Source organism: Dama dama, chromosome 7, assembly GCF_033118175.1.
Source record: "Dama dama isolate Ldn47 chromosome 7, ASM3311817v1, whole genome shotgun sequence".
Taxonomy (NCBI): Eukaryota; Metazoa; Chordata; class Mammalia; order Artiodactyla; family Cervidae; genus Dama; species Dama dama.
In genome coordinates this window covers 38,341,804-38,485,982 of record NC_083687.1, presented here as the reverse complement: position 1 = coordinate 38,485,982, position 144,179 = coordinate 38,341,804, and positions in this window count along the sequence as shown.

Sequence of the window (144,179 nt, the reverse complement as noted above, 5' to 3'; positions counted from 1 at the left end):
TGTTTTGAGTTGCTTAAAACAACTCAGAATTAGCCTAATTTATAGGCATCTGTTGACTGAAAACCTCCTGTGGTAAAATTGGATGCTTTAGGAAGGGGCTGAATGCCTGGGTCCAGTGGAAGAAGGGAGAATTTTCATGGTATATTCTTGTGTATCATTTGAATTTTGAACTATGTGACTGTATTTTACCTAGTTGAAACCAGAGGATAAAAGGGAAAAAAGGAAGGAAAGAAACTAATTACATCAATTAAGTAATATTTCTAAGTCATGTGCTTATATGAAGCACTTTGCAGCGCTCTTGGATGATAAAAGTATATAGTAAAAGGGACTCTTCAGAGATTCCTAGATCCTTAGTCTTTAGGGAAATGATCTCTAAAGCTGTCAACCACCCCATGAATTAGACATTGTTAGCCACATTTTGCTGGAGAAGGCAATGGCAACCCATTCCAGTACTCTTGCCTGGAAAATCCCATGGGCAGAGGAGCCTGGTAGGCTGCAGTCCATGGGGTCTCGAAGAGTCGGACACGACTGAGTGACTTCACTTTCCCTTTTCACTTTCATGCATTGGAGAAGGAAATGGCAACCAACTCCAGTGTTCTTGCCTGGAGAATCCCAGGGATGGGGGAGCCTGGTGGCCTGATGTCTGTGGGGTCGCAGCAGCAGCAGCCACGTTTTGCAAGGGAGGGAATGGACGGTGTTAAGGGCAGAGCTGGGTATTGGACCCAGGTATCTCTGATTGCAGACACTGTGCCACGTGCCTATCTTTTAGCCTGGGCTACTACAACGAAATACTGCAGACTCTGTGGCTTTAAGACGGATGTTTATTTCTCCTAGTTCTGGAGGCTGGCAAGTCTTAAGATCAAGGTGTGAGCAGGTCCGGTGTCTGGTGAGGGCCCTCTTCCTGTTTTGCTGATGGCTGCCTTCTTGCTGTATCCTCACTCGATGGAGAGGGATCTCTGGTCTCTTCATCCCCTTTTAACAGCAGCAATCTCATCCTCAGCTTCCATCCTCATGACCTCATTCGAACCCAATTACCTCCCAAAGGCTTCCCCTCTAAATACCATCACCCTGGAGATTAGGGTTTCAGTGTATGAATTTAGGGAGAGACACAAACATTCAGTCCACAGCACTGCCTCTCCAACCAAGATGTGGCATAAAGGATCTGTGAATGTTCTTTAATGTCAACTTCATGATCGAAACCCGCTTCAAGCAAAATTGTCATGCAGTGGAGATTTGACTGCTACCGTCTGCAGTTCCCATTCTTTCAATCACCTTTCCTTTTTTTGTATTTACTTATTTTTGGCTGCTCTGGGTCTTAATTGCTTTCTCGAGGGATTTTTTAGTTGTGGTAGGCAGAAGCTACTCTTTGTCACTGTACTCAGTCTTCACATTGCGGTGGCTTCTCTTGTTGGGGAGCACAGGCTGTAGGTGCTTCGGCTTCAGTAGTTTCAGCACGCGGGCTCAGAGGTTCCAGATCACAGGCTCTAGAGTGTCGTCTCAGTAGTTGCAGTGCACGGGCTTAATTGCTCCGCAGCATGTGGAGCCTTCCTGGACCATCGAACCTGTGTCCCCTATTTTCAGGTGGACTGTTATCCACTGCACCACCAGGGAAGTCTTCAATCCCCTTTTCTTCCTTTGTCATTTTCTCTCCTTCCTTCTCTTTGTCCTCTTTTCTTTTCTTGATCATCCAGAACCATTGAGTCTCTCAAGATGTTAGTCCATCCATTTACCCACCCATCCATCCGTCTGTCATCTACCATGCAGCCACGTGTAAGGACTGGACTAGAGGCTGGAAACACAAAGTTGAGCAAACATGGACATGGTTCCTAACCTCATGTAGCTTAAAAGGAGAAAGGGCATCAGTGTCTGAGTATGTTGGGGAACTCAACACATCGTGCAGCCCTTTTGGAGTCTCAGCCAGTCCACTAGATGCTCTGAGATGTCCAGTGGTTAGAGTCTTACTTTTTTGAATATGGAATCATGGTCTCTCTGGCTTTTAGATTTTGTTTGTTTGCCTGTATATATGTTTTTAAACTCCCAGAGTCTTCATTAACAAAACTCCACAAAGCTAATGTTTTGATAAATGTATAATTTCAGAAGTAATGTACCTGAAGGTTTCTTTCTTGAAGATTCAGTAACTTCATGGTTTAATGTGTAATCACTCCAAAATAATATTTAAATTTAAATGGTGGGCTTTAGTTCAGAGAAGAGAAGTGAGGAATTTCAGGCAATGTGGTGTGTCCTGGAGTGTAATAATTTGGGGCAGAAACTTTTCTGTGTCTCTTGGGTCATATGAGGACGTTGCTTACTACAGCTGGGAAAAGATGAGGCCCGAGACCAATGCAACAATAAAAACAAAAACAGTGTACCGGATTATAGTGGGGTGAGATGAAAAAGCGTGAAGAAATTCAGTAAAATAAAGATGATATAGTAAACAAGAGACCAGAAGAGCAACCAGAATGATAAACACTATTGGGCTAAAAGGAACCCTTCAGTCATTCACAAAATCATTTGAGAACTCCTGAGAGAAGATAAGAACAGAGCCTCATCTAGTCCCAGGTGAACCATCCCAGTTTAGGCTACCTGGACTGCATTCCCTAACTCAGGCAGAAAATTTGTTGTTACCACTCAGTTGTAGCACCTTTGCTTTGCTTCATTTTTAGACATTTCAATTTGATGGCTGATAACCCTGCTTCCCAAGAAGATCAGGTCCTGACCTTTTATAAACATTACCATCTAAAGAAAATGGTCTTTGCCAATGTGTTTAAGGATCTTGATAGGGGGTGACTGTCCTGGGTTATCTGGGTGACCCTAAATCTAATCATCAGTGTCCTTCTAATGAAGAGGCAGAAGGTCATCCCCACAGAGCAGAGCAGAAAGTGATGTGAAGATTGGTGGCAGAATGAATCTGATTATTCTAGGTACTTTATGTAAATGAAATACTTCAGCATTTATCTTTTTCTGACTGCTTTATTTACCATTATGTCCTCCAGGTTCTACAATGTTGTAGCATATGTCAAAATTTCTTCCTTTTTTGAGGGTGAATAATATTCCATTGCATTGCCACAGGTTTTTTATCCATTTGTCAGCTGCCTGGACACTGGGTTGCTTCTAATTTTTGGTTATTGTGAATAATATTGCTAAAACATAGGTATACAAATATCTCTTAAAGACTCTGCTTTTGCTTCTATGGATATAACTGACTTTTACTTGATAAGAAAATCAGTACATTCAGTAGTTTAAAAAAAGTTTGATGACAGGTTAGAGTGATATGGCCACATTCCACAAGATGCCAGTGGCCCCCGCGAGCTAGAAGAGATGAGGAATAGACTCCCCACCCCCCACAAGCCTCCAAAGGGCACATGGCCTTGTCAACAACTTGATTTTGGACATTTGGCCTCCAGAATTGTGAGAGAATAAAAATTCTGTGGTTTTAAGCCATGGGGTTTGTAATAATTGATTACAGTAGCCCTAGGACATTAATAAAGGTTGTAAACTCTCTGAGAGCCAGGCAGTGTCTTCTCTTCCTCTCAGCATTCAGAGTTCTGCACGTAATAAGCCTTCAAATACTCAAGCACTTGAACTAACTGACTTCACTGGTTCAGCCATTCAGAGCCTCAAGACTAGTATTTAAAATTTTATTGGAAGAGAAGTGAGACCAGCTAGATCGGTTATTCATTTGCAAAAGAAGAAATTAATACCCCCAAGGCTTAGTCTCTTGTGAGTTTATTGCATCTTAAAGTTTGGAGTTACACTGCCTTTTAATGTAGCACTTCCTTTGCTATGCTGGAATATTAATAATACCACTGAGAAGACTTCATCTAGCAGAACAAGAAAAGCGAGTCATTCCAGGCAAAGATTTGACATCTTAATTAGATACCACCTTCGTGCTGGATTTCTCTTCTTTTGCACTGACAGTATCTAAATGACAATGTTCTGGGATTTCTGGTTCTAACGCAAAATGTCTTCTGCTCAAATCTTCCATGAAATGTCATTTTGAAACTGTGAGCTTAGTTCTTATTCAAGCAGAACGCTTAGTGTATTTACCAGGACTTTAGCTGAATGGGCACTGCAGGATCATGTTCTTTGGGAAATAGAAACAGTTTGTTTTTACATATAGGGAAGCTGTAGAAAAGAATTTGGAATCTTGACTCAGTAGTCAGCCTGGTGGTCCACATTATTCTATATTATGTTCTCCCTGTATTATGTCATTTCTTTGTTTTTCTTCTGTAGGGAAAGAAGGTCTCCTCTAAGACCATTCCTCTAGGATCTCAGTTACATTGTAAAGCCATGTAATAGTTAAAATAAATTGTTAGAACATTTAACTGATATTATTAAACTGATTGCAAAGGAAAGGCAAATCACCTAACATGTAGCATTGTGGAGTATGTTAATTTTGCTTTTGTTGATCCATAGAGTGTAGGGAGTGGTTTCTTTACATATTTACTGTGAGATTCGTTTTTTAAAAACACTTGTATCATTGCCTGATGCCATGGAGAAATGTTAATACACCCCTAGACTACAAGATTTGTTCACTTTCATTGATTTTAGTAAGAAAGTCTAGCAGATAATTACAGTAATATGGCTAAAGTGGAATGTGGTTAATCTCCACCACGGTTATGCATGGTAACTTTCCTGGTGGCTCAGCTGGTAAAGAATCCGCCTGCAGTTGGGGAGACCTGGGTTCGATTCCAGGAATCAAGAAGGGAAGGCTACCCATTGCCGTATTCTGGCCTGAAGAATTTCATGGACTGTGTAGTCCACGGGGTTGCCAAGAGTTGGACACGACTGAGCGACTTTCACTTTCATGGCTATGCACGTGGTTGAAGCAAGGATTCTGTTTGAAAGAGAACTTGTCCCCCCCTTGAAGTGAATGTGAATTTGCATGATTACTTTATCTTCTGATTAAGCTTCAAGTTGGTGTCAGACAGTTTTAGCTTTAAATCAGCCCACTCCACATGTCTAATTAATGAGATCCTTGCATTGTTGTTGGCACCATTTTCTTCCCAATCTGCCATATTTTAATATGCTCTGAATATGCCAGTTAGTTTTTACTGCTGGTAGCTACAGCCTTATCACGGAAGTCTTAAGTGGTATGACTGGGACCTTGCCTAAAATGTTCCTTACAAAATTCCCTAGACTTTTTCTTGTTTTGCCTGTGACAGAGCAGTCACTCAGTAAATAATTACTGAACTGAATGAACTAATGATTGAAAGATGATTACAATCCACATGTTTTGGTGTAGCAAACTTTAACTAGCAAATTCGCTATCCAGGACTCACATTTCAACTTTGTGATTTATCTTGTGCTGAAGATGAGAATAGAAGAGTATTCTTAGTTTATCCAGTATTGTCCAAGAGAGATATAATGTGAGCCACAAAAGTGAGCCCTGTGTGTAATTTTAAATTTTCTAATAGCTCCGTTAAAAAAGGAAAAAGAAACAAATTATTTTTGGTAATATATTTTTAACTCAGATATAATTCAACATGTAATCAAAATAAAAGTTACTAATGAAATATTTTACCTTTTCTAGTTTTTGAAGTCCTGTATGTTTGTACTTATAGTATGTCTCAAATTGGCTTCGCCTTGTTTCAAGTGCTTAAAAGCTACATATGGCTAGTGGCTACCATATTGGATAGCGCATGTTTATACCATCTGGAGGCTCCTATTTTAAGTAATTATTCTTGCTAACTAGATGTAAAATTTGGATTTTATAAGCTATTGAGTGGGACACATGTAGAGTCCTGTCAATGAACTGATAGAAAAATTGTATAAGTTATACAACTGAAACAATATTTACAAAATTAAAAAGTCATCATTTAGAGATTGTGTAAAATATGGTAACACCCTCTAAATTTTGGGGTCCATCCATGGCCAAGCTTCCGTTGATCTGAGATTCAGATTTTCTCCTGTGTTACAGTGGAGCAAATTACTTATCTTCTGTTAAGCCTCAACTTCCTCTTTTGTAAAATGGTAGTAATTCTTATCTTAAGGTATAGTGTTGGGGCTTCCCTGGTGGCTCAGATGGTAAGGAATCACCTCCAATGTGGGAGACCAGGATTTGATCCCTGGGTCAGGAAGATCCCTTGGAGAAGAAAATGGCAACCCACTCCAGTATTCTTGCGCAGGAAATCCTGTGAACAGGAACCTGGCGGGCTACAGTCCATGGGATCACAAAGAGACACGTCTGAGCCTCTAACACTAATGATGAAGCCCTGAATGCTCATTGTTATCTGGAATTAGTTCTTATTTAGTATTTTCTTTTGCACACAAAACTCCAGGAGAAAAATGGATGATTTCTCCTTTGTATTTTCTGATCTTTTCGTAGTATTTTTGTTTTCCAAAGTCAGCTCCCCATTTTGGCAAGAAACTTCCTGTGATTATTTGATGAATATAAGATAATTGGCATTTTGTTTAAATTGGTTTAACATGGGCTGCTCCAGGTAGCTCCTGTACAGAGCTCCAAGATGCCAAGAAAATACAAGACTGGCATTTATACATAAGAAAACTTGGGAGACCCTTATTTGACTTTCTTTAGCTATTGAACTGAATTTGGAGAGTCCATGAATGCATTTCCATGAAATATATACAATATCAAGCCAAAATCTAGTGGGAAAAGGTGGTCATGGTACAGAATTAATTTCGATACATCTATTCTATTCATTCTTCATAAGGCCTACTTTGCCCTCTCTATTTTACTGATTTCATACATTTTGGAAATATGGAATTTATGATAGAAAAATGTACTAAGCCATTTTTTGTTTACCCTGCTTTGAGGAAGGGTGAAACATATAAAAAGAGATCACCGGAGATAATAGCTAAAATTTCTTTTAATATCCTACCAAAGATTGTCTAAGCTTGGTCACTTTTTTTTTCCAGCTTTAAATGATATAAATATGTAAAATTTCCTCTGGTACTCCTAGGAATTTTTCCATTACCCAAATACCTTTATTTCCATGTAATCACTGATTCTGAGTAAGACAATCTTCATGATAAAGGGTGGGTGACAAGTAGGGTTCTCTTTTGGAGTTCTGACTCTGTAGTCAGATTTCTGTTGCTTGCACTAATGATTGAGCTGGATTCTGATCCCCTTTGAATTCTGGAAAAACACTTAGCAAGGGAAGAATTTATAATTGTAACAATAGTTTACAAACCTCTGAGAGACTGAGGGAGAATATTATTATTGAAGCTGGTGTTGATTAAGAGTGTTCTACTTTCATTTTTTTTTTTAAACCTTTGTCTTGTTGATGTTCAGTTGCCAAGTTGTGTCTGACTGTAATGCCATGGACTACAGGACACCAGCCTTCCCTGTTCTTCACTATCTCCTGGAGTTTGCAGAAACTCACATCCATTGAGTCCGTGATGCCACCCAACCATCTCATCCTCTGTCGCCCCCTTTTCCTCCTGCCCTCAATCTTTTCCAGCATCAGGGTCTTTTCCAATGATTCAGTTCTTTGCATCAAGTGGCCAAACTATTGGAGCTTCAACTTCAGCTACAGTCCTTCCAATGAATATTCAGGGTTGATTTCCTTTAGGACTGACTGGTTTGATCTGCTTGCTATTCAAGGGACTCTCAAGAGTCTTCTCCAGCACCACAATTCGAAAGTATCCATTCTTTGGCACTCAGCCTTCTTTATGGGCTTCCCTGATAGCTCAGTTGGTAAAGAATCCGCCTGCAATGTGGGAGACCTGGGTTCGAGAGTTGGACAAGACTGAGTGATTTTCACTTTTACTCACATCCTTTGTCTGGTTAGTGTCACGTTGTAGCTCCCACACAGTTGGACTTTGGAAAAGAATTGTTAAGTTTTGTTGAAAACAGAGTTCTAAACTGTCTTAGTGAAAGTAGCATACCTTTGTAAAACATATTTTCCAATAAATAAATATAATGATTTTTTTTGCTTTTTTCATGTAAATTGAAAAAAATATACACAGAAATATGCAAAACTTGCCCTTGCACAACATGGATGACTATCTAGTTGAAATAGACATTCATTTAAATGGAGAAAAAGAAGAAACTCAGCATTTCTTTTCAAATGTTGCTGTAAAATATTTAGGGACCAATAATGGTGAGTCTAGATCATTGAAGGCAATGGTTTTCCCTTTTTTCCTGAATCCATGATTATAAAACAGTGTATTTGTTGCATTTCTGAATAGCTGATAGGTGGCAAACTTAATCTACTTTTTTTTTTTTTAAGGAAACAGTCTGAGGGGTCCTTTTGCTGTGAGGTCAAGAGCATTTGACCTTTTTTCTGAGCTTTTCTTTGACATAGCCCACCTTAATGGAAATACGGGAAAGTCTTCCTGAGAGAGAAGAAATTCTGCCTAATTTAGCGCTGTGCTTTATCTCTTGTGGAATGCTTACAGAAGAGAACCCATCTCTGCACAACTTTGGGGGCCAATTATTTGTGTCTGCTCAGTCCTGTCCGATTTTTTACAATGCGTGTGGCATTGAAGGGGTGTTGAGATAGGTACGCATTTTCCCTCCTGTGGAAATAAGATAATCACTCTGCAGTGTTTCTGAAGCAGGAAGCAGTTACAAAGCTATAGATACCCTATCTAGCTGAAGAAAAATGAGGTAGTTTATTTGGGGGGAAAAAGAAGAAGGAGGGGAAAAAAAGAGCCAGTGAATTGAAAACAGAAATATTTGTTTTTCTTGTATCTGCTTGCAAGTCGGGTTTCTCCTTTATTTTGTTAGTAAAGAAACATAATAGGTGCGTGAGTCACTTCATCTTGTGATTCCGCTTTTAAGACCTTTGTTTCGGCTTTGTTAGGACAGTGGTTGGGAAGAGAGTAATTTTCCTCCTTAGACCTGTGGTCTCTGAATCCTTTGGTGAGAAACCTCTCATTGGCAGAGGAGCCAAAAGGCAGGCGGGAGGAGGAGAATTCAGAGGAGGAGGAAGAAGCCTCGAATGGAGGGGGACATGGACGTGAAGCGGGGCAGCTTCTCCATCCAGCTGGCAGTCCTCGCAGGTGGACACACGACTTCCCAGCAGCTGCCGGGCACCTCATCCCGGCAAGCGTGTCTGGGACGGGACCCCCGAGGGGACCGAGCCCCTGCTCTGCGCCACCTCCACAAAGTCGGGGTGAGTGTCCTCATTGTACAGGCGGGAAACAGGAGCCACAGTGAGGTCAAACGGATCGTCCAAGATCACTCAGCGAGTCGGCGAACCCAGGATTCGAACCTAGGTCTGATTCCAAAGTCCAAGCAAACACGTGAGAATAACAGGTGTCACAATTTTGTTTGCTAAATAAAATGCTGCTTTGTATTAAAAAAAAATGTTTTTGAACCTAGGAAGTAGTTATTAAATGAAATATTGTTCAGCTGATGGGTTAGCAGGAAATCCTGGGATAAGATAATTTTCTTCATGATAAGCAGAAACTAGCTCAGTTACTTTACTAGAGGACTGTTTTGTTTTCCTTTTCTGATCACCGATCCTGGATTTAAGACTTATTTACTTACTTTATTTATTCATATTGGCCTCTCTGCGTGGGATCTTAGTTCCCCAGCCGGGGATCGAACCCACTCCCCCTGCAATGGAAGCGAAGAGTCCCAACCACTAGACAGCTAGGAAAGCCCTTACATCTTACATTTTAAATGAACGGATGATGCTGTTGAATATCAATGTCTTTTTTTTTTTTTTAAGTTTGGGAATACTTGGTTTTTATTTCGTAAGTTAATGGAGTTCTTCTGTTTTTAATAATAATGATGACTACAGAATCCTGGCCATCAGTCTTTATTGAGCCAATAAATTTTTGTTTACTTGCTCTTGAAGGCTTGCTTCGAAAGCCCTGTCAGTTAGATGGGTAAATATATTTAACACAGATTTCAAATAGCTTTCTTTGAGGGGAGGCAGGAGCCCATTGACTTACAGGTTGTGATCTGTGAGAGCATTCAGTTGATGTTTTTAACATTGCTTGATGGTCTCAGGGATAGGATAGTTCATTCTGGAACAGGTCTTTGGACTGTGAGAAAGGTGACGGTGGTTCTTCCCACCAAAGCTGAGCGATTTGCCCATGGGATAATTTACACAGCTTGAGCTCAAGCCTTACTCTGCTGTGCAGACGGTACTATCCCTTCCCTGCCTTAGGATTCACCCAAGGGAAATATGAAATCAGTCTTAAGGAATATTTTTCCAGTTAGTAAAATTGAAATTGTTCCCTAAAAGCCTTGGTTCTTCTACATTTTATTGTGGAAGAATTGGCCAGGTACCCACGTTTTTGAGCATGAGAGGCTTGCAGAAAGATAGCTTACAAGTGTTGAATACTCTATAAATATTATGTCTCCTCCAGTATGCTAAAGTTTTTGTAGTTACCCCTGCCTGCAGTGAACGCAAGACTCTCAAGCTCCATTCCTGATTAGGGTTTCTTGCAGGCATAGAAGAGCCCCGTGAGGCACAATACTGCCTTTAGGAAGATCCTGACTTCTCGAAGACAACTCCTAGCACCATCACACTGTCGTCTTCTGGTTTAGACAGTCTGTGGCCCCGAAATAGAAGTTCTATTGCAGGAGCACTGGATTCATTTTGCTTAATATTTGGTTATGCACCATTTAATTATGTATTTAATTAAAGAAAAAACACATTGGTAAAGTTAAAGGCTGTACAAGTGTCCAGAATAACATGGTGAATTTACCCTTCCCCTCCCTTCCAAGAAAGGACAGTATGGGTGTGGGCTGTTGGCCAGTGTTTGAAAGTAATTGAGTGTACAATAGCTGCTTCCAACACTGAAAAGCTTTTCTCCCTAGGCAATTTGGATTCTTCTGTTTTCCTGGATAGTCTCTAGGAATGTCTGATATCCTCGCATTCTGCAGATGGTGGCTATTGAATATTAAAAACATATGTCTGCAAGCATTTTAAAATGCGGCAATGCAGGCCCCTCCTTTGTCATTACAGACTGAGTGTGTGGACCTGCAAGTGTCCCTCGTTAATTACCAAGCTTGACATTTCTAGGACTAACTGAGGAAGATGCAGTTGGTTGTGAATCACTTCTTCCCATGCTGAAATGCCAGGCTTCTGTTTTATAGCCCTAAAGATGAAGTCCAGCGGAGTCATCGCTATTCTCAGTACCAGTATTTTTTGCCTCCCTTCGCTTGCTGATGCAGCATTAGTGTAATAAAAATGGACCTCTTCACCTCTTTAAAGTGCTTTACGTTTTGACAAATTTATGTTTTATCAAAAGGTTAATCCTGACAAATCGTTGTAAATTATTTCTGGAAGATCTGCTACAGGTGCGGCTGAATTAATTCTGTGCTGTGCCTCGCCAGATGTATATTTTAGGGGAAGATCTACTCCCTTTGCTCTGGTAAAAGTAGAACTGGAAGACTAGGGATATTCACAATGGGACCAGGATCTTTGCCCTACTGTGCAGATAAGTGATGTTCCCGAAAGGTTAAATTAGAACTTTAATATTCCTCAGTGAAGCTCTCTGCTTTCCATCCCACCGCCCCCCCTCCGTCTTTGTGACTTTTCCCCCTTTTCATTGTTTCTTCTTAGTGGGAAGGTAAAAACCTCTATTCATTTATCTTCTGGAAAGAAGTATTCTTTGTGTTTTCATGACAAGCCCTTCTCATATCCATTGTTTGGAGAAGCAGGGGGACCTGTCTCATTTCTTTGCTTCCTGGGTCACAGAGATACAAAGAGAGGATGAAACAAAAGAGAGGAATGTAAGTAGGAGTTCCAAAGAAACCAAAAAAAAAAAAAAAAAATGTTGAGCACATACCTGCAAGAGAAGGCTTGGTAAATGGAACAGATGAATTAAGTAGATGCAGCCAGTACTGTAAAGGGGCCTACAATCCAAGACCTAGTAAGCTTGACATTTCTAGGACTAACCAAGGAAGATGCAGGTTTTTTTTTTTAATTATAGATAGACTTTAATGGGGCTTTCCAGGTGGCGCTAGTGGTAAAGAACCCGCCTGGCAATGCAGGCGACTTAAGAGATGCAGGTTCAATCCCTGGGTTGGGAAGATCCCCTGGAGGAAGGCATGACAACTCACGCAGTATTCTTGCTTGGAGAATCCCATGGACAGAGGAGCCTGGCACGCTACAGTCTACAGGGTCCAGAAGAGGCAGACACGACTGAAGCGACTTAGCACGCACGCAGACTGTAATAGCAACTCATGAATTGATGTTGATTTGAACTTAGAATTGATGCAATGATGTTTCTGCATTATGCAGCATGAATGGTGTATTAGTTTGCTCTGGCCATTGTAACAAAGTACCACAGACTGGGTGGATTAAACAGCAGAAATTTATTTTCTCACAGTTTTGGAGGCTAGAAGTCCGAGGTCAAGGTGCTGGCAGGGTTGACATCTTCTGAGTGCTGTTAGAGAAGGACCCATTTGAAGCTTCTCTTGTTGGCATGCAGATAGACATCTTCTCTCTGTGTCTTTCTTTTTGTGGAGTATCTATATCCAAATTTCCTCTTCTTACAAGGATACGAGTCCTATTGGATTAGGACACATCCTAATGACTCTTAATTACTTCCTTAAAGAGCCTGTCATGAAATAGTCACATTCTAAGATACTGGGAGTTAGAACTTCCACATATGAATTTTTGGGAAACAGAATTCAGCCCATAACAAATGGTTGCACTTAATCCCTGGTTACTAACAGTCATACATCATTTCTCATTTCTTTTGTTCTTTCAGGTAGTTAAGAAGTCAGAATTTTAAACATTTCAAAGTTTCTTATAGACTCTTCTGTACTAATGGTCTGGAAATCACTTTTAGAATAAAGTTCTATTATAGTCCTCATCATTGGGTCACATTCAGTGAATTATCATTTCTTACTTTCTTGGTGATCCTAGATAGACATTTTATACTCCTTTCTATGAGTTAAGTGGAATCATATACTATGTACTCTTTCGTGTTTGACTTCTTTGGCTCAACATTTTATTTGTGACATTCAACCATGTCGCTGTGTGTTGCAATAGTTTATTTTCTTTGCTGCGCAGTTTTCAACTGTTTGGATATTTCATAACATGTTTATCCATTCTACTGTTGATGAGCATTTGGGTTATTCCCAGTTTTCCTCTCATGAACAGTGCTGCTGTGAACATTCTTGTAAATGTCACTTGTTGAACATGTGAATGCATTTCTTTTGTGGGCTGGAGCTGCTGGATCACAGGGCATATATTAAAACTTTAATAGATACTCCTTAACCATTTTCAAAAAGTCCTTGTACTGATTTATACTTCCACCCGTAATGTATGAGAGTTTTGGTGTTGCCACAACTTTGCTAATGCTTTATACTATTATCAGTTTTTAGATTTTGGCTTTTTCTTGGATGAGCACTGGAATCTCATTGTGATTTTAAATTTACCTAATGATCCTTCAAATATCTTCCTTTATGAAGCATTTTAAGGTAATCATGGCCGCCAAACCGTCTCTCTTATTTCCCAAAACTCTTCTAAGTCTTAAGCAGACAAATAATGGATTGATCCCCGCCCCCCACATTTTGTTTCTTTATTGCTTGGGTGAAGCAGTTGGTTTGCTTGGGGAGTCTAGTTTTATACTTATTAAAATAATCCTCATTTACTGACAGACATGTCCCAATTTGGACAATAAATTTGTGGCCATTCTACTTACATCTGTCATCTCTTCTGCATTATTTTTAAAGCTTTTCTATCTGGTTTCACTTGTTCATTTATTCTATCATTGCTAAGCTCTTACTTTATGCCAGATATAGAGATATATAAGACATGGCTCAGTGGTAAAGAATCCTCCTGCCAATGCAGGAGATACGGGTTCGATCCCTGGGTAAGGAAGATCCCCTGGAGAAGAAAATGGCAACCTACTCCAGTATTCTTGCCTGAGAAATCCCATGGACAGGGGAGCCTAGCAGGCTACGGTCCACAGGGTCGCAAAAGAGTTGGATATGACTTAGTGACTACACAACAACAACAACAATGAAAGGCATCCCTAGCCTTAAGGTCCTAAGCATTGTGGGAGAAAACACATTATAGAAGAACTGTTTTAACTGATTCAATCACAGCTCTGTAACCACAACAGTAAATTTCAGTAGAGCTGGATTTCTGCAAGAAGAATATCTATGCTAATGAGATGATTTGTTATACCCAGTAGCTTGTGTTGATGATTTAGGGTAAATTTTATGCCACTTGGCAATTATATTTGGTCTGAATCATTGAGAGAGCTCATTGTATGGTTTCCTCTAACTTTGTGAAGGCAGTAGTTTAAAAAAATATCCTTTTTGGCGTGCTGTTTGTCTCAAGATCTTAATCTGTGTTGTGTGTTTATGGCCAGAGGATTCTGTCATCAGCAGCTCCATGGGACTCATGTTCCAGACACAAGCTTTAAACTCTTGAGTTATATAGAGAAACTGGTCTTAATGAGTTGAACTAAATGTCTTAAAAAAAATCTTTCTGGTCCTTGTGTCCTCATTCACTTGAATCCAGCTGTGTTAAAAAGGCAATATAATACTGCCTCTTACCCAGAAGAGGATACTACTTTAATTTAAATGTCTTGTCGCATCTGCCTAGGTCCCTCGCTGTCACTCTCTGCTCACTCCCCTGTGTGACTGAGCTATGCACATTGTCTTGGAATTGTCTGTTTACTTGTCTACTTCCTAGATTAGATTGTGATCCACTCAGAATTCCTGGCATCTGGCATGATGCCAGTCAGTAAATGTCTTTCAAATGAACTGTTGTTGTTATTGTTTTTTAGTCGATAGATCATATCCAACTTTTTACCTCGCCATGGACTGCAGCCCACCAGATTTCCCTGTCCTTCACCATCTCCCGGAGTTTGCTCAAACCCATGTCCATTGAGTCGGTGGTGCCATCCAACCATCTCATCCTCTGTTGCCCCCTTCTCCTCCTGCCCAGCATCAGGGTCTTTTCTGATGAGTTGGCTCTTCACATCAAGTTGCTAAAGTATTGGAGCTTCAGCTTCAGCATCAATCCTTCCAGTGAATATTCAGACTTGATTTCCTTTAGGATTGACTTGTTTGATCTCCTTGCTGTCCAAGGGGCTCTCAAGAGTCTTCTCCAGCACCACAGTTTGAAAACATCAGTTCTTCGGTGCTCAGTCTTCTTTATGATCCAACTCTCACATCCATACATGACTACTGGAAAAACCATAACTGTGACTTTATTTTGTCAGCAAAATGATGTCTGCTTTTTAATACACTGTCTAGGTTTGTCATAGCTTTTCTGCTAAGGAGCAAGCAAATGAACTGAGGATAAGCAAATAATATTATAACCCAAACTGATTCACTCACTCATTCATTCTTTCTTTCCACATATAATTAAGGAGAAAGTGTGCCTGGCACAGAACGAGGCACTGGGGCTGGATAAGTGCGGCCCAAAACAGATATGCCAACCGCTCCAATAGGCTTAGAGCTGTGAGGTGAAGAGCAGACAATAATTAAGTATTCACACAGAGTGGTGTTTAGTTGCAAGTTGAGATGAGGGCTTTGTTGCAAAGGAGGCTGTGACAAAGAAGCCGGATCCAGATTTGGAGGGTGTGAAGGCTTCGCAAAGCAGGTGGTCCTTGGGGTCTGAAGGATGAACAGGAATTAAGTAGAAGCCTGAGGTGGGACAGATGGAAAAGCATCTCATGCTAAGGGAATGGCTTGTGCAAAGGCCCTGTGGTGGGAGGGAACAGTTGTGTGCTGGACCACAGAGATATCCAGAAAAGAGGAGTGTGGGGAGACGGGTCGTAGTTAGACTATTCCTGGCCAAGCAAGCTTCTTTGAAGATGCTATTCTTCAAGAATAATTGTTTGCTTTTTAAAATTTCTGCAGAAAGTTATAATAGTGCTATGATCAAATTTGTATTGTTCAAGGACCTAGCTCATTATTTTGCAAACGTAAATAAAGAGGAGTCAAGCATTTAACTCACTTTGTTGTGAAATACGTATCTCAAAGCACTAGCATAGAACGAGAAATTTCTCCATAGAAGTGTATTATGAATTATTCTTGTATAATAATGTTAATTTGATTATGCTTAAAGAATGGCAACAGAATCCCTATCTTTTAGAGATACTGAAATATTTATGAAAAGAATGATGTGATGTCTGGGATTTGCTTTCAAGGGGGAGTAAAACTGGATGAATGTTCAAGCTGATGGGTCAATGGAAGTCTATTTTACTTTCTTTCTACTTTTATGCTTGGCATTTTCCATGATGAAAAGTTTTCAGAAGTTATAAGGGAGAAGAAAGAGATCACCTTGGGTTGACTTTTCTCCTTACCACCCCCCTGCTCCCTGCCAAATTCTCAATAAGTTTAAGAAGAAATTTTATCAGATATTCGTATTTTAATACCTTGATATATTAGTATATTTTACTTTGTGTTAGAATAATTGAGCTTTTGGATGATTAATACTGTTAATTATAGAAAATTTAGATTTAGGAAAAACCCAATGAAGACAATAAATAGTGCTGATAACTCCATTGCCCTGGACAGAGTGATAGTTAATATTTTTGGGTATCCAGTCTCATTAAGGATTTGTTATTTAGTTGCTGAGTTATGTCTGACTCTTTTGTGACCTCCATGGACAAAGCCTGCCAGGCTCCTCTGTCCACGGGATTTCCCAGGCAAGAATACTGGAATGGGTTGCCATTTCCTTCTCCAGGATATCTTTTAGACCCAGGGATCGAACCCATGTCTCCTGGATTGTTAGGCAGATTCTTTACCACTGAACCACCTGGGAAGCTTCCTCATTAATAATATATACATATTAAATATAATCTTAATCATACAGTTATTTTATTATATAATACATTCCTTGGTTGTTTTTTTAATAGTCTCTCGTGAACATTTTACCAAGGCATTAGGGATTCTTTTGTAAACTAATTTTAGTGGCCATTTAGTAGTGTATCATATAGGTATTAATGGCAAAATTTATTTAATTAGTTCCTTTTTTTTAAATATTAGGGATTTTGGTTTTTTTGTTCTATAGTAGAAATGATGCTGTAACAAAGAGCCTTATGCATCAATCTCGGTGCACACTCTACTCATTTCCTTAGAGTAAATTCTTACACTTGAATACACTTTCAGTGTATTTTTAAGCAATTGATATATAATCTTTCAAAAATTTGACACTGATTTGTATGCCCATAAGCTGTGTCTTGTTTTTTTATGTGCCCTCATCAGCTCTGAATATTTTCTATAATTTTTTTGGCCAATTTGTTGATGAAAATGGTATTAAAATGGTTTAATTTACATTTCTCAGATTACCTTTGCACTTGAACAGTTTTTACTCTTTATTACTGCATTAGTCTTTCAATTGCCAGACATGTCCTTTGTATATTTTTCTATCTGTGCATTCTTTTTTATTATTGATTATATATACTCTTTTTTGTGTGTGATTATATATACTTTTTATATATGTAAAGGGTAGCATCCTTTACCAGTCATTTTGTAACAGTTTTCCCTATGTGTTTTTAAATTCAGCACATGAAATTTTCTGGAACAGACTTTTCATGTCTTTATATACTCAGATCAATTAATCTCTGTTTATGGGTTCCCTCTTTGGTGTTAGAACTTTTCCATTTCAAAACTGTTATAATTGCCTTTTATATTTCTTATTTTTTCACTTCTTTTACATTTGACTCTAATTCACAGTGACCTTATTTTTGCTATTGTTTAGAACAGGGATCTAACATTTTTCTAGTCATGACCAATTATCTCAGAAGTTGAGCAATTCTCTCTTTGGTTTGAATTACTATCTCTTTCATGTATTCAGATTTTTTATATGTGCGCTTTGTATACTCTTTCAATGCCATGCTAGCTAAACTTATGCCAGAGTAACAATATTTTAAGCTGTGTGACTACATTAATTGTTTTAATATATAGTATCAATACTCTCTCTTTTAAAAGTTTTATTGTGTTTTACTAAAAAGAAATATCCTGGCTCCCTTCCTACCCCTATCCCTTCTAATCTTCCAGATGTCTTTCTCACTCTTACCAAGGTTCAATAAGAATTTCCTCGTAATGAATGGGATGACATCAGATTTATTTAAAAGAGATTTGATATTTTCACATTACTCATTCTTCTCATCCAGTAATGGATAAAGTGTCACACTTCAACCATGGTGTTTTATGTTTTTCAGATAAAGTTTTGTATAGGCCTTGCATCTTTCTTGTTAATTCCTAGATATATTACAAGGAATTAAACTCTGATCTCTGCTTTGTCCTCAACTGGCTGTGTGATTTTAAACAAATCACTTAATGTTTCTGGGCTTTTTCTCTAAGGTTCTTTCTAGCTCTGTTTTTCTAAATATATAATCAGCCCTTGAAATATTTCAGCCTTGTGTGGGGGGGCTTCCCTGGTGGCTCAGATGGTAAAGAGTCCTCCTGCAATGCAGGAGACTTGGGTTCAATCCCTGGGTCAGGAAGATCCCTGGAGAAGGGAATGGCTCCCCACCCCAATATTCTTGCCTGCAGGATTCCATGGACAGAGGAGCCTGGCAGGCTACAGCTCATGGGGACACAAAGTGAAGTCACACAAAGTGACACAACTGAATATGTAATTGTTGTTGTTTAGTCACCAAGTCGGGTCCGACTCTTGCGACCCCATAGACTGTGGCCCACCAGGCTCCTCTGTCCATAGGATTTTCCAGGCAAGAATACTGGAGTGGATTGCCATTTATAATAGACCCTCAAAATATTTCCGTCTTATAATTTATATACTGAGAAGGAGGGAAATCAGAGTTTAAATGGTAGCGTAGTGGGTAAGATGTTACAGAAATAAAATTTTGAAATATATTCTGTGTTTCCTTCTCTTTAACTTTACCTGGTATAAGCTCAATTTGGCATTTTTATTGCTCAAAATATTAACTTCTGGTCCTGAGTCTATCAAGTGTGATTAAGAATAAGGCATGACCTCACTCTGAAGGGTATGTCACCCCTCTATTTTAGATGCTCGTTTTAACACTTCTGGTGGGGAGAACACATTTTTATTTTCAGGTTTATTTTGATCACAGATGACCTAACTTTAATATATTGAACCTGGTTGCATTTTCACATAGGCTGTTAATTTTCCTATTGATAAAATAATTCACTTACATTGAAATCTGAAATGCTTATTGATTATGGAAAAGAATGGAAAATTAGTGGCTGGGAATCCATGCCATAGTCCAGTTGGGCGGAGATTATGTTCCTGGTGGGGTGCTCAGAGTCACGAACTTCTGTTAGTTGCTCTTCATTTCTGCCATATAACATAAACAACACTGGATTCTCAGAAGTAACTGAACTTGCAGAAATAGCTCATGAAGTTATTTTCTACTGAAATGGCCTGCATTCTTTAGACTAAATGCTCTTTCACTAGGACGATATTAATATATGTCTTTGACAGCAACTGCATTGAGAAGACAGCCTGTGCAAAACACTTTTGTCATCCCTCCAAGTATGGGTCTTTTATGACAGATTGTTGTGTATCTGAAGGAGCTATTGTGTCAACAAAGAGCATCATAATGAGTCTAAAAATCTGACTCAATGGAACAAATGTGTTTTAATGGCGTGCGTTTTACTTTAAAAGGATGTACCAAAATAGAGCAAGAGTCTGAAAGCAGGGCATTATTTTATAATGAAAGACTAATACAGGGGTGGTTCTAAGTAAGAATGTAGCTGGGAATGAAACTTGACTTAGGGTGGATAAAATCATTTCCATCAGCAAGCCACAAATGCTCTAGGAGAGTTATCTGCAATGGTATGCGTGTGTGCTAAGTCGCCTCAGTCATGTCCTACTCTCTGCGAACCCGTGGACTGCAGCCTGCCAGGCTCCTCTGTCCATGGGGATTCTCCAGGCAAGAATACTGGAGTGCACTGCCATGCCCTCCTCTGGGGAATCTTCCCGACCCAGGGATTGAACCCATCTCTTATGTCTCCTGCATTGGCAGGTGGGTGCTTGACCACTAGCGCCACCTGGGAAGCCCCTGCAGTGGTATAGGAGACAAAATTAAAAGGGGTACAGACTCCCAGGAATGTTTTACTGCAGTTCACCCCAGTGAGATGTAGGATTATGTGGGACATAAGGCTGCCTTCCCATGGCACTCAAAACACCTAACAGCTTGTTCTGGGCTTGCAAAAATCACATTTGCTGAAGTGCCACACAAGCAATCCTAGAATAGCCTGTTTCTGTCAATGTCTAAATTCTACTTATGAGGTATGCTGTAATCTTGAGGGAGAGAGTTAAGTTTGGAGACTGTGATAAATTTTCTAACGTGTTTAGTGCTAAGGGGTATATTTGTAGAGCTCAGGACACCAAACTCATATGTAATAGGTAGATGTTATATAATGACAGTGTTCATTGAAACTAACATCACTGAACTTCTGAAACTGATTTTTCATGACTGTTTATTATTTATAATTTTGGTAAGAAATTTGCATTTTATGGGACTATGGTATAGATATCTTCTGCATTTGGCTTTTCTAATTTATTAGAATCCCAAGTTTGAGAGGTTGGAAATCCTATATGCGTTTACTTATACACCAAAAAATTAGGCATGTGCTGTCAACCTGAGGATTTTTTTTTACTGTCTGTTATGATCCATGTTTATTATTATTTATTTTTATTGGGGTATAATTGTTTTAAAATGTTGTGTTCGTTTCTGCTGTACAACGAAATGAATCAGCTGTTTGTGTACATATATCTCCTTCCTCCTGCAGCCGCCCTTTATAACCATCCATCTAGGTCATCTCAGAGTACTGAGCTAAGCTCCCTCAGCTATACATACAGTAGGTTCCTACTAGCTGTCAGACTAAAAGAAAGCCCACTTTTTTTTTTTGTTACATCTACTGGCTGAAAACAATAGCATCTCTATTCCAACAAAGGCCCTTTGGGAGACAGAACTCTTTTTTTTTGGCAAGACAGAATATAGGAAACTGCAAGAAGAGTAGGACTCCTGAATTGTCACTTAAGACATTTTCTTTTCTGGGCAGGGTTTCCTGTTGACCCCAAGTCACCATTTATGTCTCTTACCATCTCCTCTTTCCTGCTTAGATTGCTACAGTGTTGTTTCTGGTTTCTTTTGCAAATTGCCCTCTTTTTAAATGCATGGTGTGGTTCTGTACTCCTTCCTTTAGAGGCCTCCTTTTAGCTACCAGTAACCTTGCATAAGGCAGTGATGGCTTTTTAGAAGTACTTATGATTTGCAACTTCTTGGGGAGGGAGTTTGGGAAGAGAGAAATAACTGTAAGCGTTAGGATGAGTACTGGTAGTTGAGCAGCGCAGTAGTGGATACGTGGACTTTTATGCAGAATGATCTCCTGGGGAAGGTATGTTACCCTGAAGTGCAATCCTGGGTGCCCTTTGGCAGAAATCATCTGCATGGTTTACAGATGTGATACAGAACAGGAGTTCCGTGATCTGAAGCTGAAGAACGGTGAAGTCAAACGCATATTTTCCAGTCTTAGATGTTGTTGGGAATATGATCCACCTTTAAGAAAGTAATCCGGACCAGCTATTAATACTTTTGTGTAGGAGGTTTCTGTTCTTACAGCACTGCTGTAGGCTATCACTCCAACCAGATTATTAACCAATTAAGAGGGGGAACTGTGACCCACCTGCCTCTACGTTGTCTCTGAAACAATGCCTCCCATTAAAGCACAGATGGCTGTGGCCCAGTGAATTGAGTTGATATTCAAATGCTGGTTGAAATGAGAGGGAAAAAAAATTAGAGAACCATCTCCTCTCCATTCCAAGTTCCTGAACCCTTTGTTTATCTGTGCGGTTATTCTCCCCCATGGAAAATAACCCAGGAATTCTTCGGAGGATACAAGACAGACATTCTTGTCAATTGGCCCCAGAAAAAGAAGGGCAGAGGTTAATGAGGGAACAGGGAGAGTCAAAATTTGGGGCTGAAGAGGCATCCCCAGGCTGGTGAGGTGGATGGGGAACCGACTGAATAGGGGGGGTGTCTCCATCAGTGTGGGGGCTGCTGCGGGAGGTCGTGTCTAGTTCCATGCAAAGTCCTAGGCCTGAGCCTCTCTCCACTGACTTCCAGATTGTTTGAGTGAACAGAAAGGAGTCTTTTGTTCTTTGCCAAACTGAACATTCCAGTGCCTGCTGTGGCGAGGTCAGATCTGTGAGTGATGGAGAGGTTCATTTAGGGAAAAGGCATCTTTGTTGGAAATGGAATAGGTCAAGGGTGAAAAGGTGAGGCGAGGCAGATGGTGTTTTGTGTATTGTTACTTCCCATTATCTAAAACGTCACTGGTGAATAGCAAATGCTTAATACTAAGTTGTTGAGAGAAGGCCTGGTGAATCTTTAGGGCATTATTTGCTGTGCGCGTGTGTGCGTGCTCAGGCCCTCAGTTGTGTTCGACCCTTTGCGACCTCATGGACTGTAACCCGCCAGACTCCTCTGTCCAAGGGATTTCTCAGGCAAGGATACTGGAGTGGGTTGCCATTTCCTTCTCCAGGGGATCTTCCCAACTCAGGGATAACCTGCATCACCTGAGTCCCTATGTGTCATTAAAAGAGTGTTAAACTTTTTCCATACTGTCTCTAATTCTTCACTAGAGAGGGACCATTTTCTTTCCAGAGTGAAGCTTAGCACCAGAAAAAGGGTCTGTTTTATTGAAAATATACTGGAGGCAGCTTCCATAGTCGGCATTTTCTTTCTGCATTTAAGTTTGTTTCAGAGTGCTTTCTGAAGGTGCTGGTAAAGATGACTCTCACAGGGTAACCGAAAGGCCGGCACTGCTCACGTCCCGGCTAGACAAAGATAGCAACGATGTGCTTCTGGACTGCCTCCTAGGCTAAAATACTTATTGGCACCGTAAACGCTTGTCCGTATTTAAAAATTCCTGTAGCCTGTAATTTCGCACGCTAAATTTGGCTGTGTTGGTATTGGCATCAGTTTAACTCAGTCTCTTTTTCCCAATGCATTGCTCACTCACATGTTTGTAACCCAAGATGGTGACACAGGAAATATTTCCAACCTGGGAACGTAATAAAGAGAAGTCCTCCTTCAGAAAGACAGCTGGAGACCTGCTGTAGCAGTTTCTTAGCAATCTTTGGGTTTACCTTTAATTTTTTTTGTTGTTTGTTTTTGGTTGTATTAGGTCTTTGTTGCTACACACGTGCTTTCAATCTAGTTGCGATGAACAGGGGCTCCTCTTCGTGGTGGTGCAGTGGCTTCTTTCGTTGTGGAACATGGGTTCTAGGCGCTCGGGCTTCATTAGTTGTGGCTCGAGGGCTTAGTCGCTCTGCAGTATGTGGAATCTTCCCGTACCAGGGATTGAACCTGTGTCCCCCTATTGTCGAGCAGGTTCATACCTACTGCACCATCAGGGTTTACCCTTTTAGTCGTTCAAATTTAAAGAAAATAAATAAATGTGCTCAACAGTAGAGATCTGAGCACATGATGGAAAAATTGGAGACAGGCCATTGAGAAGCATTTATTTACATGCCCCAGAGGCTCAAGAGGTAAGGAATCCACCTGTAATGCAGGAGGTTCAGGAGACGTGAGTTCAGTCGCTGGGTCAGAAAGATCTCCTGAAGAAGGAAATGGCAACCCACTCCAGTATTCTTGCCTGGAGAATTCCATGGACAAAGGCACCTGGAGGGCTACAGTCCATGGGGTCGTGAAGAGTCGGACACGACTGAGCACACTCATATGAAACAGTGCCCACTCCTTGCCACCCCTCCCCACTCTTCTGTCAGGGGCTGCCTTAGGCTTGGGAGCTGAGAGTATGAATTAGGCAGCCACCCACCCTTGAGAGTGCTCACAAAATTAATTTATTCTTCTCCAAGGGAATTAAGCTTATGAGAAGACCTTACATTTAGGAATATTTTTATTGTTTTTTACCAGTCTCTATGCAAGGCCCTTTATATCCTGTCTAGTCTCTATATAGTGCAAATGGTGGTGGTGGTTTAGTTGCTAAGTCGTGTCTGACTCTTGCGACCCCCGTGGACTGTAGCCCGCCAGGCTCCTCTGTCCTTGAGATTCTGCAGGCAAGGATACTGGAGTGGGTTGCCATTTCCTTCTCCAATATAGTACAAGACACTTACTTATTCTGCTTACTGGTTGGGACAGCCCTGTCAGAAGAATTTTGGAGATGTGGAAAGTCTAGCTTTGAGGGAATGAATACACTGTGCGAAAGCCCACAGGAGTCAAGGGTAGCCCCAGGTCACGTTGACTCCAGCAAATCTTCTTTGGTCTAAACCAAGTTGACTGCTGCTGCTACACACCCTGCACTTTTGTTGACACTGAAGGAATCCATCAAACCATGCTCTAGTGAGGGGAAGAGCTGAAATAGCGGGATTTCAGAGTTATCTAAAACCCAGTCCATCCCTGCTCTGGGTTTCTGCTTCTTCCTTGAGAGGTTGGATAGCTTCTTGTCGGGGCCACAGTGTTCTGTCTTCATGTAGGGCTTGCTTAGAAAAAGACCAGTCTTGGTTTCTTGAGACCCTGCTAAACTACCAATCATTTTTCACTGATGCAAACATATTAGCCTGGTATCCAAAGAAGGTGTTTATGTTATTCTGGGAAGAAAACCTTGACATTTATATTTAATTTTTCTTTAAATCTTTAAAAAGGAAGGAGATAATTTTCAGTAATTATATCTCTTAGAGCTATTGCATTCTTTTCAAGAATTCCAAGTTTGATATTATCTCAATTTACTGTATTTCTCTAATGCATATGGGTAGCCATAAGCTTGATAAATTGAGGGTTTTGAAAGACTAATAAAATGGTCAGAATCACTATCAGAAGATACTCACCAAGAGAGTACAGTGATCCTTGAACCACAGGTACTTGAACTGCATGGGTTCATATATATGAGGATTTTTTTCCCATAAATATAAATAAATATGAATTGCTTTTTCACATTAGTCATTTTGTTTTTAATGTCCAGTGTTAGCAATAGGTATAATGTCCACAGTGTTTTGTATCATATAAAACAGTAATGATGTAGGTACTGGGACTTCCCTGGTGGCCCAAGTGGTTAAGACTCTGTCCTTCCAGTGCCGGAGGTGCAAGTTCAGTCTTTGGTTGGAGAATTAATCCCACATGCCTCGTGGTACAGTCAAAAACCAAATAAATGAAAATAATGATGTAGGTACTGATAGATGAGTCATCTTATAAACAGACAACAGACACTTATGGTATTGATAATAAAGTAATGTAAATGTATTTTCCTTATAGTTTTCTTAACAGCATGTTCTTTTCTCTAGCTTATTACTTTATTGTAAGTATATAGTCTATAGTATAGTACATACAAAATATGTGTTAATCGACGATTTATGTGATTGATAAGGCTTCTAGTCACCAGTAGGCTATTAGTAGTTATGTTTCAGAGGAGTCAAAACGTATACTTGGATTTTCAACTGTGCGAGGAGTCAGCACTCCAACCTCTGCGTTGTTCAAGAATCAGCTGTTTTTTCCCTGTATCTGTTACTCTGTAGGTATCCCTAAAGCCTTCATCTCTATTCTTTGGGTGCAAAGTCAAGAGATAGGTGCTTCATTTATAACTCAGTAATACTTGAGTGCCTTCCCCTTGAGGACGTGGCATGCCACATTTACTATTAGATCCTCCTTAACACTACACTGTTTTATTTAAACATTTTGAAAAGTGTGGCTCCACAGTTCACTTTGTTTCATTGAAAGTTAAAGGGAAACCCTCTCCCTCACACACAATTGTAAGATATGGTTGGGTGTGTGTATTATCACTGAGCAGAGTTGCTTCAGTACATGAGTTTCTAGCTGCGATATGCTCTAGGATGTGGAATTCCCCGATGACTGGAAGGATGTGGAGTATTCTTCGGAGCACCGCCTCACATATTTAATGTATAGCTTGTTTTGTCTGGGGACTGCGCCTCAGAACTCTGCCATCTGCAGTGGGTGGCAACCAAAACCCAGTCTGGAAGAATTCATCTGTTAATTTTCTTTCTTTCTTTGACTTGATGACACCATTGTGGTTACTTCTCCTCCCTCTCCAATCAATAACATCTCATTTTCCATTATTACATCTTAAGTATATTGCCGTGGTTGCAAGCTGTTACATTTTCATTTTGGAAATATGATAGCTGGAAAAAAAATCTGTCTGGGAAAAAATAGTAGGAATTCAAATTCTCCAGACAGGGTGGTCTTTCCGATGAATTAGTGCTTCAATAGGAGAGCAACTCCACCTGCCTGCATTTCTCAGTTTAGCTCATCTGGCTGTGTCACCGTTTTGTAGATGGAGAGGCTGTAACATGTGCCTGAGGTCTCCTGCCCTCATAGGATCGATGTAATTCTCAGAGTCCTGGCTCCTGACTCTGTTCTTCCCTATTGCTTCTTTTAAGCGTGTGTTTGAAAGATTATTAGGGGATTTTAAAAGCGGTCTTATTTCTATTTGGCTCTCAGGAGCGATGTGTTTGCCCATCAGGAAAACCCATCGAGAATTTTCTGTGTTGTTCTCTACCTAACGTTGGAGTGGCAGGGCTTATACAATGACTGGACTTTAAGTCATGACTTATTCTTTTGGCAAATGGATGAAATCTGGAGGGTAATTTCCTATGTTTCTCTGTGTTGGTGTTTTTAATGCCTTGGTTGATCTCGAAGGGACACCATTTTGGGTGGGGAGGGAGAGAGTGTTTTTGCCTTTTAGCCATGCATTTTATTTTTATTTTTTTAGGTATATATATTGATGCATTTTAGTAAGTTTACAAAGTTATACGCCATCACTGCAATGCAATGAGAGCTCCCTGTGTTGTATAGCATGGTAGTGTGTATAGGGGGCTTCCTTCTTGGCTCAGTAGTGAGGAATCCACCTGCCATGCAGGGACCTGGATTCGATCCCTGGGTCAGGAAGATCCCATGGGAGGAAATGGCAACCCACTCTTAACGTTCTTGCCTGGGAAATCCCACGGACAGAGGAGCCAGATGGGTTCCAGTCCATGGGGACGAAAGAGTATGATACGACTCAGTGCCTAAACAACAAGTGTATATATGTCAATGCTACTACTCTCTCTAGCCATCCCACCCTCTCCTTAGAAAAAAAAAGAAAAGCTCCTGTTTGAAAAATTGTATGGGAGCCTTTTTTGAGGAGCAATGGAAATGTTTAGGGAACGTGTTCTAAATTGGAGGGAAAGTGTGGTTTTCTTGGCTTGGTGGGATTGTGCAGATTTGAGACTGGATGATGGATGAAGCTTGCCTGACAATACCCATGGACCACGGGAAACACTTTCTCCATAATATTTTGGGTTCTGGGTGTTGCTGGGAGACTTGAGGGATGGGTACCAGCTTCCCTGCACTGTAGCATTCCCGCTGGCCTTCATCTTGGGGCCAGGGTTAAGTGAACACTGGGAAGGAAGGGGAAAAATTCAGCCCTTGACCACTTAATGCTTCCTTTCAGGGAGCTCTGTCTCTGTGAAGTTTGAGTTAAAATGCAAATCAGGGCTTATTTCCTTTTATAAAGTTAGTCACTATTATTCTTTCACAACAAAGAAAAACCCTTGGGTGGAGGGGGTGTCCCAAAGGAATGAATGGATTTCTGTGGTAAGAACAGGGCCGATCTTTTTGACATTCATTCTTCCCTTCTCTCTCTCTTTCTCTCTTACTCCCTTCGAGTCTATTGATTTTGCCCTCATAATGTTTTCATGTGGGTTTCCACCTCAGGACACTCCCAAAGCTTTCTTGTAGAACCAAAAACCATTCTCCTCACCCTTCCGGCTCGTCTGCATTGCTCCCGTTGAAACCTCTTAAAATCCACAGACCTGTGTGGCCTTAGGCATTTACCTGTCTCTCAGGGCCTCTGGTGTCTCTAAAATGAGCGTAATCATTGTAAGACATCTTGGGTTCTTCTGGGTTTTAGATGAGTTAATATATGTAATGCACTTCAAAACAGACCAGGCATACAGCAAGTGCTTTACTAGTGCCAGCTGGGTGGTTTTTTTTTTTTTGCTGTTATGGTTGCTGTTCATTTCTTTTGTTGTTATTGTTTAGTTGCTAAGTTGTGTTCAACTCTTTGCAACCCCACGGACTATGCTGGAGTGGGTTACCATTTCCTTCTCCATGGGATCTTCCCGACCCAGGGATTGAACCTGGGTCTCTCGCATCATGGGCAGATTCTTTACCACTGAGCCACCAGGGAAGCCCGTTCATTTCCTTGCCCAGGACCAAAACGTTCAGATGCCTGTTGTTAGTGATGGAGTAGCGTCCTGGGTGGCCCGAACTTGCCCTCCCATCCCCTTGTCCTGTCCTTCACTGTCTCGTCTCTGGGTACCAACCTACCCCAGCAACCTGCCTCACAGGGGCGGCTCCTTCCTCCTCATCAGGGCTTCTTTCCACTCATCCTCCTCTGTTGTTGCAATTAACCCCCCAACCCACCTCTTCATCTTCTGAATTTAAACAGTTCACCCTTTTCTATTTTTTTCTCCTTCTGTTGCCTCCTACTCCTTTCCCCCATTCCCCTTTCTCTTTCTTCTGCTTTTTTTCTTTCTCTTCTACCTCCCTGCACATCCACCCTATGTTTTATTATTAAAACAGCTTAGACAGTAGCAGAAAGGTTACACTTTTATCATAGTCTTAGTGGTCTAGTACACAGGAAGGGTGTGTGACCAGAATGGCTGAAAATTTCTATTAGGAAGAAAAGCGGGCTGGGAGGACCCTTAAGGTACCTCATACTGACGGGTGTGAAAAATAGAGGGTGATAAAGTTCAGGAAAACTCTGTTGCTTAACATAATTCAGTGGTGGAAGGGCAATAGCTACAGCAAAAGGCTAAACAGAGATGCTTCAAATAGAAACCAGTTTACTATGAACTTGCTAAATTAAATGGTGTATATAGTTAATGCGACAGAGATATTTTAACACCACGTATTTAAATCTTCTTGTGAAATCCAACATATCATTTTGAAATATACTCTTTCCCTTTTGTGGCGTTTTACTTATTTTACTCCAAATTCCCTGGCAGTCTTAGTAATAATGAAGGTGAATTAAGCAAGGCCTCAGCATTCTGATAGATTGGCTCAAGATCTGGTTCACAGCTTTTGTTGTCAACTGGTTTTGTGTGATAAAAGCCCTGCATGTTTAAAAAAAATTTTTTTAACTTCATTTAAAATAATTTATGGGGCTTCTCTGGTGGCTCAGACCATAAAGAGTGCCTGCAATGTGGGAGACTTGGGTTCAATCCCTGGGTTGGGAAGATCCCCTGTAGAAGGAAATGGCAACCCATCCCAGTATTCTTCTCTGGAGAATCCCATGGACAGAGGAGCCTGGTGGGCTACAGTCCATGGGGTCGCAGTGAGTTGGACATGATTGAGCAACTAACACTTTTACCTTATTTTCAGTAATTGATGAGTCATTGAGGTTTGTATTTGCGTAATATCCAGAGTTGAAAATATATTAACAAAAACCAGTTACAGAAGCATTTTCCTTTAACATGTTGGGTAATAATTGGAGGTCTTATAACTTGCCTTCAAGCAGGTGGAGGCCTCCCTGGGAAGCGTAAGTATTTCTCTGTGAAGCCAGGAAGTGGTCTCTTGGGTCCAAGAATAGATGCTTAGAAATCAGCTTGCTGGCTTCACCAGGTATTAGAGAATTCAGAATAAACACGTGCCTTCCCCCTTCTCCAACTGTCCCCTTCCTTTATGCCTACAATGCCCATTGATGTTGAGTTGGTGAGAGTGGATAAATAATTTATATCATAGTATCAGTGTCGTCAGAAATCCATAAAGATTTCTTGAAGGGTGTGGATCTAAAATCTTTCTGAATTAAGCCCTAAATTATTAACCATGCGAAACTAGGGTGCATTTCTTGCCTGTGGTGTGTGTGCTGCTCTATTTTGAAACTGAATGATTTGTGACTCTCTTTACTAGTCGTTCCTCTTTTTTGGGCTAATGCAGACAGCATGGAGGAAATGGAAAGTTCTAAGCATTTTTACAACCACTCCTAGATGTCATTTATGGCCCTGATAAATTCAGTAGACAAAATAGAAGTCATTAGTCTCTTGCACCTTCGATTTCTAATCTGTAAAATCAAGAGATGCATTGAAGATTCTTTCTGGCGTTAGACTGTGTAATTCTTTCTTTTAGAATTTGTGTGGAATTTATAACATTGATGGGAACTAAAGTTTAAGCCACTAAAACAAGACAGAAATCAGGTTATCAGACACAGGGTTGTTTTTTCAGCCTGTGCTCTGCCAAGCCAAGCCTTGTTACAACCACAATGTGGCAAGATCTGATGTCCCATTATTGTTTTTTCACTTGAGAATGCTTCAGCTGTACAGATCTATCATAGCAGTTGTTACACCGTGAGTTTCCCCATATCCTTCAGAAGAAGAAAATCCATCACGCTTTTGACTACTTTTCCTCTCCAAGAAAGTGATCTTTAAGAGAATGACTTGTAATATAGACTTGACTCTTCTTAAGGCGTTGGAGAAACTGCATGTGAAATAAAATCAATACATGATGCAGTAGTTTATTTACATTTAAAATATTGAATAGCGAAGCATTTTATCAAAGACTTTGGAACCAAATACACATTCCAGACTTACATAAAGTGAAAGAGTAGAAGGAAATAGAAATATGGATATAGTTGCTATGTGTAATACCTAGTTGTGTTTCAGTGACTCTATGTAGCTCAACTACACTAACAGAAAAAAGGGAGATTTTTGAGCAGTTAAGAAATGTAGATGTTAGGGTTGGTGCATTTAGAGATTTTTTTTTTAGTTCCATCCCATAATATCAATTTAAGTTATAATGATTACCAGGCAACTGAGAGGAACAAAAGCAGTCTTACCCTTCATATTTATAGTTTTATTTTACAGTCTGTTTTGTAGATAAAGGTATGAATTATGTTTTGCCGTTGCATCTTCTTAGAGGATTCCTTTTTAAAATGTTCTGTAGCAGTTTATATAGCATAGAAATTACTGGTCCTTGAAATTGAAAATAATTGGCCAATAAAACCAAATGGGCACTGAGTCTTTTTATTGGTGTAAATTACTTGATGCATTTCTTAATTCCTTCTATTTATTGGTTTACTTTCAAGAATTGAAATCTATACAGGAAACCATCAGTTACCTTAAGATTTGAAAAATCTGCATGAATCGTTTTGCAATATGTATGCATATTGAATCATCAGATTATATTATGTTTACAGTGTCACATGTCAATTATATCTCAGTAAACCTGGAAAAAAACAAATAAAATTTTGCCATGAAATTATACATTAGGTAATTGGAATTTACTCAATAAACACACAAATAGTTACTCCTGGTTTTATTGGTGTTTTCTCTTTTTTGGATTAGATCTATATATTCTCCCACCACAAAAATCTAACTCTTGGATTCCTTTATTTATTCTGATGCTTTTGGTTTTTTATTTGCTTTTTTATGTAATCTTTAATCTCTTCCTCCTGCTTTTTTGTTGTACGAATTTCAATGGCTCCCAGTCTGATATAAGGTGGCATCAGATTCATAGGTCACCCCAAAACCTACTGTTCCCTGCAGTGGGAACAGAAGACACTTTGTCGCCTCTGTGGTTTTCTGTCTCTTTCATTTTCCCACAGGAGGATGTAAGAACTCATGGACTTCCCTCTCTGCCTGGCTCTTTCCTACACATCTCCCTTCACTTGCCTTTGACTCTCAGTCCCACTGCTGGTTGTAGGCTCATGATTTATAGTCATTGTCTCTGAGTTAGGGTTCAAAAAGGTCATGCCCTCCCCTTTCTCACTCTAGACCAAGCTTGGACATAGACCCCGCCCGTAGTTCCTCAAACATGTCTACATTGAGGCTGTAACATGTAATATGACTTGATCAAAGTTTAGGTTAATAGAGAATTATAGCACAGAAAATAACTTAACACTTAACCGTAAGGTATGATTATTATGGGGATTCATAGATCTACTTTGCATTTTAATGAGCCCAGTTCATGATGTCCGGCAATCCATTTACTCAATGCTATTTCTCTTTTTTTTGTGCCTGGGACTCATTCATTCTTCCAACAATGTGTGGATGTTCACTCCAGTCCAGGTTTAGAATTAGGTGTAGGAGTGAGATAAAGTCATTTGCAGGGGGATTGCAGCTTTGAGAATTGAGGGCCACTACTTTTCTATCTTGTGTGGCTCTCTTTGTAAGAGGTGGATTCTGGGGCTTTGAAGACAATCCGCTGGAGGTTTCTAATACTATTATTAGGTGTGGGAAAAGGAAACCTGAGAGATGTGAATTTGGGTCACTGACCTACCAGGTTGTCCATTTTCTCAGGATAATGCAGTTTCTCGCTCAGGTATTATCAGAGAAGGTTAGTGGAGACCTCTCACTTCCTTCCCTCACATCATAACTCAGGAGGGAGATTGCAAAATGGTGTTTCTGAATCTTGCCACAATCAGTGCAAGGGAGGAAAATGTCTCCAGATTATGATCATGCTTGCTTCCTGTCTTTGTTGCCCATGAAAAGATTTCTCCCTCTGTTGGTGTGTTTTCATTTTATAGAAGGTGGGAGTGAAGAGTCTCTCAGACTTTACCTTTTTATCATCTCACCTGAAATTCTGAAAAAAAAGTTGTTTTTTTTACAAAAAATGATTTTACAAAATTGCACCTTGGGGTCATTGAGGCATTAATGGCATGTTAACCAGTTTAAAATAATGTCTTTCCTACTCACAGAGTTTGAAATTTTACATAAAGGAAATATAAAATTACAAAGGCCCCGATAGAGTTTAAAATGAAAGGATCTTTCAGTTTAACCTGAACTTTTAAGTGTCACAGTGAATTGTTTTATTGTAAAGGATCTGATGGTCCTCTTTAGTATTTATGAAATGTCCCATTTTGAACTGGATTAAAATGATTATTTATCAGCATCTTAGTTTAAAACAGAGTATATAAGGATAAGTTGTTTCAGGATAAATCATTTTGTAATTTCACTAATTTTGTAATCTTCACTGAATGACACTGTTTCTCCTCACCTGATTTCTTCGAATTAGTACCACTGTAATCCATGTTCCAAAAAAGGAGACAGCTTGCAGAGTTTTCAGTCCTAAGTGGCAGTTCTGACCGGGGTTCTTGTGGCTGGTGAGGTTTCCACTGGCTTCCGAGATAGCGGAGGTGGCGAGACCATGGCAGAGCCTCTCACTGAAGCCAGAAGCTGAGTCTGTGTTGCCTTAAAGTTTTGCCAGTTGGGCCTGAGCTGTATATCTTTACTCCTGCTAATGCAAGAGACGTAAGAGACTCGGGTTTGATCCCTGTGTTGGGAAGATCCCCTGGAGGAGGACATGGAAACCCACTCCAGTATTCTTGTCTGGAGAATCCCATGGACAGAGGCTCCTGGCAGGCTACAGCCCACAGGGTCGCACAGAGTTGGACACGACTAAAGCGACTTAGCATGCACACACGCACGCATGTATCCTTACTGTGTGTGCTTTTTTTTTTTTTTTTGACTTTTTGTTCTAGAAGCATTTTCCCACTCTTTTAGGTATCATGAGTATTATTCTGTATTTTCTTCTATTGATTTTAGAGTTTTCCCTTTTGTATTTAAACCTTTGATCTACCTATCTTTAGACTGCCTCTGGTGCTGCGCACTCGGTTGCTCGGGAATGCCTGCCTTCTTGCACCCACATGTACTGTAGCCTGCCAGGCTCCTTTGACCATGGGATTTTCCAGGCCAGAATATTGGAGTGGGTTGCCATTGCCCTCTCCAGGGGATCTTCCCAACCCAGGGATCAAACCTGTGTCTCCCGGGTCTCCTATATTGCAGGTGGATTCTTTCCTGCTGAGCCACCCGGTAGGAATGTGATTTTATTTCTCCAGCAAAATGAGTCAGTTATCTCTACCCCATCTTCTAAATACTCCATCTTTTTTCATTTGACTTGTGGGGCTATTTTTAATCATATGTTGAGTTTTCCTATACGCAATTGACTCTTGAACAACACAGGTTTGAACTGCCAAGGTCCACTTTATATGCAGATTATTTTTAATAAATACGTACTACATTACTTACGATCCTTGGTTGGTTGTATCCACAGAGGTGGAGCTGTGGACACGAAGAGCCAACTGTCAAGTTATACACAGATTGCATTCTATGTATAGTTACCGCCAGTTACTCAGGTAAAGAATCTGCCTGCAATACAGGGGACCCTGGTTCAATGCACGGATCGGGAAGATCTCCTGAAGGAGGAAGTGGCAACTTACTCCAGTATTCTTGCTTGGAAAATCTCATGGACAGAGAAGCCTGGTGGGCTACAGACCATAGGGCTGCAAAGAGTTGGACATGACTGAGCATGCACACATTTAGTCTGTGTATAATCTATTATACACAGAGTTCTGACTGCCTGTGGGTTGGTACCCCTAACCTCCATGTTTTCAAGGGTTGACCGTCTGTGAGTCTGTCTCTAAGCTCTCTAATTTGTTTAATTAGTTCACTTTCCTTTTTTGCCGCAGTACCACACTGAACTCATTTATGGTTGTGGCTTTTTGATTGGTCCCTCCATCAAGATATTGCAGGGCTCTTTTTCCTAGTATCTGAGCTCTTGGTATCCCGCTTTAATCATTGAGATTCTCCTTTGCTATCTCTCTAGCATTCTTGCAGGTTTAGTTGTTTTGTCATGTTATTTATTTTTCTTCACAGATGTATGATGGCATGCAAAGGGGATGGTGTTTCAGCTTGCTATAAAAATATACCATAGATCAGGAGGCTTAAATAACAGAAATTTATTTCTCATAGTTCTAGAGACTGGGAAATCCAAGATCAAGGTGACAGCCAATTAGGTGCCTGCTTCCTGGCTCATAGACTTGCTGCGTCTTCACGTGGTAGAAGGGGATGGGAGTTCTCTGGTTTCTCTTTTATAAGAGCTCCACTTCTGTGGATACAGCCATTCATGAGAGCTCTACCCTCATGACCTAATCACCCCCCAAAGGCCCCACTTCCAAATACCATTTCATTAAGGAGTAGATTTCTTTCTTTTTTGGCCAGCCACATGACATGTGGGGTTTTAGTTCCCCAAACAGGGATTGAACCTGAGCCCCGCGCCTTGGAGGCCCGGATTCCTAACCACTTTACTGCCAGGAAAGTCCCGGATTTAGGTTTCAAGTTATGAATTTTGAGGGGATACAGACATTCAGCCAAAATGGATAGGTTAATATACTGTGTTATTGTACTTCCCCTGACATAGCTTACAGTAGAGCAAAGAGTCTCGGAGAGCCAAAAGGGAACTTTTATATTATCCAGTCCTACCCAGTCGTCCCATAAATTCGAAAACTGAGGCCCAGCAAGTTTTGGTGATTTCCACAAGGTAGCCCAGCTGGTAGTAGCAACCACTGAGGCTCCTGGGGATTCCTTTCACTGGAAGTGATACCTGGCCATGTCTCCCTTCGTCTGCCTGTAGTTATTTCTGTGTCTGGACTTGTTACCATTCGTGGCTTCATATAGCTCCTCATTGAGCACTGAGAACAGTAATGTCTACCCTGTTTATTATGAACCATAATTTGGATTCCTGTTCTCCTTCTTTTGTGTTCATTTTAATACACTTGCCGCAAATGCTGGGAGTCTGCTGAACGTTTTCAAATGTAAACTATTGAAAAATTTCAAGTATTTGTATTCATCTGTACTCACAAGTACAAATGCCATTTTTGTCCCTTGAAGTGTGCAAAACATTGGAGCTTGAGGGTCTGCCAACTAATGCATGGGTACCTTTATTTTGAAATGTGTTTTGTGTGCAATTAACCAAAAAAAGTCCTTTCTGAAAGTTTGGCTGAGGTCCTAGAATTTGTACGTGACTTTGCAGTGTACTCTTACTGTATAGCATATTTAGTGTCTTTAACCCCTGTTCTTGGCTTCTTCAGCTGACCAAGTTAAAGATTTATGAAAGAGGATTTCTCTTCTGCTAGCAGGGATTATATCATGGATATAACATATTATATCATATATATGTGGAAATATAGTTGATTTATAATATTAGTTTCAGGTGTTCAATGTAGTGATTCAATAATTTTATAAATTATACTCCATTTAAAGTTACTATAAAATATTGACTGTATTCCTTGTGCTGCCCAATATATCTTTATAGCTTAATTTGTTTTATACTTAGTAGTTTGTATCTATTAAACTCCTACCCCCTATCTTTCCCTTCTCCCCTTCTTGTCCCCACTGATAGGCACTAGTTTGTTTTCTGTATCTGTGAGCAGACTTCTGTTTTCTTACATTCTTTTTTTTTTTTAAATATTCTACATATAAGTGATGATATACAGTATTTATCATTCTCTGTATGATTTATTTCACTAAACAATAATACCTTTCAGGTCCATCCGTGTTGTTGCAAATGAAAAATTTTTGTTCTTTTTTATGGCTGAATAGGATTCCATTGTGTGTGTGTGTATAATTTTACATCTTCTTTATCCATTAATCTGTTGGCAGACACTTAGGTTTTTTCTATATCTTAAGTATTATAAATAATTCTTCACGTGAACATTGGGGTACATGTATCTTTTTGAATGAATGTTTTTGTTTTCTTTAGATATGTACACAGGAGTAGAATTGCTGGGTCATATGGTAGTTCAGTTTTTAGTATTTTTAGGAATCTCCGTACTGTTTTCTATAGTGGCTGCACAAATTTACATTCCTACTAACAGTATACAAAGGTTCCCGTTTCTCTACATCCTCACCAACATTTGTTATTTGTAGACATTTTTTGATGATGGCCCTTTGGACAAGTGTGAAGTAATATGTCATTATGGTTTTGATTTGTATTTCTCTAATAATTAGTGGTATTGAGCATCTTTACATGTGCCTGTTGGCTGTCTGCTGTATCTTCTTTGGAAAAATGGCTCATCATGTTTTCTGCTCATTTTTTTAATTGGGTTTTTTGGATATTGAGTTGTTTTAGCTGTTTAAGTATTTTGGAAATTAACTCCTTATTGGTCATATCATTTGCAAGCATTTTCTCTGATTCATTTTCTTCTCTTTTTGTTTTGTTGGTGGTTTATAACATGGTAAATATTTTAAGTTAATTTTTCTAATTGTAGTAGAATACACATAACATAAACTTTACCATCATGGCTATTTTTAAGTATACAGTTGTATGTACCAATGTATATTGAATGTATTGTGTATACCAATACATTCATGAAGCTGAAATAGTAAAATTCTAATGGTTGAAGGTACAATATGACTAATTATGACATATGACTAATTAGATTTGTATTCTCCATTTCATCAACATTTCAGCATCTTCAAATAACATTTATATGGTGTTTTCATTATAAATATTCTCACTTAATATTCAAAAACTCATGTGAGGTAAACATTAATAGTCCCACTTTATAAATGAAGAAGTTGAAGTGGTTATAGAGAGGTAATGAAGGAGTGAGAATTTCTGCTTAGCCCATTGCCCTTAAATCCTTTCTCTTTCCACTGTACCAAACTTCAAAAGATTAGCGTTTTCTTTTCTTTTTCCCTTCCATCTTTCCCTCCCTCCCTCCCTCTGCCCCATTCCCTTCCTTCTTTCCCTCCTTCCCTGTCTATCTCTTTATTTGGTAATGATGGCGTAGATGTCCAGGAGGAGGATTTCTGGAGTTTTGTTTTAAATTATGGGTCTTGCCCTAAGAGCAAACATTCTTGTTCATAACCGTGGGCATTCTCATCAGATCAAGGATTATTATGCTTTGCCTAAACAGTTAGTAGATGCAGCAGATGTCTATTCAAATATTACTTTAAAAAATGCCTGGAATTGTATTTAAATGGCTTCCATTATTCACTAATTAAATTGCAGATTGTTTCTCCTGGGGATTGTGCACTAGGCTGAGTTTCTTCAATTTGTTTGTGTTGGAAGATGACAAAATAAATCTATTGCATTGCAGATTAGTGAAAAATCCTGCTGAATGGGCTAAAAAGTCCACATTCATCCTACAACAGACTTACTTTAAAAAAGCAATATATTTTCTTTTTTTCTGGCGATAGGGGCAAAGAGTGGGCTTTTGTTAGTTTTTATTTGCGTATTTTGATTCTGGTGCTTAAAAATACACGGAGGGATCTGAGATACAATGGAGGCCCATGTGTTTTATTGAATGTGTCAGCTTCCTTGATCTGCATGGATTTTACAAAGAGCACTCTGATGGAATTCAGATATTTTAAAACCATGTGTGTGTTTCTTACACAGGTGCCACAATTTAAATCTTTAATCAGTCTTGTCAAGAGGTTAGAAGTAGCAACCAGTTCAACCTTAGATTTCATCTAGGGTCCTTATCAGTTGCTATTGCCTTGATCAGTAGTGATTATAGAACACCCTCCCATGTACTGTTTTCGTTTACACTGAGAGAGGGAGGCAAAACCAGAATTAGGAGAAGGAATCAGTCAGAAGAGTTCCAGTGTTCCTGCAGACCAGAGACCTGTCACAATATGCCCTTGATGTTTTTTGCACAAGAATGCTTGCTTGCTCTTAACATTTAGATTATTTCCATACCCCTAATTAAAAAAAAAAAACTAAACAAAAACATGACAATTTCATACTAATGTTCACTCTTATACACAGATAATTAAGACTTTGCTCTCATAATAAATAAATATCTGACACTTGTGAGCACTGGCTCTGGAGTAGCAGTGACTCTGCTAAGCCTCGTATATATTATCATATTTAATCCTTACCGCCTGGTGAGGAAGGTGGTATTATCCCGACTTTGCAGCTAGGAAAGAGAGGTTCGGAGAAGTTAGGAAGCTAGCTCAAATGTCACATTGGTGATAAATGGCAGATCTGGGGTTGTGTCCATTTGTGATATCAGTGCTCAATTTTTTTTTTTAAACGCAGCATTCATTTTTGTCAGCATTGTTGCTGATATTAATGTTCTTTGGGCTTCCCTGGTGGCTTGGAGGTAAAGAATCTGCCTGCCAATTCAGGAGATGCAGGTTCAGTCCCTGGGTTGGGAAGATACTCTGGAGGAGGGCATGGCAACCCACTCCATGCTGGAAAATCTCATGGACAGAGAGGGGAGCCTGGTGGGCTACAGTCCATGGGGTCATAGAGTTGGACACAACTGAGCGCCTAAACAACAACAATGTTCTTTAGACTTAGGAACTGATGCTGACCCATCATCCATAAGTCTGTGGGCATTCAAGACAATCTCAGACAAAATGTAAGAATTTGGTTCTCTTCCACCATGTGTGCTAACATGGCAGAGCTGGAGTGGGGAGCTGTAGAGCCACCAAAATATTGGATGGGAAACCGAATGCATTTTCAAACCAAGCGCCTCTGAGTAAGTGACCCTGGACAGTTGGTGAGAAAGAGTGTGTCACCAACATAAATAATTTGGGAAGGAGTATTGGATGAGTTTGAAGCAAGCCAGCGATTCCCACATGGAGCTGTTAAGAAGGGACCAGGAAGTGTGAAGAAATGAAGGTTGCTTGATGTCCAGGATAAAATAAGGGACGGATCTTAGCACCACAGATGGAAGTGGCAGCAGTAAGTGACAGAGAACCAGAAGAGGGACATTTCCATCTGGATTCATTCAGAAAAGGATGTCAGACGACTAAAACAATGGCAGCATACAAATCTCCTTTGCTTATGTCAGATCAAAATGCAGGACAGATTCAAAATGGGTCCCTCGCATACGCTTTCCTGTTCTGAGTTACTCTGTGCCTTGTAAATGACATTGTAAGATCAAGAGTTATTTTAGCCTTATATATTAAATTTATTTTTAAGAAAGCAAGTACTTCTTTTCATAGAACCTCTTACCACCTTCTTGTTAATGTTTGGAATAAAATGTGAGTCGTTTGTTTTTACTGTTGTTTCCCCGGTGTTTTAGATGAGCCGGCAGACACAATTCTGTTGTTCTCTAGCTGTGATGTAGTGTTTGAGAAATGCTGAGGAAGTTCAGTAACCTTTTGTAGGGTGGTGATGAAATTCAGGACTGGAGGAAGATTTATGGATCAGTAGGAATAAAATGTGGCTGTTTATTTCTGAATGTCAAGGCACAATGACCTACTTTTCCTTTTGCTTATGGTTTTCGTGATTCAAGTTCTTTAGGCATAAATAATTTGGGGGCTTTTGCTGTTTTTCTTTGCTGTCTCTTCTAGGATCTTTGTGTTCTGGCACTCACTTCCTAATGTGGATATTTTAATCATATTTCATATGAAAAGGCTTGGGAAAAGATGTTGACACTTTTCAGTAGACAAATGGAAGTTATGTTGTATTTGTATACAAAATATATTTTCTTTACTGAAACTAGCAGAATATCATGTTTTTAGGAGTGTGTATGTGTGTCTCAGGCCCCTATGAGAATTTCTTAAAAGCAGTGGAAACTAGCCCCAAGAAAAAAATCCATATATTCACATGCACATAAGGTTTTCTCATACAATTTCAAATGGTGAATTCAGCCCTGAACTCTTGGCTATGGATCCTTTGTTCTGAAATATCAAGAGTCATTTTGAATACACTTGATTTTGGGCACTGGCTATTTCTGTGGTCCCTGGGAAAAGGTGGACCTTTGCAATTGTATAAGACAGTAGGAGATTTCTAGATTTCAAGTGAATGTACTCTAAGCCACACTTACAGAGTGTGGTAGAGAAAGAACGTGACTTTGAGAGTGTGTATCCTAGGGATGCTGGATGGTGAGAAATGAGACTAGAGTAATATTAGAAATTACAAGTAATGACTTAGTTTTCCCTTAAAAAAAAATTGGAACATATACTCAACCTGAGGGTTTCCAGTAATAAATTTTATCAAGACAAAAGTCAGTATTTCTAGTCACATTAGACTCTGAGATGGGATCCTGGAAGGCAGGGACCTTGGCCCTGTGATATATGTTCAGGGAGCTCCTATATGTGACTGAGTAGCTCTGGGAGTAGAAAAGACCAGTCCTCATTGGATGTCTTTTGGGAGGTGATGCGTTTTGGGTCAGAGTTTCATCCGAAAGCCTATTGGATTTAACACTTTTCTCTCAAGGCACTGGGGTGATAAACCACTTAGTATGGGAGAAAAACCTAGAAGGGGTCTCCCTGTCCTCCTTTTTCTCATGCTAGATGCTCCTTTACTCTCCAGCTCCCGAATTGCTCTGGTGAGAACTGTGCTCAGCAAATTGTGCAAATATTCACCCAAAAGCAGTCAAAATCTTAGACCACATTTACTGTCCTGGGCTTCCCTGAGGTAAAGAATTTGCCTGTAATGTAGGAGACCTGGGTTTGATCCCTGGGTATGGAACATCCCCTGGAGAAAGGAATGGCTACTCACTCCAGGATTCTTGCCTGCAGAATTCCATGGACAGAGGAGCCTGGCAGGCTACAGTCCATGGAGATGCAAAGAGTTGGACATGACTTAGTGACAACACACACCATCCTACCAGCGATACACAATAAAAGGCCATAAAACCCAAATCTTGTCTTCATCTTCCCGTAATGATCAGTTGTTGCAATAGTCTCTTATTTATACCACTTACATAACATCTATAAGTAATGCCTTATGATTGCCTTGGTTCATTTACCAGACTGAGAACCTCTCAAATTAAGGTCAGGGATCTTTTCAAATACCACTTGGTAGTCCTTTTCCTAATAAAGCAAGCCAAGCACATTGCTGGTGTTCAGCAAATAGTTGCTGAGCAAATATTAAGAAGGCCAGTTAGTGTCACTTAAAATCTCTAAACATTCCCTTTTGAATTGTCTCCAACTGCTAATCAAGTTGGAACAGCAATTCAAGGTTGTGTTGTCAGAGACGAAGCTGTTTGCTTGCCATTATGACAATTAGTCTTGTAAGTTACCCACGTCTGCATAGCAGGTTCAGCTGTAGTCCTTGCATGCTTGGTTTTCTGTCGCTCTTGATGCTGTAGAACCACAATGGATGGACTTGCTGTCAGATTCTGATAAGTTTGTTGTTTGGCCTCAGCTGTGGGCAGGGACGAAGCAGGTTCATTCATGAAATTACCATTCATTGACTACCATGTGCTAGGTATTATTTAAATCCCAAGGATCTCAATACGAGTAAGATGAGGCATCTGCTTATACTCAGCTCTCAACTTAGTAGGGGAGACAGATACATGAGTCGTAATTGCCATATCGACTGTGTTAAGCGGCTTGAGAGAGTAAAGAAAGGAAGTACCAAGGTGGGGACTAACTGATTCCGCTTGAGGGTGGGAAGACTGTGCCAGGCAGAGGACCAGGCGAGGAATGAGACTGGAATGGCGACATTCCAAAGCAGAGGAAGAGCCAGAGCAAAGCAGGGAGGAAGAGATGGAGATCTTGAGCAATATACCTGGAGCGGAGCATGGGAGAGCCAAGCGTGGCTGGGAGGAGATGGAAAGGTGGTGTATAGGCACTTCAGAAGCGTCTTTAAACCCATTCCGCTTCCCACGCCGATTAGCTTGGATTTTTCTCTTGCAGGTCCCAGTGCTTTTGAGTGGGGGAATGCTGGTTCTGACTACCGGATTTTTAAGAGTGAACCTCTACACTCAGATCTCAGTTCTTTCCTGGGGATAGAGACTGCAATTGGCCAGAGGAACTATTTCATCACAACTCCCAATAAATTACCAGGGGAACTTAAACACAATTCAGCATAGGGCAGTTGCTCTTGAATGTAAAGTTTATTTGTTTGCTTAGAGTAAAGAGAAATAAGGAGGAAGTTTGTTTCTCATTTTAGCATTTTGACTTGGGGATCTGAGTAAGACTAATGGTGTAACCAGCACTGTCCTTTCGAAACTGGCTTTGTATGGAGCTGACATCAGAGAGTAGTGACTGGTGGTATAAATAAAATTGGGGCAGCAGAGAGCAATCAAATACTGAATCTAGGTCATCTTGTATGTGGTGGGGTAAGGAAACTACTTTAGATCCAGCACTTGTATAACCTGTATAACTAGGTTTCTCCCCCTAGTCAGAGTCTAAGTAATTTAATTGAAAAAAAAACTTCACTTTGTCATATGCCTCATAGCATTGTTGCCCTGCTCATTCCTTTACCCAATAGCAAATATTTATTGAACACCTACTAGGTGCTACTCTTAGAGGTTAAATTTTAAGAGGGAAGAGGTGATGGCACAGTGAGGATGTTACAGGCATTGTAGCAGTATGTGCCAAAGCCCAGGCTTCTCTGGTGGCTCCATGGTAAAGAATCTGCCTTCCAACCCAGGAGACTCAGGTTCAATCCCTGGATTGGGAAGATTCCCTGGAGAAGGAAATGGCGACCCACTCCAGTATTCTTGCCTGGAAATCCCATGAATGAGAGGAACCTGGTGGTCTGTAATCCACAGGATCGCAGAGAGTCAAACGCAACTTGGTGACTAAACGTGAGTACGTGCCAAAAGCCCAGGCTGAGTGTGTGTGTGTGTGTGTGTGTGTGTGTGTGTGTTTGGGGGGAATGAAAAATGCTTAGCCAGGCTACACTGTGGAGTGTGATGGAAAGCAGAGAAATTGGGCTAAAACCTTGCTCAGAGCCCAGTCACAATTTGAACTATATGTTCAGGTGTCTGGAATTTATCCTCATGGCAATAGGAGAGCTGCTTCCTAGGAAGATGAGTTTAGCTGAGTTTAGCTGGTGTAAAAGAATGGATGGGGTAAGGCAAAGTTGAAGGCAGACCAGTTGGGAAGTTTCTATAGCAATCTGACTGGGAGATAGCAGTAGCCCTAAGTTGGGAGAGAGACTGAAGGAATGCAGAAACCTGACTGGAGTCCAAAGATATTTAGGAAGGTAGATTTTATTTTATTTTATTTATTTTTATTCGTTGGAGGCTAATTACTTTACAATAATGTAGTGGTTTTTGTCATACATTGACATGAATCAGCCATGGATTTACATGTGTTCCCCATCCCGATACCCCCTCCCGCCTCCCTCTCCACCCGATTCCTCTGGGTCTTCCCAGTGCACCAGCCCTGAGCAGTTGTCTCATGCATCCAGCCTGGGCTGGTGATCTGTTTCACCCTAGATAATATACATGTTTCGATGCTGTTCTCTCGAAACATCCCACCCTCACCTTCTCCCACCGAGTCCAAAAGACTGTTCTGTACATCTGTGTCTCTTTTTCTGTTTTGCATATAGGGTTATCATTACCATCTTTCTAAATTCCATATATATGTGTTAGTATGCTCTAATGGTCTTTATCTTTCTGGCTTACTTCACTCTGTATAATGGGCTCCAGTTTCATCCATCTCATTAGAACTGATTCAAATGAATTCTTTTTAACGGCTGAGTAATATTCCATGGTGTATATGTACCACAGCTTCCTTATCCATTCGTCTGCTGATGGGCATCTAGGTTGCTTCCATGTCCTGGCTATTATAAACAGTGCTGCGATGAACATTGGGGTGCACGAGTCTCTTTCAGATCTGGTTTCCTCAGTGTGTATGCCCAGGAGTGGGATTGCTGGGTCATATGGCAGTTCTGTTTCTAGTTTTTTAAGAAATCTCCACACTGTTCTCCATAGTGGCTGTACTAGTTTGCATTCCCACCAACAGTGTAAGAGGGTTCCCCTTTTTCCACACCCTCTCCAGTATTTATTGCTTGTAGACTTTTGGATAGCAGCAGAAAGGTAGATTTTAAATGAGACTTGGTGACTGACTGGAGGTGGGAGTCTTAGGCAGCTAGAAAGAAGAGGATGCTCTTTCTTGATCTAGGGAACATAATAGTTATCTACTGGGGTGGACGTTCTTTTCAGTGTAATTCAAAGAGTGTTAAACTGATCTAGGACACCTTTACATTATGTGATAACTCAGTCAATGCCCAGATGCAGGGGAGAGGAGAGGAATAAATTCAGAAGCGTGAACACACTCCCATTTTGACTTTTCTCTCTCTGCGTTTGAATTTCAAGGCCAGGAGCATATGCCTCATGAGTTTGCGGGAGATTGTGATCCTGTAATCTTTTTCATTTTTCACAGAACTAGAGTGATGTAAACTTCCTCGGAGAAGGTGATTTTGCAGCTTCTGAATTAAAAGCTCTCCCAAGCCCCTGTTTGGTTGAAAATCAGTGGTGTGTGGTGTTTATCAGAAGCCCCCCCACACTCATGTCCAGGTCACCAGTGCTCGTATTTTATGCCTGTCACTTTGAGCCAAATAATTTCTAGTTGTCCCCAACTGCTAGGATGTCAAGCCCTTATTCTCTTGAACCTTCTTTAAAAAAAAAAAATTTAAAAAAAAAAAAAAAAGAATCTTTTCTAGAAAAGCACATTTGATGCTGAATAAGTAGGATTTTCTCCTGAACATGTCATCCAGGTCATTAAATGGAAAAATGTGGTCTGTGATGCTACAAGAGCTTGTTCTTTTTAATACATTTTAAATATAAAAAATCAAAATTGTCTGGGTTCTGTTAAAAGAATGTATAGCCAGAATGTTAATTTGATTATCTTCCTCGATTTTCCCAGGCTTTCATAGGCCAGCACTTTGTTTGGACAGCTGTACTCCTGTAAATCTCAGTAACAAATGAATCAAGAATAATTTTGTGGGGCAAGTTAGATGAAAGGGCCTTCCTAAGAAAGACAGGTCATTAAGAGAAGGAAGAAGGAAAGACTAGCAAAAATATGAGACATTAAACAATTGTTTTTTTTTTAAAGCAATTTGCTCTCATAATTCTTTTCTAATAATGTTAAAATATACTGTCCTTAATAGAGAAAAATGCTTTATTTTCCTTTCGGTTTTAATATTGGGTGGAAAGAGAATTTAAAACTAAAGTCAGTAGGAAAAGAGAAATGCTGAAAACTGAAAAGCATAAAAAATAGGATAGAGCAGTGTAGTCAATTTTCTATTATCTGTGATTTTCTGTCATCTATACGTGTGTTATCCACAAGCTGGGGTTGAGGGGATGGAAGAGGAGTGGGTGAAACTGTGAAATCTGTCTGCCTCCAATCACAAAAGGATCAAATAAACATATGAAAAGGTATTTGCAAGAACTGGAGGAGAGAAGGGCTTTTGGCTCTTAACATCTTACTTAGCAGATAGATCTGAAAGCAAAAAATAAAGCTAAAGTAAATTCAGGGAAGCATTGATTCACCCAACAGAATAAACAACTTAGTGGATTTGCTAATCTAATTAATCAGCTCCTGCTTTTCCTTTCCAAGGTAGGTTTGCAGGCAGAGAAATAAATTAAATCAGCATTCCCCTCCTCCTCTTACTAAAAATAAGCTTGCTTTCCCTGGGTGACTCGGTCATTTAAATTCCCAAGGCTGTCCTCACCCCCTCCCCTGCCAGTCCACTGGCAGGAAGCTATTGTAAGGAGACAAAACCTATGCTCTGAAGATTACTGAGTTTGGGTTTTCTGAGTATTATACCTTAGCTCTCCTACTTACACTGAGGAATAAAATAAATATTAACAGGTTATTTTTAAAAATAAATGGTCTATGAATGATGTTGATTTGGAGATAAAGGAGCCAGTGACTCACAGATAGATCTTTTGTGAAGCTTAAGATCATATTGATGGTAGAAAAATGGTGTTTTGGAGGGGGAGGAGATCCTGGAAAATCAAAGATATTTAAAGTTTGAAGACAATTTTAAGTGTGCAAATCTAGACACAGAAAGAGAAAAACAAATATCATATATTAAGGCATATATATGGAATCTAGAAAAATGGTACAGATGAACCTATTTTCAGAGCAGGAATAGAGATGAAACCGTAGGGAACCGATACGTGGACACAGGAGTGGAAAGGGAGAGTGGGGCAAATTGAAAGATTAGGATTGACATATACGCATTACCGTTTGTAAAGCAGATAGCTAGTGGGAAGCTGCTGTCTAGTACAGGGAGATCAGCCCAGTGCTCTGTGATGACCTAGATGAGTGGGATGGAGGGAGGTCTAAGAGGGAGGGGATATATGTAAATGTATAGCTGATTCACTTAACTGTACAGAAGAAACTAACGCAGCATTGTAAAGCAATTATACTCCAATAAAAAAACTATTTCAGTTCAGTAGTCTGCAGACTCGGTACTTAATATTGCCCCTTCTTAACCTTAAACCTCTAGAATAAGATTTGGTTTAGAGTGCATGTATCTACGTATAATCATCTGATACACACATACATTCACCTAAACACAATATACAAAGAACCCTGAGTAAACAGGGGAAAAAATTAATCAAAAGATTGCAAAGTGGTGAATGACACCTTTTACGCAAGTCAGAGAAAATATAATACAGGGATATCCTCGGTAACAAGTTAATTATGAGTCAAGACCGTATCACTAGGTTTTTATTGTTCAAAGGCATGATAGCCGGATACGGAAATAGGAGGACAGCAGATTAGAAATGAGAAAGAAAACAATGTTTGCATTAGAGTTCTGCTCACACTTGCAGCATTTCTTTGCCTTCATCATGATTTGGGCATCCTTCCAAGAAAGACTTAAGTACTTCCAGCTGACTTCATTTTTTTTTTTTTAATTTTTTATTGGAGGATAATTGCTTTACAATATTGTGCTGGTTTCTGCCACACATCAACATGAATCAGCCACAGGTATACATGTCCCCTCCCTCTTGACCCTCCCTCCCGCCTCGCACCCCATCCCACCCCTCTGTGTCGTCACAGAGCACTGGGTTGAGCTCCCTGTATCTAGGTCCATCAGTACCATCTTTCTAGAATCCATACATGTCTTAATATATGATATTTGTCTTTCTCTTTCTGACTTACTTCACTCTGTACAATAGGCTCTTAGGTTGCCAGGAACCTTAATCAACTTCTGGTCCCCCCACCTTGAGGATCAAAGACTCCCCAAGGATTGCCTTTCCCCACTTTTCCTTCTTTGATAGACCAATTCTGATTCTTTCCAGTCTTGTTCACGCTAAGATATTATGCTCAAGATTCATTTATATGCTCAACTAATCTTAATTAAAATGTAACAGAAGATCAGGGCACAATCAAATTAGGTTCTGAAAATACTTGAATAGTTGGGTGTCAGTTTAATGAATTAAATAGCTCTTGGATCAGCTTCTCTTCCCAACATGTCTTAGTCTTGCTTTCACTTCTTTTTTCAAATTATTTTTTAATTTTTTAAAATCTTTTTGACTGTGCCACATGGCATGTGAGCCCCAACCAGGGGAACCAGCACGCCTTGCTCTGGCAGCGTGGGGTCTTAGCCACTGGACCACCAGAGAAATCCCTTGCTATTATTTCTTAATACTCTTTTCAACTTCCATTTTGGATGAATGTTCTCTTTTAACTTACAGATGATTTTGCTATCTGGAAACTTATGCCCACATCTTTGACTGCGGGTCAGAATTGCTTTCCTCACAGTCTGATTGGGAGAGTTGTTATACCTTGGAATGTCCTTCTGAGCTGGACTGTGGAATGTCATGTAAGTTACTAGCATTTTTTTTTTCCCGAATATGATGAATTTTCACATGTTGTAGGAATAGTTTGGGCAAGTCTCTGAAATTCCCCTCTTTTTTTATTGAGGTGTAGTTGACATATAATGTTCTGTTTCAAATGTACAGCAAAATGATTTGATATTTGTATATATTGTGAAATGATCACACCAATATATCTAGTTAATACCCATGACCACACATAGTTGAATTTTTTTTCTTGTGGTGAGTGCTTTCAAGATTTACTCTCTTAGCAGCTTTCAAACGTGCAATACAGTATTATTAACTATAGTCACCAAAGCTATTTAATTTTTTAACTGAAATGTACTTTTTGACTGCCTTCACCCATTTTCTTCACTTGTCTGTTCCCAACCACTAATCTGTTCTCTATATCTATGAGTTTTCTTTTTCTTTTTTAAAGATTTCACATATAAGTGAGATCATATGGTATTTGTCTTTGTCTGACTTATTTCGCTTAGCATAAATATCCATTCATGTCATTGTAAATGGCAAGATTTCTTTAATGATTGAATAATCTTCCATTTTATGTATATAAAGCTTCCCTGGTGGCTCAGATGGTAAAAAAATCTGCCTGCAATGCAGGAAACCCAAGTTCAACCCCTAGATCCTGAAGAACCCCGGAAGGAGGGTATGGCAACCCACTCCAGTATTCTTGCCTGGAGAATTCTGTGGGCAGAGGAGCCTGGCGGGCTACAGTCCTTGGGGTCACAAAGAGTCAAACACGACTGAGTGGCTAACACACACACCCCCCACATTTTCTTCATCCATTCATCCACCAATGGACACTTAGGTTATTTCCATATCTTGGCTACTGTAAATAATACTGCAGTGAGTATTGGGTTGCATATATCTTTTGAATTAGTGTTTCCATTTTCTTTAGATAAACATTCAGAAGTAGAATTGCTGGATCATATGGCAGTTCTATTTTTAATTTTTCAAATAAAATCCATATTCTTTTTCCATAGTTGCTGCACCAATTTACATTCCCGGGGCTCCTTTTTCTCCATATCTTTCCCAGCACTTGTTATTTCTTGTCTTTTTGATAATAGCCATCAGACAGATGTAAGGTGGCATTTTGTGGTTTCAAATTTTATTTTCTGATGATTAATAATCATCTTTTCATGTACTTATTGGCCATCTGTATGTCTTTAGGAAAATGTCTATTCAGATCTCTGATACTTTTAAGCCTGTGAGTCCCAAATATACTCAAATATAATCAAATGAAATGTTTTAAACTTGGTTATCATGGATTTGAATGCATACCTGGCCATTTCTCAGAATTTACTTTGTGATTTATCAAGTTATCCTTAACATTCAAATTGGGGAATGATTTGGCTAGATACAGATGAAGAATATAAACGTTACCCTGTTCTAATTGTGATGGCCAAGACAGCCTTAAAAACTCATCACTTTTCCTGTGACATCTTCCCAGACCTCCCTTCCACTGTCAGTCATTGGATACTACTTAAGTTGATCCATGTCAAGCACTAAACATAGTGTCTGAAATGAAGTGAAGTGAAAGTTGCTCAGTCATGTCCGACTCTTTGCGACCCCATGGACTATACAGCCCATGCCATTCTGCAGGCCAGAATACTGGAGTGTGTAGCCTTTCTCTTCTCCAGGGGATCTTCCCAACCCAGGGGTCAAACCCAGGTCTCCTGCATTGCAGGCGGATTTTTTACCAACTGAGCCGCAAGGGAAGCTCAAACATAGTATCTAGGACCGTGTAAAAAAATGCTCATAAACGTTAGCCTTCATTGGGCTTGCCCGGTGGCTCAGAGGTAAAGAATGCCTGCCATCGCAGAAGACTTGGGTTCAATCCCTGGATCAGGAAGATCACCTTGAGAAGGAAGTGCCAACCCACTCCAGTATTCTTACCTGGAAAATCCCGTGGCCAGAGGAGCCTACTAGGCTACAGTCCACAGGGTCGCGAAAGAGTCGGACACGATTTAGCAATTAAACAGCAACAGAATTGTAATTATTTTTAATATTTATAATCATTTTATTTACTGTGTATAAAGGATTTATTTTCACTTTATAGTAAAACATTTTCATATACTCTGTGCTCTTATATAGCAACTTGTACGTCTTGCATTTATTCAGTCAGTCATCAAAAAATTATTGCTTGCCTGAATGTTTTAGGGACTGACACTATATCCCTGTTATACAAGGATGACTAAGACAAGGATGTCCTTTTGAAAAGGATAGTTTGCCTCTTATGATAAAGTGTTATGCTAGTGTATTTATTTGTGTCTTTTATATTGTGAGTTCATTTGAGGTCAAAACCAGAAGATTCATTATTAACTTATCCTGAAATAGTTTAGAATTAAAAAGAGAAATCATCACAAAGTAACCTTGCATTATTCAAGCTACTTTTATTTTTTAATTTTAATTAAAAAAAATGATTAGCCCTTAGCACAGTATCTGGGTTTCCCAGGTGGCACTAGTGGTAAAGAACCTGCCTGCCAAAGCTGGAGACGTAGGAGAAGAGGGTTCGATCCCTGGGATGGGAAGATCTCTTGGAGAAGGTCATGGCAACCCATTTCAGTATTCTTGCCTGGAGAATCCCATGATCAGAGGAGCCTGGCAGGCTTTAGTCCATAGGGTCGCAAAGAGTCTGACAGGACTGAGGTGACTTTTCACGCTCACGCTCACGGTATCTGGCACATAGGAAATCCAGTTATATATTATCAGGTCATTTACGTTCAGTGTTGCTCAATGGGTGACTTCTCATTGAAAACTTGTTAGTAAGGAGGCTCAAAAAAGGACACAGCATCATGCTAGAAAGTTGACTAGGACTGAATTTTTTCCCCCAATTTATTTGAGAAATAACCAACCTGTAACATTGTACAAGTTTAAAGTATTTTTATCTTTTTATTGTTTGGCTGAGCCAAGATATATGGGATCTTAGTTCACTGACCAGGGATTGAACCCGTGTCTCCTGCAGTGGAAGCACAGAGTCTTAACCACTGAACCGCTAAGGAAGTCCCTAAGTTAAAGGTTTACAACATAATAATTTGATACTGACTATATGATAACATGTTGCAAAATGATCACTACAATAAGTTAACATCCATCACATTATATTGTTAATTTTTTTTTTTTTTTTTTTGGCCTTGTGACAAATTGCTTTTGAAGCATTATAGTCTATACAGTTCTGGACACATTAAGACTATTGATTAGTTCAACATATTGGCATTCCTCTTTATCCTTTAGGACAGTGGTCCCCAACCTCCAGGATCGAATGCTTGATAATCTGAGGTGGAGCTGATGTAATAATAATAGAAATAAAGTGCACAATAGATGTAATGCACATGAATCATCCAGAAACCACTCCCCACCCCCCGCCCCCCGTCCGTGGAAAAATTGTCTTTCACGAAACTAGTGTCTGGTACCAAAAAGGTTGAGGACTGCTGCTTTAGCAGATCATACTGTAGAAACAGTGAACACTGGTATGGTCATTACAGTTATTCTCTTCTAACAATACCTAAACCCACTCCAGTATTCTTTCCTGGAGAAGCTCATGGTCGGAGGAGCCTGATGGGCTACAGTCCATAGTGGTGCAAAGAGTCAGACACGACTGAAGTGACTTAGCACACATGCAATGATACCTACTGTTATATGGAGCTCCCACATTTCTTGGTTCATCTGATCCTTAGAATAATTCTGTGAGATCTGAAGGGCAGTAGATTCTTTCATATTTTATAAATGTGGGCAACTTTCCTGATAATGTCAGTGATTTCTTAAGATCATGCGTTTAATAAGTCTAGCATCAAGGCCCAAACCCAAGTTTCCTCAGTCTAGGTCGATTGCTTTTACCTCTAGATTGTCATGGCTGGGATATTACTTAGTTAAAGAAGCTGGGATGGTTTCAGCATGGAAAATAAAAGATATGTGAAAAAGATGATAACTATCTTTACATGTTTCAGAGCCCATTCTGTAGGTGGGGTACTAATTAGCCTTATTCTGAAAATTCTCAGGGTAAAACTTTGAATGTTTGTTGCTTATGCCTGCTTTTATTTTGGCTTAATAAGGAAATTTTTTCTGATATGCAGGGAACCGGTGACCAGTTCTACCATGCCTTATGCTCTGCCTTCTGCTCACTTGCGTGCTTTATTTCATCAAGTTCTTCCCCATCTCATTCGTGATTCCTTGGTCATCTTTTCTACCACAGGACCTTTGCACTGCCAGGCTCTCTGCCTGGATTGCCTTTCCTCTTTCCCCACAGTTTTGCTTGGTTGAATCTCATATATCCTTTTGAACTCTGCTTAAAGGTTGCTTGCCTGGAGAAGACTTTCCAAAGAGAACGAATGTTTGCCAACTTCACTGAAGAGTCAGGGTTCCTTATTGTAAGCAACAGAAAATGCACTTTGAGCAGAAATGAAGCTTATGAAAGGATATTGAGACATTCATAGGAGAGAGCCTCCTTGGGAGGGCTGAAGAACTAGGCACATAGGTCAGATTTCAGGAACAGAGTCCCAACCATGCCAGCAAACTGGCCCAGAGAAGAATCTGTTGCCTGGTGTGCTTCTGAACTGAGCACTCGATGCTGTGGTTGACCGTGTTGCCTGGAAATCTATTTAATTGCAACCACTGCCAACAGGAGTGCTACTTGGGAACTCACTTGCAACCAGTGTTGGCCCCCTGAGCTGGAAGCCTCTGTTACCATCTTAACCAATAAAAGCAAATCCAATCCAATCCACACCAGTATGCGGTGTCCTTCATCCAGTTGGTCATATGTGAGTACCAGTTTTGCAAGGGTGAATCTGATTGATGATGCTGAAGTCAGCCTAGCTGCAAGCTTGCTGGAGAACTGAGCTTCTTAAGTTCTATCTTGGGAAAATGGGTCCTCAAAAAGCCAAAAATGACCCAGCTACATCAGCGGTGTTCCAAAGGTGCTGGCCAATCAGAAAACATGGCTAATAGCTTCTATACCAATTACCAATGTTCTTATCTGTATTATAGGCCAGTCATTCCTACTTCACAGGATTGTTATAAGGATTAAGGAAGGTAATTTAGGTGAAACTGCTTAATAAACCATACAGAGAGATATAAGTATAAAATAGTATTATTCTTTTACTATGATTTATATCTTTAGTCAAAGCTTAAAATTGAGTGCTTAATAAGTTGACTAATCTCCAATTCACTTTAAAGGTTTTTAAGATAGGGAGAATATTCTACTTTCTCAAAATGTAAATGTTCAGGAGAAATTGAAAAAAAACAACTTGTTAAATCAAATAAATGCCCTCATAAATTTATATCATCTCCACATTTTTATTTTGAAATGGAATCATAGAAGATGACATGGAACATGGAGATGGCAGTTTTAAAATGTGGGTGAGTTTTCAGCTACTTTTTGACTTGTCTCTGAATTTTAAGTATTTGTTCTGCTTTAGTTTTTTTTTTTTTTTTTTATACTCTGGATTCATCATGAATACAGACCTCTTGTTCCAAACCAGACAATGGGCTTATTCAACCCTCAAGGGCCTCAACATTTGGTTGTTCTGATGTGGCCTTTCAGTGACTCTACTAGAGGGATTATTATCTTAGAAAAAATGTAGATGTGACAGCTGAGTTTTTAGCACAAGTAATAGCAGTTGTGTAAAAGAGGGTGTTAGTGTAAATGGCTGCTGCAGTCGCCAGATTTGCATTAATGCTGTTGCAGTGGAAATTAGTCACAAAGTCGGTAGATTCTGGCCTCCCAGGTAAGCCTCCTCTGTAGAAGAGGAGGTCAGTATCAGTGCACTTTCAGAGGAGAAGGAGCCAGGCAGGGCTATTTTCTTCTTTAACAGAAACATTTCTCTGTACAATCATCAAGATTTTGGGATTAGGAGATGATTAGCTTTTCTTTTTTGTAAATATTAAAGTAATATATTGCTAGAAAAATTAAAGTACCACCCAGCTTTGCATTGTTGACAGTTGGGTTATAATCCTCAGATCGTTTGATTTCTGCCATCCTAAAGTTCTACTTTATTCAAGAATACGGAGAATTTTAAGATTTGCGTGTTCAGATACCTTCTTACTTACGCAGTGCTTTATACTAGTTTGAACTGCCTCCTGAATTTCCAAATCGCTCATGTTGAATTCAGGGAAATTTCTTCTTAAAATTTTTCTCCACATCTTCACATATGTGTACACATGTTGTCACTCATTTATGCTTAGCCTAAATAGGGCATTTGTTTCAGGACATTGGAAATCTGCTCCTTACACTGTGTCTTGCTAGAGGTTTTAAGCTTGCAAGAGGAGGCTGCCTTGTAAATAGCATGTAGTCAACAGAGCTTACTGGGGTAAACCGTAAATGGTAAATTTCGGTGACTCAACATTTATTTAGATTACCTGATATGTCTAAGTATTCATGTGATCAGTGAATATTTTCCAGCTCTGAACATGTCTGATTGCATCTCTCAAAATATGTACTGTGTATAAGGGAGCTGGCCGTTTGGAGAGGGGATGAGCTAGATTGAGGAGCAGATGGATTATTCAGGGCTGAAGCATTTGGTTTAATTGGTGCCTTGAAAGCAACTTGAAACCCTGTCCCCCCACCTCCTCCCAAGTCTGCAACAGATTTCTCAGTGTGGGTGCATGTGATTACCTTTTATTTTATTGACTCACTAAAGTCTTAGATTACTCTACCATTTGATATTGACAAACCATAAAATTCCTATGGAACCTGCTCAGTAGTGATTTATAAAGAATTATTAATAAACTCAGCATCATTTGGAATTCAAGTTTAATTAAAATGGAAAAGTAAATGATTATGTAAAGATTTTTTCCTCATTTAAACTTGTATGCTTTTATTGTCTCTTTGCCTTTTCTCTGAATTCATGGATTTTATTTCAAACCCGTTTTTTCCTACATGAATTTTTACAGAATCTGCTGTAATACCTGTTTTGTTGTTAGCTTTTGATTTAAAGATTTTTTTTTTTTCTAATTAAAAATGTTGGGAAGGACTTCTGAAGTAGAGTCTGAGGAAGTTAAACTGAAAAACAAATCTATGTTATCCAGGGAGTTTAGTTTTTAAAGATGCTGTTTAAAGATAATGATTGTTTATGGACTCTTTAAAGATGTTTTCTCATAAGAGTTGCCAGATAACAGATTAGTTATCTGAGAGTGGTTTAAAGACTTTGGAATTGTCTGGGTGACAATATTGCCTTATGGTACTTATAAACCTCCTTTGAAGTTGGCTTTTTACGTTGGAAATCCAGAAAATATTTTTCTTTTCTTCTTTTATTAAACAGAAAGCAATACATGGAGTAGAGGCTTAGTTAAATGTTGGAGAAGAAATACACTGGTTATTTTTGTAATTGACTCGATTTTTCATCTTTCAGCCTTTACGGGTTACAGGATCTTTTCTTGGATTCTCGGATTAATTGGGATTCTTATCATTATGTGAATGCTGTTTTTTGCAAATGGCACATCCTTACCAAGTGCACACTGTCATGCCTCTGAATTTGAGGCCCTCTTCCCTTTTGTCACCTCTTTCCTCCAAATATTATTTGGTGCAAAGTCTGTATTGCTGCTCCCAAGCTTTGTTGTTAAGAGAGCTTTGAATTGTAGGGCATGAAACATTTCTGAACAACTTTTGTAATAAGCAGTCACGCTAAAGAAACAGGGTCAATGGAGTGGGCTGTTGGAGTCAAGGCTAGAAACTTGCAGAGGTAGGTGTGGTCATCTGGATTGGTGGGAGTTTATGTGAGTCTTAGGTCCAAGCTTATGTGAGTTCACAAAGGAGATGCATGGTCCATTGCTCTACAAAAGCTCTTTAGGCAGGCACTTTTCTTCCCAACTAGCTTTTAAATGCTCCTGAGGCCCTGAAGCCTATTCATGTGCACCTCTCAGATTATGAATACAAAATCCCTAATGATTTTGGAAGTCCTAAAGAGAGACATCCTAACCACAGCATCATCAACACATGATTCTGCTAATCGAGTGAACGAGTACGTTTTAGGCTATCACAAATACAGTTGCTTCTGTTTGTGAATACACTAGTTAGTCTCTGGAACCCTTCAACATTTATTCTGTTTTAGCATTGATAGGATGGTTGATATTGATTATAAATTTGCATTCAAATAGTGGAGCCAGTCTTTTGTGATAGATGTAACTCCTGAGAGCAGCAGAAATGATCTTAGTTTTTATGGTTTGACAATACAGAAGGCATTTGATGAATACACAAGTTGGCTATTTCAAGCACCTTGGAACGTTAGTTCACAGTCACGGAGATTATGTGTTTTTTCCCCTTTCAGGTTTTGTGTTTCAAAATAAAAAATTGTTTCTGTGATTATTTTAAATACAGTGCCTCTTAATATATTTATATCAAGCCATGTTTGATATAACCTGAATCCAATTCAAAATCCCTTCATGAGAGAATAGAAATCATCATATGAAATTTATTAAAATAGGGTTTCACCTATAGTGTTCTGATTTTCTCTTTCCTTCAATTTTTATCAAGTTTTTTAAATGCCCACTGGATGATTTATTTTAGAATTGGCCTACTTTTTTTTTTTTTTTTTTACTTTAATGCCTGTGGGCGAATGTAAATTTGTAGCTGAATTAGCAAACCAGGGATCTCTGTATAAGTTAATAACTACAATTGGGAATCAAATGACTGATTTCTCTACTTTCCTGGACTGGTTGTATAAGAAAGATGAGTAGAGCTAGGACTGGGAGATAAGGGAATTTATGAGGACATAACTGACTTCACATTGTCTTAGTAACATAACAGGAATACATATTTATTGTAGAAAATCCAGAAAAGTAAAAGGAGAGAAAATTCAATATACCTCCACTCAGGTAGTCATGTGAACATTCTCATACCTTCTACTTCAGACTTAAAAAAATGTTTTACATGTAAAAAGTGTCCATGTAATTTCTATAATAGAAAATAATAAAATACCTACCTGTGCATCTGCCATGCGGCTTAACAAAAGAGCACCCATCTGGTTTTACTCCCAAGTCATGTCTCCTCACATGTGCTCCAGATGCAATTTTTCCTTTTTCAGTTGAAATTCGTGTTTCAGGGAAAAAAAAGTTATCATGATTACTATAAACACATTGTCTTCATCTATGTTAAATAATTCAGTACCCTGGATTTTGTATCATTTACTTGTGTTCCTTTATAGTTTTGCTGCACATGTATGTGTCCCTAAATAATCATTGCTTTCTGTGTGTGTTTTAATCTTTAAATACGTGGAATTGTATTTCTTCTATTGCAACTTACTTTTTTTGGTATTAATATTATATGTTTTGTGAGGTGTGTAGCTGTAGTACATGCTCTTTTTAAGAAGATTTTTTGATGTGACTTGTTTTTAAAAGCTTTATCGAATTTTTAAAATAATATTGCTTCTCTTTTATGTTTTGGTTTTCTGGCTACAAGGCATGTAGGATCTTGGCTCCCCAACCAGGGATCAAACCCGTACCTCTTACATGGGAAGGCCAAGTCTTAACCCCTGGACACTAGGGAAGTCCCGTGTGGTGCATTTATTTTCACTCAGTTTAGTTCAGGTCAGTCTCTCAGTTGTGTCCGACTATTGCGACCCTATGGACTACAGCATGCCAGGCTTCCCTGTCCTTCACCAACTCCCAGAGCTTGCTCAAACCCATGTCCATCTAGTCAGTGATGCCATCCAACCATCTCATCCTCTGTCATCCCCTTCTCCTCCCGCCTTCAATCTTTCCCAGCATCAGGGTCTTTTCCGATGAGTCAGTTCTTCGCATCAAGTGGCCAAAGTATTGGAATTTCACCTTCAGCATCAGTCCTTCCAATGGATATTCAGGGCTGATTTCCTTTACGATGGACTGGTCTAATGTCCTTTCAGTCCAAGGGACTCTCAAGAGTCTTCTCCGACACCACAGTTCAAAAAAATCAGCTCTTCGGCCCTCAACTTTCTTCATAGTCCAACTCTCACATCCATACATGACTACTGGAAAAACCACAGCTTTGACTAGATGGACCTTTGTTGGCAAAGTAATGTCTCTGCTTTTTAATATGCTGTCTAGGTTGGTCATAGCCTTTCTTCCAAAGGGCAAGCGTCTTTTAATTTTATGGCTGCAGTCACCATCTGCAGTGATTTTGGAGCCCCCCCCAAAAATAAAGTCTCTCACTGTTTCCATTGTTTCCCCATCTATTTGCCATGAAGTGTTGGGACCGGATGCCATGATCTTAGTTTTCTGAATGTTGAGCTTTAAGCCAACCTTTTCACTGTCCTCTTTCACTTTCATCAGGTGGCTCTTTAGTTCTTCTTCTCTTTCTGCCATCTGAGATTACTGATATTTCTCCCAGAAATCTTGATTCCAGCTTGTGCTTCATCCAGCCCGGCATTTCACATGAAGGACTCTGCATACAAGTTAAATAAGCAAGGTGACAATATACAGCCTTGATGTACTCCTTTCCCGAATTGGAATCAGTCTGTTGTTCCATGTCCAGTTCTGACTGTTGCTTCTTGACCTGCATACAGATTTCTCAGGAGGCAGGGAAGGTGCCTTATTTTCACTGCTGCATAGTATTACCCTGAGTGTATCATGATTTAGTCATTTCCTGTTGATGGACAATTTGGGTTTTAGTTGTGTAGCAGATTCTGTCAGGCCCTCACGCATGACCTTGGATCTTTCTTGGTGTTCTCACCAATTTTCTGATGCTACTGTCTGCATCTGTGCCTGAGCACTTTTCTCCCTGCTCCCTGTAGAATGCTGTGTGGCCAGTGCACAATGCAGCAGTCTAGAGGGGTCCTTGGGAGTAGCCCTCAACCAATGATTCTTGAGAACAGGGGTATAAATACCCCTTTCTTTACAAAGGTCCATCAAGTCAAGGCAATGGTTTTTCCAGTAGTCATGTATGGATGTGAGAGTTGGACTATGAAGAAAGCTGAGCGCCGAAGAGTTGATGCTTTTGAACTGTGCTGTTGGAGAAGACTTTTGAGAGTCCCTTGGACTGCAAGGAGATCCAACCAGTCCATCCTAAAGGAGATCAGTCCTGAGTGTTCATTGGAAGGACTGATGTTGAAGCTGAAACTCCAATACTTTGGCCACCTGATGCAAAGAACTGACTCATCGGAAAAGACCCTGATGCTGGGAAAGATTGAGGGCGGGAGGAGAAGGGGACAACAGAGGATGAGAGGGCTGGATGGCATCACTGACTCAATGGAGATGAGTTTGGGTAAACTGTGGGAGTTGGTGATGGACAGGGAGGCCTGGAGTGCTGCAGTCCATGGGGTTGCAAAGAGTCGGACACGACTGAACGACTGAACTGAACTGAACTTCTTTCTAGAAAATAACCAGTACTCATGGGTGGTGAATAAATATTCCTATCATTTCACACCCTTGCTAACTTACCTTGGTATTGTGGTGAGCATAAAGTAGTTTCTCATGGTTTTAATTTGCTTTTTTGGATGATAAATGAGATTGCACATCTTTACACATTATGGACCATTTGTGTTTCTCTTCTGAAAGGTGCATATCTATATCTTTTGTCATTTTTTCTACTGGTCTGTAGTTTCTCTTTGTAGTTCTTTATATATTCTAGCTACTAGTGTTTACGTGCTCCAAAGATATCTTCTCCCAGTTCGTGCCTTGTTGGCTTATTTTCTTATGAACACTTTTGATGAACAAATATTAAAGTAGATGAATTCAGAAGAAAGCAGTGTCTTTAAAAATTAAGTATGGTATTACTTGTAGGTTTTTCTTAGATGCCTTTTCATTGGAATGTTTAGACCGTTTGTATTTAATGTAATTATTGATATGATTTAGTTTAAATCTGTCATCTTATTTTACATTTTTCTTATTTTCTTTCTTCTTTCTCTTCCTATTCCCCCTTCTCCTCTTCCTCTTCTTGTCATATTTAGTACTTCATACATAGAAGCCGAAATCCAACACATTAAAATTTTAACAGTGTTTTTTTCATGTGGACAAGTGGAGGATCCCTTTCTATCCTAGATTTCTGGCTGTGGAGTAGATATCTGGAATTAAGTGTTTCTGACAGATGGGTTAGGACATCACTCATGTCATGAAAAGTATGAAGTCGGAGTCTGTGCTACTAAGCCACATTCAGTGGGTTATACTGTTGGCTAATCAGGTGGCTCTTGAGATGTTGCAGACCCAGAAATATTTGCTAGAAAACGCCAAACAATTGAACATGATACTTACCTTTGATGACCTCGTGAGACAAGTGTTGGGCAACATGTACAGAGTGGAACTTAGAGGAACATCTCTATGCAGTTCATCAGGTTCATGATCAAATCAACAATCTCATGCAAGGGACCCAAAGCCATGGCTCAACTCATTTATCAAATACAGGGAGGCTTGTTGCTCAACTTTTTTTTTATATTAATCTGCCAGTAAGTTTAACAGAACTCTTTTATTTTTTAAGTAACTGATATTACATAAAAAAGCTTTATCGGTTAGCCTAAGTCTTGCTGCTCTAAACAGCTTAGTGTAGAGGAGTCTTCATCATGTTTATAAAATGAGGTTGCATGAGGTCATTAGAATGGTGTTTGCTTTTCTCGCGTCTGCACTACTTGATAGGCCTTGTTTGGGAATGTGTGATATCATAACCATACACGTTTCTGGCCTGTACTTCCTGAAGCAGTGTTTTACTCTGTGTGTGTGTAGTGTGGTATACAACAGTTCCTGTGCTTTTAATAACAGAATTATACTTTGTGAGACCTGAAATGGGTTTTAGATGTCATCCAACTATTTCACTTCATAGAAAAATAAATAGGCAGGGAGAAGTTAAAAATCTTGTTTCAGTAATGCTAATTTGGAATTGTAGCTAGATCACGTAAAGTAGAGATCTATTCCCTAAATGATTTAGTGGTTGAGTATTCATCTGGCAGAACCATTCCCAAAAAGTTGTTATTATTATTTTTTTTTACTAGTAGGTGCCTTAATTCAAAAAAATGACTAAAATTTCAAGAATGAGGAAGACAGGCTAAGTTTCAAGGGAATGTCTATTTCTTGAATGATAAATTTAGTCGAAGGTGGTGGGAAGGGGCATAGGAATCTTAAATCTAAACATGGGTCTGTATGCTCAGTTGCTTCAATTGGGTCCAGCTCTTTGAGACCCTATGGACTGTAGCCTGCTGGGCTCCTCTGTCCATGGGATTCTCCAGGGACGAATACTGGAGTGGGTTGCCATGTGTCCTCCAGGGGGTCTTCCCAACCCAGGGATCAAACCCGAGTCTCCTGCATCTCCTGCATTGCAGGCAGATTCTTGACCTACTGAGCCATCAGGGAAGCCCAAAATCTAAGCTTAGGAGCATTACATCCACTCTGAGTATTCTGAAGGCCAAATCTTATGCATGCATGTCTATAGGTAGGTAGCCTCTGCCAGTGCTTGCTTAAGAAAGAGGGCACATTGAAAAATGGTTAAAAAGGAAAATTTTATATTATGTATATTTTACCACAATTAAAACAAGAAATACAAATTTTTAAAAAAGTGTGCTGTGGGAACTTCCCTGGTGGTCCAGTGGCTAAGACCCTGCTCTCCCAATGCACGCAGCCTGAATTTGATTCCCTGTCAGGGAACTAGATCTTACATGCAGCAGCTAAGAGTCAGTGTAGCCAGATAAATAAATAAAAATTAAAAGATAAAATTAGGCTGTGAATTCAAACCATTTTTTCTCGTTCCTTGGGTAAGAGAGAAAGTAGGTTCTAATATATAACTTCTGTGCCTTTCTTGAGGGTTGCTACCGACTCCTGAAGACGGTTATCTCTTTTGAAGGTAGAGCTGAAAGGATAATCAAAAAAGTTATGTGAAAATAAAAATTGCCTTGGCTGCAGGAGGCTACCCAACCTCTTCCTTCTGTCTTGTCAAGTAAGGACTTCATTCCTTTTGTGCTGGCCCTGCTGTTATGAATGACTCATGATTCCATGGAAGCGTGAATGGATGGAATTTATTCAATATCTGTTATGTATGAGGCAGTGTACTAGAAATTGTATATTGTTGCTGCTGTTCAGTTGCTAAATCGTGTCCGACTCTTCGCCACCCCATGGGCTGTAGCACGCCAGGCTTCCCTGTCTTTCAGTATCTCCTGGAGTTTGCTTAAACTCATGTCTGTTAAGATGGTGACGCCATCCAACCATCTCATCCTCTGTCCTCCCCTTCTTCTCCTGCCCTCAGTCTTTCCCAGCATTAGAGTCTTTTCCAATGAGTTGGTTCATCACATCAGGTGGCCAAAGTATTGGAGCTTCAGCTTCAGTAGCAGTCCTTCCAATGAATATTCAGGGTTGATTTCCTTTAGGATGGACTGGTTTGATCTTCTTGCAGTCCCAGGGACTCTCAAGAGTCTTATCCAACACCACAGTTTGAAAGCATCAGTTCTGTGGCACTCAGCCTTCTTATGGTCCAACTCTCACATTAGTACATGACTACTGGAAACACCATAGCTTTGACTATTATATTAATACTGTTGTATTGTCACAATCGTGTGCTGGAGGCAGTGGTATGTCTCTTTTATATACAAGAAGCATGAGGCTCTGAGAAGTAAAATAAACTATCCAACCTCAGGTAGTAATTTAGAGTTAGAATCCAACTCCAGGTCTCTGTTGATGAAGTTCTCAGTATCTTTACTGTCAGGCAATTACTGAAATTTTTTTATCCCATTGAAGTGGGGGCAAGAATTTAGTACTTCAGACGTGGTATATATTTTTGCAGGGGAAATAAGTGTAAGAAGTAAGATTTTGTTTGGCATGAAGTAAGTGTTTTAGTCATTCATTGGAGTTTTAATAAGAGTCCACTTTGTGCTGGGCGTGGTGATCCATAGTTCTAAACAAGATAGACATGGTCCCTGCTTGCAGGGGAGAATAAATTATGCCAGAACTGCATAAATCCACTTTATCTATATGCAGACATTTATTTAAAACCTAATTAAAGACAAAAGTAGATCTCTTAACCATTTCTCTGCTACTTTCGTTACCACCAGCTGTCGTCTGGTTTAGCAGGAGAAAAATAGACTGATTTGCCAAACTTTCTTTGGAGAACTCCAAAAATACCCATATTTAAAATAAATGAATTCAGTTCTTGTTGTTCATGATAGTTACATCTTATAAGGTCACTGAGAACACTGAATTTGCAAATATGTAACTGTTGCTCCTAGGGGCAATAGGAGATTAGGTTCCTGTGGGCCTCTGGTCATGAGACGGTTTTATCAACTGAACAACACATAGCCCTGTTTTATGTGTGTTCCTGCCTAAAGACACTTGATTTAATAATACTTTTGATTGATTAACATGGAACTCACAGCCACCAGCCCTGGAACTCATGCCTGAAAGAAGCTGACCTAACACTAGAATTTTCTCTGTAAGTACATCACAGCCTTCCTATGCTAGACAACACAGCAGCACCACATTTTGTGCAGAAGCAAGCAGAATCACCAATAAAAAGGGCAAAATTGTGAAAAACGGTCACCAAATGTATCTCCGAAAGAATCCTAGTTTGCTCTATGAGACCTGAAACATGAAAGCAGAGCGTGACCTTGTTGGACCCCAGCTGGGAACGTGTGCCTTGGTCAACCCAACATTGTTGCTGCTCTATACTTGTCCAGGGATGAATGTAGAAACACTGAGAGTATTGACTTTAGGGTTACAAGTAAACGTTTTGCCAGTTGAGCATATTCGTAAATTTAAAAAAAGAAAGTGACTAATGAAGATGGACTGTACTGATTTCAATAATAACGAATTAATGCTCAAGAAAAATATCAGGTTACCCTGCAGAGAATTAAGCACGGTGACGCAGAGACACCAGGTAGGTGCTGCTGAGTGGGTGGTCAGGTGAGGTACCTCTGAAGAGGCTTCCTCTGAAGTGGAATCTGAATCTCAGGAAGTAGGTGGTCCTCTGAAAGTCAGATGGAAGGGCATTTGAAGTGGGGGGAGCAGGCAGAGAAAAGGCTCAAGACAGGAAGGAGTTGGGAGTGACGGAACCCTAAGAAACCCAGTGTGACTGCTGAGGAGTAAGAGGAGGGTGGGCCTGGTCGTTAGGACCTTGTAGGTAGGGATGGTGGAGGGAGGCTTCCCAGGTGGTGCAGTGGTATATCTGCCTGCTAATGCAGGAGATGCTAGAGACACTGGTTCAATCCTTGGGTCAAGAAGATCCCCTGAAGTAGGAAATGGGAAGCCACTCCAGTATTCTTGCCTGGAGAATCCCATGGACAGAGGAGCCTGGTGGGCTACAGTCCATGGGGGTCATAAAGAGTCAGACGCAACTGGGCAACTGAGCACGCACACAGGTAGGGATGAAGGGAAAGGATTGGATTCTGGTGAGCTGGGACGTACAAAGATGACTGCAATGGCAGAGCTACTGAGGGTCAGTTTTGGGGGTTGCTTGTACAGTCTGAGGAAGTGTAGCAGTGTCCTGGTCACATGAAGTGTTTCAGGGGTGTCCGGGAAATTCCGTTTTTCCCGATCCCACCCTTGCACAAACCTTCCCTCCCCCTGGGAGTGCTTTTCCTTGCTTTTCCAACCAATCTCTGTCCAGGAAGTCCTTCCTTTGTTGGAGCACTTGATCCTGACTGCTACTTTGTTCTGCATTTCCCGAGCACTCTTACTAATCCCACCGGTGCACCATCACTGACTCTTGGTCTGTTTCTCTGTCAGTGTTGTACTGTTTAAAAAAAAATCCCCAGTCACATTCCCTTAAGTGTAGGGATCATTTTTTGCCTCTTTAGTCTTTCTGTCTCTCTTTCTTCCTTTTTAATGTGGTAGTATGTGTTCTTTTTCTTTTCTTTTTTTTTTTTTTTATTAGTTGGAGGCTAATTACTTCACAACATTTCAGTGGGTTTTGTCATACATTGATATGAATCAGCCATAGATTTACACGTATTCCCCATCCCGATCCCCCCTCCCACCTCCCTCTCTACCCGATTCCTCTGGGTCTTCCCAGTGCACCAGGCCCGAGCATTTGTCTCATGCATCCCACCTGGGCTGGTGATCTGTTTCACCATAGATAGTATACATGCTGTTCTTTTGAAACTTCCCACCCTCACCTTCTCCCACAGAGTTCAAAAGTCTGTTCTGTACATCTGTGTCTCTTTTTCTGTTTTGCATATAGGGTTATCGTTACCATCTTTCTAAATTCCATATATATGTGTTAGTATGCTGTAATGTTCTTTATCTTTCTGGCTTACTTCACTCTGTATAATGGGCTCCAGTTTCATCCATCTCATTAGGACTGATTCAAATGAATTCTTTTTAACGGCTGAGTAATATTTCATGGTGTATATGTACCACAGCTTCCTTATCCATTCATCTGCTGATGGGCACCTAGGTTGCTTCCATGTCCTGGCTATTATAAACAGTGCTGCGGTGAACATTGGGGTGCATGTGCCTCTTTCAGATCTGGTTTCCTCAGTGTGTATGCCCAGAAGTGGGATTGCTGGGTCATATGGCAGTTCTATTTCCAGTTTTTTAAGAAATCTCCACACTGTTTTCCATAGTGGCTGTACTAGTTTGCATTCCCACCAACAGTGTAAAAGGGTTCCCTTTTCTCCACACCCTCTCCAGTATTTATTGCTTGTAGACTTTTGGATAGCAGCCATCCTGACTGGCGTGTAATGGTACCTCATTGTGGTTTTGATTTGCATTTCTGTGATAATGAGTGATGTTGAGCATCTTTTCATGTGTTTGTTAGCCATCTGTATGTCTTCTTTGGAGAAATGTCTGTTTAGTTCTTTGGCCCATTTTTTGATTGGGTCATTTATTTTTCTGGAATTGAGCTGCAGGAGTTGCTTGTATATTTTTGAGATTAATCCTTTGTCTGTTTCTTCATTTGCTATTATTTTCTCCCAATCTGAGGGCTGTCTTTTCACCTTACTTATAGTTTCCTTTGTAGTGCAAAAGCTTTTAAGTTTCATTAGGTCCCATTTGTTTAGTTTTGCTTTTATTTCCAATATTCTGGGAGGTGGGTCATAGAGGATCTTGCTGTGATTTATGTCGGAGAGTGTTTTGCCTATGTTCTCCTCTAGGAGTTTTATAGTTTCTGGTCTTACATTTAGATCTTTAATCCATTTTGAGTTTATTTTTGTGTATGGTGTGAGAAAGTGTTCTAGTTTGATTCTTTTACAAGTGGTTGACCAGTTTTCCCAGCACCACTTGTTAAAGAGGTTGTCTTTTTTCCATTGTATATCCTTGCCTCCTTTGTCAAAGATAAGGTGTCCATAGGTTCGTGGATTTATCTCTGGGCTTTCTATTCTGTTCCATTGATCTATATTTCTGTCTTTGTGCCAGTACCATACTGTCTTGATGACTGTGGCTTTGTAGTAGAGTCTGAAGTCAGGCAGGTTGATTCCTCCAGTTCCATTCTTCTTTCTCAAGATTACTTTGGCTATTTGAGGTTTTTTGTATTTCCATACAAATTGTGAAATTCTTTGGTCTAGTTCTGTGAAAAATACCGTTGGTAGCTTGATAGGGATTGCATTGAATCTATAGATTGCTTTGGGTACAATAGCCATTTTGACAACATTGATTCTTCCAATCCATGAACACGGTATGTTTCTCCATCTGTTTGTGTCCTCTTTGATTTCTTTCATCAGTGTTTTATAGTTTTCTATGTATAGGTCTTTTGTTTCTTTAGGTAGATATACTCCTAAGTATTTTATTCTTTTTGTTGCAATGGTGAATGGTATTGTTTCCTTAATTTCTCTTTCTGTTTTTTCATTGTTAGTATATAGGAATGCAAGGGATTTCTGTGTGTTAATTTTATATCCTGCAACTTTACTATATTCATTGATTAGCTCTAGTAATTTTCTGGAAGAGTCTTTAGGGTTTTCTATGTAGAGGATCATGTCATCTGCAAACAGTGAGAGTTTCACTTCTTCTTTTCCTATCTGGATTCCTTTTACTTCTTTTTCTGCTCTGATTGCTGTGGCCAAAACTTCCAACACTATGTTGAATAGTAGTGGTGAGAGTGGGCACCCTTGTCTTGTTCCTGATTTCAGGGGAAATGCTTTCAATTTTTCACCATTGAGGGTGATGCTTGCTGTGGGTTTGTCATATATAGCTTTTATTATGTTGAGGTATGTTCCTTCTATTCTTGCTTTATGGAGAGTTTTAATCATAAATGAGTGTTGAATTTTGTCAAAGGCTTTCTCTGCATGTATTGAGATAATCATATGGTTTTTATCTTTCAATTTGTTAATGTGGTGTATTACATTGATTGATTTGTGGATATTAAAGAATCCTTGCATTCCTGGGATAAAGCCCACTTGGTCATGGTGTATGATTTTTTTAATATGTTGTTGGATTCTGTTTGCTAGAATTTTGTTAAGGATTTTTGCATCTATGTTCATCAGTGATATTGGCCTGTAGTTTTCTTTTTTTGTGGCATCTTTGTCTGGTTTTGGAATTAGGGTGATGGTGGCCTCATAGAATGAGTTTGGAAGCTTACCTTCATCTGCAATCTTCTGGAAGAGTTTGAGTAAGATAGGTGTTAGCTCTTCTCTAAATTTTTGGTAGAATTCAGCTGTGAAGCCATCTGGTCCTGGGCTTTTTGTGTTCTTTTTCTAAAATTCATTTTTATCGGTGTCCTGTTGCTATACAGTGTTGTGTTGATTTTTGTTTTACAGCAAAGTGAATCAGCTATATGTATCTCTTCTTTTTTTTTTTTTTTTAAGTTTATTTAGATTTAGTCACACCGCAGCACCTGGGATCTTAATTCCTCAACCAGGGATCAAACCCACTTTCCCTGCAGTGGAAATGAGGAGTCTTAACAACTGGATTGCTGGCGAAGAAATCCCTCTCTCTTTTAAAAAAGAGAAAATTTTTTTTATTACAGTGTAGTTGATTTACAATGTTGTGTTAATTTCTGCTGTACAACAAAATGATCCCATTATATGTATGTTTGTGTAGATTCTTTTTCATATTCTTTTCCATTATGGTTTATTGCAGGGTGTTGAATACAGTTCCCTGTGCCGCAGAGTATGACCTTGTTGTCTGTCTATTCTGTACTTAATTCTCTTGGTATCTTGATGTAGTAGCCCCTGGTTGTGTTGAATGATTTTGAACTTTTGTGTTTTGGTGCTGTGACCATTCATCCTGTGGACATTATGGTTGCGAGTGAAATATACATGGATGATGGCATTGGAATTGGCTGGGTTTGTAGGGGCTGAGTGGTAGGCAAGGATAGAGAGAGAGGTACTTAGAGCAGGAGTTATCTGTATGCTCCAGGTATTTCATAGAGTACACTTTGCATGTTGTATTTGTCAGATGTTTTTCTGCATGTTTGGTGAAGGTGGGCAAATTAGATTTGCCTTTTCCAGTGTCTTCTGAAATTTTAATGAGCTGCTATATGTCTTGTCACTTTTTTCTGCCCGAAGCTATTGTTTTCAGCGTAACTGTGTTCTATTCTTTTTTCTACAGAAGTAATTTGTTTCTTTTACTTTTCAAAATGGCTTCTGTTTTCCTGCATGCAAGTACGAGATTTAGTACAGTATAGGGTGTATGAGACATTTTTTTTTAGACTGAAAAGCTATGGAATGTGGTATATCCAGTATATAACTGTGACATATTTATCTAAGAAGAAACATGTTAGCACAAACACAGGGATTTCTTTGCTTTGGAAAAGTTTTCAAGTGCATCGGTGCTTTAAAAATCACCTTTGTGTTATCTAAATATGAGAACGAGTGATTTGTCAGAAAGAAAAATTGTGTTCCAAGTAGATCTCAGGTGATTTCTTTAATCATACATTCATATTATGGGCCTTTTTAAAAAAGCTGAATGTTTTTACTAAACACTATGAAAATGCAATTATAAGCTACTGTGTCAATTAGGAATTAGAGGTTCTTAGACTCATGGATTATTTCATAGCTTTGTGAGCACACCAAGTCTGCATGCTAAAATTGCTTTTAACCATAATTAAGTGCAGAAGGAGAGCTTTTAACCACTTCGCTGCTAGCTTTTGACACTGTCAGTCATGGTTGAGTTTAGCAGGGTCAGATAATAGACTAATTTAATAAAAGATCTTTAAAAAATTTATTTATTTGGCTACATGCGGTCTTAGTTGTGGTATGTGGTTCCCTGACCAGGAATCAAACCCAGGCCCACTACATTGGGAGTTCGGAGTCTTAGCCACTTTCATTTACCACCAGGGAAGTCCCAATAAAAGTTCTTTTTTCATTGTCCTTGTTGAGACCTCATACTGCTGCTGCTACTGCTAAGTCACTTCAGTTGTGTCCGACTCTGTGCGACTCCATCCCTGGGATTCTCCAGGCAAGAACACTGGAGTGGGTTGCCATTTCCTTCTCCAATGCATAAAAGTGAAAAGTGAAAAGTGAAAAGTGAAAGTGAAGTTGCTCAGTCATGTCTGACTCTTCGTGACCCCATGGCCTGCAGCCTACCAGGCTCCTCCGTCCATGGGATTTTCCAGGCAAGAGACCTTATACAGGTACTTAAAAAGAATACTGGTACTTAAAATATTTTATTCTAGTCAAATTTTTCTTTATTTACACAAAACTATAATTTGGTTTTGGAAAGCACCCCAGTTGGTTTTTACCTTGGTTTTAAACCCAGAAGGAAAAGTCCAGTCTCTCCTAAAAGCAAGATGAACCAGTTGATGAGCTGGCTATGCTTGTAAACAACCTCACACTTTCAAGAAGATTAAGGACTCATCCATCTCGGTTGCCTGATGGGCTTAGCTTGGGATCACAGACTAGATAGGAAACTGGCTCTGTGTTAGCTCAGTTGTCTACTGAAGTCCACCCACGGAACACAATGGTTTACACTGAGAAAACGTGAAAATTCAGTCCCAGGTGCATCTATGATGATTGGAAACACAGCTCAGAATGTACAGGTCATAATTAGGTGAGAAGATGAAGTCATTACACTAACCCCATGTGTGTGAAGGCAGAGCCATTTAGAGTTTCCATTACTAATAAGCTGGTAACTTTATGAATATTGCATCTTTGTTGAACAAAAATGGATACAGTCATCCCTTGGTGTATGTGGGGGATTGGTTCTAGGACTGGCTGCAAATTCCCAAATTCATGGATCTAGTCCCATAGTCAGTGGCTCTCTGGTATTGGTTCTGCATCCGTTGATTCAACCAACAGTTTGTGTAGTATTCTATGTATGTATTGAAAAAAAAATTGCATGTAAGTGAAACTGTGCAGTTCAGATCCATGTTGTTCAAGGGTCAACTGTATACATTTGTTCACTATGTTGGTGGATATGCAAAATCAATAGTACGGGTTTTTTATGGAAGTCTGAGGAGTCAGTGTCTGGGTGTTTGGTGACCTTATGGGTAACACGTACAAAGAACGTCATGTCTGGCCTTTAGGATTTTTTTTTTTAATTGAAGAATAATTGATATACCATGTTTCTGGTGTACAGCAAATTTATTGAGTTATGTGTGTGTGTGTATATATATACATATCAGTTCAGTTCAGTTCAGTCGCTCAGTCGTGTCCGACTCTTTGCGACCCCATGAATCGCAGCACGCCAGGCCTCCCTGTCCATCACCAACTCCTGGAGTTTACCCAAACTCATGTCCATCGAGTCGGTGATGCCATCCAGCCATCTCATCCTCTGTCATCCCCTTCTCCTCTTACCCCCAATCCCTCCCAGCATCAGGGTCTTTTCCAGTGAGTCAACTCTTCGCATGAGGTGGCCAAAGGATTGGAGTTTCAGCTTCAACATCAGTCCTTCCAGTGAACACCCAGGACTGATCTCCTTTAGGGTGGACTAGGTGGATCTCCTTGCAGTCCAAGGGACTCTCAAGAGTCATATATATATACATATATATATATATATTGTTTTTCTCTATTCTTTTCCATTATGGTTTGTTACAGGACATTGAGTGTAATTCCCTGTGCTATCCAATAGGATCTTGTTTATCTGGCCTTTAAGATTTTTTAAACTTGAGGGATTAAGGGAGTCTATTTAAAAGGAGGTTGAAGCCTCATTTTTCTGATGTGTGCTTTTACATTCCCCATAGGAACAGTATGTATTGCCAACCTCATCTCTTACTCTGTATTCATTTACATTACATCTTTATCACTCTGTATTTCCTGGAATGTAGCCATTGACTAGCTTCTTAATATTTAGTTAAGATTCCCTCATATCCTCATCCCATAGATTTGGGAATGTTTGAACGCTCTTCCTTCACCATCCCCGGTGAAGAGTTCCTTGAATTTCCAGGAGTCTTTCTTGTTGTTAGCTCCTTTTCCAACTGAATCCTTAATCTCACTCACAAGGCCCTCTTCATAACTGTCTATCTTTTCTCTGCCCAAACTCAAACAGGAGCCTCAGACTCTTTTCCATGATTAGAAAAAAAAAAAAATCATACAATGCATTATGAACATAGAGATTTTAATGAAAGGCATTTTAGAATCACAGCAATACCAGTACTTTAAAACTTATAGCAAACATCTCTGTTCTTAGTACTGTCTTACTGGACATTTCATGGACTTTGGGATTTTCATCCTTTTTTCTCGCTCTCTCAAATTTCCATACTGTTTTTACGTCAAAAGATTTAACTACACTGTCTCCTTTCTCTCCTGTCTCCTTTTCCCTCAAGTGGCTCATAGTTTCCTAAATAAAGGCAGTTTGCTCCCCAAGACTTTGGGATCAGCTGTTATGATAATACCTTTTTTTTCCCCTCAGGACAAATACACTTGTCATGCAAAATATTGCTAAATTCTCAGCCCATTCGCTGTCTTTCTCTCTGTGTTTCTCTATCTTGGGGCATATCTATAGAGTTTTTGCTTCACAGGACTGCAAGCTTTGATTATTTTGGCCATCTGTGCCAAGGTGGAAAGGTGTTAGAACTTACTAACCCAGTGCAAAGCAGAAAAGTCATCTTGGTTGCTTCTCATGCTTTTCCACATTACGGCACATAAAATATTTGTTAAGTCACACATGCAGGAGCCAATGGACAGGGTTGCATGTGGCCAAAGATGGCTGGTCCATAGGCTTCAGCTGTTTCGAGGGTCCTGGCCCTCCAGACACCATCCAGTCAACCCAGGACCAAGGAGATTACTATGGAAACACACCTGTAAACATTGTGTAGCCACCTGTTGCGAAGCTCTTTGAGTACACTGGCCTCACTTAACCCAGGGAAAACTGAAGCAACTCCTCATCTGTTTGGGCTACAAGTCTCTGGGACTTTTGGCAATATTTTCAGGAGATACATAGGTTTTGTTTTGTTCTGTTTTTAAGCTGTTGTTTAGTTGCCAAATTGTGTCTGACTCTTTTTGAGACTGTAGCCCACCAGGCTCCTCTGTCCATGGGATTTCCCAGGCAAGAATACTGGAGTGGGTTGCCATTTCCTTCTCCAGGGGATCTTCCCCACTCAGGGATCAAACCCACATCTCCTGCATTGGCAGGCGGATTCTTTACCATTGAGCCACCAGGGAAGCCCGTGGTTTTTTATACATAAATATGTATTGCATTAAGTTGCATTACTTCCAACTGTGGAACTCTTAAAGATACAAAACCAAATAGCCTGCCCTATAGCACCAGGGGTACTGAATTGCACTGCATTGTCATGTTTCCAAATGTACCATATTAACATGTACCATATAACAATCTTCTATGTTTAGTATTATTTTAACATTCTAGTCATTGCTCCTTTTAATCAGCTGGATAATTTAAGGGGGCTTTAGAACATCTGAGGGAGAATCACCTCAACACATGGGTGGTTCATTCCAAAGTTCGTTTTCAAAAGGCATAGAGTGCAGTCTTTCCTTTTTTTCATTCAGTCATTCATTCATTCGAGAAATGTTGGCTGAATGCCTGGCATGTGGTAAAGAGAGAAAGGAAAAAAAATATGTCATAGAAGCTTCTTCAAGAACTATGGAAACTGGAGTCCAACTTGATGCACTGAAGTTATGGACAAAAGAGTTTATAGTACTGTTGGTAACAGCAGTGGTGAAAGAATTCCCTGCAAAATGTGTTCTGGGTGAGGATGCATTTTAGGGAGTAACATATAATTTTAGCTAGTTCTTGAAGGTGGGGGAGTGAGATTCAGAATATCTAGAAGTGAGGTAGCCCTAAGACCATGGATTCCTGCAGAGTTCCATTTTAGTATAAGAAAGGGCTTGTTTTAAAATAAAATGCCTCTGAGAAGATAGGTCAGTGTTGGAGCTATGAGTCTTTCTAAGGAAAATTGTATTTATTTTAATGAAAGAGAGGGAGAAATAAAGAAGAAATGATCAATGATGTTGGCATGATTCTAGTGTAAAACGATCCAACATAATTTATGCACTAAACATTGGCAAAGAATTGTGTGTTAGCTGTTCAGATGGGTGCTTATTGTTCTGATAATGAAGAATAAGTGTCTGAAAATTGTTGCCTACTAAGAGAGCAGAAATAGGAATAATATGCATTTTTAAGACCCTGTAAATATTTTATTAGTTCATAGCCAACACCTTTATTGAAAGGGGAACACTTCTGCTATTTTGTGACAATTTATCTTATTAGACATGCTGTAAGATGTGATTGATGACGAGAGAAATAAGGGTTGTCCTTCTGCCTTCTAACCCCCACTCAGCAGAACCTGCTTAGAGGTTATTTATTTCCCTTTTCTCCTCTGGATTGCTTTAGGACCTACAACAGAAATGACATAAAACTGTGATTTTTGAGTACTTCTGGGCCAGGGGGCCAGGACTATTCTGAATCGCTAGTAAGAAGCAAGACTGAATTCTTGTTTGTTTTTTCTTCAATGTGTTGGTCTGAATAAATTCTTCTTGTGAGTTTTGAAAATTAGTCTGATAGGAAAGTTGCCCAAGAATTAAAGTGTGGAGGGGCCAGAAAGTGGGGTGGGGGGGAAGCCTAGCTATTCTACTTTTGCTCTTGTAATCAGTGGAATAAGTAAAAACTGGAGAAGATTCTTTTTGCCAGTTGAAAAGAAATGGACTCTTACACCAGCTGAGCTGGTTAGACTTGTTTGTGAAGGCTTGCAGTCAGGACTTTTAAGTTGTTCACACAAGAACCAGTTACTCAATATATAAAGCAGCCACTTAGTGCATTTAGCATTCATTCATTCATCCATCTTTTAAATGTTTTATACTGACTTCCCAAGTAAGCTACCTGGTGCATGTGGGTGAATATACCTCTTCTTGCACTGCTTAGATTTTTTTATTTAAAAAAAATTTTTTTTTCATTTATTTTTATTAGTTGGAGGCTAATTACTTTACAGTATTGTAGTGGTTTTTGTCATACATTGACATGAATCAGCCATGAATGTACAAGTATTCCCCACGTGTTCATATATTATGGTCATCTTTCTAAGCCAAAACATCTAGATCTTCCTTATTCTTATGAATGACATGGAGTACAGGGTCAAACCAAATGGATGTATAATAATTTATTCAAGGAGTTTCCTTTAAAAAAAAGTGTGGGAAAACATAACAGTTCTCATAATTAAATTAGAGAAAGCATTTAATATTTGATTTATTTAAAGATTTCCGCAAGCCCTGGGGGCGAGCAGTCTTTGTGTGTGTGTGTGTGTGTGTGTGTGTGTGTGTGTGTGTGTAAATTAGATATGGCATGTAACATTTTTTAAATAAAAAAATCTGAAGTTAAAATAACACCTAAAGGACAAAATACATGGTCTTTACAGGTCCACACATAGCCACAAGACTGAGCATTCCTTGGGCTGCAAAAACGTCCCCTCTGCAGCTTAGGCTAGTCTCTGAGGAGCAGTCTGCTTTTTGATAATGGCTTCCCAGGTAGCTCTAATGGTAGAGAACCCGCCTGCCAATTCAGGAGGCACAAGAGATGAGGGTTCAATTCCTGATTCTGGAAGATCCCTTGGGGAAGGAAATGGCAACCCACTCCAGTATTCTTGTCTGGAGAATTCCATGGACAGAGGAGCCTGGTGGGCTACAGTCCATAGCACTGCAAAGGGTTAAACATGACTGAAGTGACATAGCACTCACTCAGGCAGCTCTGTTTTTGATAGTTGCATTGCCCTTCATCTCTGTGCATATTCAATCATGGCAGGGCTTTTGCTCCTTGACTGCTCTCTGTATTCATGGAGGGCCCATCTCCATCCCTAGCCTCATGCTTATGTTTGGGTGTCCTGAAGATTTGCAGAAGCCTGCGCACCAGGCATCTTCAGTTTAAGACTTCTCTTGATTTACTGTACGTCCGTTTGGAACCACTCTTCTGTAAGGTTTGGTATAAGACCTGGTTCTGTTTGCAAAGACTCTTCCACCCTTGCTTTCTTCCCTCACTTCGAACACTTAGATGGTTTGGTCTGCCTGATTATGATGACACTAATTTATTTTATTTTACCTACAAGGGTCAAAAATTTCAAATCCTTCTATTTGCGTTTATGTAAACATGAGTATATAAAATTAATTTGAGGGTTGTTTTTCATGCAACAAAGAACAGTATATTATATCTTTAATTCTGCCACAAAGTTGAAATAAGTGTTTTAACAAAATGCATTTATTGGGAAATCAAATGCAAACATTGCTAAAAAGGAAATGTAGTATATGCTATCTATTTAGAAGTTTAGCAAAGATAGGTAATTTGAGAAATAAAGCCTTCCAGAGATATCCACAATTAATCTTACCTTTTGAATGATTGTGGTAGGAGAGGCTACTTTTTCGTTTAAAACTCAAGTGAAGTCTGATACTTTTGTCTGGAGTCCACTTGGCTTCATTTTGTTTGACATCACTGGACAGGACCATGCAACCTTATCCAACATGACTCCCATTCTTGAAAAAAATTAAAATGGGTCAGTGAGAAGATAAAAATTGAATTTCTTTAAAGTAGAGGAACTTGAGAAAATTATAAAGTGCTTATTCAAACAGATATTTCCACGGGTTGGTAGCTAAGTAATTTAGAAGAGATTGGTTTATTTCTAAATGTAGAATGGTATCTGTACCAAGTTACATTTGTGAAATAGGAAATCTTTAGAAGATAATGAAAAATTATGAACCATACCCATAGATAGTACTCAGCAAAACCAGATTGTGGAAATACAAGAAGACAGAGCTCATCTTAGTCATGGTAGGGAGTGGAGAAAATTTGAAAATTATGCACACTAAGAAAAGCCCTGTATGGTTAACAGTTCATATAAGGCAGCCTGATTGAAAGCATTTTTCTTTGTATTCTTATAGCACTAACATCTACCTGTGTACATTGTCTCAAAAGACCTTTCACCTCATAGTAGTCTTGGTTTTAGTTCACACACTGTCCTTTTATTGTTCTGAGCCATATTCGTTTCACCGGGATGATGCAATTGATTACAAAATCAGTTAATTTGAAAGAGATGCAGCATAAGTACTGTGATTCATGAAATGTTTTAATTACTTCTTTTAGATTCTCATCTCCTTTGGTCATGGTCTTATGGGAGATCTCAGCAGTCATATAATTTTGATTTCTCTTTTCAACATTCTTTGCCTCTGAGAAGGCAATCTTCCTTTTATTGTTTTTATTTATTTTTATTGTTTTATTTTATTTATTTTATTTCCATTCTATTGTTTTAAAAGAAATCATTTGTTCACTCACTGATTACTTATCAAGTCCTGCACTGATCTGATATTATTTTCAGTTTTTCAGATTTTCTTAGTTGCTGGATTAAAAAAAAAATGGATTAATTAGTGTAGACTGGAGTGGAGATTTCTGTTTTCTTTACCAGTTATTTGCTGCTCATATTTATGTGGACTAAATGGTTAGTTTTGGGTATTCCTGCACCGTCCACCATCATACTTTTAAAGATATTGCTGTAGAATTAAAATAAATGGATCCCTCTTTACTGGCCAAACTCATGGATTGGTGACACTTCAAAATAATGATGACTTTTAATGAACAGAATAGATTTGTGTGGAAGTGCCATTTTCAGAGAGAGAGAACTAGAGTTGGGATTTAATTTTCCACTGAATATCTGCATAAAAATTTGCCCCAGGCCTCCTGCACCCTCATCCTAGAGCCGTCTTCTGCATTATAACTTTTTTTTTTCTTTTTTAGGATTTGTAAAGGTAAGAAAGGCAAATAATCTGTTTTGCAGTGCAGGTATTTTTGCCTTTCATGTAAAATCATTTTGGCCATTCTATTCCAAATGCCTTGCCCAGACTGGACAAGAAGGGTGGATGTGAAGATGAATTCAAGGGCAGCGGTGAAATCCTTCACCTGTTCCCTCCCCCACCACCCCCCACCCCCGAGCCATGAGGCTTTTTCTGCATGAAGTTACAAGTTCGTATTAACTGCTCGACTTTCAAACTTTAATGGAGAAACCAGTCTTTATTCTTCAGTGGTGTTATCAGTCAATTAAGTTTGTATTCTGCATCCTGTCTTCATATTTCCCCGCTCATAGCTTCTCCTCCAGCCCCAAAGATCAGATTCCCTGCATGTGTCAAACTTCCTTTTCTCTCCTCATATTTCATCCTTCTAGGATCTGTAACGTGTCCAAGTTCTCAGAGCTCACTTAAAAATGGATCAAGTCCAGAGGGACTCGGGCCGACTTCTCATTAATCTATCGGAGTTTCAAATGTACGGGCTGGCACCGAAAGGGGTGGGAGAGGAGGAAAGGGAGTGAGAGCTTCTCTCCAGGATAGAAAGGCGCTGCCTCTCTTTCTCTGTCAGGATTCTTGCCTTAAAGTTCATTCTCTCCAAGGTGAATTTGGAGCTGAGCCATACAGGGGCAAATTCGCTTGAATCCATAGGAGTGAGACCAGAGTTTGGCTGGGACCCTGTGACTTAGCTTTGTGGTCAAGGAAGCATATGTAAATTCACTCCATTCCCAGGCCTTTCAGCCCTGGAGGAAGAGGATTAGGGGAATTCAACAGTCTTGACCTTCCTGGGAGGCTGAATTAGAACTAGAGCCTGTTTTAACTAGCACAGCTTGAGTTTCATACTTGAAATGAAGCTTAAATCAAAATACTCTCTGCTCTTACCATATTCTGATGGGAAATGTTTTAAATGTTAAAAGTCTAATCTGAAAGCAAACATAACTTTCAATAAAACCATGCAGCAGCATTTAATAGTGTTTATAGCTTGAGTGATGAGTGTCTGGGCCTAATAACCCAGATAGGGGAAGGAATTCCATGGCCCTCCTTCCCAATCTGGACCTGTCTGAAAGTGTTTATTTGTACGAAATTTTTCAGTCTGAAAGTCTGTGTCATTGTTTAGATTCTGACTGAGTAAACAGGCAGAATGATAAACTTCCTCTTCAGGTGAGTTTTATATCTTTTGAACCAGACAATAGTCTCTCAGTCCTGGCTTTACTGTTAGTTCTGTAGATGTTTTTGGGTGGTCCTACTGTGTGCCAGATCCATACTATGTCCTTGTAATAATGACAGTGATACATAGCCCCTGCTGAAGTCACCATCATTTTTGGAAAGTGAATCTGACACACATGAAATAAGATGCTCATTTAGGATAATCCTAAAGTAAATATAGTCAAAAGGCATGATGTCAAATGCCAAGTTTAAGTCAAGCAGCTATTTTGCGCTTAGTAACCAGGAAGAAGAAAAATAAGTGTGGGCCTTCGTTACTGGGGGGAAAGTTTGATGAAATAAATTGGATTTGAGATGGCCTGTGCAGAATGTGTTTAAATTGGGGTGCCAGATTTTAAAGAGTAACCAGTGCAATTAGCATAGATCTTCCCTTTTGAGTACCATGTAGGGGTTATAGGCATGCTTTTCATCCATCCCCACAACCCTGGGCACAGGCCTGAGCCCAGGGTCCCCAAACTGGTCAGCACTGCCCCAAACCCTTGTCTGTTCCCCCAATATGCTGTACAGATACGATTCTTTTCTCTTTGCATGTGACATGAATAATGTGTGTGTGTTAGTCACTCAGTCTGGTCCGACTCTTTGTGACCCCATGGACTGTAGCTCACCACGCTCCTTTGTCCATGGGATTCTCCAGGGAAGAATCCTGGAGTGGATAGCCATTCCCTTCTCCAGGGGATCTTCCCGACCCAGGGATTGAACTTGGGTCTCCTGCACTGCAGGCCGATTCTTTACCGTCTGAGCCCCTAGGGAAGCCCAAAAGTGAAAGTGTTAGTCACTCCATCGTGTCCTACTCTTTGTGACTCCGTAGACTAGCCTGCCAGGCTTCTCTGTCCATGGGATTCTCCAGGCAAGGATGCTGGAATAGGCAGCCATTCCTTTCTGCAGGAGACCATTCCGACCCAGGGATCGAACCCAGGTCTCCCGCATTATAGACAGATTCCATACCATCTAAGCCACCAGGGAAACCTGACATGAGTAATAGGCAGCATCAAATCAGAGGACTTTTTGGATGGCAAAGGGTCTTGAAACCAGGCCCCATAGGAATAGCTGAAGGGCAGCAGCAAAATGAGCTTGGAGCTGAGAAGATTAAGGACAAACATAATCGTGGTTTTCAAATATCGGAAAAGTTTTGTTACAGAAAAGTTGATTTGTTATAGATCAGCCTGGGGTGCAGAATTGGGCATGTTGGATGGAGGAACCAGTGAACAGAAAAGAAATCAGCTCAAAGAGGAGTCTTCTCACAATTAAAATGTCTGATAGGGCACTGTTTTCAGAGCAGTGACTCCCTCAGCCCTGAAAGTGTGAAAGAAAAGCTAGATGTCTGCATGGCCGGCTGTGTGGAAGGAGGGGGTGGCAGGGTCAGACTAAATGGGCTCCAAGGTGCTTCTCCATTCTGATAGCTTGATCACTGGGGGTGTATTTAGGAAACCCAGGGGAGTCTCAAGTATGGTTGCAGAGAACTGTAGGGGTGAACAAACACGTCAGGGGAAGCAGGGGGAGACCTGGAAAGTTCTCTGTCATGGGTGTGGCGAGGAGTGCCAAAAGTATCAGATGGATGGTTGAGAACTTTACACATTCTAATAGGCAATGGGGAATGTCTTGCTTCCTGTTCTGGGGCAGGATATGGTGAAACCAGTATTTGAAAGCTTTGCTCTAATCTGTGTTCAAAGGATGTAGAGGAGAGACAGAGAGAGACCGAGAGAGAGGGAGAGAGACGATTCAGAAAGAGATTCATTCCAGGCAGGGGTACTACTTAGGAACTTTCTGGTTATCAGAAAAGTTCATCTTCCCTGTATTATGGTGGGTAGCAATGGAAACAGAGAAAAGGGGGGCAAAATCAGAATTTAATGGAAGGACTAACATGCGTCTCCTTGAAAATGGCTTGGAAATCTGATTCTTCAAATTATGACTTGAAAGGTATGTGACTGATTTTTTAGGTCAGCCAACCACAAACGGGTATTTTTATTTCGTCTATCATTCCCACTGACCAGTGACTTGAGACGACTCATAAAAATTCCTGTTATTCTTATTCCCTGGTAGTATCACCCCAATAAGAAAGAGTGTTTCTAGAAAAGTCTGAGTCCTGGACGTAAGGTGCCATGTCTATTCATATTGTGCCATACTAATTCTTATTATTGGGGTTATTGTTCTGAGTTATGACAATGATGTAATTTTACATTTCTTATCTTAGGGATATTTTTGTCTTCCAGCAGCTTTCTAAAAGTGAGCCTTCCTGTAAGATGTTCTTTGAAAGAGTGGCAAACCTTTCAAATATTTGAATGTTGGTCCATCAGGAGAAAGTGAAACATCCGTAATATTCAAGATGATCACACGTATTCCCCCCTTTATTTAGTATCTCTAATATCTAATTGGAAACCCTCTGGTCTCATCTATTTACAAGAAGCTATAATGATTCAGATGGGTGCTTTCCTGGGGTACTGATTTTTTTTTTTCTTCCTGTGGGATTCTCTGAACAGGGCTTTCCTGAAAAGAATACATTAAGACTGTCAGAATGATTCTTTTCAGCAGGCTAAGCTTTGCAGATGTCCTTTGTTGAGGGAAAAACGCATTATTCTGAAAGTCCTTCTGATCTTTAGGAAAACTGAAAATATCAAATGTTCTTTTACCATTTGAACTTCCCTATAAGAAAATCCCAGAAATTTTTATTTTCTGGACTAAGATCATTCAGCACTCATGGTGTTTTAAAGCATGAGAGCAGAAATGTCTTGAGGAAAAAAATAGCTTTTAACATATGCATTTACTGAGAGGAAGATTTCTCTGCTCTTGAAATGCAGGCATCATTGTGCCCCCTTTCTGTTTTCCATTTAACTTTTTTTTTTTTTTTTTTGGCACCTGAACATCTTCCCCAGTGATGTGTCCACCATAATCATCTTGGGATATAATGACTTAATGTGTGGAGGTAAGGCATGGTTCAGATAGTCACTGAACCCTGGTTGACTGTGTCCCGAACAAGATCATACTATTTCAGGCTTGCAGCAACAACTCCCAGTGCGTTGAAAAGAGAAGAAACGAATACATTCCTCGGAAAGAGTTGGTTTCATGGCTTAGACATCCATTTTGTGCTCGTACGGGCAGACAGTGCTTGGGTGGGAGAGAGCTCACTTTGATTTACAGAGCCTTATAAAATGTGCTGTTCTTTGTATCCAAAGCCACAGACCTGCTGTTAAAAGGACATGTACCGGGAGTTTTGTTTTGTTTTTTTTCTGGTGGTAAAATTTGTAAAAGCCAACAGCATTCTCTTTGGGAAGCTCCTCAAAGATGGGACCGAGTCTGTTAACTTCTGTGTATTTGTTTAGTGTTTGGCACGGGGCCACATGTCCACAAACCCACACAGATGTCGTTGTCAGTGATGATTGAAACTGGGAAGAGAGCGGGGAGCGACGGGGTTTGTTTAGCCTGATGGATAGAGGAGAGCTCAGAGGTGGGGAGAGGAAAGATGGATGGGAGGGTTGCGGATGTATTTTGGCAGATGCTACTGCCGCTCTTGAAGAAGGAAAAATGGTTCCCATGATCTTCCGGCAGTGTCCTGGCCTTCTGTTAGGAAACTGGTCCCTGGTTTGAAGGTGTCTGAGATGGTCAGTGTGATTAGACGGTGAAAGGTCACTGTGGCAGAATCCTGTCTTGGCCTTGCTGTCTGCCTACCCTGTTCAATCTTTTATGTCAGTCCCAACCCCCTTCCTTCGCTTCCTCTTTCACTTCCTTCCTCAACTGATTCTTTAGTGCCTGCTTCTCTTCTAGGCTGTGAAGCTCCCACTCTTTTCCTTCCCATGTCTGGGGACCATTTCAGGGAGGGTAAAAGGAACCCTTTTCATTTCAGCATTTTCATATGTGAGGAAGCTGAGGGCAGATGGGGAAAACCTACAACATTTTCTCATGTGCATATTGCATTTTCTTTCCTTTTTAGTGGGAAAGCGTACAACAGATTATCCTATCCATAGGATGAATATAGACTTCAGAAGTAGGATGGTTTCTTATGGTTTAAAATGTATTCATTTAAAGCAGTTTTGTTGAGAAAGATTTCTCAGTTTGGGGGAAAGAGAGAAACTAGAATCCAGGGTACAGTAGTTCCATTGTTATTTTTTTCATTAAAGTAGAATTGATTTACAGTGTTGTACTAGCCTCTGCTGTATAGCAAAGTGACTCAATTTTATATACGCGCACACGCACACACACACATATATATGTTCTTTTTAAAAAATATCATTTTCCATTATGCTTTGTCCCAGGAGATTGGATATAGTTCCCTGTGCCATACAGTAAGACCTTGTTATTTATCCATTCCATGTGTCATAATTTGCATCTACCAACCCCAAATTCCTAGTCCATCCCTCTCCCTCCATTGTTGACTTATTTTAGAAGTAGCAAGAACAATGAAGGAAAATTTCTCTCAGGTAGTAGATTGCCACTGAGCTGAAATTCTCCTCTGTGCACAGGTGCTTGTGAAAAGTTACAGTGATTTAGAATTGAAAAACCTGACGAACCTGTATGCTGCGAGTTAATAATTACCCTGATTCTATTTTTTTTCAGAAAAGATGATTTATGATAGGAGGAAAATCTTCAGAAGGATATATTGTTGATTATATTCTTGAAAAAGATCTTGCAGGCAAAAATTACTGTGATTTTTAGGAAGGCACTCTTATTTTTAACATATTTCGTTTTCACCTGATTCATAGAGCTCTTTTCTGTGAGAACCTTTTTACTTTCTGTGTTGGTCAACAAGCACATTTTCTTCTCAAGTAAAGGCCTCCGACCTGATTTTTGTCTCTGTCCCAGGCGTAGTTTTCCTCAGGGCGACTCTACCTCAGGGCGACTTTAACTTTGTCCACCACTCTCAATGGCAGTGGAACCCTCGTGGCCTCAGGAAGAAAATGTCACCCCTCATGGTTTCTCACTGCCCGAGGCGGGGTGATGTCCATCAGTTCTAGGCCCATTTGTTCCCAGAAGCACATTGTGCTCCCTGCTTCTGGAATAGTCCAGTGACTGTGGTCAGTGGTGTCCCTCCTCAGGTTTGGTTTTTTGCTTTTTGCTTTAAGGTTACAGTGACTCTACACTCTGGTTTTTCCGACACGCCCATTGTACACCTGCTATCGCAGTATAATTACTAGAAACACCTCTTTCATGCTCCGGTGTTTATCGCTGACTTCCCTCAGGTATTAGTGGACAGAGGCCAGGTTCATAGTGAGTGTTACGTAAACCCCGTGCTGCTGTATTGGGAGAGAGAAACCATTGTTGTCGGTAACTTAGTAACCGTGGGTCTACCCTAACAGCTTTCTGATCTGGAGAGTGGATTTCAATTATTCATTTAAGAGATATTCATTCACCAGCTATTTCGTGTCAGAGGTGGCTCTAAGAAAACAGAGTCATGCCCTGAAGAAGCTTCTGTTTTGACAGGCGGTATTGAAAATGAAAAAAGATACAATTTAATGTCAGGTAATAATAAATGTCATAAAGAAATAAAGCGGAATATGGGGGTAGGAGTGTTGCCAAAAGTGCTGGTTTAGATGGAGTGTCCAGAGACATCTTTTCTTCTTCTAGTTGGGTTTATTGAGATATATATATATATATATATATATATATAAAATTTTATTGGAGTATAGTGTACAATGCCATGTTGTATTAGTATAGCAAACTGAATCAGCTCTCAGTATACATCTACCCCTCTTTTTTTGGATTTCCTTGCCATTTAGGTCACCACAGAGCAGAGCAGAGTTTCCTGAACTATCCAGTAGGTTCTCATTAGTTCAGAGACAGATTCTGACATTTGAAGCGTCACCTTCCTTATCTCAGGTAGATCCTGTGCAACAGGGATGGCCTCCTCAAATTGCCTTATCTGCTCCTGGAGCAGCCAGAACCTTATGAGGGAAAGGACAGTGATACCTCAGTGCTATGGCGGTTTTCTTTGTGTGTTATCTTCAGTTGCTCTGAACTTGCCTTCCATATCTTATCTCTGGGTCCAACCGTCTGACACCAACATTTTCTATCTGGTCTATTGCCCACATCACACTTCTGGTCAGTTTAAAAGTTCTAAGAGGTATGGAGAGAGGTGGGCAGTTTAAAATATGGTGCAGTAACACAGAATGTTCTCCAAGGCTGCTTCCTGTCAGTCCTGTGGCTCCTTGGGTAGGCATTCTGGGAAATTCCTCCAATGCCCCAGATCTTAGTTCGGAACCTCCTGCCATCTGAGAGCATTGCCACATTTCCTGAACCTAGGAGAGTGGAGGGAAATGTGGAGGGAAATATCCAAAACCTCCAGACTTAAGTGTTTGCCAAGTGCTCTGCAATCTGCCTTTCCATAATTCCTCTCATTATCTCTGTGGATTGCACTTCACGGAATCAATGGAGGGACAGATGGAGATGGCAGAATGGAGGAGAGGAGCAAGAAATGACATTGAGCTGTGAGCTCTTCGCGGGGATGGTCCGTCTGTGGGCTTCCTGGGGGACAAACGTGTGACTGCTGCATGGGATTGGCTCTTGGTAAAGGTCGTGGCGTGAATCAGATACATCGGGTGGGAATTGGGGGAGAGCTGCTGTTTATCTGAAAAGTTCTGAATACAGTTAGGTTGTAAATAAGATCCTGCTGTCGATGAGGAATGTGATTTCAGATCCTTTTGCATGGTGAATTTTCTTGATCTGGATATCATGAAGAATTTTAAAGAAATGCATGCTAAGTCATTTCAGTTGTGTCTGACTCTTTGTGACCCTGTGGACTGTAGCCTGCCAGGCTCCTCTGTCCATGGGGATTCTCCAGGCAAGAATACTGAACTGGGTTGCCATGCCCTCCTCCAGGGGATCTTACTGACCCAGAGATTGAACCTGTGTCTCTTATGTCTGCTGCATTGGCAGGCGCTAATGCCACCTAGGAAGCCCTTTAAAGAAATGGGTGGCATATAAAACTCTTCAGTCGATGAAGAAAGCCTGAGTGGTGAGGTGATCATTACACAGGGGGTCAACTCACTGTCCCCTGAATTGCTGACAGTATCTTGGATGCTGTAGCTGATGACTGGTTGGTCTGGCCTTAGGTCCATTTGCCCATCTGTCCATCCATCCACCCACTCAAGTTTGTCACGTAGGAATCAGATACATTGGGAGTGGGGGGAGAGCTGCTGTTTATCTGAAAAGTTCTGAATACACTTAGATTGTAAATAAGATCCTGCTGTTATACTTATTATTATACTTAACCAGTGATACATCTATTTGGTTTTCTTATTGATAGAATAAATAATAGGCTTTGTCTGGGTCCTGTTCATTCTAGAAGCCTGAGCTTCTAGAATTATAATCTATAATTGATTATAATCAATTATAATATAATTATGTGTAAGAGAGTGGGGAGAAAGTGAACATGAATTAAACATGAGTCCCACCTCCTCCAAAAAACAGTAGTGTGATGGGTGTGGTGACATTTAAGGGAGTGGTAGTAGAGCAGTTGGAGGCTGCCCAGGAACCCAGCGTAGCTGAGTTTAACTGAGAGGGGACTTTAGAGAAGGGAGAGATGATTTTTGGCTGCAAGTGTTAAGGAAGGCTTGGGGGTAAGGGAAGGGGGCATTCAGTTTTAGAGGAGGGAGGTTATGCTGAGTCAGTGAGCGCCCATGGATTGTCATCCTGGTCTCACTTAAAGTTCACAGCAGTGGAGATAGGCTTTATCACTCCCACTTAGCAGATGGAGAAACTGAGGCAGGGAGTGAGACGAGGCCACTTGTCCAAAGCCACCAGGCTGTTTACAGGCAGAGCTGGGATCCAGAAGGAGGGCTCTTAACTCCAGTTTCATCCTTCTGTCTTGAAAGTTGAGTCAGTAGAGAGATGAGGGCGGCTGGACATTGCAGGTGAATAAAAGACCATCCCCCTTGACATGGCTGGGAGGAAGTGCCTGGGACATAGGAGGGACAAGAGGGGTGGATGGCAGAAGGCCCATAGCATCCTGAGCCCCAGGGGTAGTAACAGAAAACAAGCCTGGGAAGACAATTTGAGTCTGTTAGGAGAGACTCCCTAGTGTCTGGCTGCAGGATCTGGTCTTTATTTGGCCCATGTGGAGGTTTTGTGCAGGATTGGGCATGATTAAAAGAGTGCATTGCAGGATGTTTATGGTGGTGAGACCTTCCTATGATTCTAAAATACTTTCATGCAACTAAGCTCTTCAGTGTGATGCGGAAGAAACTCTCTCCCCCAAATTTCCTGCAGTCTAAGCCCTTGAGAGTTTTAATCCCAGGGTTTCTGTCCTAAGGAACACTCGGGCACCTGGCTTCACCAGCCTACCATCCTGAACATCAGCACTTTAAAAATCCCTGCTCAGTTCTTGGGATTTTGAGAAGAAAATGCCTTAATCTTCCTCCTCTCTGCTGTTCCCTTGGTTTTAACCTATTTTCTGCTATTTCAATAAAACTTCTGCTCAATAGACGAATAATTAGATGTCCTTTGGCTTTGCTAGTGAGCACTATAGCATAATATTTAGATTAAAACAGTGTAATAACGACGCTAGAAAAATACATCCTGGTTACATGATGAATTCCTCCTTTTCCTTGTTATTCGTGGTATCCTGGGGTGGCCTACTGGAGAAAAAATACTATTTGATTCTCCCTGGGTGGTCAGACAGGACTTGTAAAGACTCTTGTTTGTTTTGTGTTGAGGCTTCAAAGGCATGCAGGCTTTCCTACATAAAGATGTACTAAGAAAATAGGAATTTTTTTGAAGTTGCTATGTATAAAGGGAAATTCAGAGCAACCATCTTCCTTTAGAACTACAAGCTAATGTGATTAGAGGGTCCCTTTTCACCAGGCGTCTTTGTTGTTTCCATCTTGAATCATTACCACTGGTCTGATGGGGGAAATTTGTGCTTAAAAAAACATCTTCATCTGTTTTTTTATTTCTTTAACCGTCATACAAACACAGCCTTTCATTTTTAAAACTTCATTCATTGTGCATATTTAGATTTTGTGAGAACTAAAAATCTGAGTGGGGTGTGCATGTGTGTGTCTGTAATTCAGGACTCTGGAGGTTTGTGCTGCCCAAACATATTCCAGGCCACGTGACCTGCACAATCCAATTAGTAAGTCCCTCCTGCTGTGGAGTGGGAGACAAATTTGGATTGGGGTTAGGGCTGGCTAAATGTAGGATACTTTTTACTGCAGCCTTTGCAGAACTCCCTTATTATCGCCTCGGGGTCAGTGAGCACTTGGGGAAGCAAGTGTCTTGTGCGCATTTTTTTTTTTTTTTTTCCTGCTGGGTGGTGTGTGTCGGCCATTTTATTTACCCATGCTTCTTTTTCCTCTTTCATAAAATTTTTAAACATTTTAAAAGCTTTTTTATTTATGTTTTTAATTGAAGTACAGTAGATTTACAGTATGGTGTTAGCAAAGTCTACAGCAGAATGATTCAGTTATATCAATATGTTTCTGTCTATGTATCCATGTATCTATTCATAAAATTAATTGTATGTGATGGGGGAGGTTGGTAGTGCTGAATTATTTTAAGCCTGGAGGGAGCAGAGCAGCTGTGTCCTACATCAGACCACTGATCTATCTAATAGGTTATCTTGCCACCTGATTCACTGGACGAGTGTGCGTAGCCAATTAGGTGAATCCCTATAAGGAAAGAAGAATGACCTTGGACCCAGAGAGCCAGACAGTTGCTTTATGCAGTGGATTCTCTCACTGAAGCTGCTTCACGGACTTGGCCTAATAGGAATGTCGGATTTCTAATCCCTAGAAAATTATTGCTCCTGAAAAAAAAAATAGCCACGGTGTGAAATAGTTGAATCTTTCATGACTTGCCAAGAACTTTGCTTTTGGAACCAGGTGCTGAGAAAATAAGTAGTTTGGGGCTGTAGCCTCTAAAAATTTTAAGCAAGATCAAAACCTCCCAGCTTCTTCCTTGTATCCAGACATAACCTGCTAGTATAAACTGGGTTTTTCTCTTAAACAAGGAATATTAGAGAAAGGAAAATACAAAATTTGAAGTAAAAACATTAGGAAGATAGACTTATTTTTCTGGGCAGTCTCTTAGGCAATTATTTTATAGTCAAGAACATTTTCACAAAATAGCAGATTTCTTTGCAAAGATAAGTCTGGGCACAGAAAACAAGCTTAGGCCTTGAGGTAACCGTGTCTGTCTTTTCAGTCCTGGGGTCAGAGTTCACGGTGGCTCTGATGTGACACTACCAGCAGCAGGATGGTGCCCGGTAGATCACCCAGGCTGTATGCGCAGGACTTCCCCTTTGGGGTCAGCCAGCTCCTGATTTAGATCTATGGCTTTGCTCCAGCTGGCTGTGTGACCTTGCGCAAGTCCCCACGCACTCTCGGCCACAGCCTTCTGTTGCCATCCATTTTTGCCTTACTAAAGGGTTTTAGAAGTTCAGTTAAATAAACTACAGAAAAGAACTCTGTAGGGTCTAGCATGTATACTCCTGTTACCTCTCTTTTCTTCTGATCCCAGGACTAGTGTAGCTTTGTCCTGTCAGCTCTGGGAGTCACCCTGGATCACATCTAAAAAGGCGAGAGTGGGATGTTTCGAGAGAACAGCATCGAAACATGTATATTATCTAGGGTGAAACAGATCACCAGCCCAGGTTAGATGCATGAGACAAGTGCTCGGGCCTGGTGCACTGGGAAGACCCAGAGGAATCGGGTGGAGAGGGAGGTGGGAGGGGGGATCGGGATGGGGAATACATGTAACTCCATGGCTGATTCATGTCAATGTATGACAAAAACCACTACAATATTGTAAAGTAATTAGCCTCTAACTAATAAAAATAAATGAAAAAAAAAAAAAAAAAAAAAAGTACTAAGAAGAAAAAAAAAAAAAAATCCCCCTTCCTTTTCCAGATAATGAAGTCTGGGTCCAGAAACAGGGAGTGATGGGCTTAGGTCCTTAGCCAGGGACCAGCAGAACTGGTGCTGAAAACCATGCCTTATTGGATGCTTCCAGTTTTACTCCTGGTAGGAGGAGGGCTTCTCTCTCCAGAGTGAGCCCTTGGCGTGACTCCAGAGCAGTCAAGCCCGAGGCGTTCTTAGGGGTATTGTTTAAGAAACAATCAGCTCTCCAAATTTTCCTCTAGGAACCTTCAAGGTGGACGGAACTGTGTTCTGAAACCTTGCTCTGCTTTGAGTTCCTTCCATTTACTCTTACAACTTCTGACTCAGTTTCCTTTTCTCTCCCAGTGCTCCCAGGTGACCACAGAAGCCTCGACACCCAGCGTGGTCAGGTAAGAGATTTCCTGGATGGGGAAGTTTTCCAGATAAATCCCTGACTCCCTTGGTGGTTACTTGTTGCCTCTTGCTCAGTTCTGGGCTGCCCTCAAGATCCTAATGGTCACCATTCCCCTATCTGTTTTCCATTTTGCTTTCCTTTAAGTTCCTTGTTTATGCTATTATTCTATCACATTTTTGATTTTGTTTTTATGCATTCATACATGTATGTTGTAACCCTTCAGGACAAAGGTTGCCCATGAGGAAGGTGCCTGGGTACATGGCAGATGTCAGCTCTATCTGTAATGTTTAAAAGTTTTTTTTCAATATGTATCTCTAAAAGATAAGAACTTTTGTTTTTTTAAAAACATAAACACAATACTATTTTCACACCTAAAACAATTGTTAGCAATAATTCCTTTATATCAAGTATCTAGTCAATGTCCAGCATTCTTATTATGTAGACAGATACTGGAAAAACAAATCTCTTAGGGCTATAAAATAGAACAGGAGTGCTATGGCTAGCACTGCTGTGTGGTAGAGTTTCCAGTTGTCAAAGTAGATCCCAAGAGTTATTATAACGAACAATGGTTTTTTTCTCTCTTATTTTTTGGTTCCTATATGAGATGATGGGTGTTAACAGGATGTTAAGTAAACTTATTGTAATCATTTCACAGTTATGTAAGTCAGATCATTATACTGTACATGTTAAAACTTACACAAGACTGTATGTTAATTGTATCTCAGTAAAACGGGGGGAGATTAAAAAATAAGAGCAAAAAGAAATATTTGTTATTTCAAATATTTGGAGGTACCAGAAGTGTAGTGAGACAGGCATCATTAGCATTACCGGGAAATTTGTTAGGAATAAAAATAGTTGAGCTCTACCCGGGAAGGGCTGGATCAGAAACTTTGGCAGTGGGGGCGGTTAAGGAGCCCTCCAGGTGATTCTAATATCTGGTAGAGTTATGTTACCCACTGACCCAAAGAAAATAAAAATTGTGTGCTCTCTACACAATCTATTTTTAAAAAATTTACTTCTTAATTGGAGGAAAATTGCTTTACAATATTGTGTTGGTTTCTGCCATACAACAATGCAAATCAGCCATAATTATACATATATCATCTCCCTCTTGAGCCTCCTTCCCCTACCCCACTCCACCCCTCTGAGTCATCACAGAGCACCAAGCTGGGCATATTATATGGCAGCTTCTCGCCAGATATCTATTTTACACATGGTAGTACACACAACCATTTGGTCTTTGAAGGCATATCCTGAGACCCTCAGAATACCTAAGACGGTGCACTTATACCCCGAATACTGTGATATAATAAGATATATTTTTTGGCCTTTGTTCCTAGCTCTTGGCTAGAGCTCCTAAACCCCATGTGATTTCCTAAGAGATGAGCAATAGGAGCGTCTTCTATTCTAATATTTGGTTATTGTCCAAATGACCAGATAGAGTTCTGGAGTGGAGAAGGTGAAAAGACCATCTTTTGTTATCGGAAAAAAGCCCCATTAAACCACTGCTGAGTTTATGTTAATGAGGTGATAATTTTGGAAAGCCCTGAAATATGGAGGTAGGTTGGCAGGGGAACCAACCTTCTCTTTGGGAATTGGTACTTTTAGCCCCGCCCCCTGGCCGCCAGGAAGGGCAGTGTGCCTGGAGGTTGAGCGCAGCACCTGTGGCCAATGATGCAATCAACCCTGCTTTACGTGGTTACGTGCTTACGTGCTTACGTAAGGAGACCGCCCTCGAAGAAGCCTACGGGTGGGGGTGCGGGTGGTGTTTGGTGAGCGGCTCCCTTGAGTGTGTGGTGGTGGAGGGAGGTTGGCGTCCTGGACACAGAAGTGGAAGCTTCACACACCCTGCCCTGTACCTCTGTCCATTTGGCTGTCTGTACATGGGTTGTGTCCTTGATCATAAACCACCAGTCCGGTGAGTGAACTGTTTTCTTGAGCTGTATGAGCTATTCTAGTAAATTGTGAAGCCTGAAGGAGGGGTCGTGGGACGCCCCCCCCCCCCCCCCCCCCCCAACAGCCCCGACTTAACATTGGTGGGTCAGAAGCCCAGGCTGCAACCTGAACTTGAAATTGGCGTCTGCAGTGGGGAGCGGGCAGTATTGTAGGCCGGAGGCCTAAACCAGTGAGGCCTGTGTTAATTTGGGGCAGTTAGGGTCAGAATTGAATGAAAGTATGGGACATCCACTCCGTGACTGTCGAGAATTGGAAAATTGCATGGTGTGGGAAAGCCTGCATATTTGGCGTCAGGAGTGGTGTGCAGGTAGAGAGAAATGGGAGTTTTGCTTTTCATTTTATTAAATATTAATACACTCTTTAAAAGTTAACTTTCCATTTAGTTATTACAACATATTGACAATGCCCTGTGTATACATCCTTGAGTATTTTACACCCAATAGTTTGTATCTCCTTTTCAATCACCAAGATGGCGTCTGGGGTTTCATGGCCTCCTAGGCCGGGTTCCAAGCGTGCTCCCACCTCTAGCTGTGGAGAGCTTCAGATTTAGCCTGCTTCCACATTAGGAAGCGTGCATGGTAGCAGGCGGTGGAAGTAATGACTAGAACTTTTTGCAACAGGACAGCCTGGGTGAAATTAGAGGAAATTAGAGCTCTAATGTCTTTGAGTGGAATTGGTAGAGAAACTAGCTTCTTTTTTGGGGGGGGGGGGGGGGGGGGGACAACTTCTAAAGCTGTGGTTTTCATCTTCTGGTTGTGTAGTGGACTCACCTAGGAGGCTTTTAAGAAACACCAGTCACCTGCCCTGAACTCAGGAGTTTCCGGTTTCAACTGAGTTGGGGGTAGGGAGTGGAGGGACGAGAATGGGAAGGTTCCCAGAGCCACATTGGTTTGAAGGCTTTCCAGGTGATGCTAATTGCAGCCCTGATTCAGAACCACTAGGTTTGGTTTGGGATTCAGATGAGAAAGAAGATAGGAGATCCTGCAAGTATACTTCCAAGGGGTCTTACCCTTCAAAAGAGTAAATGGTCTTCAAACTGAGTCTTAAACTATTAGTGGCCTGATTTGGGCAAGTGTTTTTCTGCCAGTCTAACTTTTTTATTTTCAGCTGGTGCTGCTCTTCTGCACAACATTTTTGGCCAGTTTGTTCTAGGTGAGGGGATTTGACTGAACTTTGTCGACTCAACTGGGCCTGTGTTGGAGGAGGCTGTTCCTATAGGATGTAAATGATAACCCCTCTCACATCTGTGATTCTCTTTATGGCTCCGGGGAAGGAACTCAGAGGGACTGATTTTGCAGCGTGAGGTATTTAAGTTTCTCTAAGGTATTGGTGCAGCCAGAGCCTTCCTTACAGTCCCAAAGTTAACCGAAAGGAAAGATTGAGCTGTATTTGTATTTGAGTGTTGAAATATTCCATGGAAAAAGGAAAGGGAAACAAGTTCCAGCACTGATTTTTCTTGGCAGGCTTTATCCCGTCCCCCCACCAAATTTCTGGCAAGTGCGATGAGAAATTGACTGGCAGGATTTGCTCACACTAGCTTCCCAAGACATCTTTTGCTTGCTTGCTGCTGACTAGCAGTAGTTAATTTGCTATCTCTCACACGTGTTATCCAAAAATCACAGAACTCATTAGCAATAAACAGCATGAACTTGGTGGGTCACATTTGGAGGATTAGCCAGATGTAAATCTGAGTTGCACTTGGGAGGTTTCCTGTGCCTCATTTTAAAAATAAATAGAACTCTAGCCTTGAGTAGAAACAGATCTTTTTTTTTTTTTAAATGAACTATCTTACTGGAAAACAAATTTTATTTTTCCAATTAAAAAATACGGGAAGGAGGTAAGCTTTTCTTGATGCCAATGCTTATTTGATTTCATGCCCTTTCCTTCTCCTTGCTGATGGCAGATGTGGCAGAAATAAAGACCCAGTTCCATTGTTCAAGATGGGAGAAAAATGTAATCAATTCAGGAATTTATTCTTAATTGACAGCAGAGGTTTAAAACTTGATTAGTCAAGGGACTATTATTTAACATATCTTTTAGGAAAATAAACTTTTATGTATTTCCCCAGCCATTTTGTGTACCCATCACTACCCTGCAGGATATGGAGGTATTGGCCTTGAAGATGATTCTTAGACCTTTTAAATAATGTTTCTCACTAAGCAGTTGAAAGAGTTAGTTTTCATGTGGTTACAATGTATGATTTATGTGATTAGAAAATTTCTGTTTTCTGTTGATATGCAAACTCGCAGCTTTGTTACCGGATATGCATATGCTACCTGTTTTTAGTTCCAGCAGAACTTTTACCAGAATGAAATAAATACCTTACTTTTGAAGAATCAGAAAAATAATTCAAATTTATTGAAACTTTTTGTGTTTCTTTCTAGATCATACTAAATCAGATGAGTACACAAGTACCCAGGGGTTGACTCTTCCAAGTAGAGATGTTTCATGCAGACACATGAATTGAGTTATAGAGACCTGCTAGAGACTTCCCATGAGTTGATTTTCATCATCCTGGTTTCTAGTACTCCCCAGATTGAACAGTTATCACACTAACTTCTGTTTTCTGTTTATTGCAAAAATGTAACCTCCTGAGTAAGACATCTGTGTTATCACAGCCAGTACAGGCCTGTCAGTTGTCTTGTCCTTCTTTCTGCCTATGAAATCCCTTAAGCATTTTCTATTTATCCTTAGTCCCTAGATCAAGTTAATGATGTATGTTTCTGTTTTCTAGGGAGAAAGATAATTTGCCCCATTAGCTTTAATTTAGTGTTTCAGAAGAAATAGATGGTCAGACCTGGAGCAGGCTGACTTCTCAGGACTCGTTACCGAAGGGCTCTCTTTTTGAAACTTCTGTTAACTGAAGGTGTCATGAGGGATGTGGGAGAAATGAAAAATATTTGTTCTTCCTTACTTTCGAAGAACTCTCTCCCCTTGAAAGTGCTATGGTAGTAGGTAATAGAACAGTTCAATAAGGAAGGCTCCAAGGGAAGGTAAAGAGAACGAAAAAAAATGAAAACAAAATGAAGTACCAGAAGCAAATAATTCTTTTCATATTCATATCACGTCCATACATCCTGAGATCCATACATCCTGAGAAACGGATACCAAAGTGGCAGAACCAGACTGCCTCTTTGTCCCTCTGATCTAATTAAATGTATTTTCACGTAAAAGGGATAACAAAGTTAGATCTTAATGGGATTAACCTAAGTGAAATATATCAGGCCCTGCTTTGACATTGAAGATTATGGATGGCTCAAGTTCCATTGTGCGATCGTAGGTTTGGATCCTGTAATTTTTGCTCTTGCTATTTTGCTGAAAATACCAAAGTTCCCAACAGAACTTACGGGTTATATGACTGAGACTTGGAATACGAGTTTGATTAGTTTTCCCTTTAATTTTTTGGGAGGTTAATTTTTACTCTTTCATAATGAAGTGAAAACAAAGGAAAAGGGAGCTGTTTTAGAAAGACAAGGCAGTGTTGGTAGCTCCTTACAGTCTGTCTTGCTCAGAATTACCTGGATGAACTGTTTTTTTAGTCCACATTCACTGATACCTACCTGTTTCTCCTTTTTCCTTTGTATGTGTGGTAGGTGCTCAATAATAATATTTTGGTGGTAAAATATGCATAAAATTTATCATTTAAGGAAGCTGTGTGTACGGTTCACTGGTATTAAGTGCTCATATTGTTGTGCAACCATCGCCACCATCCATCTGCAGAACTTTTTCATCTTAAACTCCTTACCCTTTAGACACTTTACTCCCCATGCTGACCTACCCCCAGGGCCCTGGTAATCACCTATCTACTTTGTTTGTATGAAGTTTACTATTCTAAAGACCTCTGAATGGAATCATACAGTATTTTCCTTTCTGTGACTTGACTTTATTTAGCAGAGTGTTCTTATGGCTCATCTATGGTGTAACACATATCAGAATGTCCTTCGTTTATAAGAATGGATAATATTCCATCGTATGTGTATACCACACTTTGTTTTCCCATTTGTCAATGGGGTAAGAGGGTTTCTGAAACCTTTTGGCTGTTGGGAATAATGCTAAGGACACAGGTGTATAAATATCTGTTTGAACTCTGCAACATTTTTAAGGAACATTTTTCTCCCCATGAGAAATGTCTTTCCAATTTAGTAATACTGATCTGGCTTTGATACTAACTTAGTGACTTAAAATATTGTTTATAGTAAAGCCTTTTATGTAGCATAACTGGAATAGTACATCTGGTTTGAGTTATGAAGTATATGGGACAGGTAAACACAGGGCAATGAAAACTCTTTTATAGAACACATCTGACTAGGTACTGTGGCCTATTTTCATTGATAAAGACCCGTTGCAAGAGACTTAAAAAAAAAAAAAAAAAGATCTTGTGTTTTAGCATCTTCATGAAAAGAAGTGTTGCTGTGTGACCTCTGGAAAAAAATCAAACTATAAAAATAACTTGAAAAATAATTATCTTCTGATTAACCAAAATTGTCCAAGAAAAATAAATATCTTCTGATTAACCAAAGTCGTCCAAGCTGAATACAATCCAGGGTCTGGGATGTGTGTCGCCTTCACTAGAGGAGAGTCAGGCTTCTGTCTCGGAATGTAGAGTAATAGCTCATGTTGCTGGCACAGGACTCCTGAAGGTACATTTCCCACCCTCACAATCTTGGTGTTTTCAGTGTCTTTATTTTGAGATGGTAATTCTTTCAGATACCTTAAGTGTAGCTAGACAGAGACAAGCTCCTTCTTGTAGTTATTACTGTTTACTGAGCATGAACCAAATGTCAGCTATGTTATTACTAGCTAACATGTATTCAGGCTTCCCTGCTGGCTCAGTGGTAAAGAATTTGTCTACAGTGCAGGAGATATGGGTTCGATCCCCAGGTCGGGAAGATCCCCCGGAGAAGGAAATGGCAACCCACTCTAGTATTCTTGCCTGGGAAATCCCATGGACAGAGGAGCCTGGTTGTCTACAGTCCACGGGGTGGCAAAAGTCGGACACTACTTAGTGACCAAACAGCCACCTTTATTCAGTGCTTGGCATATATTGGGCATTGTTTTAAACTGTATATATATTGCAATTTTTTTGATCTTGAAAATTTCTCAATGCATTTGATACCAGCATAACTTCATTTTACAAATGAGGAAAGTGAGACACAAGTTGTCTTGATTGAGAACACAGAAATTGGAAGAGTAGAACTGGAACTCAGGCCTCCAACTTCAGACCTTGTATCTTTCACTTCCATGCTCTACTGACCTGAGTGCATATGAGTGCATCCTTATGATATGAGGCCTGTGGGCAACATTCTCTGGAGGACAAATTCTTTTTGAGAAGAATAACAGTTTATAAAGCTACAAGTTGTGTGTGTCCGTCTAGAAACCCAGGCCATATTAAATGATCATGGAGTAGTTGAGAAGTTCAACATCAAAGAACCAAGGTTTCTATATTAAATATGGTGACCTTTGTTTCACCTTTAAAGGTGAACACATTTCATAAAAAATGATATTCAAAAAAGATCATGCTTAGGAATATTGAGAAAGAATTTAATACAATTATAAAAGGTCTTATTACATCTCTAGGAATTCATATTTTGCAAAGAGATTACCAGAAATATGTATTAAGAATCAGCCTTACTCAGAAATTTGGTATTACAGAGTTTGTAAGGAACACCTACTTAGGTATAAGTAGACCATTTATAAATATCTATATAAAAGGAGATTTCTCTTAACAGAAGGTATTGGGGGTTTAAAAGTATTTGTAGCCACTTTCATTTAAATATATCTATGTGCCATTATTTACATCAGTTAGCAAGTGAATGAGCCTTTCAAATGAGAGGTTTTAATTCTTAATGATCATGGTGAGTTTTAAAGAGTTCATTATAGCTGAAAGAACATTTGTTGGGCAACAGTTACCAGGCCTTTTGCTAGATGCCAAGCCTTTAAAAACAGTTAAAGAATAATTGTTACTTTTAAGGTCTGCTTATCCTGTAAGCCACAGGAGAGAAAAGATTTTTATATTCTCTTGAGTAAAAAGGTTAGGGTGATACAGTTAGACAGGTATTTGGTTTTGAAGGTTGAATAGGAGTTTTCCAGGCAGACAAAATAGAGTGAAGGGGGTGAATGGTCTCAGGCAGAGGAAAAGTCAGGCACAGGGACACTGAAAGAAGCAGCAGCGTGACATTGTCAGCAGACCTTAAATAGAGAATCAGTTATAGTGTAAAGACCACAGGCTTAGGCACAAGTTTTAAAAACTAGTCCTGGTTTTACTGTCTTTAAAAAGACAAACTCAAGACACTTTGGTTTCTGTTTTGAGGATTAAAAATAATGCATGTTAAATTGTTCAGTAAAGAATAATTTAATGACATAGGGTTTTGCATTGATAGTATCAATTATTTTTTCACTTGTCTTTTGATTTATTGTTTTGGACAATAAACTTGCATGGTTCAAAACCCCAGAAAGTAGAAAAAGCTCCCATCTTTGTGCTTGTCAAGTTCCTCCTTTTCAACCCCCACAGGAAGCCACTGTTCTTCATTTCTTATGTATCTTTCCATTGTCCCTTCATGTTGCAGGGGACTGTGAATACCCTACTTACAGCTTATACACAAAAGGTAGCATATTACACACATTGTGTAGTACTGTCCTCTTTGTTTTCACTTAACCATACATCTTAGGGTCTTTCATAGCAATTTATAGGGAGTTTCCTCACCCTTTATAAAAAGTGCTACTTTATTTTGATCCAGCTTGACTCAAGAAATGGCAATAACAGTATCGAGTTCCCATGTGCTCTTTACCCAGCTTTCCCTATGATACTCTTATATAACAGTGTCTCTTTGTCAAAACCGGGAAACTGACGTTGGTACAATGCTGTTAACTCAGGTAGTGACCTTATTTGATTTTATATGCATATTTTTATATTTGCCTGCACAGCATGTGGGATCTTAGTTCCCTGACCAGGGATGGAACCTGTGCCCCCTGCAGTGGAAGTGCAGAATTTAATCGCTGGACCACCAGGGAAATCCTTGTATGCATATTTTTAGATTCATTTTTTTGTGTGTTCAGTTCAGTCGCTCAGTCGTGTCTGACTCTTTGCGACCCCATGGACTGCAGCACACCAGGCCTCCCTGTCCATCACCAACTCCCGGAGTCCACCCAAACCCTTGTCCATCAAGTTGGTGATGCCATCCAGCCATTTCATCCTCTGTCGTTCCCTTCTCCTCCTGCCCTCAATCCTTCCCAGCATCAAGGTCTTTTCCAATGAGTCAACTCTTAGCATGAGGTTGCCAAAGTACTGGAGTTTCAGCTTCAGCATCAGTTTTTGTGTGTAGGGGTATATATTTCTGTGAGATTTTATCATCCTTATATATTCAAGTAACCATGAGCACAGTTAGGGTACAGAACTAATTGTTCCCCTCATCACGAAGGAACTCCCTTCCCCCAATCTTAACTCGGGCAGCTGCTGATGAATCCACATATTTCATGTGTACTTACTTTAAGACAGCCCCACCATATATTATTATACCTTCCTCAAGGGTAAGAAACCTACTTGCAACCTTTTTTCTTTCCTACAGGCCTGAGCACTTAATGGGTGCTTGATAGTGACTTGTTGAAGCAGAAGAATCAAAACCAAAACAAAGTCAAGCCCAAAAGACAACTCAGAGTTGAAAAACATATGAGTCAGGATAGTTTGCTTTCCAAAAGAACGAAAGTTCTGATGCTTTTCAGTAGAAAGTCGTCAATGTGAGTTAAGTGATAATTTATTATTTCTTTCTTGGCAAGACTCAGTAAACCTTAAGTGCTCATGATGAGAAACAGTTTTTCTGAAACATCACTTTACACTTTTCAAAGCATTTTCATAGATTTTTCCCTGTAGGGCCCTCTGTCACAGTGATATGATAGAAAGTTTGTCTCTGGTTGACAGTAGGAAACGGGGTGATGGAGGGAAGAAAGGGAATGCTGCTTCGTTTTTTTCTTCCCAACAAGTCTCACCTTCAGAGAGAGTTGCTGTGCTCATTTTAACAGAAGAGAACAGGAGAGGTTTTCCCTTGCAGAAGAGGTTCAGTAATGTCTCTGGTCCGTTTATAACTGACAGGATTCCAAAGCGCACACATCACTTCCCCATCATGAAGCTTACCTTAGGGAATATGAATTCTTATTTGACTCCTAAAGTGAAAGTTGCTCAGTCATGTCCAACTCTTTGCGACCCCATGGACTGTACAGTCCTTGGAATTCTCCAGGCCAGAATACTGGAGTGGGTAGCCTTTCCCTTCTCCAGGGAATCTTCCCATCCCAGGGATTGAACCCGGGTCTCCCACTGCAGGCAGATTCTTTATCAGCGGAGCCACAAGGGAAGCCCAAGAATACTGGAGTGGGTAGCCTGTTCCCTCTCGAGGGGATCTTCCCGACCCAGGAATCGAACCGGGTTCTCCTGCATTGCAGGCGGTTTCTTTACCAACTGAACTATTTGACTCCTAACCCTTTTCTAAAAAACGGTGGTGGCGGTGGCGTTTAAGCACACTGCGTGCTCCGTCGCTCAGCCATGTGCGACTCTTTGTGACCCGCGGACTGTAGCCCCCCAGGCTCCTCTGTCCATGGGATTTTCCAGACAAGAATACTGGAGTGGGTTGCCATTTCCTCCTCCAGAGAATCTTCCCGACTCAGGGATTGAACCCGTGTCTCTTGCATTGCCTGCATTGACAGGTGGATTCTTTACCACTGAGCCAGCAGGGAAGCCCATTGAAGTACATTACTCATTTGTAAAAGACACATACTGTAGCAGTTCACAGACATGGTGACGGGCTTTAGAGTCAGCTAGACTTCTGTCCAAATCCCAGGTCAGTCATCCTCTATCTTTGCTGACCATGGCTACACTTTTACTTATTAAAGTTTCAGGTAATCAGCTATAAAATGGAGACCCCGGTAGTTCCTCCATCAGTTTGAACAATTAGAATAATTGGAATAAAACCTACAGAGCACTTAGCATCATGTCTGATAGCTATTACTCCTCCGATAAACAGCACCTATTATATGTGAGTCTTCATTTTCTGGACTTTCTGCTGCCAGTTTTTAAGCAAATATTAAGATTGTGTTACGTGCAAAACAATGTACTATGGTGGAGCTAGCATAGCTACACCATGGCTCGATTTTTAAACTTAGAAATTTAGAATGCATTTTTTAGAAATTTAGAATGCATTTTTCCTATAAAGTTTAAAAATTTATCATTCAAGTTATTGTGTTGTCACCTCTAAAGTTGCCATTCCACACCACCCCCACCTCTCAAATTCATAACTTTGGTCTGTGAATGAGTAGATTTTCCAGAAATGAAGCATTTGTATCTATACCTTGGGGCAACTGAGAAAGTATTATTTGTAGCTTAGCTCTTACTAAGCTTCTGGTAATCTTATCACTGTATATTGATGGATATTCATGACCTGAGAGATGGTCCATTGGAGAAGCAGGTAGCTGGTGTGGGTAGGTGGGGAGTGAGGGATACTCATTGTATACAGCTCTTGTAATACTAAAAGATAATTAAGTGCAATCAACAGACTTTGCAGTCACATCCTTCGAATTGTTCAGAGAATGTGCTTAAGCTCTGCTTAGAGGGATGTTTGTTTACTTAGGGTGAGACTGACAGTTAGGGTATCAGTGGGAAGCATTTGTATCGCAGTGACAGACTGCAGAGAGCTCTTTCCTGTGTTACAGATTGCTAGGAAATTGGATAGGACCTCCTGAGAAATTCTATCCCAAGCCTTCCCTCAAGAGGAGGCGACGCCATCCATGAGAAAGGAGGTGGGGTGGGGTGGACACCTGAGGGCCCCCAGGGAGTGAGTTGCCCTCCCACCCAGTGTGGTGTGTGAAGCCCCCTGGACATAGGGGCGCTCTGCACTGCATAGCGATTGCTCAGCTCAGCGTGGAAAATGTGTCCGTGTTCCCTTGAGAGCCTCTTGGACTTCTCAGACAACCTGACCATAAAGGCAGCTTGCTTGGCAGTGCTCATCAGAAGTCTCAATGATGGAGTTTAGTGCTGAGACAGAACAGTGGCTCTCAACACTAGATGCTGATAAGATGGGAATTTTCTTTAACCTTCCAGATGACTCTACAGTACTGCTGGGGTTAAGAGCCACTGGGATAAAGAGAAAACCCTCTGACAAAATGACAAAAAAGCCAGAAAGCCCTCCCACCTACAATGGGTAGCTTGGGTCCCCTTATTTCCCAATCAGGCCACTGGTCTTTTCAGTTGGCTGAAATTTCTCTTCCTATTCTGGGTATGGGTCCACTGGGCAGAGATGCTCTTGACTGCTGCTGCATCCATCCACCTGCATTTCCTCCTGTGTGGGACACAACTGCTCTGCTTGTATCACAATGTTTTCCTGTTTACCTTTGAAATAATTTTTTAAAGCCTCCGCCCTCAGGCTTTAAGCAGAAGTGTATGTTACTTTCTAAAGGATATTGCATTTAAATCTTAATAATTTGTCTCTTTCATATAAGAAAAATAACTGTGCAATGTGGACAAAAACCCTCTGAGAAAACCATGTGTTTCACATTTACTGCAAATAAGTCATTCCCTCTCTTGTGTTCTCAAGAGTCATAATTTGGAAATCATTCTTTTCCTGTGGAAACCAGAAACCTGTTCCCCACCTCCCCCGCCCCATCTTTTTGATAGCTGTAATAAAAGTTCCCACAGGCAAGAGCTTTTGATTTGACAGAATGTAGTGGTTGTCTTTTAGAGAAGCTATGGAAGGTGCCTGGGTGCATTTTTTTCCTCTCAGTTGTATGTCTTGTAGCCCCTGGACATCATGTCCAGGTGTGATGTCACCCCATGTCTTCAATACATCCCACGTCCTTTTACAAATGCAAACTACAGAAGAAACTGGTTGAATGTCCATAGTATATTTCAGGAACATCCTAGATGGCCTGCTTCAGAGACACACAATTCCAAGGTATTTGCTAACGTTTATTGTCCGGCTTCCAGTTCTTAAATGTCTTTCTGGTCACATGGTGCCGTGTTTTGCCTAGGGTGACCTATCTGTCCTCTTTTAAATGCCTAGGAATTGGCAATAGTCTCATTTCACTGGTGAGTTTGCTGAAGTGTTATCACAAGACAACCAGAATGATTGATGAGTGCTCTTCATGTAGGGAAATGCTGCCAGCTTGGTTTGGATTTGGTCTACCTCAAGTTCTGCTGCTTAATTTTCTATTTCAGTGACGAGTAATCCCTTTTCTTGCTAGTAGCCATAATCACATTATAAGAGACTTAAAAATTCTCATTTCCCAGTAGTAGTTCTCACTACAGTAAGCATTTTTATTTCATGTAAGATTGCTCTTATTTTTTTTTTGCCTGACATTGGGAGAGATAGACCAATATTTTTTTTTTTTATTTGGATTTTTAAAAAAGACTTACTTTTTAATTGGAGTAAGATTGCTTTACAATGTGTTAATTTCTGCTGTACACGTTGAATCAGCTGTGTTTGTGTGTGCTCAGTTGCTTAGCTGTGTCCGATCAGCTACATGTGTACGTTTATCCCCTCCCTCCAAAGCCTCCCTCCCACCCGTACCCCCACTCCCACCCCTCTGGGTCATCGCTGAGCTCCCTGTGCTATATAGCAGCCTCCCAGGAACTCTGTTTTACACATGGTTAGTGTATATATGTCAGTGCTACTCTACCAATTCCTGGACCGATATTTAGATTTTCTAATTTAATTGGAAGATCACAGGAAGCATTCTGGTCAAGAGGAGCAGTTAAGGACTGATGGAGAGGAATCCTGGACTCCATCTGAAAGGGCAGCTAATAGGCCTGGAATGTGGTTAAGAGACTCCATGGACCTTGACAGTTTTTAACAAGGAACACTAAAATTTTGCTTGAGAATCTAATGCCTTTGGTAAGTATGGGATCCAGTGAGGCATACTCATCTCTGCCTCTCCCCATGTATTCCTTTGATCATGTTTGTGCCGTTCTTGAAAGAACCACATGTCTCTCCCTGACTGGACAGGCCCAGAGATGGAGATAAGTAGGCCCTTCAACAGCCTCCTGTTTTCAAGTTTGTTCTTGCAGGAAGGCCAAGAGGGCGGAGGACAGCTCTGTATCTGGGAAGTGCAAGCTTGCAGCTACATTTTGTTTTGCAAGAGTGAGACTGCATTTGGATGTGAATAAATTTACCTCAGGTATCTCGGAGCCATGGAGCAACTTTAATTGTTGTTGTTGGGTTGCTAAGTCATGTCCAACTCTTTGTGACCCCGTGGACTACAGCACACCAGGCTTCCCTATCTTTCATTATCTCCTGGAGCTTGTTCAGACTCATGTCCACTGAGTTGGTGATGCCATCTAACCATCTCATCCTCTGTTGCCCTTAATGCTTTAATCATATTTAACTGTGTCTAGAACTTGGACTTCATCTCCCCTTTCCTAGAGTTTTTTGAGTGGTATGTTGTTCACAGAACTCCTAACTTTTATGGATTTAGGATATTAAATTCTTATTAGGTTCTCTGCCACTGAATACTAGATATTTAAGAAGTTCACTGCATCTCAGGAGGATGTGATAGTGTGATATTGCTTGATCGAGTGTATGGTTGTTGGAGTTTGATTTTATAGATGCTGCAGTTACTCTTAATGGTAGTGGTCAGATAGGCAGAGTGAATCACTATTTTAAACTAGCAAGAAAACTGACTTTAAATGGAGGTTTCTGATTCACTGCCCAAGGCTGTTTAGCGATGTCAATAATCTTAGAAAAGATGAATTGCAAGTATTACTCATTTTTATTTAGGAATTTAATCCTGTGGATAAGTAATGTTTGCCATTCCAAATAGTAATCCTATCGTGCTTGTCACCTAAAGGCCATGTGACCAACTCTGTAATAAGATATGGAAACACATTGTACTTAACCTCTTTTGGGGTTTGTTCTCTTTTTCTCCATTTTTTTCCAGTTTATATCTCCTGATGGTCTAGGAACTCACTGCGATACAACAATTTTATATTTTGGTTTCTTTGCATAAAGGCAGTGAGCAGGGTTCAAATTAAGTTCGTAAGTATTTGCTTGGCTGCAAATAATTGTTTGCCAGGTGTTGATGGAGGTGAGTGAACATGGAGCCCAGCCAAGAGCAGGAGGAGAGGAGGAGAGGGGTCTGTGTGTGTAGGTAGATACATTTCGTATTTCCTAGGGCTTGGTTCCATTCTACCATCAAAACTAAAGAAATTAATTGGTTTTCTTCCTGGGATGGTCTGTTTGACTGACAAGCCCTTTATCAGCTATTAAATCCCACTGTCCTGGCCTTAGGTTGGCAAGTTCAGATGGACTTCTCTAACTCTTATGTAAGAGTCTCTCCTGCTCCCATCCTCCTTTTAGGCTTATATTGTCATGGAAGTGGAGAAAAAAGAGAGGAATCCGCTTTCCAACTTAGATTTTACTGATTTGGAATTAGGAGTTGGCTTAATTAGATATTACCTTTGTTTTTTTTTTTTTTTTCCCTCAAGAAAAATAGAGGGTGTGTGTGGGAAATAAATAGTGTGACCTAAATTGTTGAACATCTATTTGAGATGGTGTAGTCTAGAAATATTGGTACAACTCTTACACCAACAATTGTTATGTTAATTACATATTTACTAGGCCAAAACTGAAAACATTTTATTTTAGTATCTTACGGTTTTCAAAGCAATCCAACTTTTTTTAATTAGAGAATTCAGAAAGCAATTAATGCGAGTTAGGTTATATTCAAGCTGGATTTAGAGATGCATGATGATTTGAATTAATGTCTATGATATGTCAGCTCCTATTACCATTGTAAAATCAGTGATGGGCACCGTGTTAAGACATTGGGCTTAGATAAATGCTACTTAAACCTAGATTGCTTCCCCCCCAACCCCCCAAAGTAGTAAACCAAACGGTGACAACATAGATGTGCATTCTTTGGCTACAGATCAGTCATTTGAGAAAGGTTTTAGAGGCTTTTTAAAAGTTTGTGAACATGTACTGTCATTTTTAAATATTGAATCATTTCACACCAAGAATGTATTTGCAATTGGAAGACCACTGCACAGTAATTAGAACTATGACGATATTTTAAAAAAAAAAAAGCTTACTAAGAACAAAACAAAGAGGGGGCAGCTGGGGAAAGAGGGGTGATTTGGGGTTTTGTTGATCCTCGGGGGTGGTGTCGTCTCTGGGCAGCAGAGTTCAGAGCTGGAACAAGGTTGCACCCTGCAGTTTCTCTTTACACTTGGCCAGAAATGGAGGTGTTGGGCCTGTAATCTGGTCCCTGCCCACAGCCAAGCTAGTGTTAGGCAGTATTTCTGTTTTGAACACGTCTGTCCTTATTTTCCCTCTTCTGTGCTTGCCCACTGGAAGGGAAAAAAATAACCAGACGTCCTGCTTGGGTGGAGCTACCAGCCTTTGGTTGCAGTGCCCCAGGGCTTTCTGGGCTAACCAGTTAGAGACTTTCAGCTGGCAGAGAGGAGGGGTGGGCTGCAACTTCTCTGTCCTGCCTTCTCAGGTTCCCGTCCTTCCTTCCCACTCCAGAAGGGAAAGGAACAGCCCGGTCCAGTTCTCTGAGCTCAGAGGGGAAGACATGCGGGTTGGGGGAGCCGCTGTGTCCTTCTGTGGGGAGGAGTTCCCAGCGTATTCCTGGAAGGTGTGGGATGAAAAAGAATCCACCTTTGCGTCTGCTGCTTCTGTGACTTTGCCCTGTGTGCCTCGGAGCTGGGGATGTGCTAGGATGGGAGGATGGTGTTGCCTTGAGATTCCGGTGGGGATGGATGGGGAGGAGGTTGGAGCCTCTGGGGCTCCATCAGAGCGGGAGTCAGCATCCAAACAAGCGGAGATGCACCCTTTGGCGTGCATCCCTAACGCTCCCCGGGTGAATTAGGAAGGACCTTGGTCAGTTGTGTGGGAGTTGAGAAAGCCAGTGAGTTAGCTTGATTCCTCCTTGGAGGAAAAAAAGACTTCTCAGGCTGCCTCCGCCTACTTCTCTCTGCTGGGGGTGTGGAAGGGCAGCTGGGGAAGTAGGAGGTTTTCTGCTGGAGTTAATTGAAAAGACAGCTGCTCTCTTCCATCCCCCTCCTTCCCACACCCCCGGCCCCACCCCATCCGTCTTTCTGCAGCAGGACAGTACTACTCTGTAAACTTTGGCAGGGGTGAAGCATCTTGATACTTTTTGGAACAGGAAACTTTTTTTTTTTTTTTTTTGGCATGGACTGGTTAGGTTAAAGCTGGGGGGAGTAAAAGCCTAACTAAAATTTGATATAGTCATTCAAGAAGTGATTTGTATTCCTCCAGAAAAGGATCAGTGTGCAGTGGGTTTGAGTTGAAAAGAGCCAAACCAAGATAAGGTAACAAGGCTGTGTTTGGAACTGGCAAGCTCCTGCCAGAACTTGAAAGCATGCTTGCAGCCCTTCCTCTATTATCATAACCTCTTGAACAGAATACGCCATTTGAAACGACAGTAAATGCTTCTCAGTGGATAAGTTTATGACCTAGTTTTTTTGACCAAGAGCACTTATGGGACTGAATGGCGCAGGGAAGAGCAGAGGAGCTTGGACATCATTGGCCAGAAGTTCTGTGCAGATCAGGAGCTCGGGGCTAATTAGAACCCCGAGACATTAAGCAGCAGCTGTTTTATGGTGTGAACTTTTGCACAGAGGATTTCACGAGGCTAATTCTCCTTGGAAGTATGTTTGCAGAGTGGTTCTTTGCTGGCTGTTGCTTCATTCTTCTTTGGAGGCCTGTTTTCACTGAGTCTGAGTATTTTCTGCCAAACCTAGCAGTGACCTTCCTGGTGCCTGGAGCTGCCGCCCGCCTGGCCTGACCCAGCCGGGCGAGCCAGGGGATGCTTGGGCGAGGTCGATTGGAGGGGGCGAGCTGTCTTCAGCTCATCCCACACCTCAGATCTGCAGTGAGGAACCGAAACCAAGGGGAAGAGAAAATGTTTGTTCTGACTTTTCTGCTCATAAAAGGGATTGCTTGGCCCTCTCATCCTTCATGCTTTTTCTCTGGATTCTTGGACCCACTCTTAGCTTTGCCCTCTGCAGTCTGTTAAATCTGAACTCCTTGGTTTCTTTTTTTGTTCCACTTAACATGTGAGAATATATTTTTCAGGGAAAATTTTTAGAAATGAATTGAATCTAAAGTTCATGAATGGTATAGACCTTAGGGTGTAGTTGACAAATCCAACCCCCGCCACACACACACTTTTCCCCTCCTTTCTTCACCCACAGTTGTTTTTCTTTCTATCCTCCCATGTGTATTTGTTTTTACAGTGGGACTACCAAGCTAAACATACTTAGACATGTTTTAGAAAAGAAAGTCACTCTCTAAAAAGGACCCTTAATGGCATGCTAGAGTCTGGGATCCATGAGAAATTGTGTAGTTATACATGGCTAAAGTTAATATCAATTATTTAATTGATTATTAATACAAGTTACTTAAACAATTCCAGAATACACCACATTTTCATATTACACCTTGCTTTTTTAGGAGTGCATATCTTAAAAAAACCTTAAAAGATACACACACTTCTGTCTTTTATAGACACATGAAGTTTCCAAGCATAAGGCTCCTTAAATGAGAAAACTATGACAATATCCCTGTCATACACCAATAGGGAAATAATTATATATGTTACAGTGTATGAGAAATGTTGGACATTAAGACTGTTTGGGCATTGTTTTTAACTTACATATAAGTTTGATTTGCATTAGAAAATGTGAAAGCAATGTGAGAGTGCAGGTCCATATTGTCTATGTAAAAATCCACGTGAGCATATTTAGAGGGAACCATGCTAGAACATTTAACTATAGTTGAATAGGGATCATAATCATGTGAAATTACATTTACTCTCCTCAATTTTCCACAGGGAGCTAGCAGATCTGTTAACAATTCTAACGTCTAACTTTTGGTAACATACTTTCATGAATGAGCATGAGAGTGGCTTTCTCCAGTGTCTCTCCTGACACAGTTCAGATGAGGTACAAATTGCAAGACTTCAACAGAAGTTATTGTTACAAGTCTGTTCACATTTGCAAAGCTTTCAGTTGTAGGTGTTACTGATCGTTTGGGGGCAAGCCTAGCTCAGGTGGTTTCCAGGAAGAGAATAGAACGTTTCTTGTCTTCCATGGTGGGTGCCCAGCTTTCTCCTCACTGCTCATCTGATTGCCTTTCTTTGACTTGGAGGACTCCTTCCTCCCTCTTCACATCATGTTTCCGTTTTCTCCTTCTGGGGTCTTGCCTGCACTCCTCACCCATCTGTTGCTGCTCTGTACTCCCGTTCTGCCGCCATGGAGAGGATCCCTGAATGGCTTTCTGGAAGAGGACTCATCATCAGGGAGCCACGCGTCACCTGTAAAGTTAATAGTGTTTCTTTGGGACCCCATTTGTGGCAGTAAAATTTGCAGCTAGGCGTGAACAACTACAGTTTACAACACAGTGTTTTAATTGTTCGGAGGTGTCCATAAAAATAGTGTGGCAAATTAAAATCACTTATGAACGAAGATGCTTTTTCTTACCCAAAGAGGTGCTCCCTAGAAAGCACCCCTCTTCAGCACTGACGGCTGGCTGTTGGCTCCAGCATTTGCTGTCTGGATTGATCAGGCTCTGCTTGACACATGGTGCAAGGGTACACATTTCTCAAATTCCTGGCTTTCCAAATCTGTCTGAGGAAAGAGCTGAACCAGAGGGAGCACCACGCAGGTTGGTGAATTGAGTGAGTCATTCTGTTATTGATGCATTTTAGCCTTGACTGAACCTCTTCACATACCACCTAAAGAAATGAAATCTAGTTGAACGAATTCTCCCCATTCTTCCCCGTTTTAAAAACAATCCTAAAACACACATAATAGGAATTACAATCTTACAAGTTCTTTTCTTTTCCCAATTTCCAGGAGGTCAGGGGATGTCTCTCTAGAGTGTCATGGTTTCACTGGTAACTGTGATAAGAGAATGTTTCAGGTGACTATTTCTATTTCTTGCCTGTGTCTGCCCTTAACTTCTTCCTCAATTTTCTTGGTATCATCCCAGACCAGCCCTCTGTTACTGAATCAGTTCAGGAGTGAATGCCAGTAAGCATCTGAGATTGTTGCCTACTTGTAATGCATTTCATTTTGAGAAAATCCGGCAAATTTCACAAGAGGCCATCACTAGGTAAGCTTAGACATAACAGTCACACCCGAAGTATTCTTCCTTGGTGGGTACTTAGTGAATGTTTCAGGCTGAACCCAGAGATACTCTGCTCAGAACCTACAGTATTATTTGGTACCAAGAAGCGAATTTAAGAAACGTTGACTTCTTAGCCAGATAAACCTGTTTCGTAGGTTACTGTCCTCTGAAACCCAGCAGTAGTAGATGATTTCGGCAGTGAGTTTTGGAGTCATTCTGCCTCATTCTGTAGATGGTTTGTGGCATATAGACAGGATGCAGTAAGTATATTTGGGGAGGGGGGAGGTGGGAGCGTAACACTGTATCTGAAATGAAAATGGAAAGCAAGCTGGAGACATTCCGAGCACTGGGGAACTACGCCTGTTATCACTAGTAATTCTCAGGTAGAAATGCAGTTCAGATCATCTGTGGCAGCTTCACCCCCTCTCAGTACCAGAAAGTTGGTTGCTGGAGGAGGAAGCCAAGGACACGCTCCAACATCAAACTTCCTGAGTCCCTGACATTTCTGTACCTCAGTTGCCCCGTCTGTACAATGGGGATGTCCTGTAGAGTTGTGTCATAAAATCTCTTCCCCTGAAGGTGATACTGGGAACGTGTGCCTGGCTGAACTTGTGGCTCTCAGAGGCTGGCCTGCTGAGCTGGAGGAAGGCCCCGGAAGTCACACTTTGATCAAGTTTTGGTCTTCCCATCATCTGCCCTGGTTCCTTTTAGCCTTTCTGACATGAGTGACTTCCTTTGTGGAATGAGATGATGGGACTCTGTTATCTTTTTCCTGAACTCTGTCTGACCCAAACCAGACCCTCTAATAAGAGTCTGGCTCTGTGGAGGATGAGGGATTCCTCATAAGGAACGCCATATCGGGAGATCAGACAGAGCTGTTTCTCCAAATCCGGGTCCCTCTTTCTACACTGACAGCCCTTGGAACGAGTCAGGTGGACGTGAGGCATCTTCCCTGTGCTGGGTGTTAAGTGCTTGACCTTAACTGTGAACATCAACAACTTAGGCAGGGCTGGGCAGTGAACTTCCTTGGTTCTGAATCACCCTCTTGCCCTCACCTATATGATTTTGTTACTTAAGCAGAGATGACTTAATGGAGAAAAAAGACACAACCCACTGTAACATTAAAAAAAAAAAAAAAAGATAAAGCCCTGCAGACGGCTATTTGTGTTTGTTCTACAGCAGGAACACCTCCCTCCCCTTCCCTTATCATTCTTTCCAGTCCCCTGTGGAGCCCTTGAACCTTTTCTTTGCTTCAGACTCCCCCAGGTCAGACTTGATTGTGAACACCAGTGTTGTGGGTTTGGAACGGCTCTGTCCACTCAGGCAGGCGGAGAACAAAGGTCAGTCTGTCCCCGCTTTCCTGAGGCCCTGGAGCAAGGCTTCTTAGCTGCCGGTTGAGCGGGAGTAAGACTTTCTAGGGAAAGTTGCTTTTCATAAGCTCACAGAGAAGAGAGAATTTATTGTGTCCACCAAACTTGTCTCCATATTTCTTTTAAAAAAATCATGTATTTAGGTATTTTTGGCTGCACTGGGTCTTCATTGCTGCCCTTTCTCTATTTGTGACGAGCGAGGTCTACTCTTCGTTGTGGTGCATGGGCTGCTCATCGCAGAGCACGGGCTTGCTAGGCTTGCTGACTCAGTAGTTAGGGTGCGTGGGCTTAGTTGCTCTGCTGCATGTGGGATATTCCTGGACCATGGATCGAACCAGTGTTCCCTGCGTGGCGAGGCAGATTGTTATCCACTGTACCACCAGGGAAGCCCTGCCTCTGTCTTTCTGTTCTTACCGTTCTCCTGTTAGATCTTGCCAGTGACAAGATAAAGAAGCAGGAGATGATTTCCTCAACCCCACTGAAATAAATTCTACCCATTTCTTTCAGATCAGTTTTTCTAATTTAAAGAACTGAAAACCTCTACCGGCTGCCTTTGGAAGGAATTACAATGATAAGAGTTGATGTTTAGAATCTTGTTTGAACTAACTCTAGGGAAGGTTTCCCTTTGAAAAGGAAGATCTTTTATCTATTTTTCAAACGTGTTTTCTTCAGTACCTTGGGATAGTGACATGTGTGTAGTTGGTGCTTCATACGTGTCAGATGAATTAATGCTCTCCCTAAATCTTGTCTCACCCTCTGTTTTACATCTTTTGCCATTGTCATAGTTCTTGAAAATCTACTTGCTTTTTTGTTTGTTTTTTTGCACACGTGTGTTTTCACGTGTTTTTTTTTGTAGTTGTTTAGTCCCTAAGTCATGTCTGACTCTTTTGCACCCCATCGACTATAGCCCACCAGGCGCCTCTTGCGTATGGGATGTCCCAGGCAAGAATGCTGGACTGGGTTTCCATTTCCCTCTCCAGGGGATCTTTCCAGTCCAGGGGTCAAACCCGCATTTCCTGCTTGGCAGGTGGATTATTTACTGCCAAGCCACCAGGGAAGCCCTTTCACTTGGTTAGTTTGCAGAGATTCTTCCCTCTGCCCAGGTTGCACTCTTTTCGCTGTTCAGTAACTTATATTGGCTATTACTGACAGTCTAGGTCAAAACCTGTCTTCCAATAAGCCTTCAGTGAGTGTCCCCATCTACCTACATCTTCTCTTACTTACCTCCATCAACACACACAGACACACAGACACAGGCACACACGTGTGACTTGCTCTGTTTGGAGCCCCCAGCAGCCTGGGTTTCTCTTTAAATCGTGAGTATACTTTGATGTGATGGAAGAAGAGTGTGGAGCTTGGCTGTTGGGAGGCGCAGTTCATCTCCGGACAGCACACCCCTGGGCAGCCAGAATGCAGTATGTTGATGCCATGTCAGTGGCAGTCCTGATTCCCTGGTAGCATTTATGGGCTCACCTGTACCTAAGATGAGGCTTATTTCAAGATGACTCTTCCACAGCTCTCTTCTCTGACAGCAGTCATTAAGAGATTAGGTTTCTTGAAATATCAGCATTTGTCGGCCCCCTGGCTGAATAATGCTCTGCAGCCTTAGGAGGAAGGGATTTCTGAACAGATCTTCAGCAGAAAAGAAATGCTGAGCTTTAAAAAGAAACATTCATAGTGCAATACATCCTCTTTCCTACTGTGAATGGACATATGCTTCTCAAAAATGTGACTCAGTCAAGGGCATTTTGAGGTGTTTGTAGAGAAGGGAGGGGAGTTGGAAGGGGTTTGAAGAGGGTTTGATTGAAAAGGAGACTGACTTTGGTTTCTCATCCTAGTTGGTAACCATCGCACAGTAGTATTTTAAATATCCCAGTTCTTCAATGTAAACCTCTTATTTGGAAGAAATTGCTCAAATTACTTTAAGACTTAAATAGTTGTGTGTGTGTGTGTGTTAGTCGCTCAGTTGTGTCTGACTCTGTGACCCCGTGGACTGCAGATCCCCAGGCTCCTCTGTCCGTGGGATTCTCCAGGCAAGAATACTGGACTGGGTTGCCATTCCCTTCTCCAGGGGATCTTCCCAACCCAGGGATAGAATCTGGGTCTCCTGCATTGCACGTGGATTCTTTACTGTCTGAGCTACCAGGGAAGCCCCTAAATAGTTCTTGGATAAGCGTTTATAGGATGAGAGGTTACAGGATTTAGTATGGTTATTCTCTGGTGTGTTCAAAACCACAAAGCATCTCTCATAAAGTCTAGCACTCTAGTGGGCTGAAGTGCCCACTAATGTCAGTGAAAGGAATGAAATGAGGCTGAGGATTCAAACTGGTGGTAACATCTTAGAAGCAAATTATATCAAAATAGCTACTTAAGGGAAGGATATGACCACTTAGATGGCTTGGGTGCGCAGTGGGGTTATTTAGCACCTGAACATGGCAGATCCAGTTTTGCCTGGTAGCTGGAATACAATCCTGCGTATGTGACATTTTTATACCTTTTTTATATTAAAAAAAAAGTTAAGGAACCTCTTTGGACAGGAGAAGAGGGCAAAGCTGTGTATCTGTCATTCCCAAATCCATTAGCCTGATGACTGAATTGGGAATTTTTCAGTGAACATGGGCTTCCCATGTAGCTCAGTCGGTAATGCATCTGCCTGCAACGCGGGAGACTTGGGTTCAATTCCTGAGTTGGGAAGTTCCCCTCGAGAAGGAAATGGCAACCCACTCCAGTATTCTTGCCTGGAGAATCCCATGGATAGACGAGCCTGGCAGGCTACAGTGCATGGGATCGCAAGAGTCGGACACGACTCAGAGCTTGCTTGCTTTCACTGAACATTAACCCAAATGATTGTGGTAGTTCTGATAACTAGACAGTAGAACTTTCTCTTTGACTCCACTGCAGCCTAGCTTGCAGCCAGCTGTGGAGACCCAGTAAAGTTGGTAGTCACGCGTAATAAAAGATGAGAGGGTACTTCCTTACCCTTGGAGTGGAAAATGGGGAAGCTAGCCTGGGCCTTTGAATAGAAATTGCATGTGCCTTGGTCCTATGTGCATGGCTTCTTGTGTTAGCTCCTGCTTTCATTTTACTCCTGATACTTAATTGATAAATCCAAAAAACTTGTCTTCTTGGCCTTTCTGATAGCATCATGGTCTTCCTGGATGGCTCAGATTGTAAGGAATCAGCCTGCAATGCAACAGACCTAGGTTCGATCTCTGGGTTGGGATGTGTACACAACAAGTGGTTCTCTTCTTCCTTGACCTTTACCTGGGAATGTGCTCTTCTAGGTGCAACTTCTAATACTTATTTCCTCTAGCTTTTCTTCATCCCCACTTTTCTCAGTAGAGTCGAAACTAAAATCTTAGGTATCTTTAATATTTTTAACAAACAGTACAAAACAAGCCAGAATTTGTAGCTGAAATATTTTGAGAATTGTGTATTTCAGTAATTCCTGCATTTCATTGAATAACAGTATACATTTTGTTCATATTTTTTGGTGATAGAGTTCCATCAGTCTGAAAGTAATTTAATCTAAGACAGAACTAGTGATGGAGCCTGGAGCACAAGCAGAGTTTAAGACCAAATTGTTAGTAGGCAGTAGACATTTCTCACGTTATCTTCTCCATGAATCGTTGGTAAGGTCAGGGAATAATTTTCATTAGCGTCTTGACTTGTCTGGCCAATTAAGAAGACATGTTTCTGCAGTGTAAGCCTGTTAAGTGAAAAGAGTTGGGGCCTATTGGGTACAGTTGTAATTAAGAACAGTCCACCATCCCTCATGTAATTGTACCAAATTGTACCAAAATAAATAGACCAAAATCATGGTTAAGGAAAGCAAACCCTGTATCTCTTCTCAGCTCAACGATGTTACATCAATATCAATATGTGGATTTCATAGGCCTTTTTTTCCTTCTGTGGGATCTGAGGCTCATTTGAAATTACCTTGGCAGAAGAATATTAGCTAGTCAGGCCTATAAAGGATATTTTGAGCTGGAGTATAAAAAGCACATGTAGTAATTAATATAAAAGCAGCTGAAAGTGCCTGAGGTCAGTAGTTGCTACATCTGTATTGCATGTAAACAAAGTATTAGCCAAAATTAGTTTCAGAGGGCCCTGATTACATCTGTTTTAATTTAATTTAGTCTGATTTAATGATACTTTTAAAATATGAATTTGCTTCATGGTTACTCTTATTGCAATTTCCTTTCCCTGAGAAGAATGTATATGAGCAGGGATTATTGTAAACTTTTATAATCCTTTAGTCTGATCCTGGATATATCAAAGGTGTGATGTCTTACTGCACAGAATCATCTGTCTAAAGAATGTGAAGTTAGCAGAAAGCTAGTAATTCAGACTTCATGTCAATTTGTTTATAGTTTGTTTTTTTAATGTAAAGTTTATGTGCAGTGAAGTGCAAGAATCTTACTGGTGTATTTGATTTTTGACAAGTACACATGCTTGTGTAACTTGGACTCCTATGAAGACCTGGAACATTTATCACCCCAGCTAGTTCTCCTGTTCCTTTCTGGTCACCTACCGCCTGATGTGCTCAGCAGGTAACCATCCCTCTGACTTTAACTCTTTCCACTGGAGGTTAGATTTGCCTCTCCTGCAGCTTCACACAAATGAAGCCTCACAACTCATGTTGTTGGTTTAAGGCTTCTTTCACTTATAAGCTTATTTGTAATGAATCATTTTCATAATGTATTATAATGAAAACTATGAGAAATGATTGGGAATGAAACAGAGTGGTGCTGTTTCAAAGAAGGAAGGCAAAATATTTTGAGATGGCTAAGTTAGCAAATACTTGTCGTTGATCTGTTTTTTAATCGAAATTTTTACTGAGATAATTATAGATTCACATGCAGTTGTTAAGAGATAATAAAACCTTTAATCAGTTTCCTGAATGGTAGCATTTTGCAGAAGTATAGTATGTTATAACCAGGATATTGATACAGTCTACCAGTCTTGGTAGCTAAACACCTATAGTTTAGCCTCACTCATGTGTTTGAATATTTAGTTCTATACAGTTTTATCACATGTATGGGTTTGTGTATCCACCGCCATAATAAAGATGCTGAGCAACACAAGGGTCCTTCTTATTGACCTTGTTAATAGCGACACCTCTCTCCCTCCCACCAATCCCCCCCATCCCTGGCCCTTAATTGGTTCACCATTTCTAAAAGCTTTCCATAAAGGTAATCATATAGTTTATAATCGTTTTGGATTGGCTCTTTTGACTCATCATAACTCCCAGGAGATCTGTCCAGGTTGTTGCATGCACCAATAACTTGTTGCATTCTATTTTGGAATAGTATTCCCATGGTATATACATGCCTTAGTTTAGCCATTCACCTGTTGAAGGACATCTGGGCCATTTCCAGATTGGGGCTCTTACGAGTGAAGCTGCTTTGAACATTTGTGTATAGGTTTTATGTGAACACAAGTTCTCATTTCTCTGGGACAATTGCCCAAGACTGAAATTGCTGGGTCATATAGTAATTGCATGTTTAGTTTTAAAAGAAACTGTCAAGCCATTTTCCAGAGTGGCTATACCAATTTATTCTCCTCCAGCCAAGTACAAGTGATCTCGTTTTTCTGCATCCTCACCAGCATTTGGTGGTGGTGGTTTTTATTATCACCACTGATAGGTATGAAGTAAGGTCTCATTAGATTTAACTTTCGTTTCTCTGATAACTAATGATGTTGAAACTCTCCATGTGCTTATTTACCATCGATACATTCTCTTTGGTGAAATGTCTGTTGATGCCTTTTACCCAGTTTTTCTAATTGAATTGAAAAAAAAAAATCTGTGCTTAAAAGACAGACTAAACAAAATGCAGCCGAAGTAGCTTTCAAGAACATTTAAGAAAATATCCCAAGAAAAGATCTCACTTGGGTTGAGATGCTTTTAGTCACTAGATAAGTAGGTAAATAAATGGAATCACTTAACAGATGTAAATGGATGTTTTCCAGCAAATGGGTGGAAGGAATTGGGAGCTTTTTAAGGCTCTCATAATTCTCCTGTCAATGGCTTGGGCTTGCCACCCTCCTTTGCCCAGGTTCTTGCTCTCCGCCTCTCCCCTTCTGCCTCAGATCTATTCGCTATTCCTTTTCTCTGATGAGCCTGGGTGATAGACCTCACTTCTTTGACTAGTTTAATTCTGAAACATATAAATAGATTCCTTAAATAGGTCCTGTGGACCAATTTTTTTTTTCTTTTTTTTTGGGTAGAACTTGGACTTTGGCGCTCATCTCTCTTTGCACAGTTCTTTAGTGTTTGCTTCTGTCAGTTATCTTGATGGAGGGATAAGAAAGAAGCAGTCTACAGTCAGAGAAAACCTTTCGAGTGTACTTGGTAATGAATTTACTGTAGAGTGACATAGACACATGGGGGTCAGCAGAATGTTTCCTTAGATGATGATTTTCTGACCAAATAATATGAGCCCAAGACTTAACAAAAGGACCTGGATTTGTAACCTTGTTCTGCCTTAACTTTGTGGCATTGGGCAAATTACTTAACCTCTCTGGGCCTCCACTTAATTTTTCGTGAAAATGGGTAATAATTCCCATACTACTACAATGCGTTTATAAGGATCAAAAAGAATAATGTAATGCTTTTGTAAGTGGTAAAGCGCTATACAAATGTAAGTTGCTATTACATTTATATATTAAATTATATTCCCCCTTCTCATGTCTAAAGCAAAAAGTGCAGCCTGGAAGAGAAACAGTCATTTATTCAGAATAAGGTCAAATGATCACTGTTTGCTGAGTGGAGGGGAGGGGAACTCTCTACACATTTTTTTCTTAGATGTGATTTTAATTTTGTTTGGTAGGCAAGAAGCTGGTAAAAATTAATCAGCCAGCAGTAATCACACTTCATTTAGTCTGATATGGCGACTGAGGAAAGCTGCTAAAAGTTAAAATGGAGTTGCTTTAGGAGTTTTCTGATCTTACTCATTTAAATTCTAGTTTTAAAGATGAATTATGACTCTGCTTGCCAGTTGAAGCCTTACCTGAGGTCGTATTTTCCCCACACTCTTGTGTTTACTTCTGGGTCTTCGTTGCTGCCGTCGGGCTTGCTCTAGTTGCGGTGAACGGGGGCCACTCTGGTTACTCTGGTTGGCAGCGCGTGGACTCTCCTTGTGGCGGCGTCTTCCGTTGCGGAACGCCCGCTCTCGGGCACGCGCGCTTCAGTAGCTGCTGCTCACAGGCTCAGAAGTTGTTCCCTGGCTCCAGAGTTGCACATGGGCCTAGTTGCTCCATAGCATGTGTGATCTTCCTGGATCAGGGAGCGTACTGGTGTCCCCTGCACTTCAAAGTGGTGGATTCTTAACCACTGGACCTCTGGGGAAGCCGCACTCTTGTCTTTAGTCATCAACTACATGAGCCTTGTAAAGAAGCCAGAGAGACCTAGGTTTGCGCAAGGAGTGTTACTAACTTTGACCTTGAGTGAAAGATTGGGTCCCTCTTTTCATCCGTAACACAGATTCAAATGAAGTTGCTAGCTGGTGTTGATGGTAAACTGTCTGAACATCTGCCTTTAAATAATGATGTTGGATAATTCTGTACTCAGTAGACACAGGGTAGCTGGTATCCCCACCTATAAATTGAGAAGTCCAGAGAAAAGGCTAATGAGGGCCTGCTTAGCAGCAAAATTACTTTATTCTAAAATATGTCATTAGTCACAATCAGCCTAAGACTTGATGAAGCCAGAAGTCAGTTTGCAATTCTTTACCCTTGATCTTAGTTTGGGCACCTTACTTTTGTGATTTAGGATAACTAAAAAGGCTTAAACTGTTGTGAGGATCAGATGAGGTAAATGTTTGTGAAAATGCTTTGGGAATTTTTATATGCTCTGCAGACTTTCAGTTTTAGAAGTGATGGTGGAGGAGATAGTAATAAAAGTAGTGCTGTGTGAAGTTTGAAAACTTGTCTAAGAATATGTGCAGCTATCGGATAACGTTGGAAAAAAATTTAAACTTTCTTTAAATGCCATGTATATCATCACCACCTTGCTCTTGGAACACACAGGCATGAATTGAACTGTGGCCTACATTTTGAAAAATTTAGTTGTGGTAGGTGACATTTATAAAATTATCCATGAAATTTGGGAGAACCAATGCAATGACTTCAGCAAGCACAACCGGGAGAATCTTGATTTAATGGTAACCCAGCCAGTGATTAGATTAGGTGTCACAAAAGGGGTCGAGTGCATTATGGAAAAATGAGGAAGGAAGTAAAATGAGTCATTCAGTTACAGTATATTTTTACAGTTGATTATGTGGGTGGTATATTGTTTAATTCATTACAGTTTTTAGGGACCAATTTCAGATGAAAAGCATGAATGATGGACGTTCTAACCAAAGTCTAATTCCAGTTACTAGAAAGCGATGACTTTTTAAATTCCTGTAATCTGAAATAGGTTATGATTTTTCTGAACTGTTGGACTTCCAATATTTATTTTCTCTCAAATAGAAAGGTTTATTTCACTCTTAAAACACTTCTAAGGCAGTTACATCCTGAATTTTAATGTAGGGTATCAGTATTTTTAAAAAAGTGCTTGTGAGTGGCTCAGCAGTAAAGAATCTGCCTGCAGTGCAGGAACCGTGGGAGATGTGGGTTCAGTCCCTGGGTTGGAAAGATCCTCTGGAGGAGGAAATGGCAACCTACTCCGGTATTCTTGCCTGGGAAATCCCCTGGACAGAGGAACTAAAGTCCATGGGGTCGCCTGGAGTCGGACAGGACTGAAGCAACTGAGCACACATGTTTTAAATAAGAATTACAATAAGCATTTCTTTGAAGCTTGTCCCTTCTTTATTAAGAATAAATGCATATATATCTGGTCATAATTGCAATGATATAACTTTTCTAAAATCTTATTACTTAGGCTACTTGCCCATCTGATGGTAAAAGTTACTATATTCAGTTGCCCTAGAAAAAGAACTTCAAGGAATTCAACAATAGCTTTCCTTGGAGGGATTTCTCAGGCGAGAATACTGAAGTGGGTTGCTATTTCCTTCTCCAGGGGATCTTCCTGACCCAGGGGCTGAAGCCGGGTCTCCTGCATTGCAGACAGACTCTTTACTGACTCAGCCACCTGGGAGGTCCTTCTTTGTGCTCAGCCCTTTCCATTTAAGTCAGCCTTGTGAATGATCTTGGTCAGCTCACGTGAGGAGGGCAAGAGGGAGGACATGCCTCTGTTTCTTTCCTCGAGAGTCAACTAAAGAAATAGAAGAGAAAAGCACAGTTCCAAAGACACCAAGCTCAGAACCTGAAATTTAATTATTAGGAGAATCTATCTCATTGGTTGGTTGTGATTCACGGAATCACATTTACTAATTGATTCAACAGATCCTTGTGTATCGCCTGGCATTGTTCCAGTCAAACTGTTTCTTTCCTCTCATGTTTGTTTCCTTCCCTAAAATATTCCTAGGTACTTATTAATTCATGTGCTTAAAACAGCCTTCCATGTTTCATACTGACCCCTAATTATGAGTGTGGAGAGTGGAGTTAACATCATTCTTGTCGGATTTAGCCAAAGTGATTTAAATTCTCTTTCTGTGTCACCTACTTAAAATAGCAGAATTCTTCCCCTAATCCTTTGTCACTTTCCACCCCCCTTATTCCATCTTGTTTTCCTTCTTGGCATTTAAAGCTATTTGTCATATTAAATATTTGACTGGGTCTGTTGTCACTCTACTAGAATATAAGCACTATATGATGAAAACTTGGAACCTATCCGTTTGGACTGGAACTGTGCCGGAAAATACATATTAACTGTTGAATCAGTTAATATGATTTCATGAATCACAACCAATGAATGAGATATAGGTTCCCCTTATATTTAAATGTTAGGTTCTAAGCTTGGTATCTTTGGAACCTGTACTTTTCTCTTTCTGGCTTCAAACACTATCTTCGTGTTCTGCTGGAGGAGAAACTCCTAAAGAACATTATTTTGGGAGGAAGGAAGGCAGTAAGTGTGGGTGTCAGATTATCAAGTAAACACTGGAACCATTTTTGCCTATGATTGGGAATGTTTATTTTGTTCAAATGTATGTTTGGTCTGACCTTGGAGTTAGAGTTACTTAAGAAGTTGCATAAATGTTAATGAATGTTTATAATGTGGGCCATGAGCTGAAAGCACTTAAAATATAAATATTTGAGCCATATGTTAGAAAATAACCAGAGCATTGCAGCTATTTAGGATTGTGGAGGGAAATTGCCTGATTTATTGACGAGAGCTGGGAATTTTGGAGTCCTGGGTTCTATTTCCATTCCTGCTTTTGACAGCACTTCACAAAAGGTCTGTTGAATAAATGTTTAATAGGCAGAGCTAATCCCTCTTAAAAATACTTTAATATCACTTAGACTTCTTGTGCTCCAGTTGCTCTGGCTTTATTGATGTTTTGTTGGTCTGTTCTGCAAGTTCTTTCTTTTAAACCCATTGAGATCCTCACTTTAGTGCCTGTGTATATGTATTTGTGGGGAGTTTGATTCCATCTTATCAGTACCTCATTGGCATTTTTCTACTTCCTGTTTGTATAAGGTTCACCTAAAAAAACCCCACACAAACGCATATGGTACTTAAAATATAAGCTAGTATAACTGTACTTTAATGTAGAAATCTTATAAAAGAAAAGAATTAAAGATGAACTGGAGAGATTTTTGATGGCACTGGGGAATGTTCTTCCCCGTGAAAGTAACCAAAGATGAGAACTTGCTTCAACGCAAAGAAAGCAGAGAGGCTGAACCTCTCGATAAATCTTGAAAGCAGACAACTAGGCACAAACAAGTTACCCTATTTTAAGAAAGCCCCTTCACCACCATTAGTGTTATCAGGGCTTTCATGTCTGACTTCTGTCTGGGGTGTGTTGGGTGAATTTTTAACTGAGCAGGCTTTCAATTGGAGCAGTGGAACAGACTATAAACAACAGCTAAAACCACTTCAGAATTCCAGAGGCCTGACTCAACTCCGTCTCTCATTCTCTGTTCTTGCCCCTCTTGCTGGGGTTTCTCGAGGGGTGGTCCTGGGACCATCAGCATCTGATCACCAGGGGCCCTTAATAGAAGTGCTGAAAGTTCAGGTTTTACCTGTGTACCTGCTGAATCAGAAACCGCGGGGGAAGAATTTTGAAATAATTTTTAATAAGTACCACTCAGGTGACTCAAATACGTTGCAGTTTGAGAAGCACTGGGTACTTTTCCTAGTTGAGTGCTACCCCTTGTCTTAAGGTAGTGGTTGATTTTTATATCTTCTTCTGGACCACACTAGTGCTGTGAACAGAGGGAGGAAAACCAAGATTAGTGTAGAATCTTCTTTTGTAAAGTAGCAGGTGTGGGTCTTGGAAGAGGAAGAGGATTCACAATAGAAATACTGCTGGAAGTCCTAAAATGGGATATAGCATAGTTGCACCCTTTGTGATAGTTCAATGAGTAGTTTCTGTAAGGGTCTCAGTTTTCTAATGTGTGGAAGACATCGTCTCTACTGTAGGAATACAATCTCCCCGAGACTTTCAGCAGAGGAGCAGGCTTGAAAACCTATTAGTAAGGAATTCGAGGGGTTTTGAGTAATCACGGAAAAACTGAGTTTCTTGTTTCTATTTTTCTCTTCTGGATCCAGTTTTTTAATTAAGGTTGTAGATGGAGAAGCTGTATGCTCATTTCCTCTGTGGGCCTGCTCTCTAGTGGGATGCCCTGTATCTACCAGACTTTAACATACTGGTGTGTATTTCAAACCTCTGTGGATAGGAAGGAGAGGCTGAACTCAGCAAGATGGTACCACTTACCTTTGACGAGGATGCTTTCTGGGTAACCAAGCCAGATGCATTGAGAGTGTTCAGCATGTGGGGGGTGGGGATGGGGCTGAAATTTCAGTTCTGGGTGATTTTTAAAGTGAGATTAGTGTAGAATCTTCTTTTGTAAAGTAGCAGGTGTGGGTCTTGGAAGAGGAAGAGGATTCACAATAGAAATACTGCTGGAAGTCCTAAAATGGGATATAGCATAGTTGCACCCTTTGTGATAGTTCAATGAGTAGTTTCTGTAAGGGTCTCAGTTTTCTAATGTGTGGAAGACATCGTCTCTACTGTAGGAATACAATCTCCCCGAGACTTTCAGCAGAGGAGCAGGCTTGAAAACCTATTAGTAAGGAATTCGAGGGGTTTTGAGTAATCACGGAAAAACTGAGTTTCTTGTCTGGCGTTGGGCACCTGCAACAAGAGGGGAAAAAGCAGTTTCCTCAGTTGATTTAAGTCAAAAAAGAAAGTTGGTGTGCCCAGCTTCCATTACATCATCTGTAAAGAGAGTTCATGGGGGAACTTTGCAAGTCAGGTTCCCTGCATGATGTGATGGAGAGAGTGACTAAGATACTGAACTTTCTGTCTGTTCTTAGCCTTCACCACTGCCCATTTGGAGGGGGATTGATTAGTTGAAGCCTGATAGGGAGAACTAATTTATTTTGATTTAGGAGAATGGCTGGGTCATGAGAATGGGTTGAAATACTTTAAGAAACTCTTGCATTAGATCGTGTTGCATGTTTTTTAAATTAAATTGAAGGGCTTGAAGAGACCCAGGGAAGAGACCAGTATGCTCTTTGCACTGATGTGACAAGACATAAGAACTTAGAGCAGTAGGGCAAAGGAAGGGCTGGGCTCAGCTACTAGAAGAATTACGCACACAAATGGAACTGGTGTGTGGGCCATCTTCGAAGCTGGTGGAGCTTATCCCAGACATGTGGATTCAGGGAAGTTGCATTTTCAGGAGAAGTTCATGGGTCACTTAGAGAACCAGTCCTGCCTGAAATTCCTGCTGCTGCCTTTGGAGTTAGACCCTTGTTGAATTCCAGCACAAAATTTAGATTCTGCCTCTGTCTTGCAGGCTTGTGGGAAAGCCTGTGGTGGTTTAGTTGCTAAGTCATGTCCGACTCTTGAGACCCCATTGTCTAAGATGGGGCATCTTGTCCATGTCCGTGGGATTTTCCAGGCGAGAATACTGGAGTGGGTTGCCATTTCCTTCTCTAGGGGATCTTCCCAACCCAGGGATCGAACCTGGGTCTCCTGCATTGCAGGCAAATTCTTTACTGACTGAGCTACCAGGGAATTCCCTGCCTCGAACAATCTTTCTACAGCCTCCATTCAGTTCCTGGTACACAATGAGTACTTGACAAAATGTGGTTCCACTCCATGATAACATGTACGAATGGGAGAAAAGGAATTATTTCAGAAATGCTAAAGCGTTATTGCTGCCAGTGACCTTTGAACATTTTTTTCCTTCTTCCAGTTTTTACTGCAGACAACTCCTGTGTTGTCCTCTTTTCTTTTCACACTGCATGCAATTATGTGGGAGCCTGGTTTCCTCAGGAACTCTTTAGCTCTTAGATAGCACACTGAGTGGATTCATCTATGAATATTCTTGTCCTTGGAGTTTGAAAGTGGGGGTCATGGAGTAGAAAACACTGTATTAGTGACAGAACCTATGGTTGTGCATGGGACAGGGTTAGAGAAAGGACTGCGGTGAGGAGGGTTTTTTTTTTTTTTTTTTAATCCCCAATAAATAATCCGTAATCTCAGACATTTCAACAGAGCAGGCTCATAGTTTTGTGTTGAACCCTTTCCTCTGTTTGGGTTTACTTTCCTTTTTTTTTTTTTTTAAAGCATAGGATGGGTGAAGAACCCAGCTATATAGAGACTTCATGGAACACCTGTCTGAGGACCTGCCTGGGGGCTGAAGTTGGAGAGCCCTGCTGGCTGGGGTGGTGAAGAATGAATAGACAGTTGCACTTTGATAGAAACTCTGGAGTGAGTGAGTGAGTGAAGTCGCTCAGTCGTGTCCGACTCTTTGAGACCCCATGGACTATAGCCTACAAGGCTCCTCTTTCCAAGGAATTTTCCAGGCAGGAGTACTGGAGTGGGTTGCCATTTTCTACTCCAGGGGATCTTTCTGACCCAGGGATCAAACCCGGGTCTCCCGCATTGCAGGCAGACGCTTTACCGTCTGAGCCACCAGGGAAGCCCAGAAACTCTAGACGCCCTAGTAAATGCGGAGAACTCATGGGGGTGTGTGTGGGGGGAGTCTTCAGCTTCTGATATTTTGACTTCTGCTTTTATTGCCTGGGCTTTTTGAGAAGCACAGCTTGACTTAAGATTAGCCGAAGCAGCATCTTAATTGAACAAGTAACAGCTATTGGGACGACCAAATATAATTAACTTTGATGTTTTCGAATTCCTTTTCCATTCTTTGGTTTGCCTGTGCTTTGATCCTTAATGATGTGTGCACAATGAATTGCCCGGGATGAGAAATGCCTGTGTTCATATTAAATATTACCAGACCATTCTTTTCATTGACTGCTGGGGCATTTTCACCTCATGGCAAGATGAATTGGTAGGGAACACACTGTACTCCAGCAAGTATGTTTTCAGTTGAAATAACAGCCAGTAACATCACAAATTCAGGGACAGAATAAACTCTCTCCCAAGGCCTAGACAAATATTTGTGATGTTAGGATATGCAGTAGGTTGTGGAGCTAGATCCAAAAGATGGAAAATTTCACTCAGTTATTAATCACGAAGCAAGCTCACGAGCTCTGCATTTACTTGTGTATAACTTTCCCTGTGATATTCATGACTTGGATAGTTGCAAATTCACTAGGTGTTCATTTTCCTGCAACTTTTATTCCTCTTATTGTAAATTTAAAGTTAATGATAAAAACTGAACCTGTTACTCAGGAATCAGAAGATAAGTGCTGTGGTTCTCTGGTCACTTGTTACTTGTATTGTTTTGGGAAGGTCACTTGCCTGAACCTCAGTTTTCTTGCCTGTGAAGTGGGATTGCTATGGGATCAAATGAGATAAACATGTGAAAATGTCTTGAAAACGTTAAAATTCTTTGTAAATAGGGTTTTAGAGTTATGCATGGAGAAGGGCAGCCCAGACTAAGCAGAAGAGCATGCATGCTGCTTTTCCAAGGTGTAATCCTTTATCTCACACATCCTTGGTAAGAAATTCCCTTCTTTAGGTGTCTACCCGTCATGTAAGTCTGCTTCCACCTGTCTTATCATTATATCTCTTATTTTTGGAACCTGTGGCTATTAGGTGACAGACTGGAGTACACTGATAAATTGTTTGAAAATTGTTGTTGGTTCAATAAGCCACAATCCGTCAGAAGAAGTAAATACAACTTTTACGGTTTTTCATCATTTCCTCCTTTCCTTTACCCATATTTTTGGAACAGAAATGCTGAAATTTTGGCACATCAGCCCAAATTTCTAGGTCAAATTATGGACACAGGCATTTGGACCTATTTTTATCCAGAAAATGATGTTTTAAAAAAATTTTTTATTTTCAGGATGAGCTGATTTGGAAGCATGTGTTTAATCACCTTTTTCATTTAAGGCTTAAGAACTGAAATAAATGCCTCCAGATTTATTCTGCTCTGGTACCCATCATGTGTGTTGAAACTGGGTTCTCCTGTAACTTGGTTTTCATTTTTATATTTTCATCATCATCTCACTGGTTGTTAGTTCAGGCAGGTGAGTTGAAGTCGTTCCTTGAAGCTTGATTGCTTCATTACATACATGTCCACTCATTTCTCATGTAAAAATCATGAACCCTTCACACATACAGCCTAATCCTTGCAGTGAGTGTATACTAAGTATTAGATGACTGTGCTGGCCTTTAGAAGAGTCCCCCCTCCCCAGCTGTCTTAGATGTGTTTTGTTTTGTTCTGTGTGACATCAAATTTACACTTGTCCTTTTTCTCTTAGAGACAAGCTGTGGGAAGGAAAAGGCAAGATCATAACATGAAGATTGAATGTGTTTCTCAATCTTCACATCCTTAACTGGTCTCTTTGATGCATTTGAGTTTGCTCTGAAATGTTCGGGGAGGAAGGAAGGCAACCAGTGATAATCAAAGGGGAAGAAAGCTCAGGGTAGGACTCGGTGACATTTGAGGCTGAGTTTTGGAGCTGTTGCAAGAGTTATGGCTGCCTGGGACTGTTTGGCCTGGCGATATGTCAGAGCCATTAACTTCAGAATAATAGACCCTTTAAGAGAATGTCCTCTTTTAAAAAATATCCTTGTTAACTTAATTTATAGAAGGGGAGAGGAGGAGTTAGGGAGCAAAGAGCTGGGAGCCTGGAGTTGAGTTTAGGAAAAAACACATGCACATGAATGCTGGGATTATGTGAAAATTAAAAGAGAAAAAGGAAAAAAAAATAACAAAAAACCTCAGCTCTGCCTGTGTTCTCACCGGCTTGTCCTACTGGACATGTAATCGCCTCCTTGGTGATGGCTTTGGAAGCTTAGTCCCTAACGTGGATCCCAGACGGGAAATCTTCAGCTCTAATTAAGCTTTGGCTTATTTTGATTCTCTTCCAGCCTTGTGGTCGGATAGCTTTGTGTATATAATCTTTTGCTAGCAGCTTTTCCCACAGTCAGGAGAACGTACCTCTGCAGTGTTGATCCTTACCTGAAAGGCTTTGGCCACCATCTCGCAGGAAGTGGCTGACTGATGTACAGGCCTCTCCTGCTGGTCCCTTCACTGTATTTGGGAAATGGAAAGAATAAACCAGCCACCATTATTAATAGATGAATGGGAATAGACAGGACTGTCTGGTTTCCTGCAGCCATGAGAACACATGAGGGTTGGCCATTCCTTTTTCTCGTAAATGTGTGTTTTTCCTGCCTTCCCCTTTCTGGGGAGAACAGGAGGGATGGATGAAGACAGAGTTTAATCTACTGATGAAATCACTTGAAAATAGTTGATCCTGCCTGTTTGTCTTGTGTTCAGATGCAGAGGAAGAAGAATGTCATCATGTTGTCATTGCCAGGCAGTGATGATGTTGCCATGGTGCTGTGTATGCAGTACCGTGTAGCAGAGGAAAAAGAGCCTAGTGTGGGTCCCGGGGAGGCTGAGGGCAACCACCCTAAGAAAGCGTCCTCTTTGCCTGAGAATTCAAGTAAATATTTGCAGACTTTTGAAGTGCAGTGGGGTGTTTCTGTAGAAGGAACATCATAGAAAATGATATGGGGAATGAAGAGATCTGTCCATAAGTAGCTGACAATTTCTAGAAGTCATTCACTTGTTTATTTAATATGTATTTATTGTGCACTTATTTGCACCAAGTGCTGTCCTGGGTACCACGATTTACTGGTGAACAAGCTGAGAGAGTCAGTAGAATCTTGTGAGGGATTGCCTTTGGGAGGGGACATCTCAAGGTATTTAACATGGACACCTAGATTTTTAAAAACTTGATTTTGGCTGCTCTGCATGTTCATTGCCGTGCACCGGCTTTCTCTGGTTGTAGTGAGTGGGGCTGCTCTCTGGTTGTGGTGTCTGGTCTCCTCATGGCAGTACTGCTTTTGCTGAGCATAGGCTCTAGGGGGTGTGGGCATCGAGAGATGTGGTGCACGGGCTGAGTTGTTTCGTGGTGTGTGGAATCTTCCTGGACCAGGGATTGAGCCCCTGTCCCCTGCATTGGCAGGCGGATTCTTAACCACTAGACCACCGGGGAAGTCCTGGACACCTGGATTGATGGTGGTCCATCTACCAATCGAGGAGGAGCCGGCTAAGCTTTGGGGGTGGGATGGGGAGCAGAGGTGCCACGATGAGGGTGGGAGATGATGAGACCCTTTGGCTGAACTCCCTTGCTGTATCTCAGGGAGATGTCAAGGGGGTGTAGTTGGATGTATAGCTTTGGAGTTCAGAGCAGAGGTCTGGTTGGGGGATACAAATCTGAGGGTGTTAAAAGTATGTAGATGGACTTCCCAGGTGGCGCTAGTGATAAACAATCCCACCTGCCAATGCAGGAGACTCAAGAGTTGCGGATTCTATCCCTGGGTTGGGAAGATCCCCTGGAGTAGGAAACGGCAACCTGCTCCAGTATTCTTGTCTGAAAAACCCCATGGATGGAGGAGCCTGGCAAGCTACAGTCCATGGGGGATGCAGAGAGTCAGACATGACTGAGTGACTGATCATATGACTGTATAGATGGTAACTGAAATAATTGATGAGACTGACTGGGGAAAGAGCAGAAACTAAGGAAGGAAAAAGGCTTCTGGGCCAATGTCACTGAATGACATTTCATGGCCAGGTAGGAGGGGATGAGCTCCTAAACTGTACTAAGACTCAGGAATGAAAGGAAGGTAAGAAAAATTGGGGGAGTGTGTTGCTATAAAAGTCAAGGGAAAAGAGTATCAAAGAAGGAGACACCAACTGCAGACAGAAGATGAGAAAAGCCAAATGTCTACTGGATATAAAGACATAGATCATGGTCACTTCGGAGGTATGCATGTGGAGTGATTGAATAGAAGCTAGACTGTTGGGGAGAGGAGGCTGGTTTTTTTTTTTTTTTGGTTGTAATTGATTGGAGGAACACTGCTGGCATTAGGGAGCAGAGCCCAGGGTGGGGAGGATGGAGATACTTTGCGATACATGGGCTAGGCCTGTGCTTCACATGTTTTCCTTGGAGGGTGGGTAGGTGGCAAGGCTGTGAGTTCTGGTTTGGGCATGCTGATGCTTAGATTCCTGTCTTGTCTGTTAGTGGAGGAGTGAATATCATCACCGTAGGTGATGTACTTTAGGAGAGTAGTCTAGAGATTAGAATGAGACTTACTCATAAAAGCTGGTAGCTAAAGCTGTTCTCAAGTGGTAGATTGTTCCCCGAGGAGTGTACAGAACCTGAATTAAAATAAGTATATGTGCACTTGTTTCTCCTCTCTGTTTTTAAGCAAATTTTACTCCCTGAATATTCAAGACTCCTTTTAGGCATGATGGTGTTGATTATTGGAAGACAGCATGAGTTGAAAAATCAGATAAAGGAGGTGTAGTTGTCTTTGCTGAATAAGCTTATTTGGGGTGTAGTGGGGGAGACCCATAAACCTGATATACAACTTGTCTTGTATTTTGTTGCTCAGTCCAGTCTGGGGACCAGAGATGTGCCTGAAAGAGGTTGATGACATGGATTGTGACATAGGAAGAAAGTTTATAGAAATGGCCTCTATGAGACTTCCTGGAATTGGTTTAATTTTTTCTTTTTTTTACTTTTGCATTTTCCTTTTCCTGAAGAATACACATATTCTAGCCTTTGAAATGATCATCCTTTGGGTTGAGGCATTAGTAAGGAGATTCTAGCTTTGTTACCTAATAGTCACTTCCCAGGCAATCCCTCCCTTTCACTCATTGACATCTGAACTTGCAAATAAGATATAAAATTAAACAGACCGACTTTGTTTAGCTGTTGACCTCTCTGTGTCACAAACCACACCATTCTGTTTTGTCCTCCTTTCTCTCTGTTAAGAGAAGTTGCAAAGTTATTCCTTAAATGAAATCTGTGTATTTCTCTCTTTTCTCTGACAGTTGAGTAACAAATAGGGCAAGTGCTTTTTCAAATGTGTCTTAGTCAACAGTAAATGCCTTGAGTTAGAAGTCCAAGGTCTCCAGCCCTTAGCATGGTTTTCACTGCTGGTGAGTTTCACTTTTGCAGTTTAAAATCACAAAGTCATAGCCTCCAGAGACTGACTTCATAGGGGAGAGTCAACATATTTAAAAGCCTTTCTGCAGTGCCAACTGGGGCTGATGTTGTGTCAGCATTTCCATCCTAATTCCCAACATTCGAGGGTTTATAATGAGACTGTTAAGTTTCACCACAAACTGAAGCTTGGTATGTAAGAGTGGAGCCTGAAGCAAACTTTTTCATGAAAAAAAAAAAAAAATGCAGTTTCTCTATAAAACCACTAATAAAGAAGCAAAGCTAGTGATTATTGTTGTTATAGTACCCAAGCTGCTTGGTTTACTTAATACTGCAGGGACATTAGTCTGTAACATAAACCAATCACTGCAGGAGTTTGGGAAAAAGGCAATGAATGTGAATATTTAATTTTGAAGGGTGTCTGTCTGAGCAATTGAAAACATTTTCTTCTCAATTTTAGTATAATTTTCAAGGCTTGTTTATCTAACTGTCCCGTGGGGCAACAAAAATGCTTGGGACTAATGATAATAAACTCGATAGAAATACACAAATGTTGAGGACCTGAGGCAAAGCCCTTTTTTCTCATCCCAGGAACCAGAGCCATGACTCAGGTTGATGGGATCGCTGTGTAAGCCAGGGCTGCCCTCGAGTTGGGGCTGTCTTGACTGAATAATGTGCTTTCACTTCCAGGTGAACTTGATCCTGAAGGACTGTTGTAGGGAGAGCAGATACCCTGAGAGATGTATTTGTGTGCAGTAATGATGATGGATTTCCGTAGATCCACCCCTGTGCTCTGGCCTCCCTTGTGACTCGTTGGAAGCATATGCAAGATGCTAATTTGAGTTAAGCACAAAATGTATGGCCTTGGAACAGAAACAGAGTGACTCACATGCGGATGAACCCATGACTCTCTCTAATGCTCTACGTTTAAATCACCTAAATTGCTTAGCCCCCCGGGTTAATGGAAGGAAAGCTAAAGATAACCTTGTGTGGGTCAAGTCCTGCCAATCTTGTCCTCCCTCCACTGTGTTGTCCATTGACATTTATTCCATTTTTCTTTTTACCTTGTGTTGCCTCATCTCTGTTCCCCCCCCCCCCCCCCATCTTCATCTCTTCTACTTGATGGATCTTCTCTTTGCTCTTCCTTAGTCCAATAATTTAGACCCAGGAGCTATTTGTAGAGATCCTGCTAAATGCTAGATGATGAGCTCCATGTTACCACATTCATTCAGAATTTAAGTGTGTATGTATATGTGTGCGCTCAGTCATGTCTGACTCTCTGTGACCCCATGGACTATAACCTGCCAGACTCCTCTGCCCTTGAAATTTTCCAGGCAAGAGTACTGGAGTGGGTTGCCATTTTCTACTCCAGGGGATCTTCCCGACCCAGGGATTGAACCTAAACCTCTTATGTCTCCTGTGTTGGCAGGTGGATTCTTTACCACTGGTGTGACAATGAAATAATATACATACATATATACATGTATGTGTACATATATACACATATAATTAACAAATATATATTAATAAGCTGAGTTATATTAAATTTAAGAGTTTATTTGAGCAAAAATTAATTCGAATCGGGCAGCATCCAATCTAGGAGGCAGAAAGGAACTGAAGAAAATGAAAGACTTTTATAGTTAGAAGGGAGCAGAAACAGGGAAGTTATAATGGACAACAAAATTGGGTTATTGTAAGGTTACTTTCCTCTCAGGGATGGCAGGGGTCTGTCAGGCACCTAACTTGTGCCAGTCAGGTGATATCTGACTGAGTGGTTTAAGATTCCATTTCTGGGAGAGCGGAAACTCTTAAGTTAAGCCTCATTTTGGTAATATGGAGCTTAGCATATGTGACTCCATTTGGGGACTTTTTTTTTGGAGCAGTAATTATGTTGGTTATCAGACTCCAGATATTTCTGCAACTGAAAAACATACCCAGTTATGCTGTTTAGGTTACAGGGTTGCAGAAAATTCTAATGAATTAGAAAAAGTCCTTTCTGGTAACAGGGCACATGGTTGGTGAGCAGGTCATCCTCTGCTTAGAGCACAGGCATGTAGGGCAGAGCCCTGGGGGGGTGACCCTGAAAATGTTATCAATGGTCATTAAGCCACTTTCCAATGTGTTTTTCTCTATTACTCATTGTGACCCCAGTTTTAGGAAAAAAGTCACACATACTCCAGGGATAACAAAGTGTTTTTAATATAATGCAAAATTCTTTGATATGTGTGTATTCTGTATAGCTATGCATGCATGTAACTGAACTTTCAGATGTCTGGAAGAAGCAAATTGTCTGAGGAAATATTTGTGCAGATATCTGACTGTTCATATTTATTTATTTATTTTAGGGTTGATGTCCTTTTATTTTTTTCCATTTATTTTTATTAGTTGGAGGCTAATTACTTAACAATATTGTAGTGCTGACTGTTCATATTATATGTGACTTGCAGGCAAGTGTTAGCCAGGCCTCTGAGCATGACCTGTGGTTCTTTTTTCCCCACCCTCAATACTTTAGAAGGTGAGTTTCAAGCACAGACACTGTGTTTTATATCAAGTGCTACCAGTGCCTGGGATAGGCCCCTTTTATTCCTGAAGTGTGATGGTTGTCAATTGCAATTATGAGCCTGGAGAAATAAGTATCTTAGTCATTGTTTTGTTTTTATGTAACTCATATCCTAGCTTTCTCTGCAAATCCAGTGACTTAACTATAATTAGATAAATTAAGAACTAAACCCAGGATATAGGGAAACCAGGACTGCTTAAGATACTAAATTTATTGTGAACTCTTTTGTGAGTGTTTAAAAATGGGCTTTATTAATCGTACCTTCTCCACACCTGGTCCTTTTCCATACTCAGTCATTTGCTGTCTCCTGTTTGTGGAGAGCAAGACCTGTAGTGCTGATAAAACCACATCCTCCTTTAATCTCAACTATATCATGTTAATGCTGTAAACGCTATGCTGATGCAGCCTATTAATTGGGAACGTAAGGGAACATCACCATGAATCTGCTGCTGCAAATAGGAGACGTTCCTTTTGTATGGAGACTAAAGCACATGAAGTGAGATGCAGACCATTCGGATGAAATGCTTATAAGAACCGACTTAGCCAAATTGTCCGTTATGTTTACAATGACCTATCTTGGAGTACAGTGTTTGAGTATAAAACGTTAACTCTGGAAGTTGTCTTCTTCCTTTGGAAATGATGGGCATTTCCTCAGCAGTGACTCACTTCCTATTTGGGGGGACAGGACGTTGGATAACTGGGAAGCCCTGTATGTCTGCTGGCTTTGCAAGTGGGTCAAGTTTCCGTTGCTCATCCAAGGAACGGGGAATCAAGTTTTGCCTCTTATTAAACAAGAGCAGTCTTCTTAGAAACAGAAAGCTGTTCTTTAGTGGTAGTTTACCCATAAAATCTGTGGGTCTATTCTGTGACCTTGGCTTTACTTTTTTATAAGATTATAAATTTCAGTTGATCTTCTCTAAATGTAACAATGACAGTTCATGTGTGTAAGAAGTGATTCATAGCAATTTACAGATGCATTTCCTACACAGACCACTCCCTAATTTGCCAAGGTGTCTAAAAATGAGTCTTAAATGGGATTTAAAATTCCTTTCCTTAAATTTCAAACCTATCTTTCTGTTGTACACTTCAAATGCACAGTGAAAATAACACTCTTATTAGATATGACCATTGATTTCTTACAAATGGTATTCTTTTCCCATCAGTGGGGACTACATCCTTGGGCTTGGGGAGGGGAAGAAAGAAACATGGTGGTTCTTCAAGGTGGTGGTCTCATATTTTGGGAATACCCCTTACACATTTCTTAAACATTTTCTCCTGAATTCAGGAGCAGAGATGATGATCCTTCATTATACAAAGGGATCACATTAAAATGGGTTTGAATGAAAAGACAAAAGCTTACTGTGAGATGAGTACAAATGGTACCTCAGAAGCTAACTTGTGTACCAACTGCTTGGTTATACTGAGGAAAGAATTCACAGTTCACAATAAAGATGACAAAGGAAGTAGATACTGGGATACATAAGCATATATGAAGGCTTTCTGAACATGAAGGCTTGGGTTCACCTGTGTCTATTGGATCAGATTATTGGGCAATTATTATCCAGTGTTCTTGTGATTGACCAGACAGTCTAACTGTACAGCCTGTGAAATCATGACTGGGGTCCACATCCAGTCTGCCATTTCTGACTTTAAAGGTGTGGATGTTGGGAATATGTATGTTGGATTGGAGTTGAAAATCCTAAGGTATAACCAGCAGCCTTCCCTTGGAAGAACTGGGGGAAAGACGAGGTTATGAGCATGGAGCATTGAGGAAGGGAGTGTGGTTACAATAAAAAGGATACGTATTTTTGATGTCTCACTGCCTCTTGCACCTGGCTGCACCTGGTCCCACCTTTGCTTGCACCCCCGTGATCCCGTTGGCAAGTCCAGGCCTCAGGATGCTCACCAGCTCTTGCACCCCGTGTCAAGGCTAATTCCATTACCAAGATTAGCTGCATGTGAATAACTTATCTATGACAATTAAAAAAGCCACAGTTGGCTTTTTTTTCTGTTGCCAGCCTGCCACTGTCTGCAGTCGTTAGTTGGCCTGTGCTGAGGGAATATAAAATTTAAAATCATTCTAAACTAAACTTAATTAGGGAGGGAAGTTTGTTGCCAACTTACCACCCTCATATAATACAACTAAAACCAAATGGAAATGATTTTTGGATGATTAGTTTCCTCTTCTGCCAAATACCATGGAGCCCCAAGATTAGAGAGTAACACAAGGCCTCCTAATAGGTAGGTTTTGGAAAGGATTCTCTTCATCCTAGGAAAGGGCATTGGGAAGAATACCCTTTTAGGAGCACTTAAATATTTATTTTTGGATTTTTGGTACCAGCATATTGGCTTCTCATTTTTTCCTTCATCGTTGAGTGCTCAGATTTTCCTGTCGTGCTTTTGATTTTTATCTTGGCGAGTTTTTATAACTTTGAAAATAACAGCACCCATTGCTTGGCATATGGGACAGGACTCTTGTTTCCCTCTTGTGTGTGGTTTCTTTTGTTTTTAAGAAAGCAAGTAAAACTTCTTTTTTCTTTTCTTGCTGTTCTTCTAAGCCCCAGTGACCTAAGGATTAGGAGGTCTTAGGTCAGATTCTTTTCTTCTTTGCTTTACACACAATTGTCTTTCCCTTATATTGGGATCCTTGTGACTTGAATGAGGATTCTGCAAGGAGCAGCATGTATGTGGGTTGTGTATAAAATACATAAGTTTTAAGATGTGGCAGGAAGAATCTCTATGCTTTGGCCTAGGTGGGGGCATGTAAGAAATAAGATGACTTTGATTACATAGCCCCTAAATAGTGAGGACCGCAATTCCTCTTTTCCCTTTGAATCTAATTGGTTTCCTTTGGACCCAATTTAGTGATGAAAAGGGTCAGGCTACAGTCACTGTCTTTGCATGTTTTTGGCATGTGGAAAAGTACGGGGTGGGGTGGGAGGCTTGTCAGAGCCAAACCAAAAGAAGCTTGTAGACAGTGAATTTGCCCTGAGCAGATTATTAATTTTTTTTTTCTCCTTGTACATTATTAAATCTGTTGGAAAGAGACATCAGCTCAAGAGCTGTCACTCTGGCTCCAGGCCAGCATGCCAAATTCTGTCATCTTCTGCGGCATGGCCAAGCATCTTTATTACATGTTACAATTCTGGGATTGGGCTGGATCCAGCAGTCCTGATACAGCATCAGATGGTTAGGGGTGTGGAAAAGGAAAAGGGCTATATTCATCTCCTGGCGAGGTTTTGCAAGAAGTGTCAGAGCAGTATGCGTGTTGCACTTGTCTAGGGCACGGATTTTTTTTTTTTTTTTTTTTTCCTTCATAGATGTCATAAACATCTTGTCTGTGCTGTCTCGAATTTGAATCACGTTATTCATTTCTGCTCATACAGATTGAGTTTAGACTGAAGACAAATTTGGGCCTTACTCCCGTTCTGGGCACAGCATTTCCCAGCAGCTTGGTAGTCAGGACCAGCCTTGAGAGCATTGTCAGCATCACAGATGTGCCGGTTTCATTCCATTGCCCTGTTCCTGGGGCTCTGTGATGACGCTTGGCTTCCATCGGTCTGGAGGAGTGGGGACTCCACTCATGAACTGTTGTGTCTGCACTGGCCCATGACTGACCATTGCAGGGTTAACTTTTTCTCTCTCCTTCAAGGTTGCTTTAGAGTGGGAGGAAGTGATGGGAGTAGAGAATAGTTTGGAAAAAAAAAAGGGGTGGGGGGAAAGGATTGCATTCATTTCTTGAGTATAGGGAGCCTTGACCCTGTCTTTTGCAAGCAGTCTCTCTTTCCTGCCCTTAGGGTTTTTTGCAGATGAAGCCTTGCCTTTGGTTTGTCAGTGAGGACTATTGTGAAGCTCCAGAGGGCATTCAGCAGCAGCTTTGCGGGAAGCATTGACACAAGGTCCCAGGCACTCTCCCCCACTTTCCACTTATTGTTTTGGAACTGTCAGAAAATGGGCTGGGATGAGGAAGAAGAGAGACTGAGGTCCGTCCCCCCCCACCCCCCCCAGTTTGGCTGCTGAATGAAAGCAGGCACTTTATTTAGAAGTGAGTAGGGAGGGAAATGCAGCTTAGGGTTGACACCCTTCTGGTGCTTACCCATAAATATGAAATGGTGTTAGAACACCCGACACCAGAGAGCTTTCTGATTGGCTGTTGGTGATGTCATCTTGTCATTAATACTGGGCTCAGAAAATAAACTGATCCGCCTGTTTTCTTTTTCTTTCTTTCCCTCTGTTTTTGAAAAGCTGAAACGTCTAAAATCCATTTTGTAATCTAAAATGAGGCACTTCAGTCAGAGCGTTTTGAAAGAATATTCCATTTCTCATGTGTTCAGAGTCGTTTTGGCCTTCACTTGAGAGCCGCCATAATCAACCACAAGTATTCAGCCTGACTTGTCTTATTGCTTCAAAGTAAGGCAGGCGCTTTTCAACACCTGGGCACCAACAGTTGCCATCTGCCCACATTAAGTGCTAATACAGTAGACGGGGATGCTTTCCTGTGTCAGCCTTTAAACGCTCAGAGTTCGGGTTGACACGTCTGGGGATAGGAGGGATGTGGAAGGGTAATGAAAAGTACTTTTTACAATTTTCTTAAGCCCTGATTTTATTTCTCTCTCTGATAACCCTGCAGTTAAATGTAAACTGGCCCGCTTTTCCACTCCATGCATGCTCATCTCATCATCTAATTACATGATGGTGTTTCAGCTGAGGGATCACACTTGTGGCATGTCCAGACCGTGTGTGTGCGCATGCGCGTGTGTGTAACACCCAAAAGCATTCTTGCTACGCAGGAGTGGAATTCTCAGAAAAGCCACTGCCCCAGCATCTCTTTGACCCCTGCATTGATTCGTGACCTTGGAGGTCTGGGAAGGTTTGACAGTCCTTCATTCTCTCCTGGTTCTCTCTGATAGAAGGGAGGTATGCTGTGTTTCGATTAGCTGTTGGGAAGTGTTTTGAGTAAATACAGCTCTATATGTTTTTTGAAAAATGAAATCTAGGACTGTCCTTTGGGAGGGGAAGCCATGATTCTTTATCATCATAAATTTTGGCTAGAATTATCTTATGGTTATGGAAATTAACTTGGCTTATGAAGAATCATTTAATAATGCCCTCCTTTGTCAATGTTTTCTTAGGGAGAATCTCCTAATATCATGAGCAAATGTCGTATAAATTCATTTCTTACTATGCAAGTGAACTTAGGGTTTACTTCATCACTGAAGAAGTGGTTCTCCAAGGTTATTTTGTGCACGCCATGGCTGTGTTGTTTAGATTCACGAAATGAAGAGCAAGCAGGTGTAACTGATTTCTGCCATGCAGTTATAGCTCTCCTTACAGGGAGATGTCGCACTGGTTCTCAAAATTTCCCTCATTTTAGCAAGGTTAGAAACCACAGACTTAGTGGCCTTTGGGGTCAAAGGGAAAAGAAAAAGACAATGAGTCCCATTCATTCTTATAAGTCGTCGTCGTCGTTCAGTGGCTCAGTCGTGTCCAACTCTTTGCGACCTCATGGATTCCAGCACGCCAGGCTTCCCTGTCCATCACCATCTCCCAGAGCTTGCTCAAACTTATGTCCGTTGAGTCAGTGATGCCATCCAACCATCTCATCATCAGTTCAGTTCAGTTCAGTTGCTCAGTTGTTTCCGACTTCTTGCAACCCCATGAATCGCAGCACGCCAGGCCTCCCTGTCCATCACCAACTCCCGGAGTTTACTAAAACTCAGGTCCATCGAGTCGGTGATGCCATCCAGCCATCTCATGCTCTGTCGTCCCCTTCTCCTCCTGCCCCCAGTCCCTCCCAGCATCAGGCTCTTTTCCAGTGAGTCAACTCTTCACATGAGGTGGCCAAAGTATTGGAATTTCAGCTTCAGCATCAGTCCTTCCAGTGAACACCCAGGACTGATCTCCTTTAGGATGGACTGGTTGGATCTCCTTGCAGAGATAGTCTGTTTCCCAGGTTAGAGCTCTGTCCCTGACAGGCTTTAATTCCCTGTGAGCTGAAACAAGAAGTGATAGAAACATGCAAAAGCCTTTCAGGAACAGATTTTTGAAAGCAACAAATCACCCAAATTGGTGTCCCGCTCAGCCCTGTTGCAAGGGCCCAGCTCCCTCCACTCGCTTGCTGCTGGATCATGTGACAGCTGTTTGCAGACTAAAGGGCAGAAACCATCATTCAGAGCAGGAAACTTAATCCTGGGCAGGTGCAGTTTGAGTAACGACTCTGGGCCCCGGAGGTCGGCGTGGTTATGAGACCTAAGCTTTTGCAGATGGTCTGAGTGGGAGGAGTGAGATGCAATGGTCCTTCTCTCACTGCAGCCCCCAGACCATCCTCTCCTCCAGGCGGTGCTACCATTTCTCCAGACACCACTGAACTTTTGAACTCGAGTACAGTGCAGCCTTAAGGATGTTTGTTTTATAGGCTTCAGATAAAGCAGTAGCGGATTTTTAAGGAAACAGTAGACAGATGCATTTTCCTTTTTCCTCCAGTGATGTTAGTGATCTAATTTGAAGTCAGTGTTCAAGCAGCTTTTCTGTATGTGCTTTGGGTTGTCTTCGCCGCCCCCCCCCCCCCCCCCCCCCCTCAAAAGACGCCTGTAGACAGGAACAAAAGCTGGATGTCGTACTGGAGCTTCTGAACAAGTGATCTGCGTTAGGGACAGCTGGGGTTTACACACCAGACTTTCCTCTGCAGGCTGAAGAGATCCTGTCCTGGGTTATGACTCCTTATTTTCAGACAGCCGCTGTGTTCACTCTTAAGTGTCCCTGCCGATACCACTCAGCCATAAAGAATGACATCTTGCAATTTGCAGCAACGTGGATGGACTTGGAGGGAAATCTGCTTAGTGAAATAAATCAGAGACAAACACTGTACATTATCCCTTAGATGTGGAATCTAAAGAAAATTAGTGAATAAAGCAAGAAACAGACTCACAGTTATAGGGAACAAATAGTGGCTAGGAGAAGGGAGCAAGAGAGGGGTAGGGGATTGAGGTACAAACCACCACACGTAAAATAAATAAGCTACAAGGATATATTGTACAGCACAGGGAATAAAGCCAATGTATTATAAGTGTACATAGAGTGTAATCTATAAAAATTTTGAATCACTATGTTGTACATCTGAAACTAATATTGTAAATCCACTATACCTCAACTTTAAAAAATGTCCCTCTGCCATTTTATTGGTATTTCATATCCATTACTAATGGCTGCTTTTCTGGTTCTATTGCTTGGAACTAATTGAGATTCCAGGTGCAGAAGCATGTCGCACCGAAGGGCCTGCGCACTTGGAAAACAAACGGTGGTTAAAGAGAATCAGCAATCATCCTTTTGAGGGGTTGGGGGGTGGATACCGAAAACCCAAACAATAGTCAGGGGCTGTAGAAAGTATCAGATGTATTAACTTGTAGGGATAAGAGTAACATTTTCTCAGTTGCAACCTAATTTATTGAAAACTGTGATTTGGAGGAGAGTATAGAGTACTTGCTAAACTAATCCTCTTCTCTGAATAGCTCCCTTATTTCTTGTGGCTTGGCGACTAAAACTTAGAAATCCACAATTATACTGTATAGATGAGTCCTGCTCTATATTTGGCATTTAATCTCCACTCCAGAACTCATATGGCCAGGAGCACCCACTTAAGAACTAAAAATATAAGTTACCGCCTGCTCGCTCCTGAATTAGAATTGTACATAATTGCTCTGTGCTTTAAAAATCTCGCTTTGAGGAAAGGGTTCAAGATCAAGTTTGTGGGCAATCCCGAATATGAAGCCAAGTGTCACTTAGCCCCTGGGACAAAGCTAAGTAAGTACTTGTTGAACAACAACAACAAAATAACCAGGAAGAAGTCACACCTCTCATTGCTTAATCTGAAAGTGAACTGGTGTGAGTCCAGAAGCTCTGGAATCGTCTTAGAAGTAAACATCCATCATGAAATGGACATAGAATATTCAGAAGCAGTAAGAAGCAGTAACTGGTGGGCTCAGCTGTAAGAACTGGTTTATAAAAAAAAAATAGAAATTATGGTAAGTCCAGTGGTTTTCAATCCTGTCTGCTCATCAGAGTCATCCTGTGAGCTCTTAACAAGCAAGCAAACTAAAAACACCAATTCCCAGATCTGTCCTCTAGAATCTGTCATGTGTAGCCAAGGAACCACCTTGTCCATAGATCAGAAATGCTGGGGATGAGTACGGAATCTGTGGATAGGAGGTGATCAAGGGTGAGTGTAAAACAGTAATGGTGACACTCCCAGCACAGAGCAACAGAATCACACCATCTTTTTGGTTTGTTTTAAAATTGCCTCAGCAGACATGTATGGAGCATAACACATTGCATCACAATACAATTGTGATAGAAGTACGCAAAGTAAGACTTCCTGCTGCCGATGGGCACACAGACAGGTTTGTCTTGGACAGAATCGCATACTTCTTGCTCCTGTTAATGGACCTCTGTGTACCGTTACTATAGGAACCTAGAGGAGGAGACATAACTAACACCTGGATTTGAGGATGTCTTCACAGGGAGGTGATATTTAAACTGGCAGGCCGCCAAAGAGGAGGGGAATTTTTCCGAGTAGGAAGGCCCAAGGGGAGGTCAGGAAGGTGAAAGATCAAAGCGTGCATGAAGACCAGAAAGTAGGAAATGAACACGCTGTGTCTGGGGAGTGGAGGTGAAGACAAGGCGTGGCTGAAGATGTCAATACCTTTGCTAGACTAAAGCCTTTGGACTGGCCTCCAGGAGAGAGAAAGATGGGTGGGAGTTGCCTCCAGCAGGAAGTAAGCTTTCTGAGGGTGGGGAAGCTTTCCTTCCAGAGGCCATTCTCATTCTTGGCAGCATGCAGTAGGCACTAGTAACACCCTCTGGTTAAGTAAAAGACGTTTCGTGTATGCCTCATTAAGCAAAATAATCAGTTTCTCAGAGAATGCTCGTGTGCTTTATTTTTCTCCTTTTAATAAAGGCAAAAATAAATTAGGGGGATAAAAAATAATTAAGGGCAATCTGCTAGCTCTCCATTTTTCTCCCCCTTGATAATTCTTTCATTCTTTCCATATCTCACTGTCGGATGACTTTCTCTCTCCACCCGGGCCTCTTGCTGTAACATGAAAGCGAGCATATCTTGGTGACCCCTGCCCCGCCCCCCCCACCCCCATCTTTAATACTGAGAGATCCTCACAGGTGCCTTGAGATAGAAAATGGCCTGCATCTGTGGGCTAGAGGTGCTGTTTGCAAAAGCTGTCTTTGTGCTTATTTTTGCTGCAGGTTTGTTTGTATCCTAGGCGAATATTCATGAGATAAAGAATGCTATTTTCCCCCTCCTTTAAGGATGCCAAATCCAGGTGAGGAGTAATGATCTTGATGAATCTGAGCACTTGTCAATTTGAAAATGTTCAGGGAAAACAAATGAAAGAGGCTGGAATTGTTTATATGCTATCATTCACAGATTCAAAGCTGCAAACATTTCTGCCTTCCTATACTTCTGAAGTTACGGATTGGAACGGAATAATAGACAACCTTCCAACATGAAACATTATCAAGCTTGAGGGTTTTTTTTTATTGGGATTTTCGATATTTCATTGTTCTCTAGTTTGCCTTGGTCTTTGATCACTTATTCCTCTGACAAAAGTTTGGTCATGTTGCTGCTTTCCTTTTTCCCCTAAGCGTATATTGTGTGATGGGAATTATTTCTCTCCTTTTTCCCTTTCTCTTACTAATTTTGTTGGTTGCAAAAAAAAAAAAAAAGTATTGGTCTAGACCTTAGATAAATATACCAGCCTGTTGTAAATCTGCTTTTGTTTTTCCTTCAAATGTTTTCAGTTTTCTTTTTGTGTTTATTCGTAGTGAAGAATGTTAATTGTCAGTGAAAATGTAATAAAACCTGTTAATCTAAAATATTGGACTGAAGTTGATCTTTGCTTGGTAAACCTTTATCAGTGCTTTGAATTAACAGTCAAATGATACTGTGGTAGATAAAGTGGTGGTGGGTGTTTAAAAATCCTAGAGTGTGAACTGTTTTCAAGTGTCCTCAAGTACTTGAAGTCTCTATTTCCATAGTAGTGCTTGATATGATAATTACATACGACTCTCCCATGTTCATTAAAATATGAGCTGGAGGCTCTGCAGACAATTTGTTAGCTTCCCATAGGTTTGAGAGTAATAAAATTGCTTTGCTTTAAAGCATCTGTAATTCAAGACTTTCACTAATTCAAATAAGCTTTCCCTCCACTTTTTTCCCCAAGTAGGTAATGAGAGGAATTACTTTTAAAAATACCTCTGAGAAAATGAGGGTGGTCTCGCCGTGCTGGGGAGGAGAAGGTATGGATTATCTTGGAAGGTAACTGTGATTGTTTTTATTGCCTTGGTTCTCAAGGGCTTGCAGTTTTAAAGGCGTGGTTGATAATGGTCTCCCACTCCCTTCCTGCAGTCAGTCCCTAGCCCTGTGTTTCCAAAAAGGATATATATTTTTCTAAAACCAAAATAAAAGTTTCCATTACATCAATAAGACAGATACTTTAAAAATGGGGGAGGGGGTTAAAAATGCATCCGCACCATGGAAAGGTAGAAGCCACCCAAGTGTCCGTCAACAAAATGTATTCTGTGCGTACAGTAGTAGAATGTTAGCCTTCAAGAGGAAATATTTCCTAACATTCCTTGTTATGACCTCTTAGATACACCCATCATTTAAAAGTGGACATTTAATTTCCAAATATAGGAGGTTTTTTAAAAGAGTATCTTTGATATTAATTTCTCATTTAAATACCTTTCTTCTCTGCGATCACCTTCTGTATTTTTTTCCGTCCTCTAACTTTATTAAGGCTTTCAACGGCTAAGTCAAAGATCTCTCTTGGTAAATGTCACATTGCACTTGAAAATATGTGGGTTATTTTTAAATATCTTTTGATACTGATATGTAACATAATTCCAGTTTATAATCGAGTTTATAGTGTCTGGGAACTTGAATAGAATTTGTATCCTGCTATTGTGTGAAAATTGTGTAAATCTTAATTATGTTGAATTTGTTTATGGTGCTTTTCAGGTGTAATGTATCCTTCTACTTTGCTGTATATTCATTCTATTAATTTTTGAGAATTTGATATTGAAACCCCAACTAAAATTCTTAGTTTATCTACTTAAAAAATAATTGTAATATGTAGTGTAAACTGTGTGTAACT